This window comes from Streptopelia decaocto, assembly GCF_964273445.1.
Source record: "Streptopelia decaocto genome assembly, chromosome: 8".
In the NCBI taxonomy this organism is placed as follows: Eukaryota; Metazoa; Chordata; class Aves; order Columbiformes; family Columbidae; genus Streptopelia; species Streptopelia decaocto.
In genome coordinates, this window is record NC_138662.1 from 6,764,501 (window position 1) to 6,904,062 (window position 139,562).

At 45.1% G+C, this 139,562-nt stretch overlaps 4 protein-coding genes across 20 annotated transcripts; 2 read left to right on the forward strand and 2 right to left on the reverse strand.

Annotated features, from left to right (window-relative positions):
* The first annotated feature begins 6,263 nt into the window (after positions 1-6,263).
* Positions 6,264-23,876, forward strand: LOC309443324 (uncharacterized protein). Its single transcript, XM_082060137.1, has 6 exons — positions 6,264-6,613; positions 12,144-12,356; positions 12,917-13,003; positions 13,463-13,510; positions 18,002-18,092; positions 21,128-23,876. The coding sequence occupies exons 2-6, from the start codon at positions 12,267-12,269 to the stop codon at positions 21,211-21,213; spliced, it is 402 nt and encodes a 133-aa protein (XP_081916263.1). The 5' UTR covers positions 6,264-6,613; positions 12,144-12,266; the 3' UTR covers positions 21,214-23,876.
* On the reverse strand, positions 8,002-35,642 carry LOC309443322 (uncharacterized protein C3orf18). Of its 11 annotated transcripts, none has more exons than XM_082060134.1 (6): positions 35,481-35,636; positions 31,497-31,891; positions 30,127-30,152; positions 28,398-28,527; positions 18,337-18,408; positions 8,211-8,311 (listed from the first exon to the last, which is right to left on the reverse strand). In XM_082060134.1, the coding sequence occupies exons 2-6, from the start codon at positions 31,779-31,781 to the stop codon at positions 8,282-8,284; spliced, it is 543 nt and encodes a 180-aa protein (XP_081916260.1). In that variant the 5' UTR covers positions 31,782-31,891; positions 35,481-35,636; the 3' UTR covers positions 8,211-8,281. The 11 variants fall into 11 exon arrangements, with proteins under 11 accessions (XP_081916259.1, XP_081916260.1, XP_081916257.1 ...); XM_082060129.1 differs by lacking the exons at positions 8,211-8,311; positions 18,337-18,408 and adding exons at positions 24,755-26,438; positions 27,418-27,510 and having other exon boundaries at positions 31,497-31,887; positions 35,481-35,642; XM_082060130.1 differs by lacking the exons at positions 8,211-8,311; positions 18,337-18,408 and adding exons at positions 24,755-26,493; positions 27,418-27,510.
* Positions 30,259-64,362, forward strand: HEMK1 (HemK methyltransferase 1, mitochondrial release factors N(5)-glutamine). Of its 7 annotated transcripts, XM_082060122.1 has the most exons (13): positions 30,259-30,286; positions 32,097-32,200; positions 32,979-33,135; positions 38,156-38,602; positions 39,087-39,178; positions 41,558-41,651; positions 53,498-53,650; positions 55,662-55,726; positions 59,197-59,246; positions 60,593-60,698; positions 61,682-61,777; positions 63,511-63,624; positions 63,982-64,362. In XM_082060122.1, the coding sequence occupies exons 4-13, from the start codon at positions 38,342-38,344 to the stop codon at positions 64,016-64,018; spliced, it is 1,068 nt and encodes a 355-aa protein (XP_081916248.1). In that variant the 5' UTR covers positions 30,259-30,286; positions 32,097-32,200; positions 32,979-33,135; positions 38,156-38,341; the 3' UTR covers positions 64,019-64,362. The 7 variants fall into 7 exon arrangements, with proteins under 7 accessions (XP_081916248.1, XP_081916246.1, XP_081916247.1 ...); XM_082060120.1 differs by lacking the exon at positions 30,259-30,286 and having other exon boundaries at positions 31,959-32,200; XM_082060121.1 differs by lacking the exons at positions 30,259-30,286; positions 32,097-32,200; positions 32,979-33,135 and adding an exon at positions 35,650-35,775.
* A 60,426-nt stretch (positions 64,363-124,788) lies between these two features.
* CISH (cytokine inducible SH2 containing protein) lies at positions 124,789-134,060 on the reverse strand. The gene is made up of 3 exons (XM_082059904.1): positions 133,190-134,060; positions 128,407-128,633; positions 124,789-127,913 (listed from the first exon to the last, which is right to left on the reverse strand). The coding sequence occupies exons 1-3, from the start codon at positions 133,234-133,236 to the stop codon at positions 127,411-127,413; spliced, it is 777 nt and encodes a 258-aa protein (XP_081916030.1). The 5' UTR covers positions 133,237-134,060; the 3' UTR covers positions 124,789-127,410.
* Between the last annotated feature and the right edge of the window lie 5,502 nt (positions 134,061-139,562).

The window sequence follows — 139,562 nt, forward strand, 5'->3', positions numbered from 1 at the left end:
GAGCTTAGAGTGGTGCTACCAGAGTTGTGGGAAACAGAAGTGGCATGAAGTACCTGAGACCTCAAAATGGTGAAGCAGAATGTTGAAGTGCAAGGGAGTGAAGTGTAAGTGAAGTGTGCAGAGAAGAGAGTAGCAGGAAACAACAACAAAAATCCTAATAATAGATTTAGCAGCAATTTTAAAACAGAATTTTCCCCACTGTTTGATTTCTAACAACTTTCTAACAACCGCTAATACTTGTGCTTGTCAGAGCAGGTGTTTGACTATCTCTACTGGTTCCAAGTTGCATGTGTTTCAGTTACTGGCGGTTTCTGAAAACCCTGCCTGCTCAGTGGCATTTATGCTCATAGGTATCTCGGTAATGGGGAGAAAAACCTGCAGCTTTACCTCTGGGAAATGTGTGGGGAGAGTGCCACTCCGTGGTGACACAGAAAATGTCACCCTTTTCACGGAGGGTTTACAAGAGTGTCTCCTTGAAGTTAATGGTGGCATTCCTGATTTCTCCCCAGGATTTGGGTTGGACTTGGTAAAGGAGCAGGAGCAACACTTCAGGCATTTATATTTTACTAATATTATTCTTTTTCCTTCCCTTCTCTCTCCTGATAGCCTTTCGAGAAAGGTAAGGCAAAATGTGTTCTTGTCCGGTCATGTGTTAACATCGTGTCTTTCCTCAAGGGACAGTGAAATATAAGGGTAAGAACAGGACACGTACAGATAATATATTGTGCCCTGCAACTTTCTGCAAACAATCTGTTGCAAGTTGCCTCAGGCATCGACAACGCAAGTTGCTTTGTCTGTTCAGGGACTTGGGGCTGTGCTTTCTCATACCTGTGCCAGTGATGACAGGGCAGTACTGTGATCATTCTGTATTTAGAATGATTCTAAATCTAGTATTTAGAAGTATATGTGTGCTTCCCTCTTTTGCTTTTCCTTACAGTGTTTTAGGAATTAAAAGGATTCAAGTATCTTGAAGCTGCACACATTGCAAAATTGGGGAAGGGAGCATAGTGTGAGCTGCCATTTTTGCTGCTTTAGCGTGAATCTATTTGACATAGTATCTGGGGGACACCTCTGATTCTCTTGCTGGGACACACCAGCCTTTGGTCTACCTGATAACTTTCTACAGTAACATTGGAAGAAGGACACAGTCACTACAGGAGCCATCCTGAGATGTGTGTTGCAGTCTCCAGAATGGCCCTATTCAGATGGGAAGAGACAGATTTGTATTTTTTATGCTGCATCTCTCTTACAGAAACTCAGACCTTCTGACTGGGATGCTAGTAAAATCCTCTTGCCAGTAAAGTGTCTTTAGGAAGTTGCAAGTATCAGTTCCTGAGGAGCTGCTGCATTTCCTTTAAACACTCCATCTTAATGTGGTGCTACTGTGCTGCTCCTTTGGATGGATAGTTGAAGGCCTGAGCTGTCTCCCACAGCCACATACGTCTTTCTGCATATGTACACCTACCCCCTAGTATGTGGGATGCTGCTTGCTACACCTGCCAACCTGTGCTCCCCTCCCATGGGCTTCCTGCACTACCTCTTAGGGGGCAGCCCTGTGACAGCAACTGCTCCCCATGGGTCCCTCTGCTGATGCTCTTGGTTGCCTCTGGTCACAGATGAGAATTATCCAGCCTTTCTTTCTCATTGGGATCTAGTCCTCATTCATACACAGCTATCTGCTGGTGGAAGGTTCATTTTGTGTTACAAAGGTCCTTCAAGGCCATCTCCAGGGCATTGTTCGCAATGTCTCCGTGTGGCTTTCTTGAGCAAGGTGTGAGCTCTTTCTAATTCTATCTGCACCTTCCTTGCCTGCAGCAAAGCTGTTCCCTCTTCACTTCTCATTCTCAGTTGTCTTGCCTTCCTCGTCTGCACATTGTCAGGAACAGTAACAGTCTCCTGCTATAAAGGTAGAAAAGGGTCAGCCTTCTTATCCATTGACAGTGTTTATGGGCTTGCTTTACCAGGATTCATCCTTCTCATTGCAAGAGCCAAATTCTACCGCCCCTGGTAATGAATTGGTAGCAATTTGGGCCTGAAATAGTGAAATACCCCTTAGATTCCCCCATGTGAATCACAAGCTTTGTAGCTATAGGACCAGATGGATTCCAAAGACTCCAAGGTAACATCCAGCTGGTTCAGGAGACTTTGCAGCCATGGAGATCAAGTAGAAATTAGTTCTAGTCCCTATGAATCAGCTGTTCCAGCCTTTGATAGATTCAGTTCTGCCTGAACTTAACCACAACCTAGTTAGAAGCTTTATGTCATAGAAAAGAGCTGGGAGGCAGCCTAAGAAGTTGCCAAACATTCTTCATTTCCAGGCAGAGCCTTTTTGCCATCCTAGTAGTGTCTCTGACCCATTTTTAGCTTCCTTGTGAGCAGAGGCTCCACAAACTCATGGCTTATTTCAGTGCTTTGCTATCCTGACAATTAAGGAAGTAATTAGACTTTCCTTAACGTTCAGCCTAATTTTTCCCTTCCACATTTAAACCGACTCTTTATCCTATCCACACATTGTTACTTTCCTAGACACCACAATATTTATTTGAAAGCCATTGTCATGTCCTTTCTGTTCTCCTGTCTCTAGGTGTAACAAGCCAGTTCCTCAGTCTTTCCTCACAGGCCATGTTTTCTGTGCCTCTGATTTTTAGAGGCCTTCCAGCAAGTCCACAGCTTTCTCAAAGTGAAATTTTTGTAACCCTGCATTATCCAGAGAATTTGAATTGCTGCTGAGCATAATATGAAAGAATTGAGAAATATAATATTATGGGGCATACTTCCCTTACAATGACAAAGTAGAGCATGGCAAATCTTTTCTTTATCTTGTGGAAATCACACCTCAGCCTAATCTCCAGTTAAAATATTCATTAATACAGTCTGAATAATAAGCATGTATAGAACAATTGCCATGAAACTGGCTTTTATTCCACTTATGAGATACAGGTTTGTGCATGAGAGGTTCTGACAAGAAGGGGATAGCAGTGAATGGAGCTCTTTATATACACCTGTCTAACAGAAAGGGATTATACACAAATGAATACAGTTGGTGTTAGCCTACATATATCGCGCTATACCACAGTGACCAGTCTGGTTTCTGGAAGAGTGAAGATAAGGAATAGGAATGCAGGCAGAGATTTGCACTGCATTGTGGTAAAATCTGCATGTTTCCTAAAGGAAACTAGTAACTATCTTGTGTAGGGCAAGTCTCGCTGCAAACACACAAAACCCTCTCAGGACATAAATATCTTACTAAGTCACTCAAGAGTGGAAACCTAACTAATTTGATTTAAAAAAAGAAAAAAGTCTAAGGACAGGGAATTTGAAGGACTCCTGTCCTCTAGATTTGGCTGCTGCTGTTTTTCTGCTTGGTCCAGCTCACGGGACCTCCAAAAGAGGCTCATGGGACCTCCAAAAGAGAAATTCTATCAGAAGGTGCAGTTGTGAACAGGCTTCAGCTCTTGGCCAGAAACTTTTCTTCTCCACAGTGGCTTCTCCGCAGTGCTGTGGGGACAGAAGGAGGACAGGCACTGTCCTGTCCGCCCCTGGCTGCCAGCACGCCGGTCTCTGCTCAGCACAGCGCTCTGCTGCTTTCATGTAGACTGAAAACAGCTCAAATCTCTGGTTTGCAGAGCTCGCCTCTTGGCTTGGGGCTGCCCAGGGGAGAAGTCCTGGGAATTTGCATGCAGGGGTAGAGGGAACAGGGACCAGAGCTGGCAACTGCTTACCTAGATACTGATATCTAAGATACCGATCTTAATTCCTCTGCCTTGCAAAATACACAGCTACTATCACACCTTAGAATGGCAACGGTCACATTGGCTAATTCGTGTTTGTAAAGGAGTTAAATGGTGTGGTAAGGACCACACTTGTAAAGTCTGGGGAAACATAATTTTACCTTCTGAAAAAGGGTTGCTCAGGGCAGTGAAGAAGTAGCCAAAAGGGTAAAAAGAAGCAGCAATGTGTAACTGGACGGAAGGGACAGCTTGTGAAAGGACTGGGAAAGCTGTTAAAAAATCATTTTGTGTTCTTAAAGGGCTCCTATGGTCCTTGACTGTTAAACCACAGGAGTGGAAAAGAGGAATTAATTTTACCTCTGGTTTAATGGGGGTCAAGGGAGCCACTGAAGTGGGGCATGCTGCTTTGGTGCCCCTCTTCTTAAAGGTTTTAATATTTGTAGATGAGGAGAGAGGCACAAAATGTGTTGTGTGTTCGGGTTTTTTGTTTGTCTTGTTGGTTTTCCGTTGTTGTTGGTTTTTTTTACAAAAGAAATCTTTACAGTGTGAGACTTTAGGAGCTCAGTCTATTTAATATTTGAGAAGAATAGTGTAAGTGGACTTGATAACAGTGTAGAAGTGCTGAGCAGGGGATGTAGGGAATAGGTAGACTGGGTGCTTATCAGAGAAAAGTACAATAAGAACCAGCATCTGCAATCTGAAAGCACACAAATCAAATTGTAAATTAGGCACCCTTTTTAATGGGGGTTGACCACTGGAACATGTGTCCAAGAGTAGTGGTATATTCTCCATCACGTGATGTGTTTAAATCAAGAACATATGATTTTTCTGGGGCTGATGCTTCAGTCAAGTATAAAAGGGATCAGTCCAAGGATAATGGTGAAATGACAGTCGTTTATATACAGAATGATTGAATAATTTCTCTTGGCCTTAAATTCTAATGAAATTATGGAGTGTGGATATGAAATTAAAGACGCTATCCTCCAGTATACGCTGAATAAGGATTAAATAGGTCTCCATGTGCCAATTTTATATCTGACATTTCCTAACAAATTTGAATTTCTACAATATTAATATGTTCTTTAGCACTTGTGGACAGCCAACCATCTCTGGTTTAGTGCTGTAGAATCCAGTTTAATATTGCAAATATTCCTTACCAGGAAGTACTCACATTAAATGCAGATTTCTTCATTTCATACAAAGCATAACAATTCAGGTTCTCACCCAGTCATTGTGATTACAATATGTTTGTACAGCATGCATACAACTTTTCTCTAATGATATTTTTAAATATATATGTTTTTCATTAAAAAAATGAGAAACATTTGTGTAGCTCCACATGATACAGTAGCCTGTATGCAGGAGGATTTTTTGGTGGATTAGCTAGATATATTTAAGCATTTAGATTCACAGATAATAATTTTCAGATACTTGAATCCATATGCTATTTTGATTTTTGGATTAGACATCATTGCATGGGTAATCAAAGCTTTTCTTAACATTACGTGTTGGTTTTGTTTTATTAGTGGTTAGAGCTCCAAGTATAGTCTTTAACCACTTTGCCTAAGATCTGTGGATCTCTTCCCAAAGAAAATATTGTCTAAATAAGCAAGATGTTACCTGTTCAGTGTGTTATTCCCACTTCACATGTGGGAAAACGAATACAAAGAAAAGGTGACTTACCTGAGCTCACGGAGGAAGCACATGGCAGCCCCTAGAACTGGACACCTTTCCAGACCCCCACGTACATCTTTAACCTGGAGATCACCTTTTCTGTGTTAATAAGGTCAAGACCAATAGTTTCCAGGCTGCAGTAAGTGGTTTAGGTGTGTTACTGACACTTCAGAAACTACTAAGGAACTCAAGTGATTACAAGTCTTTAATATGGATGGCTCTGAGGAGAGACAAGAAGAAAACAAACAAACAAAGTAGTCTTCAATTTATTCAATTGTACTGTCACTGAAAGCAATTTCCTATTTGACATAAAGAAGAGTCTTAGACTTTGTCTCTAAAATACTCTAATTGGTTTTACACAGGTACAGGTTGGGATATTTTAATTCACTGGTTATGCTAATGGCAATGTGCCAAAAAATGGCAATATACACATGCTAAATACATCAACTCAGTCACATGAAAAGACTGCATTCTCCTTTACAAAATACTTCTGGGGACTTTTACTGGCTCTAATATTCACAAAATTAACATAGAATACCTAACTTAGAGCCATGCAACAACTCCTTTCTAAAAATGTTTATGATCAACTGAAGTCAGCTTCCCATTGTTATTTGTGGCTTATGGCAGATGCCCCAAGCACATTTTACACTCAGATTAACAACCACTGTGTCATCACAAACCTTCCTTGGGCTACCCATTTGGGGATTTTTGTTTTGTGTTGATTTTTCTTTTATAAAATAAGGTCAGCATGATTCTTTGTGGCATTAGTAAAGAGGGAAGTCCGTGAAATGATCTATTCCCTTTATTCAGGTCATTCATTTCACATTTGGAAGCTGGCCTCATTTTCAGTCAGCAGGGCAGCGGTACAAGCTGCCTGGCGTGAGTGGTCTGGTTGGGGATTTTTCTTGTTTTTGGTTGTTGCCAGTGTAGAGTGAGATTCCAGATGGCTTGAGGTGAACTGGGTTTCACTTGTTGTCACTGCTCAGGGCTGCCATCAGAAGGAGATCGCTGGCAGCGCTCATGCTGCTTTCCAAATCACTAACTGGGAGCGTAATAAATAGCGTTCAGCTCATTGTAAAGCTCCTGAAATGAATGTGTGCAGAGACCTGGGGTAGCTGCTTCCCTCCAGCTGCTGGAGACCTCTGCCTTTCCCTCCTGCCTTCATTGCCAGCTCTGCTGGGGCCAACTTCTGCCCAACTTCTCACCAGGTAACCTTATTCCTTTCCTATGCATTTGCACTCCTGTGTTTGAAATACATATGCAGAGCTGATCTCTAAGACGCTGGGGTTTATTAATGCACAGGGACTAATAAATTGCATCTCGGTAACTGAGAGAGACTGTTTGGAAGTAGGTTAAGGGACAAAACTTGCTGCTTTGTAAGTCTGTGTTTCAGGTGCCGGAATGCCTGTCCTCAGCAGGAACCGCAGAGGGACGTTCCCTGTTTTGCGCTGGTGGACAGTGTGTTGCAGATGTCAGTAGCTGGGCTGAACACGATAGTCATTGCACAGAGGAGCGAGGCTTGACGCTATCTGAAATAAGAGATGACTGTGATTTTTAATTTTTAGTAACCACAGATTTCTCTTTTTATTCCCCTGGAAATACTGTTGTTTTTTCTCCACTGATTTAACTCTGTGGTGCCTGGGGAGATTGCTTGTTGGTGAAAATGTCTGGACAAAAGTTTTAAGCAAACTTCTGTGTCTTCGAGCAAGTTCCCTGAGGGAGATTCTTAACAGGCTCTTAGTGTGTAATGCCAGGGGGGTCTACAATGCATGCAGAGGCATTGTCACTGATTTGGCTTGATACTTTTTGGGGAAGTGCAAGAAGGGTGTCTAAGACCTCAGGTAGTGGCCTTAAGACTTGGGTCTTGAGTTTGGTCCATGAGTTTCCTTGGACGGAAGACAGTGAGCTGGGCCCTGTGTCCCCTCCCTGCTCTGCTCTGGGAGCGAGTGAGAAGTGCTGTGCGGTTCAGCGTCCTGCTGCAGCTCTGGGGAGCCCCAGCTCACACAGAAACGCTGCTCTCGGCCAGGGTCCCCGTGCAGGGAGCTCCAGCTTACGGCTTTGGGGCCAAACTGGTCCCATGAGCCTTCAGCTTCCTGTGGGAGGAGGATGAGGGTGTGTTTTGCTGCTCAGCAGGATGTGGCTAATCCTGGGCTGTATTTCTTCAGTCATGTCGCTCCTTTCTGCTCCCCAACACAAGGCTGCCAGTGCAGTCTCTTAATGCCTTGCTATGTTCTCTTCTGCTGGGGGTTCTTGGTGTTACTGCACAAATAGGAACGATTTAATCCTCGGTCACTCCACCCCAGGTTGAGGGCAAGTGTTATTTCTTCCAGTGTTATTCCATAATCTTAGAGAAAATGTGAAGCGCAGAAAAATTAGATGACCTGCCCAAGCTCAGAGTCAGGAGCAGATTCCAGATCTCTCTTCCTCTCTGGTCTTGGTATCCAGCAGTGTTCTCACGTCTTCCCTGGGATGGTTACCTCCCTCCTTGCTTTGCCTGCTCTGACCATGGGAAGCCAGGGGCCTTGGCAGGGTGAGAAGCTGATGACACTAGGGCAGGACTGAGTTTGAGCCCTTCACTGTGGAACTGTGTGGCAACCTTAAGGGAAAGTCCTGCATGTGCAGCTAGGACTGTGTACATGGCCTGACTCATTCCACAGGCAGGTGCAAAACCTCACTTTTCTGAGGAAGGCATGGGTGTATTTTAGGCTAGATACAGCAGAGCCATGGTAGTAGTTCTGTAAGTAGTTGTGCTATGGAGTAGGATAAGCAAGGTGCCTCTCAGAGTAGTAACTGGCTCGGGTATCTGGAGGGAGAGAGAAGCCGTTAGGTGCTGCATCAAGTATAGGTTCATCCAAGAAAGCGCTCTTACATTGTCTTCATGTTGTGCTGAGCTGGGTGCTCAGGATCTGGGAAATAGGAAACAGACTGGTCATGTCCACATCATTGCTTGAAACTCAGTAATTAACAACCCTTTACCCATGTATATGTGCATGTGTCTAATGTAAAAAAGGCTTCTGGCGGTGTTTGTTTCTTAGTAGACAAGTCTTTGTTAGGGTTACACAGAGAAATCTGTAACAAAGTCAGAAATGTAATTCTGTACATAGAGCAATAGAAGTTCCTAATCAGGCCTTGACCTGGTTCCTAGCACTGATGTGAAGCATGGAAGTCCATATGGTTCCTGTATTTATTTTGTTCTCTGTAAGCTTAAATAGTTTCTATCTTTTGAACTGGATATTTTATCAGTCAGGATATGCTGGAGGTGGTGGAATAGCTTGCTGGTTGAATAAGTTTGGGAGCTCATCCTATTAATGTTACATAGGAACTGAATTTTTCCCTCTGAACTGTTGCTTAGCCCATGCTTCTCAGATAAGTTAGTCAAGCTGTCCTTGCTGAAAATAGTTTTGAGAGTAAGAATCCTTATCATATTCAGAAGTCTTGAGTTCAGATTGGAAAGTGTGTAAATACAACCAAAATGATCAGGAGATACGATCACATCCCAAGAAACTGGAACACACTGGCAAGATGGGGGAAATCTCAGATTAATGTGTATATCTGGTAGAGTGGGTTTAAAAATGGAGGAGAAAGAAATATTACTGCTAAAGTACTCTGCAATAAAAAATGACAATAAATTGCCCATTAAAAAAAACTACAGGCAAGGAAGTAGGCAGCTTTTAGGCAGGAGACCAAAGAAGGCTTAGACTTAGCCACTCAAAGTAGTTAGGGAATACCACTTGTTATTTATGGTTTTCAGATGGGATTTATGAGACTGTGGCAGTTACCTGCTGTTGCCACAAGCTTGATTTAGTAGCCCATAAGTTCCTCATTTCACAGAAATATTCTGGCAGAAAAGGCTCATGTGCCAGTGTGTTACTACTGCTGCTCTTTCCCAAGGAAGATACTCCAGTGCTTGGCTATCCTGCTTTTTTGGTAGAACAGTCCATGGGGAACTGCAACAAGCTGTGGTATTTCTTGATCTGCTGTGAGATCTGAAAAGACATGAGCGTTTGATTTCTTGGAAGGTGAAAGTAATTTCTCATAATGTGAGTGCAGACCATTATTGCTACAGTTATTGGAATTGAAAGGTTTTTCTCTGCATGGCCTTAGTCCTCTTCTTTACATGTTCTGACTATCAAAATCCTTTATCCTCCTCTGCTTGATGCAGTGCTTGGGCCAAATTCTTCCCTCCCTCTTTTACTAGAGGGACTGAAGTGACCACATTGATGTTGGTGAAGTTACCCTGGGTTTATTCTGTCATATGTAACAGCAGAACAATGGCCCTGTGCTGCTAAGTAGGAGTTGTGCTTTGTGGATATTTTCACAGCTTTGTGGATATTTTTTCCTATTATTATAGAGACAGTGGCAGAGTTAAGGCTATAATGAAGGGTCTCTCATAATCACACTCCTATTATGCTTTGAAAAAGGCTTTGTGAGCTTTGTATTTTGTATGTGGGCACTGCTGCTAGACAATCATTTTCTCGCAGCATTTGCTGTGAATCATGCACACAGTTTGGGGGTTTTAGTATGATGTCTCAAGCATCTCTGTGTCATATTGTATTTCTCCCAAGGACATAACCTAAAATTTAACCTCCCTGAGGAAACAAATGGGAAGGGGTTCTGCCATTTAATTTACCTGCCCAAATCAGCAGGGTGGGTAAATTAAATGGCCCCAGGCTTTCTCTGTAGTCTGTGGAAATGGAAATGGCCCTCAAGAACACTATTCAATACCGTGTGTTAGGCTACAACTACATTGCCTCCAGGAGGAGCTTTCCTCTCCTGAGAACTTGGTATGGTAAAGAACTGGCTTTGTACAACTTAACACCTAAATCAGGTACAAAGTGTTAGACTGAGAATCCCTTGTCCTCTCCCAGGTGCCTGGGAATACTTTTGTGACATGAGGTGCTTTGCTTTGGGTGATGTCTCTGCAACATAAAGGTCTGAATGCTGCCAGCAATGTGTATTCACATATCTGCATATTTTGCAAAGTTCTGTGTATGACTGACATAAAGGTTGTCTAAGGCCAACAAACATTTGGGTAGGTTCTTTAGGTCTTGTGCCCTTGTGGACAGCGTGCAGGAGTGGAATTCAGTCCTGCTGGCTCCACTCCCAGCAGCGAGTGCAGTGACCCTGGAAAGCATACTCATTTTTGGGTGTACAATGCCAGTCAATATTGGTTTGGGTTTTTATATACATAAAAGGAAAGCTATTGTTGAGAAGTTTGAAGTTGAATTTCAGTGGGTGGTTTTGCTTTGTATGCATCTTACATTGAGTCATGTAAAGCTTACAAAAGCCCTAAGGACTGATGCTTGTATAGCTTTGCTTGTGTATTTTTCTTTTCATACCAGGCTTCAAGAAGCGTGTGCCTTTGGTGGTTGATGGGAAGGTGAAAGAGAGATTTACAAAGACACTGCCCTCTCTTCTCTCCTGGTAGTGTCTGCAGGTTTGTCTGCAGTCCTGTCTGCAGAAAGCTGTGAAATGTCTGTGAAAGACCATTGTAGAGTGTATCAGTCTTGCAAGATTTAGAAAATAATCGTTGTGCAAGAACTGACTTTCTTTCCATCTGGGGAAAGATGAATTCTGTACACTGTGGTTGCTCCCACTTGAATAATGTGCCAAATTTGGATTTAATGCGGGTTTCAGTTACAGTGAACTCATGGGAGAGGTTGTGTCAATAAGAGCAATAGCTTCAGTGTCTGTTGTCACTGCATACATTTTGTTAGAATATGGAGTGAAGGCTGGAAGTTTTCTTGCTGTATCTGCCAGTGATATTTTCAGATTCTGCATGTCCAGCCTGAGGTGTTCAAGCAGATAGTACAACCTGAGATTGGAAAATGAAAATACTTAATTCTGTGTTCCTATAAGCACAGCCTTACCCAGATATAACTACATTGCTGACAATAGCTGCCATACCCCAAAATTCATCCTGTTCCTTAGGCTTCAGCACTACCATGGGAAAACGTGCACATATGATACTTTTCAAGGACATGTTTATATGTTTAGAGTTCCTCCTGAACCCTTTTCCACATATTGACATTAGGACCTGAGTTCCAAGAGGCATGGAATCAGTGCTTTCAAATTACTGTGACCCATAGGCAGAAGCTGTATTGTCAAAACAGCATGGTGACTTCTTTTGTCCTGTAGGAAATAGCGAGCCTCTTGCAGGACCAGGGGCTAAGTGCTCTGAAATGGGTCAGGCCATCTCTCTGGACAGTGTCTATCTGGTCAGTGGTGAGGAACAAACCCTTGAGGTGCAGCTCCAGAGCCAAATTCACTTCTTAAAGAGTTTGTACCCTGATACTTGCTCTCCCAAGCATCCTGATGTAAGGCTCTCCTGATGTGGATTTGAGTCACAGGGTTAGCTGTGGTATTTGATGATAGAGGAGCTCCAACTGAACCTTTACCCTTGAATGGGGCATTTATAACTCACCACCACTTTGTCTCTGACCTCCTTCCTCCTCAGACAAAGGAAGCCTACAAAGAGGGGAGTTCAGAGAGTTGAAGACATTGTCAGTTCAGATGAAACTGGCCCATAAGGGCAGAAAGGTAGATGCTGGTACCAATGTACTCTGGCACCTGGGGCCATCAGTTCCTTTGGCCAAAAGCCTCAAAGCTGAGGAATGGGCCATGTAAGAGAATGTTTATAAAACATGGTTGTGCTTCTAAAGTTCTGTTGTGTCCCAAGCTTTTCTAGCTGATTAAAAAAAACAGCAAGCTGTCACGCCTGATTCTATCTCATTTCAGCCTTGAAGGTAGAGAAGAATTGGTAACAAGACTGAGAAAAAAAAGAAGATATAAGTTTTCTTTCCCAGTCCATGGAAAAATAACCTGTCGGATTATCATCTGGAAACTGTGGAAAGTGCCAACATGAGCAACGAGAGGCCAGTGAACCCTGGGTCATCTACACTGACCAAGGACTTGAAGAGAAAGAGGGGAAGGCCAAAGAAGCAGCCACAGGTGAGGGCACGTCATCCTGATGGTGCATTAGCCTGGTAGGATTTGCAGGCAGCCCCAGGAAGTTGCTCGCTAACAAAGAGCAAGGGAAGCTGAAGTGTTCTGTGATAAATATTATTGCTATTCAGAAAAGCATTAGCATGTGCACCCTGGGGCATCTCAGCCACTGGCTTCAGAGGTGACTGTAATGTGGCAGGCCATACTGGTCAGGCCAGGACACGCCAGATCCCTGTTCCAGTCTGGAGACTTTCAGGTGGCACCACCCTGTTTCTGTACCAGTAGTCAGGAAAAGCACAGATGGCCAAGGCCATTCCCTCCCCATTCCAGACACTATGGGCAGAGTCCTGGGAGCTTATTTGTTTCCCCAACCTAAAAGATAAAGGGGTAGGGGCATTGCTGGCCATCTTTGAATGCACTTCATAGCTGGAAAAGCAGAGACAACCAGGTATTTAGTGGTCTGGGTGCTATTATTGGTGTAAGACAGTCTAAGACAGGTTTGAATGAGAAGCTGTAAGTTGTTCCAGGGATCATCCTGCTTAAATGATTTCCTCCTTTTATCTCAGGAGGAGGTTGTGGGACCATTGCCAGTGAAGAAACCACGAGGAAGGCCAAAAGGAAGCAAGAAAGTGACTACTGTATCTGGGCAAATGGTAAGAGTAAATGGCTTATATTCTCTTATAGGGGAGAGAAGCTGGCTATCCTTTCTTGAAGCATTGCTAAAGGGACAAGCAGGGAGGTTTCTCTTAGCTTGAAGATAGACAGCGAAAACTGCTTCTAATTCGGCTCAGCTTCAACTGCCACTGTTGAACAAACCAGTTATTGTGGTCCTAGTCCTCACCTGCAAGCCTTCTTGTGCTGCCACTGCCTGTTCAGCACCTTCTTTCTAGTGTTTCTCTTCCACCATTGCCAAAAAATAACAACTAGCATAGCTCGGCAGGCATTTCCTCCTTAACTGTCTTCTATCCTCAGCTTTCACCTTTTCTGCTACTTGTTTCTCAAGAACTTTATACAGAGGTCACCTTGGCCAAGTTCAATGTATTAGTCACAGTCCCCAGCAACTACAAGAGCTGAAAATATTATGGTTTTTTTTCCGTTTGTTTGCAATAAAGGTAGAAACTTCTGTTGGAAAAAGGCCAAGAGGGAGGCCCCGCAAGTGGGTGAGTACAGTGTTTAGTCCTTTTCCTCTTCTGCAGTCACAGATCCTGGGGAATTTTCAGTTGTGTTTGATCTTCTCAGGCTCTCTGTCTGCAATGGCATTCTTTCAGCGTAGGTGGCCTGGAAATCCAATACATTGGGGAAGCTCTGACTGCCTTTCCCGTCACCCCTAAGATTCAGCCCCTGAAGAACTCTAAGGGCCCAGGAGAACTGCTGTGCTTCATTCAAGAGATATCAGTCTTCCGCAGCACTTCCCAGGCTTGGAATGTCAGACCAGAGATTACATTCTTTCTCGGGCAGGGGGTTTGTTTTCCTAGGAGTCTTGAAATACTGAAATTATTGCTTAGTGTGTCAGTTCGTCACAAAAGAAGAAACTTAAGCAAAAAGAGAAATTTAGTGAATGATAAAACTTTGTATCCTGCCAGCAGGAGGCTCTTCTATGCAGTAGACAAAGGATTAGTAGAATCAGTTTTTAGAAGATAAAACATTTCAGGTGTGAAAAGCAAACAAACAAAACAAAAGCAACAACAAAAAACACCCAACCAAAACAAAACCAAACTATGAAAGCTTTTAATCAATAAAGATATTCAGTCCTGTGAGCAATTAATGGCATGTTATCTATCATTAGGAGTGATTAAAAAATAATGGCCACAAGCCATTATTTGATAAGTATTTGTTACCACAAAAAATTCTAGACCAAACTGAAGCTGTGCACTTGCTGCAGGAATCCATAGGTTTGTTCTACAGCTGTGGTGCTGCAGGAGCACTTAGGATGGAAAGAGACTTGTTTGGTGCAGCAGAAACAGAGGGATAGAGCAGTTTTTGAGGGCTTCACAGGAGGCTTGGAAGGAAATCTTCACCAGGGAGGAGGTACCAGGATGTGGGAGAGATAGGGAGACTTGTCTGACATGGCAGTGACCTTGGCATACAAGTATTTCTTGGATAGTGATGGATGGAATCTGTCTGCCAATCCAGTGCAGAACTGAATCTCCCAGACAAGAGATCTACCCCATAAACCAGTTGCTGTTTCTTTGAAATCCAGATGAGAAGGTCACAGTCTAGTTCAGCACATAGTTTTTGTTAAAAGCTCATTGCTTTTTTCTAAGCCCATTTATATTACATTTTTACATATGCTGTGTAAGGAAATCTGGTCTGTTACCAGAGCTTAAAGCAACCAGAGACCAAAAATCTTACCCAGTGAGTTCTGCTGGTGCCATCCATGGGCTGACAAATCTCAAAGTGAAGCAGGAGGACCCAGAAAGACATAATAAAGAACAGTGTTCTCCCTTTCAGTAGTGGTAGGGTGTCATGGCCAGGTTGCTCTGAAAAGCCTGAAGTACAATTCAGGGAAAAAGAAACATCTCAGGACTGTAAAGCAGAAAAAAGAAAAAAAAATGAGGTTGTGTTTGGTTTTTGAAAGAGGAAGAAATGGGATGAGGGAAACAAATACAAAGCAGCAGCAAATTAGGAAAGAAGGTGCTCTTTTGTGAATTAGATGCAATCAAGCAAGAGAAATTACTTGAACATGTATAGCTCAGAGATATATACCAGAGCTATGTGTGTTGGAGAGATATCAGAAAGGGTTAAGGAGGCACAGCCAGTCCTAGGTCTTGATTCCCTTTCAAGGACAGAGGGGGTCAGGAGGAGCTCAGATTCTGTGGGGAAGGTGTTTTCCTGCCCGAAGACCCTATAAATAGGGATACATGGGTTGCTCCCTGAACCAGGTGAGGAGCGCAGTCCTGTTCAAGCAGAGTGTCCAGGACAAAAGGGACTGTGAGAGGGGAGCATCGTTACCTGAGAACAGAGCTCAGTGTTGCTGAGCTGGACTGAAAATGCCAGGGTGATACCACTGAGTGTGAGATGCAGCATCAGCCTGAAACTAAGGCTGGGGACAGGGAGGGACCTGTACCTCGAGAAAACGTACATCTGACTCCCCTGATAACATGAATCGAAGATTACTTTATACAAACGAAGTGAGAGATAGTATAGGTGTTCCCTGAAGGCTCATGATTGGAGGTTTCTCCCTACTCTGAGGATTTATCCTGAATGAGAGGGTTTCTGTCTCCTCCATGGAAGGGCTGGGTGCTGACAGCGTGCTCTCTAGATGTGGCTGAGGCTGTTTGAGCTCTGGAAGTTACAAGTCGTATCGCAACAGATCAGACAGACCCCAGAGGCAAACAGATGGAAGTTTCAGGGAGCTCAGAAGATGGTTGTTTAAAGTTATTCTCAGGTTACAACCCAGTTTAGAAAGCAGTAGCTGGGAGAGGAGTACTTGTGCTAGAAAGCAGCACTGAGATCAGAGCAACATCACAGGGTGTGCTCTCAGCTGGCGAAGCAGGGTCAGGGACTGGCACCCAGATGGTTGCAGGAGGGCTGGCAGACCATCTGAGCTCTGTGACAGTCCTTCCTTGGGGGCAGAGAAAGGCAGGGCTTTGCAGGCAGCTTTGAAGCAGGCTGGATATTGCTGAATTTGAGGTGGGGTAAGAGGGATGTTCGACCTGGCTGTGTGTGTGAGGGGTGTCAGAGATTGAGAAGAGGGGGAAGGAGGCTAAGCCACCACGCTGGCCTCGACAGTGGTACAAACAGATATGTCCTGTCTGCGCAGCCATGAACTGCAGTGGGTAGGTGCAAATGCAGAGGCCGAAGGACTCCAGAGGAGCTGGCAGGCAGTTTGCGGCACTAGTTTATACATTCTTAATCTAATCTGAAATAGGCAGGTTTAACCCTTGGGAGTGCTACAGTGCCTTTCTGCTCCCTGCCAGGTAAGGGAAGGAGCAGGTAACGATATTCTGTGGGAGCAATAGACTTCCTCCCAGCTTCTGCTGTTGCTGTGATGCAGTCTGACCGCAACACAGAAGCCTTGGCTATGAAACACTGTTTTTGTAGGGTTCAGGAAAGCCAAGAAAAGGTGAAGTGTGTACTATATAAAGCTGAGAATCCTATGCAGGAAAAGTCTGAGAGGGGGGTTCAGAGCAAGGGGCAGTTTATAGAACACCTGCTGGTAGGGCTGTCTTGTGGTTAAACTGACAGTAACAGTGGCAGAGGAGGTGGCTTCAGCTTTGTAGCTGTTCTGTGTGCCTGGCACAGCTGCAGAGAGAGAACCTCTCCCTGCCCCTCAGGGACCGGCTCTGGTGGTGAAAAGGGAGATGGGGGCAGCCAAGCAGTCTTAAGAATGTGCTCCCCAGCGTTTTGCGGGGCACAGACACCCATATGTGCGCTGTCAAAAGCTAACATCTGAAATAAAGCTAGCTGGAATAGTTTTTCTATGCTAAGCTCTATTATTTGTTGGTAGAAGTGCAATTTCAAAAAAATTTTTCTATGGAAATACTTATTTTTCTGTAATGATAATCTGATTCAAACACTTCCTGATAAGTTCATTTGGCACTTTATTCTTCCTTGAGACCTTTATGCCACACAGGAGAAGGGAGACAACAGTTTGGAGCATCCTGATAACTCCCAGAATCTACTAATAGTGTTATTGAATGTCTGGTATCCCTCAGCTGTGCGTGTTCCTATGCTTCTTTTCATTTTTTTAGAGTTATAGAATAATTTAGGTTGGAAGGGCCCACTGGAGATTCTTTAGTTCGAACTACTGCTCAAAGCAGCTCTAATTGGATCAGGTTGCTCAGGGATTTGCCCAGTCTATAAACACCTATAGCATGCTAGAAATAATTCATAGCCATCTTTCATCTATAACAGGCTGCAAATGAGGTCGGAAAAGACTCTTCTCCTCTGTAACAGATTGTAGGAGCTGCAGTTCTAGGATTAGGCTTGGGCTTTTGTGGTTAAATTAATTGAGTTGTGTGCCAGAGCTGTACGGTAAGGTGTGCATTGCTATAAACAATGAGCTACAGAGTAATTGGGGGGCAGGGGGGAAGACAAACTTTGCTACATGATGATTTATTGAAGTTAAAACTTTTTGTACACTGTCTCTCCTTTTTTTTTTTTTTTTTGTTTTTCTCCTTTTTAATGTTTCAAAACTTGTCGTTTTAACTTCAGTTAGTGAAGCATTATGATGTTTCAGTTAAAAATCTGTTGTAACAGCTGAGGAGTTTTTGGGGTGCAAAACCAAAGCAGAAGACAAAGAACAGCCATTTGGTTTTTAATTTTCAATGGACAAAATGTTTAGTTATATATCCTGAAATATAGGAAGTATTCTCAAGGATGAAAAAAATTCCCCACCGCTGCATAATGGGGAGATTTTTTTCCAAGTGTGGGGCTGCGTGTCCCGTAGGACTGGTAATACAGTGGTTTATTATGGATTCTGACAACCATGCAGAGACGCTTGTGAATGTGTCTGGATGCCATGTGCACTTGCTCTTGCACGTGGTTAGATATAGGAAGTGCCGGCAAGTGGGCATGCTTTCAGGGCTTCACAGTCTTATTTAAATAACACTGATAAAGGCTTTTTGCTTTGTGTATTTGCAATGTTGTCTCTTGATAGCTAATTTTATGTGGGGGGGGTGGTTTGGTTTTGGTGTTTCTCTTCGTAGCCTCAACTAATGGTCCAAGAAGCATCATCTCAGGAAGAAAATCCTCAGGGAAGCAGCGCCTTGAATTTGAACTCGGCACCAGCCACACAAGGTTTGAAATTAGATAATTATAATTACACGAGACTAAACTGTGCAGTCATGCTCCTGGCAAAACATCCCCAAAGCTTCTAGCACTGGCTGCAATCGTTCTAGTAAATCCTACAAACAGAGGAGAGTCTGGAAGGCTTCCAGGCACTTTACAACAGGAGAGGTAGCACATTCCTTCCGTCTAATTCAGTTGTGACTAGTTCAGCAGAAGTAGAGGCAGAAAAGAGGGATACGAAGGGAACCTGTACCGTTGTCTTTCCAGAGGTCGCATGTCTGAGGTGCTGGTCGCTGTTATAGGTATGGCTGGTGAAATTGTCTACCTGTGTTACGTAGAAAGTGAAAATAATCTATTATGAATGTCTTACCTTACTTGGGAAAAAAAAAAGTCGAAGATCCCTTGACATTTGGGATCTCCTAGTATTCTGGGTTACCCCCAGCATGCCTCCATGACAGTCTTGCCCTCTCCGTCCTGGCTCATGCTCTAAGGCCGTGTTCTCTGTTGGTGCCTGGCACACGAGCGGAGACGTTAGTGCACGAGCAGTGCACAGAGTGACAGCACTGGCAAGTTTCTGTATGGGGCTGCAAAGTTATCTATGCTTCTCTGAGGTGAGGTGCCAGATAACTGTTATCACTGTTGGAACGTACAGATGCACCACCCAGAGCCCCAGCCTCACTACAACCCTAGGAAAGTGCAAATCCAAGTCCAGCCTATACCATTCAGGGCTGTTTCTCAGGTAGGTGCCAGGAAAACTTGCATGCAGCGGAGTCCTACCTTCACTGGTCATCTCAGGAAGCTATTCATTAAATGTTTTCCCTTGAGTGGGAGGGGAAGGGAGCCAGCAACCCAGGAGAAGGCAGATGTTGCCTTGTTTTGCCATGTGGGCAGCACAGCTTCTCCCTCATCCCGCTGCCGTTAGTGCTGTTGAGCGTGGTGTTTGAAGCAAGCTAACTGACACCGGGCAGCCAAACCCACCCTCACGTTCTTAGAAAGTCCCTGGAAACGCCGCATGATAAAGCACCAGAGTAGTTAACTTCAGTTGCTCGACTCAGTTTCCTCCCAGGCTCCTGCTCCCGTATCGCTTCCTGCCACCGAGCTGGGCGATGGCATCAGCAGAGCCGCAGGCTGGCGGGTGACGAGCTCACCTCCGGCCCTGTCACCGCCTTTTTGTAGCACTCTGAAGCATCACCCAAAACCACAGCCAATGTGGGTAGTTTCTTCTTCCTTTAAGTCTGAGTGGGCCCGAGGGCAGTGATATGAGGAATATGTTTCCCTCCTGTTGCATCAACCAGAAGCAGATGCGAGGGGACGAGCGGATGCTGCGGTCAGCGGGAGGCAGCAGCGCAGCGCCTGGGACTGCAGCGCAAACCGCTCCGTGTCTGCACGCTCTGCCGGGGTGGAGAGAGGACGTTTACCGCTGGGGAAGCTGTGTGCTTGTATATGAAAAACAAGCAACAACAACACGACACACACAAAACAGTCACTTGAAAATCAGTGGGGATAAGCATATACAGTATAAAACTTGGCAGTCCTCTGGAAAATTTCATGTCAGTTGTTGTTTGCTCAGGAGCTTGAAACTGGGTGGTATCCTGTCTTAGAAACTTCTGACTGAAAAGGCAAAGGGGAAACTTACTATTCTGACTTACTGGAAACTATAGATCCTGTGGCTTTTTTGCAAGCAACATGCAGCTGTAGCAGCTTTCAAACAGGTAGTTACTGGATGAGCCCATTCTATGGGTCTGCGTTTAACTTAGATATTATATGCCTGCAAGCTTTTGTGCTACTCTTGGAGGAGGCTGCTGCTCTGAGATTTGTTAGCAGGAGTCTCCAATCACATAATAATTTTCTGCTGTAGGTATAGCTACAGCTTTTGGTCATTGTGGGGTTCATAGGTTTGGATTTTCCTTCCAGGTGAGGATTTTTGAGTTGCTGTGCTAGAGAGCTCGCATGGGAGGATACATGCGCTTGCTCATCCCACCGTGCAGCTCTGAGTGGGAAAGAAATCTGCCCTGGGCTTCACGTCTGCAAAATTAAGAAAGAATTGCTGAAGTAAACAATGACTGACTCCCTGCGTTTCCATCAGTCTGTTATGGGGAAAATCAAGAAATTAGAACCGAACTAGAAATACGCAAGAGTTACAAGCCAGCCATGGGGCAGAGAGCTGCTTTGATGCTAGCTGGTGTTTTCCCACAGCCTTTGTAGCCAGGGATCCACATCTGATTTTCCCAAGGCCCTGGTTTTGGGTGACTCTGGGTTATCCAAGAGCAGGCAGGGGTTTGTTATTTATTCAGGCTTTATTGTGTTGCTACCTGCAGATGCTGCCAATCACAACTGAATTGTTAAAGTTTTCTGTTTTTTTGGGCCAAAAAGTATTTGTCTTCTCTTATGACAAAATTTCCAAGACGCAGTCCAAAGCCAGAACCAGTGTTGGGATCTCGTTCCTTCCTGTCCATCTTTCCTCCCCTGCATTCTTCTCAGTACAGTGAGATGGAGCAGCTGTGAGCTCCTTTGTCTCCCTTTGTCCCCTCTGCTGCCCCAGCAGTCACCTGAGCTTTCCTGAAACCAAGGAGTTTGCTGCAGATCAGAGCAAGTCTGTGTAGCCAGAAACATTCCCCACTCTGAGATAATTTGCAGACCTTCTGTGCATCTGCTTTCCTGAAGTTTATGACATTGAGTAAAGCACTTCAGGTACTTTGTGTCTCATGAGGATCAGGGGTTGCAGTTGGTAATAGGTAACTGCTCACAGCAGAGGTTGATCGTGTGTGTGTAGCAGATGCCAGAAAATGTCACACAGGCTGTTGCTTCTGGGCTCCCAACAGCCTCAGGCTGAGTCCTGCTGCCAGGGAAGCCGTTTGTGTCAGCCTTTAGCCTGGAGCTGGTACACGAGCAATGGGAATGTTGCTGTGAAGATCTTTGGTGGTTTGGAACTGGATCCTTGCTGCTTTTAACCTTGCACTGACCCTGCAATGGCGCATTTGGGCAGCTGTGCTCCTGGACTTCAAGCTCTAACCCTCTCTCTCTCTCATCATCTTTCCCTTTAGGCATCGCTGGAAAAGACGGTTCCAGGTCCAGCAAAACTACTGGTCTTAGTAGATGTCTGGGTAACATCCCTGCTGCAGCACAGTAGTATCCCACCTGTTCATGTCTTGCTGAAGCCAGAGGACTGGATAGCAAACAGGATTTTTAATGTCATATTTCAAATTATTTTTTGTTGATAATTTTGGCCATGCTTTCTCTCCTGTTGTCTGCTGGCTTACCCCGAACATCCAACAGGGACTCAGGGGAAGAAATGTCAAATACCTTGTTGGGGAGATGCCTTTCACAGTTAGTAGTTTTTCTTTTGTGAGCGTATTAATCTTTCTTAAATATTTAGATAACATGGTGCCTTGCACTGCCACAAACAGCAGTAGTTCAACAGAAAAGTGTTGGCTCAGTAATGCAGATACTGTAAAGGAAATCTACTTACACAGCTAATTGCTGAACTTGTATATCATACCCACTCTGGTAGATTGATGAAGCAGTCCCAAGTGTCAACTTTTGATCAGTTGCCCACAGGGACTGCATCTGAAATATGATCTTTGAGTCCTTTCTTTACTATATCAGAAAGGAAGAGCTTCGTGACATTTCCAGCTCTCCTAAAGCTGTTGCACCAGTGCTCAGTAAACTTGGATGCTCTGTAGGAAAGTCAGCAGCCTGATGTCTTGAGGATTGATTCTGAATTTTTTATCCCAACATTATTAGCTCAGGGACCATTTCTATAACTAGCTTTTGGCCTGGTGGCAGGCACTCCCCTTGAATTTGGTAGCAACTCTGAGCGCACGATGTTTACAAGCTTAGTCACAGCCATTGGATTTCAGCACTTCAAAGGAATGTCTGCAAAGAACCAGTTACACAAAGGTTGCTTCCCTGCAGAGCCTTGGGATTCAATTTTGTATCTTCAGTCCATAATGTGTGTATGTGGGGTCCTCTAGTGTTGCAGCTATGCAAATAAAAGCTTGCTGATACAGTTCAGTTTGGGGAGACAGCAGGGCTGAGATTGTTGCTGGCTGCTCTCAGTCTCACATTGTATGTAGATTTGTGCTTTCAGTGTCAGAGCTGATCTTGCTAAATTCCTCAGAATTTAGGGTATTTCAAATATCCAGTTGCAAACAGTGAAATCCTGACGTTATTTTCGATCTCATCAATGCGCTGCCTGCCTATAAAGGGACAAAGTGGGTATTTAAACTATCTTTGACAAGATGTAGAATTGGCTAGCTTTACGGTGTTAAATATTTAAACAGAACATAAGTGGCTTTAAATTTATGGCAGTGCATAGCAGAAACCCGTGAAATGGCAGTATATATTGAGCCTATTTATTATCCTTTCATCAGAGGTTTGTTCCCTTAGCAGGTATTTATTTAACACGAGAAAATGTATGCAGAATTAAGTTGGTGGGTTTTTTTCCTTCTAGATCATTTTGTCCAGCCCACACAGTTGAGCAGTGATTGGAGTCCTAGTCCTGTTAATTCTGTGTGTTGTCTAGTTTGACATAACAGTAGTTTCTTGTGTATGAATTTGAGCAGTCTCAGCACAAAACTGCATCACAGTAACCTTTGTGCCTCTGCTGCCACACAGCAAAGAAACCAAGGATTAAATGGATTAGATCACAGGAACCGACCTTAATCTTACGCTGTAGAATGAGTCGTGCTGCCGGATATGGGAAGAGTCTGACCCTGTTCTCCTGCTGTGTGGATAAATCCAGGTGTGACAGGCATGCACATCTGTAAATGTTGATGGTCACGTGAAGATCCAGTGGGATTTCCTCTGAATTCAGGTTAGGGAGCTGCTCTCCTTCAGTGGACACGCAAGTTCAGCTGCAGTTCATGTCTGCGTTCAAAGGCCACTCCAGGGGCAGACAAAGGTATTTTACTAACTTCCTTTACCTGATTTTCAGGTGAACTGGCAGGTTTTGTACCCTGCTTGCAAGGCTGTATTACCTATTTAGTTAACCCCTGTTACCTGAGAGCAACAGTTGTTACAATGTGAGACTGGAGCTTCAGCTTCTCCTGAATGGTTTAGGAATTGCATCTGTAAGAGGCTCAAGCTTTTCTTCTGACATCAACCAGACCCTTCTCAGCTGTGGACATGGAATAGGGATGGAAACTGCCTTAGCTAGATAGTAAATCCATTTGCTTTAGGTCAGCAATATTCCTCTGGGATGTGCATACAAAGTACTCAAAAAAAGAAATCTCATCTTTGCTACCTCTTAATACTCTGTTGGGAAGCCACAGTAGAAGACATGTCTCCATAAAAATGTGTTTGAGAAGAATAAGTGGAATTCCACACTATTAGGAGCTACACTATTAGGAATGCAGTTGAAACCCCTGTCCGTAACTTCAGCTCCATTTTTATGCAGACTTGGAATGGAAGTCAAAGCATATTAAAGACAGGCAGAATTCCAGCTGCCTTCAGAGAGCTAAGATCTCATGCTGGATTACTTGGGGTTTTATTTTTTAAATTATAAACACTTTTTATTTCCCATATAGTTAGTTACCTTTTCTGTGTAGCCAAATCCTACCTCGAAGCAAATGCATTTCAAGTGTTTTTAAGCTCAGCCAGTTTTGGTCTGACTCAGTTGAAAATGTCGTTACAGTTGGATCAAAATACAGGAGATGAAGGTGGTTTGTTATCTAGCAAAGTTTGGAAGATTCTTATAAATGGTTTTGGTGAAGGCATGAAGAGTGTGGGCAACTTGCAAATTATAGCCTTGGAGCTTGTTTTTAATAAAGGTATAAAAGGTGGCACCTCAGACTTCTGCTTTGTCTCCTCCATGTGCAACAACCTCAGCACACATGCAAGTCACCAAAGGTGAGTGTCTCTTCATCTGATTTAGAGGTTTAAGGATTATAAACCAAGATTTGGTTACTGAGGAGCACCCACAGATGTATGTGAAAACAAGAGCATGAGGAATCACATATGGAGGAAAATGGGCCCTTAAACCCAGAAGTTGGTACCTAATTCCATCCTCTTTATCTTGCAGTACCTCATAAATGGCTTGATTGGGACACAGACCAATTCTGCTTTGTGTGTACATCCAGAAGTCTTCACAGCTGAGTCTGTTTATGCCACACATTGTTCTGTGTGCCATACAACTATTTAGCTTTTCATACAATTAATTCTGTCCCTGTTTGGGGTCTGTGGGCCAGAAGATGAGGCAGAAAGCAAATCTGAAATAACACCAATATCACTATGGAGCTACTGATGCTGCTGCTTGCAATGTTCACCCCAGCGTGGGCAGGTTATCATGGATGGAGCTGCCTGTGGGCTGATGAACCCCTAGTTTGTCCATGAACTCAGCTGGTGCAAGGATAATATGGCAAACAGACAAGCTGGAATTTGTCTGTCTGCACTCTGGATGCCCAGGATCTGCTTGCCTGGAAGCTCCTGCTGTCCTGCCTTGTCCACCAAGCAGCTCCTGAAGAGGTCTGAGTCTCCGTGATGTGCAGCACTAAACCTTGACCCCTGCAGAGCTTGTCCTTCCAAGATTTACATGCTTACTTCAGTCTTTTAAAGAGAAGGGGAATTCACTGCACACCAAATACCAAGAGGTAGTGAGGATACACTCCAGCAGCTTTCAGTGGAAAATGTGAATGATTGGGGGGGAGAAAGAAAATCACACTAGATTTAATGTAAATAGTTTAATTATATTTCAATGCTTAAAACACAGAAACACTTGAATTAAATTACATCATAATGCTTCTGCTAAATTGTACATGTAGAACTGTGAGAGGAGGTGCTATAGAGCTAAAAGAATACTCCAGTACAAGCCCAGCAAATACCCGTAACATTCTTTTAGTCTTATTATCCACACTTCTTTAATCTAAGGGCAGTCATCACAGCACGAAGCCTACCAGTACAGGAAGAATGGTTAAAGAGAATTCCTCTGTAGGTGTGTTTGTTATACAAAATACATCTCAGCATTAACATGGAACAAGGTGCATGTTTTTGCACCTGAGCTGGCAGCTGCCCATGCAGCACGTAGAGTTGGGTAAAGAGCACAAAGTAGGCTGCTGGTTTGAGGAAACAGCTCAGCTTACACTTGCCTTTTATTGAGTTTAAAACAGCAAATGAAGTTCCAGTCCTAAGAGTTCTAAGGGAAACGTGATTTCAGACAGCCAGGCACCCCTGCTGCTGCTTGCATCCTTGCCCTGCTGCAGAGTGTGGGAGTGTGATAGGCAGGGACGTGCTAGTTGTGGAGGGTGGAATCCAACACTTCTGTGGCTGCCCTCAGCACCTGGAGGAGATGGTAGGTGTGCATGTGTGTGCAGGGGGGGTGATGTATTTGCTTCTCAGTTTCGTAGGCATAATCTCTGGGAAGACCCATGCATAGTGTCCAAATCCTGACAACCTCAGCCAGATTGCATTGAGCTTTTGTACCCACACACCTGCTTTCCAAAGTATCCCTGAAGTGCAAACACCAGCAGCCTGGGAGTGCCTCCCGCCCCATCTCCTGGGTATGGAGGTTGGGCAGTTTTCCACAGGTGATGACACTCCTAGCCCTAATACATTCCCAGAACTCCCTGATTTTAAAAAGAAAGAGGGATACTGAAAAATTAAAGTAAAACTTAGCCCTGCAAAACTGCCACAAGGGAAGCTGTATCAGTGAAGTAAATAGGGCTAGTGAGAAACTCTGCACCGCACATGCCCAGAAAAGAGTCTGCATTTAATAAATATGGGGCAGGGGGGAAATCACAGTGGGGAAGAAAAAAAAAAATAGGAGAAAAAAACCTAACTGGCAGGTCCAAACTTTCAACAAAACTCATGGTACCTGAATTGCTACTCAGTGAAACGTCTCCTTGTATAAAGCCAACCTTTAGATCTGCATTCAGATTTCAGCTTGCCCTGATCCCCTTTTAACTGGTGCTGTGGGTGGAATACAATCTGACTGACAAATGCACGTACTGCAAAAAAAATCAGGAGGTGATCAGCGCATGGCTCAGCACCAATGCTTGCGTGCAGGCTCTGCTGCTGGCCCCTGGCTGCTGTGCTGGCCTGCGGCACTCGGGGCGGGTGGCCACCAGAAGGGCCTGCAGAGGACAGCCCCGCCGCTGCACTGCAGCACGCCAAGGTGGCCCGGGACCCCTTCACCCGCTCTCCCTCCTGCAGCCCTGAAGGACACACAGGCAGACAGACGCTTCAGGGTTCAGTGCTTGTGCCCTTTTGTAACACAAACCAATGGGGTGACCAGCCAGGCTCAGTGGATCAGCCACGCTTGTGGGAAGTCACTGGTTTGTTGGCTTCATCCTCCCCAGTCTCAGCACGATCCCAGAGCAGGGGCAGGTATTGTTCATGCATTGATGGCATTGGCAACGTCTGTGAACACAAGACAGCTGGGTCTCTGGAGGGCTCCTTGACTTGTCAGCAGAATCTGCATTGAAGCAGTGAAAGATGAGACCCAGCAAGGTTGCCATTGCTCAGGTGTGTGTACATGGGCAGAGACTGCACAGTATTGTAACCAGATTCTGCCCCTTATTGAGGGGAGGCTGACTGAGTAATGTGGCATTAACAAGGTCGTGACAGAAAAATACAACAGGCCAGAGAGCAAGTCAGCAAATCCACACCAGTTTAAAATTCCCCCATCACTGGATTACTGCGCCTCACCATGAATGTGTACAAGGCAGCATGAAAAGACTTGAAACCTTAAGAAGGCCTGGAAACATACCATAGACTGAACTTTGATTGTTTTAGACTCCCCCTCTTATTTCTTTAAATTTATGTACTTTCCAGGCAGAGGTATCTATGAATTATTAATAGCAAGCTCTGCAGGGATCTGAGGTATCTTGCTGGCCAGTCCCTATGAAGGAAGGATGTGCTTTTACTGTGCTAAGTTTAACTCTGGCCTTGTCCTTTACTACCCAAAGGGCAATCCTCTGTGTGCGTTAATAGATCTGATGTGTTCCCAGTATGTGCTGCTCAGAGAACAAGATCCTTTGCTTTTATGCAACAGTATTTCTTGCTGTCCCAAAACAGTATATGGAATATGTTGACTATCTTTCATATTCCAACACGTGCATCTCCTGTGTGCTCTTCAGCAGGTAAGAAAGCACGTCTCCACATAAATATTTTACAATTACAGTTGTATTAATTATCTCTTCTTTCCCTTTCTGCCCACACCAAGTTTGCTAAAGATTACCCAAAAGTGTAACACGTGTGAAAACTGAGGATTGCTTGGAAGAACAGCTGTTCCTGGAACTGGAAAACCACGGGAAGACACAGAGCAGATGGAGAGGAATTCAAGAAAGGGAAGACGTCTACTCTAAGAAGAGGCTGCATCATTGGCAAAGAGACGTACCTGTTCCAACCATCGCTGCTGGCTCTGTCTTTCAGAAAGGCTTTTTGTGTGTGATGGTGGTGGCAAAGGAAACAGAGAACACTGTGAAACTGCCTGCAAATGATGGTGAAGAGCCCTTTTTTCCTATATCTCCCAGCTCTTGGTACACTGAGGAAGGAGCTGATAGCCTCTTGTCAGAGACCCATCTGGACCATTAAACAAAAACAACTGGCCAAGCTCTTTCCTAACTCACAGCTCTATCAATTCAGTGGTCTCCAAGGACCTGATCATTTCTCAGCATGCTGCGTGCCTTTGAACACTCAGAAGTGGTCAAAGCAAAGCTTCTCCCACTCTCCCAAAATTCAAATAGAATAGTCCCATCCCTGCTCTCTTTCTGACCCATGCCTGCTCTGTGCCCAGCAAGGTTGGCCTGGAGGCGCTGACAAGATCAGATGTGCCATGCCACAACCATGTGCAGGATTTCTGCCTACATTCTTAAGGGCTTGCAGCACAGTTAATTGGTATGATTAGAGGCTTTTTCCCTCAGCAAGGCCTTGTTCCCCACTTGTATCCTTTGGCAAAGCAGGAACACCTTAAAACTGGGTGGAAATTATTTGCCTTTCAGGGGCAGGGATCTTCAGTGCCTCGTGGCCATTGAAGGCCCCTCTCCCAGAAAATGGTATTCATTCTACTGCTCCCTCGTGGTGCTCTGGGTGGTAAACTCTAGTAAACTCACCCTTAATTACTGAAATTGCCTTTTTTTCTTGTTGGGTAGAACCAGGTGCCTCCCCAGGCTCTTCATCCCAGTTGCCTGATTCTTCAATCCATCCTAAGCACTCCTAAATGCTCAAGCCCCCTACCTCCAAGGCTAGCAGAGATAAGGAAAGTCCTCCTGAGGTCTTACATGGTTTCCTTCCCCTACAAAACCTCCTTGACTCTGTACAAGAGCAGTGCAAGTGCCAGTGGTTGTGGTAACAGGCTGGCTGGCCCCTGCTGCCTACCTTGCTCTGTGATGCCTGGGAAGATGCTGCATCTCGCCCGTGTTCCAGCAGCTCCTGCTCTAGTTCATCCTGTTCCTCGGTGGGATCAAAGTTGTACATGGGCATGAGCTGGTGCCGTAGCTTCTCCAACCTGCCCATGGGAGGGAAGGGAAAGGGTTGGTTGAAAAACTTAATAAATAGAAGGAAAGGCATTCAGGCTGCCTTCCCACCCCCCTGCTGAGGCCTTCTGCAGGCTGTTTCTCCTGCTGCACAGGGATTCAGCCTTCATTGGCACTTGCTGGATAAGGGTCGTGTCATGTCCTGAGAGCATGAGGATAAGAACCTACTATGCGCAGCTGGCAGGAGTGGAAGATACCCAGAGTGCATTTGCAGGGATTAATTGCCATCACTAATCCGTGTTGGCAGGCATTACACACAAAGGAATCAGGGATTTAAGTTCCTGCGGACCTTAAAAGATCAAGTTTTATGTGGTGAGACAAAAGAGAGGGTGGAGCATACTGGCTAGGCATTTTGCAAGTTCTCCCCTGTCCCTCTGCCCACAACAACCAGTCCTGCCATGTTGCACTATGCCTGCCAGCAGCCTAAGAGTAGCACCTTAACTCTGGAGTTGAAGTACATAAGAAAAAATAGAAAATAACAAACAATAAATAGCAAAGGGATTGATTCTCATAGGAGGCTGATGTCTATGGACAGACTGTTCTTATTCTTTTATCATTGTTCTAAGTGACAGAGCTATAAAGTATTACCCTAAGGAGCCTCCCTGAATGCTGGGCAGCTCAGTGATGGAGGATGCATAGGCATGCTCCTGTGAGGACACCGAGTCCTGCCTTAGGCTGTGGCTGAGTTTTGGGGGGTATGGAAGAGAAACGCAAGCAGTTACTGGCAGTGTCACCACAAATATCTATTTTGGGAAGTGTTAGGACGACACACTCTCTCCCTGCCTCTGTATGGCTTTGCCAACACAACTATTATCTTCAGCAGTGCCACATTCACAGGCCAATCATTAGCTGCTCCTGTGCCAGTATCACATCTGGGCTTCAGGATCTGGCTTGGAAATTTTTCAGTGGGCAGCAGCACTTCTTGTAGGTCTGTGGCCAGGCCTGCCACAAGGAATCAGGCAGGGAGGAGGTACCACCTCTAATGGATCTTCAGGAGTGTCTGTGCTGTCAGAGGTGGAAGAATCAAGAAGTCTGTCTCCTTGCATGCTGCTTTCCTCTCTATTTTCAGCCATGAGCTTATCAAGGAAATTAGGACACTAAATCTCTGGGTAGAAAGCTGCATCTCTGTACTATGCTGCTGCCAGTTGCTGTGACTGCAGCTTTAGCTTGCAAGGCCAGTGTTATTGGCCTGGGCTGTTGGAAAACACAGGGATCTTGGACTGGCTGAAATGTGAGATCCAGATCTTTCATAAGAGAGCTCCCAGCTTCTTTATACATTCATAACCCTTTCCTCTGTTTTAGTGTACCGGATAGCCTGAAGAGTTTGCAGGATACCAAACTTCCTCCTGCTCAACCATGTTCTCCTTTCCAAAGCTGCGGAAGAGCCTTTGAAGCTCTGGTGTTAGGTGGGCCAGTACCTGGAGTACAGTGTCCCCTGCCTCATGCACAGCTGATTCCCCATAGGCTTGTCCTCAGATAAGCCACCCCCTACACTCTCCCCATCTCCTTCCTAGCTCTGTTTAGATCTTGAAGCACTAAATTCCCTTCAACAAACAACAGACGTTACTTACCTCTTCTTCTTTCTGATATACAGAACCTGAAGGAGAAAGAAAACCATCATTACAACAGTCTCAGTAAGATGGGGAACAGCTGGGAAGAGAAATTTTGGGCCCAGGCTGCACAGAAAGGAGGGCTGTATCAAGTCTGGTGTCACCACACACTAAAGCAGGGGTAAGGGAGTGGTGACAACCAAAAATCAAATTTCATATGCATCAGTGTGAGCTTGGTAGCACTAAGTGCTTGAGTGGCCTGTTATTAGGTGTGCTAGTAGTAGTCAGAATATTGAGAGTATCATTATCAGATGTAGCTCAGCACACTTCTGGTGGCTGCAGGACATATGTTGCAATTTAAGAGTGGATGAAGAACTTTGTGGTTTTCATCTGTAGACTTCCTACAGCACAGAAGTGCTGTTACCCCCTCTCCGGTCTAAAGGGAAGAAACACAGGGGCATGCTCAGTGACCTGCTCGTGTCAGTAATAGCAGCTGCACTGGGAGGAAAGTGAGGCTTTTGGCCTCCAGAGCCTTGTTCTGAGAACTACGGACACTGGATGTTGCTCTTGGGAACTTAAGGCTGTTCCCAGGTTCTCTTAGGGGCTTTTGGAAATACTCTTCTTTGGGCCTGCAATAAAATTTTGCGGTAGTCCCTTTCTGAAGACTACTTTGATGGTTCTATTAGTGAAGCTCTTCCCCAAACAAGGAATGGGAGCTTGCTGTTACCTTGTGTTCTCTGTTGGCAGGTAAATGATCTGGTTATAGATCAAAAGAAGAACTGCAGCACTTGCAATGCCTATGTCAGCCCCAGAACTGTGGTTTCTGAAAGCTTCTGCCTACAGCGTTAACGGGAAGATTAGTTACACAGCAAATCCTCAAGGACCTTGCTCATACTCAGCAAGCAGAGCCTTGGAAATGCAGTCCAGAATGAGTCTAGCTAGAATGGATTCAGGCTGCTTTAATTCAAAAAGGCATGTCCACAGGGGAGATTAACATGTTTTCAACAGTCTGCTTTAAAAGTTAATTTGGACAAACTTTCTTGTAGGGTCCCTGTGTTGACAAGGTTTAAATCAATGCAGCTGTTTCAGTTACCAGGTCAGAATAGAATCTGCTTTGTGTTGTTTTAACTGAACTTCCTACAGCTATTAAATACTGATACTATGCATGGCTTTCTCTGGGCCTGCTGAGCATCCCACTCTGACCAGACCTCAGGGAAACTGCAGAAATATTGGAGCTCTAGATAAAAGAAGGGGATCTCAGCAGCTGTCAGTTCCCAGCAGTTCTGGGTGAGCCTTTAGTAGAATTTAAAGAATTTAAACCCAAATTAGTCCTAGAGCCCCTATGCCACCTGCCACCCTCAACAGAGAAACATTTAGCAGGGCTCTCTTACCATAGCCACAGCCAGTCCAATCACAGTGATGATCCCAAAGGACAGCAGCATCGTGCTCATGCTGGGTCCGGTGCTGGCCACATCTGGGATTTTGGTGCTGTTGAAACTGGTAGTCTCAGGACTTACGGTAGCTGTTTCTGGTACAGTCACATCCAGAGTTGTCCCTAGGTCTGACGTAGCCATGGGGGAGGTGGTGCTGTGATACAAGTCATGCACAGAGGGTGAGCTGTAACTCATCCTGCTGCTCTTGGTAGCTCCTTTTACTGAGCTGTTGTCCTCACCCATCAGCTACAGAAGCAGAGAGCTGCCCTTCATGTTGAGGACCCTCATGTGAGACCTAACCTGTAGCATCATCACTGGTGTTTTTTCTTCGTAAGAACCACACTGGTTTCTGCCTAGGAAAGAATGAGAACAAATGAACAGAGCTCTTAGAGACAGGCACAACCTTTTCCAAAGCTTCCCGATTCACTAGTACAATTTTTGAGAGCAGTTCACAGATGCCCACTCAAAATAAGGAAAACATTTTTCAGGGTACTGAACCCTTAAAGTCATGCCTGATCCACTTCAAGTCAGTGATACACTCTTCCCTTGCTGCCTCAGCTCTCCCTCCTTGCAGGCACTTGGCAGATCTATGTGGAGACAACCTCAGAAGCCCTGTCTTCGGTCTGCTCTAGGCTGAGCCAGGTGGCCTTAATCTGTCCCAGGTAAGACCGCATTTTCCTGTTTCTATCTCTTGCTTTTAATTTTTGGAAAGTCACAGGGATCCCCTTAAGTTTGTCTGTGGGAACCCATCCAGTAAAATGGCACTCAGCTGTGAGGCATCTATATCACAAAGCTTTTTGTTAAATCTAAAGTAGAACTTCCCTGTTGTGATAGTCACTGGTGACTAGTCACTGCAGTCTCCATCGCCCTGCTGTCCCCCATTCCACGTGCTCTGGAAAGGCACCTTCCTTAAAACAGTGGGTTGCATTGCTCCCCCATCTGCTACTAAAGACTGGGTATTTCTCAAGTTCTCCATGAAAGCACCCACTTGAGCTTAGTCATGCACTGCTAATTATCAATTTTAAAACTAGTCCAATTTTGGAGTTGTGAAATTTGATAGATCTATTCATGCTGAAAACATGAAAGGCTTTAATTGCTTCATGATTGCTTCATGCTTCTATTGTGCAAATGATCAGAAGTTGCAAAACACCATGGGATGATCCTAAGGAAAGTATTTGCACAACTTTGTTTAAAAAACCACCATATATAACATTAGTTCAACAACTGCTTCCTGAAAATGCATCTATCTCTGGACCAGAGCAGCGCCAACCCCAAGAACTACTGTAGCAGTCCTCTGATAATTTCTCTACAGTTTAGCAGACATTACATCTCTGGACTGGAATGTAGTCAGGACATAGGGGTTAATGAGCTCTGAATAGAAAAAGATGTGCCTGCAAAGAGAAATGAGCCATTGTTCTGCTCCACTCTGTTCTATTCTAGGCAAGATTATTGCACAGTCATTAAGCAGTGTGATTAACATCTGTCACTAACAACTGAAGCAGAGGAATCACACCAGGCAAACAGCACCAGGCAGCCCTGTGGTCGGTGAGCAGACACCTTGACTTCCACAGCACTTGTCCTGTGTCTCCCTGAGCAGGTAAATCTCTCACCACACACACAGGATCTGTTTCACAGCTCCCTGTGAACAGCAGGTGAGGCAGGAGTTGCTGGGGGATGTTGACGTGCCTGGGAAGCTGTGGGAGCTGTCAAACTCCTATGAGTTTCTAGAGAACTGTGAAGATATCAGTTGTGGTCTGGTCCCACCTAACACCACGCTGGGACACAAGTTCATTGCAGCTGAAAGGGGCCGTGTCCTTCAGCGGCCATCAAACCACACACGCCTAGTTTAAACCACGTGGCATGTGGATTTCCCCAGCCAGTACTGACCACAGTGGAGCTGAGGTGTAGTGGACAGTTGGCCACAAAGATGGCAAATTTGAAATCACAGTGCCACAGCAGCAGCTATGGCCCAGCAGGGAAAGGGAAGAAATTGGTGAGTGGGTATTGGGTAGACCGAGCAGCTTCTCAGAGAGAATCATTGATCTGTGCTATTCAGGCAAACTACCCACGACAGTAATTCACATTTTAAAAAAAGCCACCACCGAGGAAACAAAAAGTGGAAAAAGAACCTAAGTGAAAGGAGTGAAGCAGGCCCAAAGGCTTTGCAAAGTATGGCTCTAGATCCCAAACAGCTCTGTAATTTTGGAAACAAAATTAGTTAGGCCTTCATTTCAATGCAGTGTCAGTTTTGGAAAACAGCTGGAACTTGGATGTACAAGCTGATACCAAGCCTTTGGGTAAGACCCCTTTTGTATGGACCACATAGGGCTGCTGTGCATTGCTCCTCTGAATAAAGTTAGGCTAGGTCAAAATTAGCCAGCTGAAAATCTGGTCCAGTGCAAAATGGGGCTCTTGTTCATGCTGTCAGGGTCCTGTCCAGGCTGAAGGATTCTCAAGCCCAGAGATGTAGCTCTAACAGTGGGTCTATGGCTGAAAGGTTTCTGACGTGGCTTAGACAAACAGTTCTGGGTGCAGATAAGGGTGTTTCTGGTCCAAGTTGTAAAGGGCCACATGGGGAGGTAGGGGCAAGTATGGCCCAGGGCCTATGGATAATGGTTGAGTTGGGGGTGGATGATCTTTCCTATCATCTTCCTTTCCCAGTTGTCATTCTGGTGCTGGAAGTTTAATCTGCAGGCTGGGCACACTCCAGGTCTCTGATGGCTGCTCTAGGGCTAAGAACAGCTACTACCTATCGCTGGCAGGTTTCAGCATAGTCCATGCACAAATAGAACAGAAGAGGAACCAGATCCTCAACTGCTGCAAGCTGGCATTCTTCCATTGCCTGCACCAACAGAGCTTCTCACAGAGCCAGGACCACTCTGTGCTGGGCTCTGCTGGGTCTGCCAATAAGGAGAACATATTTTTTTCTCTCCTAAACCAGCATTTCCAAACTGGTCTCTGATAGGCACTGTGGTGGTCAACACCTCTGAGATGCAGAACATCATGTCAGGCACTAGCTTGAGGCTGCTGGGTTTTCCAGGTCTTGGTTTTAATCAATCTGTGCTGCAGTTTCCTCTTGGATAAGACAGCAATAGAGGTTTGTGTCACAGTGATGAAGATGGGTCACAGGGTCTCCGGATGAAGAAGGCAAATAATAACTAGTAATTTTTCTGCATTACTTCACCAAGATGAAGTCTCTGTAATAATTCAGCAAAGTGACATCGAGTTGCTGTTGGCTACAGGACGTTGCTTCCCAGTGTGTGAACTTGTGGCCTCCTCTCCTCCTGCTACAGGGCTGAGCAGGCTCCGGGGGGGAAGCCCCAGCCGCCTGTCCCCCTCCCGCCGTCAGAGAGGGGCCAGGGACCTGGCACAGGCGCAGGGACGCTCCCCAGCAATGTGTCCGCTCCTCCGACTACACACTGATACAAAACTAAAATCCCAGCAGTCGCCCTGGCCCCCAACCCATTCCGGGCTGTGCCACCCCAGAGGCCCTGTCCCTGCGGGAAGTCACTCGTTCCCCATGCCCCGGCGAAGTTTCCAAACGGTAACGGGTTATACGGCGCCTCCCGCTCCGAAGCGCTCGCCAGGCGGGGCGGGACGAGCCCCGGGACTCGCAGCCGGCTCCCGCCACAGCGCTGCCTGCGCTCCGCGCCCGCCGCGCCGGCACCCGCAGCGCTGCGCCCGGCCCGGCCGCGGCTGGGCGGGCCTGGCCGGGGCAGGGATGGGGCCGGGCGCCGTGCGGGGTCGCCGCGCCCGCCCTTCCCCAGCGCCGAAAGGCCGCGGCGGCCCCGCCTGCGGCCCGACGGGGCGGCGCGGACGCTCCCGCGGCCCAGCCCGCCGCCGCGCCCCTCCCCGGAGGCAGCCGCGTTTCAGCGCTGCGCTTCCCCCGCCGGGACGGCCACTGCCCGCCGGCGCCCCCGGCCCGCCGGGGCCGGCACTTACTGAGCGCTCCCCGCTGAGGCGTCCGGTCCCCGGTGGCGGTTGGGCCGCCCGGGGCCCGCGCTCTCGGCCGCGGGGCCGCGCTGCCCGCGGGGGGCGGGCTGGGCCGGGCCAGGCCGGGCCGATCCGATCCGCGCGCACCCCAGCACGGCCGGCGGCCCCGCCCCGCTGCTCCGCGCCCCAGGCGATTGGCCGGCGCCCGCAAGGCTCGGCTCACGGTTGGTCAGTGCTCCTGTCGCTCATGCGCACGGCGGAGGCCGTCAGGTGGTGCGGCGGCTGTGGAGGCGCTCGGTGAGCGGTGAGAGCGCTTCGTCTGTGTGGTCCTTCCCATACGGCCGTTCTCCAAACCCCTCACCGCAGGCTGTGGTGCGGGAGGCGGCTGCGCCTCCAGCCCCTCCAACGGCGGCCTCCCTGAGGTGAGGCGTCGCTGTGCGGGCGCGCTCGCTCGCCTCTGAGGGGCCGCCGGGGCCCGCGGCCGCCTGGGTGAAGGATCCCCCGTCAGCGCCGCGGTGCAGCCAGGCCGGTGCCTGGCGTCGGTCAGCGCGTTTTGTGTGCAGGGAAGGCCCGGTGACTGGAAGGAAAGCCGGGCTGCGGTCCTGGGGGTGATCCGTGGGGCCTGTTTACTGCCGGATAGCCGCCCGGTCACAGACATAGGGCGTGAGTGGGCAACTCCCTGGCTGGCGAGTGGAGACTTGCACCCCTTGCCTGGTCTGGCTAGCAGGGCTGTGTGAGGGCCTGGTTAGACTGACCGGTAACCCACAAGCAGAAAGGTATCGACTTGCACGGTGCAAGCCCCAGTGCCTGGTCTGGGCTGTGAGTGACACAAGGCCCTGTTGGGCAGGGGCTGAGAGTGGGACAGGCTGGGCCCTTCCATGGCCACCAGTGCAGGTGTTGGACTACAGTGAGTGGGTAACTGGGGGTTGAATGGACCAAACCACAGAACTATAGGTAAAAGAAATCAGCTGTTATTCTTTGGTTTGGGTTTTTTTGTGCAAACAGGTATTTGCACCAAGAAGTAACATACAGGGACTGTTCTTGGCAGGGACCTCACATCAGGAGCTGGTTTTATTTATTGATAATTACAGTAGTGGCAGCGTTGTGTCAACCATGGCCAACTAAAGTTTTATCTGCCTCCCTAACAACAGTAATGGTTAATGTTTTATTCCTTTAGTGTTATTCTTGTGACAGTATCCCTAAAACAGGGCCTTGGAGTGGGGATGTGCTCCAATAAAGTCTGGTTGTCAGACTGCTTTTGCATAACACAAAGGCAAGTTTTCATAGAGGCTGCTTGTCACTGCTGGGGGTAATAACAAAAGGCATCCTTGGGCTGTTAGAACACCGACCCCTTTGCCAGGAGGTAGCAGGTAAGTCAGTCTTGAGACCTTTGCTGCAGGGTATCCACTCTGCTGTTTCCCTGGGCTCTGTTTGATTTGATTTTGCAAAGAAAGGCAATGGAGGCCTGACTCATCCCACAGTTTCCCAGTGCAGCATCAAGAGCATGACAAGCCCCATGCTGCTGCCTGCGCAGGTGCCCCGTGCAGCAGGGTTCAGGGCTGTGGGCAGGGGTGCAGTGCCAGCATCTGCCAGCCCCCGCAGGTCCCCCTGCAGCAGCACTGCTACAGAGCAGAGAGCCATGCACCCTGGGTGCTGCCGGCTGCTCTGGAGAGGTATTTAGTTGTTTGTGTGGTGGTTTTCTGGAGGAGGAGAGGTTGTGGCCTCCCCGAGACAGTGATGAAAAGCAGCCATCAACAGAGGAATGGGAATGGGCACTCAGGGAAACCCACAGTGGCTCCAGGGACTGTGAGTCAGAAGGGAGTGAGGCACTTATTTCTGATGGATCACAGCAGGAAAGCAGGGTTGTTGTTCTGTTTGTCTCCATTAAAACACAGTTCCAAGTGTGATACGCAGCAGCTGTTTCGTAAAGTTTCATCTCCTTTGTCTCCTGCAGTCATCTTGTTTGTTTTTCTTCCCGTTCTGTTTGACTCTGCCTGTTCTGTTCTAAGAGACTGACTTCCCTTGGGCAGGGTTTGTCTTTTCTGGCCTTTGCACCTTTGGATTGTTCCTCTTCCCTCTGGTTGTACTTTGTGAACTTTTCTCCTTCCCCTGCTCAGCCCTGGCTCTGCAGCCCTTTGTCTGCCCTTTGGTGATGGTGACAAGTGTGGAAGACCCTTGACCCATAGAGTCAAGGTTCTTCTGTGAGCAAACCTGCTAACCTAGGACTAGTGGTTTATGAACAGAGAGGAATAAAAGAAAGGATCTAGGAGACACTGGAGGTCTTCCTGCAAGGAACCAGGGTGACCCACCCATGGGGTAGAGAGCTAAGGGCTAGAGCTGAAGGTTGGTGTGTCTGTGGCTTTCTGGGAGCAAGGACAGGCAGGAGTGTTGTGCCTGTGTGTAGGCACACTCACTCCTGCCCTGGGCATGGACTGGCCTCTTAGTAGCTCTGGCCTGTGGACATAGGCAGCTCTGCAAATAAATGGATTGCAGTGGCAGAGTTCGTTAGCTGTCATCTCACTGTTTTTGGTGGGGGGAGAATCCTTCGTTACTCTTAGGCTGTGAGTAATTGGTTTTGTACCTGTGGGCTGGGATTAGGGCAAGCAAGCTGAAGTCTCTCAGAGGGGAACCTGTGACTTGCTAGCCCAAGGGATTCAGGCTGTACTCTTGCCTCTTTTTTCTAGACCAGAAGAGCTGCAAACCAGTGCCATTTTCGTGCTGCCCTGAGGAGAATCCACTGACTGTGGTGATCTGGTGTTTAGCCACAGTGGTTTGTGGTAGCACCAAGCATCCTGTGAATCTCAGCACTGACAAGATCAGCTGATGGCAACGAGGAACACATGTAGAAGCCAGGAACTGGTTTTGCAACAATGAGATGCTTCACCCACCCACTGCTTAGGAGGTTGTTGGGTCTCTCACCTCAGCCTGTGCCAGAGGGACTGAGTCAAAGTAAAGGTCCTATCTGCAGTCCCAAGTGGTCATCTCTGAGGCAGAGCTGCAGTGCAAGACCTGGGCTGGTGACTGCCACTGATGCGGTCAACTACTGGCAGAAGGTGTTTGAGATAAATGGCATCCCTGAAGCACGAGAATCCAGTGAATATATTGTGTCATTTGTCTTGGGAGCAAAAACAGTTAAGTAATAAGAAAGGAATAAGGTTTGTGTATGCCTCTCACTTTGTCATTATGGTTGAATCCCTTTCTTTTCTTTTTATCTTGTTTATAGGAGGTAGAACAGTTTTCCCTACCTTAGATGGCAGAAAGAGTGAGACATAGTTTATTAATGCCAGTAAAGTACCTGGGGTCTCTTACATGCCTGCTTTTGCAGGGTCTGAACTGTAACCCATGGTATATACACCCACACTATTCCCTGACTTGCCTAGTGGAATGATGCTTAACTTTACCTATTCTTTGGAGCCCTAAAAAGTAGCAGAACAGTTGTACAGGTTTGTTTTGAAATAAATATGCAAATAGCTTCTCCTAGTCATGTGCACTTGCCAACAGTCTCAGGCATATGCTTATCAGCATGCTGGGGCTCCTTGGAGGATGCCCTCATGAGGGTGCAGAGGACACCCAGGTGGCACCAGAGAGCAGGTTTTAAAGTTACCTTGTCTTCAGTTTCAGAGCTTGAACTCCAAAAGCCTCCACACTCCGCTTACGGCACTGCAGCAGGAGCAAATCCAGCAGCTGAGCAACAAACGACTAGAAAGGTAGGAGCATCCTCTTACAGTTGTTCCTTGGGAGGGTTTTCCTTCAGGCTTAATTCAGCCAGAAGAATGATAGCAGAGAGAAGGCAAGAAGACCATTAGCAACTGACATGTCAAATAATGGTTCTGTGTTGGTCTCTAATGATGACTCAAGTAATGGGTATTTGCTGTTGATGTCAGTCAGCAAATCACCTGTCTGTCCTGTCTGGGAGCAGAGAGGGTGTAAGGGATGTTGCAGAGGAGCAGGAAGCTGGCAATACTGACTCTGAGTTGGGTACATTTTCATTAAGCCTTTCTGTGCTTACAAAATTCAGCCTTGGCCCCTTCTGTCTGGTCCAGCACTCTCTTCAGCTGCTGGTCCTATACTTGTCTGTGGTGCTGCTGTGCTTTGTTTTCTAGGCTTTGCCTGCAGAGGGATTTCCCTGCTGTAGCTGTGTTCTCTATTTGGCCTCCATTTGCTTGCTGTGTGTGAGAGGTTTTCTTAGTGCAAAAATTAAATGGGTTTAGTGTTAAATAGCTGCCTGGAATCAGACTGGGCCTGGGGAGCAGTGTGCGGGGAGAGGAAATATTTGGGAATGTGGATTGTTTAGAAGGGTGGGGGATGCCTGGGAACATGTTTGGACGTAGCATCCTCCTGCTTGTTTACACAAGTGTGGTTATGATGTGGATCCTCATTTTGCTGTGCAGATTAGTCCTGCCATGATTTACACAGACTAGGATGTGAGGGTTTTTCAGGGAGTCAGTGTGTTAGCCATGGTTACAGTTTGTAGGGTCTGACTGTCTTCCCTTCAGTTGTTCTGCTACTCTTGAGTCTTGTGTTTGAAGCAAAAATGCAAAATTCCCAGAGCTGTCTGACTTGCAAGTTGCTCTGCCTTAATTATTGTTAAGGTTGCAACAAATCTCTGCTGTTCTACATGAAGAAATGAGGTATGGTGCTTCACAGCAGCTGAAAACATGGCCCCAAAATTCATAGGATCATGGAATCATGGAGGTTTACAGGGACCTCTGGTAATCTAGTCTAACCCCGCTGCTCAAAGCAGGATCAACTAGAACAAGTTGCACAGAGCCATGCCCATTTACTTTTTAATATATCCAAAGATATTATACAACCTGTCTTTTAAGTTGATACCACTAAAAAGAATCATGCTCTGTCTCCTTTACTCCATCTCATCAGATGCATATGATTATTGATGAGATTTCCCTCCCCTGCTGCCCCCAGCCTGAGCCTTCCTTTCTCAGGGCTAAACTGTGCCAGCTCCATCTCTCCTATGTTAGATGCTTCAATCCTTAATGGCCATTTATTGGACTTACTCCAGTATGTCCATGTCTCTCCTGTACTGGAAGCCCAGCACTCCAGATGTTTCCTACCAGTGCTGAAGAGAGGGGAAGGATCCCCTCCCTCAACCCTCTGGCAGCCCAGGAAGCCGTTGGCCACCTTTGCTGCAGGGACACATTGATGATTCATGATCCATTTGTCCACACAGTCCCCAGTGCCTTTTCTGCAAGGCAGCTCTTCACCCGGGTGGCCCCCAGGCTGTACTGGTGCATAGGGTTAATCTTCCTCAGTTGATAGGAATTCCTGTTATCCTTGCTAAATTTCATTATGTTCCTGTCAGCCCATTTCTCCAGCCTCTTGAGGTCCCTCTGAAAGGCAGCAAACCCATCTGGTCTGTTAGTCACACTCCTTCCAATTTTCTGTCATCATCAGACATGCCAAGGGTGCTCTCTGTCCCTTCATCCAGATCACTCCTGAAGACATTGTGCTATATTGGCCCCAGGGGTGCTCCACTAGTGATCGGCCTTCAGGGACTCCCTGCTGTGGCCTTCAATGCGTGCCAGTTCAGTCAGTTTTCAGTCCATCTCAATTATCTAGTCCATACTTCCTCAGTTTGTATATGAGGATGTTATGGGAGACAGAATGAAAACCCTTAGGAAAGTCTAGGTAAACAGTATTGATTACTCCCTCCTCATGCATTGACCTAGTTATTGTGTCATGGGTGACTATCAGGTTGATCAGGAGTGATTTTCCCTTCGTAAATCCATGCTGACTACTCCCAGTCACCTTCCTGTACTTCATATGTTTGGAAGCCATCTCCAGGACTATCGATTCCATCACTTTCCCTGGTATTGAGGTGAGGATGACTGGTTTGTAGTTCCTTGGGTCCAGTGCTTGATAGCAAACTCTTTTGTGGAATGGAGCTCCTACAGCTCCCCTAGAGTGCACAGGCACATTGCACGTGCAGTTAAAAGCTGTAGGGGTGTCTGAATGCCCACCCCCAGAAGGGTTATGTGGTTAGCAATGAGGTAAGCATCCTGTTGAAAGCTCTTGTCTGTTATGAAGTGTAGACCTGAAGTGTTCACACTTACTTTTGCCTGCCACAGAATGCCAGTGCAATATGTGCTTGGTGAGTGGGACTTTCAGGACCTGACTCTGAAGATGAGACCTCCAGTATTTATTCCTCGGCCTGAAACAGAGGTATGAATGTGGGGAACGTGGCGGGGAGGGCTTGAATTCGTGCTTCTCAAGCTAGCGTATTGCTTGATTACGCAGAGATCCCTCTCCATTGATGGAAAGGCTTGGCTTTCTTATTTTTGCTGTAGTAATGACTTCTAGAAGTTCAAAACCTTTACTCTGATATCCCAGCCTGGTGACTTCATACTGTGATACAAGGACAAGAATCTCAAAGTTGTCCCAAGGTTGTTAAGAAAATCCTGCAGTAGTAGAAAGCTACTACTGGAAAATGGTAATGGACTGCAGAGAGCTTGATTGTCCATGTTCAGGCTAAAAGAGCACAGGCTGGTAGGAAATGGCACCTACCACCTGTCTGATGGCTCCACAGTAGTTTCTGGATAAACAGTGGAACCTGAATGGTTGTTTCCTGAACAGCAGCAAAACACACACTGCAAACTGAAAGGTAAGTTCTGAACTGGACTGGAATTAAATATGAATGTCAGTCATAAGAATGTAAAGGACAGCCGTACGTGTTCAAGTTAAAACTCCATTTTCATCTGTGTTCCTAATAAGGAAAAGTCTAAGAACTCCATGGGGACACTTTCCCTGATAGTAGCCTGGCTTTCAGCTCATGGACATCCTAGCAAGGAAGACTTTCTGTTTACTAGTCCTCAGGAGTTTTTAGGTTTTGTGAGGTTTGTTTGCTTGTTTTCTTTTGGAGATGGTCTCCACTTAGGAGTCCCAGAAGCTTAAAGCTGTTTTAGGCTAATAATAATTTCTTCAACTGTTTGCCTGCTGCTTGTTGACTGTTGTAACATGTTGGCGGCTGTCTGCTTAAATCCCTATAAGCAGGGGCCCATGCTGTAAAAAGTGAAAAGGATCATTCAGACAGAATGTCCCTTACTGACAGTGTTGGAAGAGATGCCAGGGACTGAGTAGGCCTTGGAAGATCACATCTACTTTTTCTGGGAAAGGGATAGCATTGGGAATGTATGAAGAAAGTAGCAGCTCACTAAAGAGAGGATGTAGTCTACGGAATCCTTTGTCAACAGTATTTCTGCTCTGCTTGATTCAAGAGAGTATTTCCAACCTCTGACTCCCCATTAACTTGTGGATGCAATGTGAGCATTAAAACCAGGGAGACATTACATGTTCTGCAAGTCAAAATATCTGCTGGTAAGGCCTCCTCTGGTGCTGTGCTCCAGTTCTCTCCATGCAGTGCCAGGCTTCAAACAAGGGCCTGCTTTGTGGAATGGAAGATAGGCTGGCTAATGCCTGAGAACGTTGTTTATTGTGCCTACAGGCATGATTTTGGTAAAAGGATCTTTGCTGGCCCAAACCAAAATGCAGTGCTGTGTAACATACTGTATTTGAAACCACTTAGCATGCCCTGGTGCAAAAAAGTAACATAAATAATGCAAACCTTGTCTCTGTGGGAAAACTTTATTTGACGTGTCACGATACTTACTATGAAGGCACATTTTTGGCACATTTATTATGGCAGGCCAGAAATGGATTATGAATGGAGCTGTGTTGGCAACTGAGGGTTTTCTTGTGATCTGATGCTGTGAAGGTTACTTGGACAGGAAGAACATGGGGACAAGATCCAGCTGTTCAGCAGCACCTGGCAGGACATTGCTTTAAGCTGCAAAATTTGCTTCCTCGTTATATTTATGTAGCTTCTGCAAATTCTCCTGCTTGTTGAGGAGCTGTCTCTGTTGTGCACTTTTTATTCTGTGATTACAACAGAAGGGTTCTGAATTTTACACCCAGATGCATTGGTAATGGCATGAAAGCAAAACACAGCAAGACATAAACCACCAGCATTGTTTCAGTCCTGGGGACAGAGTCGCATGCAAAGAGGGAAGCTCGGCTGTCTGCTTCAGTTTTACCCTGTGTGAGATTTGCCCCTTCGTAGTCTATTTTTCTCTCTCTGGTAGCTGAGACTCTCCCATTTGCTCCCTCTGGGAGTATTTGTTTCAGCACATGTGGGGGTTGGTCTCTTCTCCCAGGCAGTCAGCAATAGGACAAGGGGGCATGGGCTTAAACTCTGCCAGGGGAAATTTAGGCTGGATATTAGAAAGAAATTCTTTACAGAGAGAGTGGTCAGGCATTGGAATGGCTGCCCAGGGAGGTGGTAGACTCGCCGTCCCTGGAGGTTTTTAAACTGAGATTGGACATGGCACTTAGTGCCATGATCTAGTGAACGGACTAGAGTTGGACCAAGGGTTGGACTCGATGATCTCTGAGGTCTTTTCCAACCCAGTCGATTCTGTGATCCTGTGATTCTGTGATTTTGTTCTTCTTTTCTATGGGAATTTGGGTGGGGAGGGGACAGGCAGCCAAAATGAGGAAACTAGCAGGTCCTGTTTAAGCTCAGAGAGTGGGATAACAAAGCTGATTGCATTCAGTCTTAATTTCTTGGCACGCAGGGCTGACAGATACCTCTATGACCACAGACATATTGCATTGGAGGAGAGTTTTGTTAAGCAGGCCTTGGTCTCACCTTTTTCCAGTTACCTGGCCCTCTGTGAGTGAAGCTTTGGACTTGCTGCCACAAGCACTGAGTGGGTCTGCAAGGGCTTGCGGGATGCAGCGTCCTGTCCGCTTTCCTCGTGTGGCCATCAGAGCCAGGCTGCTGCACTGGGGAGGTGCTTGGGGCAAATTTTAGGTGTGTGCTCTGTCTCATGAATTATCTTTGTTATGCAATTGTTATTGTAATGTTACAGAATCCCTCTCTCAGCATTTCTCAGTCACTGTATTAATGGAGAAGAAAGTCCTTTTCCCAAAATATGGCCTTCTAAAACTCAGGCTGTGTTACCATCGCAGCAGCCTTGTGGATCAGACAAAAAAATAGGAAGAAGAGAACTCAACCAATTGTGGATACGTAAATCCTTTGTTCATACAAGCAAATATAAACTAAATGAAACTTCACCATGACTTCATTAAGGACAAGTTTAGTTTGGTCCAGGACTTACCGAACGAAGTGGCTTGAGTATGTGGCTCTCCTGTCTTTTACCCCTGGAGGGCACTCCAGGCCTAGGCTCTTGGAGTTCCTGATAGTTCTATTTCCTTTCAGTTATTATTGGATTTCTGGCGCTTTCTGATCCCCTGCTCTCTCAGATGCTGTGTTTTAAAGCAAATGATGGCTTATTTGTTCAGTGTAAACTAGAATAGTCTCCTTTTATCCCTTGCAACTACAGTGTGGGTAGAGTCAGGTTCTCAGACACCGAGTTTTTGCTGTTGCTGGAGGAAAGCTGCTGGAAGGAGAGCTCCAGTTCTGCTTGGGAGGATTTTCACAGTCCTGTCACCCCCTCTGACCCTCAGGCCACCTAGGAGTCCCCTGGTGACACCTGCTTGACCCATTTTGGTCTCAGATTCATCATAATTTTTTTTTTTTTCTGTCTTGGCTTTGTTTTGGTGGCTATGCCATGAAAACAATGCATTGTCCTGTAAAGGGCAAGGGGAGAAAAACACTGTAGGGTGAAGAATGTTTAGCCTGGGAGACATCTTAGAGAAAGGAATTCCAACTCTTTACCATGCTTAACATTTTTTCTTTATAGTCATGCAAGCAAGGTCATGGCTGCAGTCTCCTGTGAGAGCAGGAGATCATACAAAAATGAGGAAAAAAGCTTAGTGGGCCAGACTGGATTGGTCTGTCTAGCTCAATATACTGTGTCTGATCAGGGCTTGTAGTAGATAGTGGGGAAAAAATTACAGGCAAAAATATAGGTATGGAAGGGTCCCTCATTATTCTGACAGCAGTTAAGGGCTGTTCTTAGCCAAGCTGGATTTGGGGCCATCCTGCTTTGTAATCACTAATGGATCTGTCCTCTGTTAATTTGTTTAATCCTCTTTTGAGTTTGTCTGTGTCTAGCCTCCATGGCATCATCTGACAACGAATCTTTCTAATTTTGTATTGTAAGTGGTAAAAGTATTTTCTCTGCTTCCAGTGCTGCCTGCTTATTTAACAAGAAAGCCCTTATTTCTTACTGCGTAACACACAAGCCATGCATGTTCTCCCTAAGATTCATAATTATTAGTCCTGTTGCTGTCTAATACATCATTTTTCAACTTATGATTTTTAAGCTTTTAGCTTGTTTCTCATGATAGTTTTGTTTTTTGGTTTTTTTCCCATGATAACATGCTGAACACACCAAAGCCATTGCCGTTCACTTGCATCTGTCAACTGAATGGCAGTCATTGTGCTGGGCTATTTTCCAAAGGCACTTTAGGCAAAAATTTACTCAGAGAAACCTTTCATGAAATTTAACCTTACTTATAGCTAAACATAATCATTAATGTTTCAAGAAGGTCAAGCACACAGAGAAGGGAGGATTTTTGCTTCCCCACATGTACATGCAAATATACAGATTGCAGGGTGAGGCCTTTCTTCAGTGCTCAATGTCAAAGCAGTGTACACATTTTCTGTTTTAATCAGTGCTAAAAGGGAGCTTTTGATGCAGAATGGCCTTTCATTTCCCTAATTTCATTGCGATAGATGGTTACTTTTTGGAAAGTTCAAAATGTCACCCTGTCTACTGGTGTTACAGCCATGGATCAGGAGTCAGGAGGTTGGGGTGGCTTTTTTGGTGGTTTTGCCTCTGACCAGTTGTCACTTCAAAGGAAGGCTGCTTCTCCTTCCTGCATCACTGGCTTTCCTGTCTGGGAAATGAAAATTATGGTGGCCTGTGTTGTACATAGCTTAATGTCCTTTCTTGAAATATATAGAGATTCCTATAAGGTATATTGAACATAAAGGGGAGACCTTCTAGCTCTCTACAACTACCTGAAAGGAGGTTGTAGCATGGAGGGTGTTGGCCTCTTCTCCCAAGTACTAAGTGTGATAGGACAAGAGGAAATGGCCTCAAGCTGTGCCAGGGAAGGCTTAGATTGGATATTAGGAAAAAATTCTTCACAGAAAGGGTCGTCAGGCATTGGAACAGGCTGCCCAGGGCAGTGGTGGAGTCACCATCATGGGAGGGGTTTAAAAGGCATTTAGATGAGGTTCTTAAAGGACATGGTTTAGTGCTAGAGTTAGGTTACAGTTGGACTCGATGATCCTCACGATCTCTTCCAACCGAAATGATTCTGTGATGCAGTAGGGCATTATTTAATACATCAAAAATTAACTGCTCTCTGTCAAAATGTAGCTGTAAACAAATGTGCTAAAGTTGGAGCATTGCCATTGTGGCCCTACATCAGATTTTATATTTTTATATTTTATTTTTATATTTTTAGGTAATATCAGTATGTTGGAGGAAAACACTATTTTCTGAAAGTAGGCTGTGGCACACAGACTGGGGAATGGGAATTATCAAGGGAACCTGAATTGCCCTTTGAGCTAGGCACAGGTGTTTAATAGGATCATATATGCAGAAACAAATAGTGCAGCCTGTGCCTTGTGGGTGAGGGGTTTCCCCTGCCAGAAGTGCTTGGAGAAAAATTTGGGGCTCTTACAGACATTGGCTGGTTTGGCTGAGCACAAGCACCCATTTCCAGTGGGCTGCCCAGCAGGCTAATGTGATCCTTGTGCGTTTCAACAGGGGCTTGCCAAGTACAAGTAGCAGGGAATAGTTGCAAAAATATTATGTCCTGTTATGTTACTGACTGGTTGAGAAAGAAGTGGAAAATCAGGTTTGGAGAAGAGCCAGTAGGTAGATTAACAGCTGGAAAAAAATCTGCCTTGTTGTAAAAGACTGTTTAGCTCATCAAAGACAAGCTTAGGTGTTAATAACCTGGCACAGAGCACAGAAATTAGATAATGTAGGTCTCCTTGGTTTCATAGACAAGTGTATAACAAGCACTATAAATGCAGGCCAGAAGACAAAATGCACATCTTTAACAGAGAGTGTAATTGACTACTGAAAGAGCTTAACAAGAGTCTGTTGCTGGCTACTTTGAAATCAGAACAGGAGGTTTTACCCAGGACAGATTTCTTCTTGTTCATAAGGAAATGGAGGAAGAAACAGGATTGTTCCTGGCTAACTGGCCAAGATGAACTATGACAGTAGTTTCTCCTGGCTCCTATGCAAGAAGAAAAAGGCTGTGCAGAGCATTACTTCAAAGTTGGTGCTTTCCAGACAGACTCAAAAATGTAAATATAAAGCTAAAATCTGTGCTGAAGGCAGAAAGCAGCAGCTGTTATTTTAAGTCATGCACAAACCTGTTCCTCAGGTTAACTTATATAGACCTTCCTAATATGTTCTCACAGATCTCTGTGTTGTTAATGCCTTTATTATGTTTGGCCCTAAAAGAACTCTATGAAGTCTTTAGCTTTTTAATCTCCCTTTTCTGATTGAAAGAGGGTCTCTATTTCTGTGAGTTTGAGCTATGTAGCTTAGTTCATCAGCAGTTAGTGCAGGATTTGGGACTAGAACTGGAGAAAAACAAACTATAGAATGGCTGTAATAGGAGGGATGGAACCTGAGGGGATTCCCACATCAACAGGGGCAAAAGTCCATTTCCTACCCCTGGCTTCTTTCAGACATCCAAGTAACTGGAATTTCAGAGCTAGGGATTAGTGAGCCGCACCAGTGCGTCTCTCCAGATGTTGTATCTCACAGTGATCAATACCAGTATCTTCAGAGAAAGAAAATGCCTTTCTTTTGGAGAGATGTTCCCTAGATAGAGGTTTGTGCTGGAGACCTGAGGTACGTATGGCCATTTTACAGTGACGTTGATCCACTCTTCTCATCCCCCTTGGGGCTGGATATGTTTAGATACGACAACTGTGGTGGTTTCTCTTAGACAGCTCTACGTACAGGTTGCAAAGGTTGCTGCCCTTTGGTGAAGTCATTTCTAGGTGCTGTCACAGCCTCTCCTCCAACAGATGCAACTGCTTGGCATATACCAACACGTCATGAGCTTCCGTTGTGTCACAGAGAAGCCAAACCCCTTCCTTATTAGATGTGCCTTTACCTGTTTGTCTGTCATTGCTTCTGCCTAAAGCCCCCTTTTCTTTCAGGATCAGTGGCTCCTTCTGAAGTTATTCTGGTGTTTTGCTTTTCTATATGTATATGGGGGAGTTTCATGGGCTTTGTGCAACATTTTCCTACTGTGGTGCCAGGCAGAAGAGCCAGGACACACGTGTCATGGCCTGCCCGCCCTCTGAGCACTGGGCTGGCTTGGTGGCCTTGCTTTGGGAAGCGGGCACGTGGCAGTGATCTTCTAGGGCCATTGCCATGGAGTCAGCTTTCCAGCTTGGCTTCCTGGTGTTCTGTCACATGCTGTTTGGCAGCCAAGTGGACAAACAGGAGCAGGGGGTGATTTGGTTAATATCAGATCAGGCTCTATGGAAAGTCCTGGATTCTGAGAACTGAAGTTTCTGGAAAGCACACAAGTAAGTAAATCATTCCCAGGAAGTGTGCGTGAGCAGCAAGGTTACCCAGGTTTTCATGTGTCTTTTGTTTTCCTTGTCCCGATTGCTAGCCTGAGAGGTTAGAGCCTCTTGCCACCCTGGCTTAAACCCCTGGAATCTTGTCTTCCCTGCCTTCCCCAGAGCATGTGGACCATGAAAAAAGGGTGCTTTTAGGGAACACGGTGTGAATTTGTGACCTCCACCCTTGCCTCTCTCATTCCTCCCCTCCTCTTGTTTTCTTTAGCCTTGTACTATTAAGCGCAGAAACATCGCTATTGTTGGACTGTAGCACGCAATTGCCTCGCCTTTGGACTTGCACACAGCTCTGTAGCCACCGTTGTGCAGCGAGAATCTCTGCTGTTTCCTCCCGAGTGTTTAGGTGCTGAAAGCTGCCTGACCCTGCTGGTTGGAGCTGTGCAGCTGTGGAGCTTGTGGTTTGGGTGCTGGCAAACACTGTTCTCGTACTTTCTTTGTGCAGCTGCAGTTCCAAGAAATACAGTGAACTAGGGACCTGGCCGCAGGGAGGGGGAGGTAATACCCAGAACCTGTCAGAACATGAGTGTGTGCGGGGGGGGGGGGGCAGTTGGAGAACCGGAGTTGTGGGTGGAAGGGTGAGGTGAAGGCTCATGGGAAGCTAGAGATGTCTACAAAATTTTGCATTTATTTTGCTCAACATAGAAAATGAGGGGAAAAATAAATCAAATAAATGACAGCATGAATTTAGGGCAAATTTGGCAGTGAAGCAAGACTTCCTGGAATCGCAAGGTGAGAGCAGGCTGTGGGTGGCTTGGCTGAGAGACAAAAGCTTGAGAACCTCAGAGTGCTGGAAATCAAGTAGCACGGGAAGCAAATATTTGTGTCCCCTGTATGTGGAACTGCCAGTAACATACGTCTTCCAGTTCTTGCAAGCTCTTCCTTTGCTAGTCAGGACCAGGGGATCTCCCTGTAGAGTTTTTAATTCACTTCTGGTAAAGACATAGATCGTCTTGATGTTCCCACTTTCTCCCCACTCTGTTTTGCGCTAAACAACAGAATTTAGGTCCCTGAAAACCCCTCACTTGATGCCTGCATCACCTCTAGCCCAGGGCACTGTAAAAACCCTTCCACATACTTTGCTTTGCACCTGGCTTGCCACCCTCACGAATCCCCAGGTTTCAGAGATGGCTGGTATCACATCCAGTTATTGCAGAATTACAAAATGTCTTATTCCAGTGCATTGTTTTGTGTTTACTTCTTGCTTTTAAAGCATGCATAATAGCAAGTTTAATTCAACATCCAATAATCTGTACTAGTATTTTTTCCTAATTTGTCAGTTAGAATATAGCTTCTGTTTTGCTTGCCAGTCAAATTTATTTAATAAAATAATTTATTTTCATAATTACTGAACTTTTTGATTGTAGTGAGATACTAATGTCTGGAAAAGGATGTAGTTTCTTTAGGTTGTCACATTATTTTTAGTATCTTTAAATTTTGAACTTTCATGATAAACATATATTATAAGAGAACTAGACTTTGCCTCAGAAGTATATGAAATAACCAAGACAATAAGACAAAGGAGGCAGAAAGTAGGATACAAAATCTAAGTAATACCAACATACCTTTTTTTAATTTACATGTGGTAAAAACTGAAGTCAGTCATATTTAAACAGGAGCTTTGGCAAGCACTCTAAAATACTTCCACTGTAGAATGTGTAAGGGAGAAGGTCTGTTAAAAACTCCAAGCTTGAAGTTACTGATGATCAACCTTAAGGAAGTTAATAAATGCTGTCAATCGTTCTACTGTGTGGAAGTTACACTGGATGTTGGTAATCAGTAACTTATGCTATTCTGTGATCAGCCCTGGAGACAGATGGTACTTCTGAGTTAATGTAGAGATTTCCTGGAAATATTTGTAAGTGACCAGAAATGGCTGGTATTTCAAAGAGTGATTTAATGGCCAAGCAGAATTTTTTGTGTGGCTCTTCTTCTGTGGTCTTGGAATCTTCAGCACCTGCTTCCCCAAACCAGCTGCGGTTACAATCTCTGGCTGTCTCCATTGCAAAAGTGTTTTCAAGCTGATTCATCTGGTGCTGTTAGCTGAAAGGCAAAAGCCATTTTCCCCACAAAAGTGGGTAACTAAGGTGGTTATTTTCCCTTTTGCTATCGAGCGCACAGTCTCCCACAGTCCTGTGGAAGCCTGTAGGAATGTTTTTCCCCATAATAGTCTAGGAGAGGAATCTTGGAGCAACAACAAGGAATATGTGATTTTGGAGGCTGTTAGCAAAATCCCCATATAAGTGTAGTGTTAATACTGATGTCGTAGCCAGGGCAGGGCATTGCAGTGTGGCTCCTCACTCCTGCTGAGCCTGGCTTAGGTATGAGTCACCAAAGTGAGCTTTGCAGTGAGACGCACCTCTGCGAGAGCCCGCTCAGAATAGTCCTTGCCAGCCTGCGGGCTGCTGCTCCATCCCTCCTGCGTTTTTGGGTACGAGCACAGTAGAGCTCGTTGCTGAGGAGCAAAACAACTGCAGAAGATGAGAGAGAAAACAGTGAAAACATTTGAAGGTGCTTGTTGCCTAAAAGTCCCTGAAGGCCTCAAAAGTCTGTGGCTGTGCAAAGGAGCCTAAAAAACGTTGAGCCAGTGGCTCCCAAAAGGCTATTGTTGGCAGAACCAGGCTACTGGGAAAGCAGCAAAGCCTAACACAGCTGAGCTGAAAATGGCAAAGGCCTGGAAAAACTGATCTGAAGAAGTAGTAATGTTACTAGGAGAAACAGGGAGCATTTGTGTGTTCAAATAAACCAAATCTTTCCTTTCGCTTGTGCGTTTGGGCTCTTTCAGCACGAGGAATCAACAGGTGAAGGGTTCTATTAAAATGGAGCAGTTTGAAGCTGCCTGGCTGTGCAAGACCAGGACAGTGTTCAAATATGCCTGTTTCTCCATCCCAGACTGTGAAGCAGTGCAAGCTTTACTTCTGTTCTTGAAGCACTGTGGGTGAGTGTTTACATGCAGGGCCACAGCACATTAACATGTTTAAAAGCAGTTTGTGTCTTGTGGGAAACCTCAGAAAATACTTTCTGACAAAACAGCCTGTATCTCAGGTGCTTTGCTGCCAGGGATGTTCCGTTGAAGCCCATCTACACTAACACTTAATTTTTTATACCTGTTTATATCCTCCCTCCCTACTTACTGTGGATGCAAATTGCCCTAGCATGAAGGATGACCACCACCAACAAATATCTTAATTAGAAACTACAGCTTTGCACAAGGCATCTATTACACTGCACCCCAGTTAGTGATATATCCAAGGAAGGGTTTATGCCTTTATGTACAAGCATACCTAGCTTGTATGAAAAAGGCCACTGCTTTACTAAAGAGAAGCTGACCTGCCTGCCAGGACATGTTGCTTTTAAATATTCCTGCATATGCCAAGAACATGCAAGATTCCTTGTAAAAGTGGAAGGTGGGTAATTTTCCTGGTAACGTCTTCCATTTTGACCTGTTGGCAAAATCAAGCCAATTATTCTTTGTAAATTGTGCTAAGCTTTCTGGATTTACAGGAGGGATGGGAGCAGACCTCTCAAGTGAAATAACCTGGCCGTTGTGGGAGCGGCTCAGGCATTAAGACCTCGTTCTGTACTGTTGTACCATGAAAGCACAAGGATTGCGGGGGGTTGTGAGCACTTGCTGAAGCTGCTGATGCACTCAAGGTGTTTATAAAGTTTCTGTCTTATAGTTTTCTCCAGTGAACAGCAAGGGAAGTTTGTGCTGCAGTCTGAGGGAGGCACTTGTGTTCTTTCTTTTGTAGTTAGTTACTCATTTTCACAAACCTTGTAACAGCCTATTTTTGAGACCTTTCCTGCTGTGGTAGATTTTATATGACATTGCAAAGGGATTTTAAAGAGAGGAGGTAGATGCATGAGAGGAGGCAGTGACAGAAGAGATGCATACAGGTCCCGGAGCATGGATGAAAATCTTTTCCATGTGACTTTATACCAACAAAATGTGGTTGAAGTCTGCACAGGGAGCTGCTCGTTTGGGTCATTTAGTAATTCATTGCCGTTGATTTTCATCTGCAGGTTGAATTGTTGGTCTAAACACCGTTAGGAGCTGTACCTCTGCCTCTAGATTACATACCGCACTGAGAAAGTGTAGCAATCTTACATTTTGAAGCTTACAAATTCGGAAAGCTGGATTTTTTGAGTAAATAGAGTGATGTTGGAGAAGATAATGTGCTCCAGCTGTTTGGTTATTGTTTTTCCCCACAATGCTAGATTATTTCAGACGAGCCACGGGAAATTGTATCCTGAGGATTTGGTTACTAATTAAAGAACCCTGTGGGGAAGATGTAGCTGAAGTGACTTCTGGCATGTCAGTTCCATTGCTGCCATCTGTGTGTTAAAAATTAGCAATGAAAATACATTTTAATTGGGCTACAGGGTCAAGAAATTAAAACTCCTGTTCTCAGACCACAAAGGTGTGAGTCAAAACAGCACCCTTAGAATTTTCTTTTTTTTTTTTTTCTTTTGTTAGGATCTTGTCTCTTTAGTTGTGGAAGAGGAATCTTGGAAATGTGAGAAGAATTCAGACCTCCGCTTCCCAGTTTCTGTCCCTCATCCTGTGATCCTGGAGATTGGCTGTGGCTCTGGAGCAATTGCTCTGAGTCTGTTGTGCAAACTGCCACAGGTGAGCTTTTTCACGTGCTTATGGTACAAGAGATATCTGTGCTACAGGACAATTGCATTTGACTAGTCTTCACTGAGACTTCGCAGACAAACTTCTTTGCTTTGGTGGGACTTCAGCAGCTAAGGTCTCCAGCAGCCAGGTTCTGTAAGTTCATGCTAGCTAGAAGAGGAATATTTAGGAAAAGCTCTCCCCAGCTGTCTGCAGGAGTACTGGAGACACAGAATGGAAGAAGCAAATGTGCCTGTTCTTTGGCTATCGCAGCTCACTATCAATCACCTGAGCTTGGTGGGTCTTGGTTTAAGCCAATATCCTGGACTGAGGACAAGAGGGACTGAGGCATGGGCACATACTCTGTTAGCTGAATTTATGGGGCAGTCATCTCTAAAAATCACCTCGCTGTGAATTGAAAGATCTTGTCATTACTTGAGATCAGTATGGCATGCATATGTCACACTGCCATACCACTTTTTGGAAGTCTTTTGTTCCCTAATAACAACCCACACCTTTTGAACAGAGTGAGAAGTGCAGGAAGTGGACTGAGATATGTGCGACCCAAGCCCTTCTTGCCCTGATTATTGTGGCATGTAACATATGCCACAATACTGAGATACTGTTGGTAAGCAGAGATACTGTTGGTAAACAGAAAGAAAAATGCATCCAAATTCTGATTGCATGTGGTTAAGGGGAAAAAAAATCCCCTTTCCTCAGAATTGCAGACCAGCTGGTTCCTTCTTGTGAATGAGAATTACTATGGCCAACCCTTCCTCTTGTAGAAGATTTGGTGTGTAAGAATTAGAGGTGGATGCCTGAGTTCCTCCTCGCAGTGACCTAATAAGGTTAATACTTGAGTTTCATGACTTCAGAGTATAATTACTCTTAACTTCCTGAGCTGTACTTCATGCTCTTTTCCTTGCTTATTAAGTTGAAGAGCTGCGTCAGCCTGTCCTTGTAACTGATAAGTCCTTTCCCAGCTGAGTCACACAAACTGCTGTGCCCAGAGAAATGAGGAGCCTTGACTGATTAGAGTTAGCCATAGCCACACTGACAGCTAAGTGGAGTTTACACTCTGTGCAATCCTTTTAGGGTTTGAGGCAGAATTTGGCACTAGGGTATTGAGGAAATAACAGCAACTTTTCACTCCTGGATTCAGCTGTGTCCTTCACCTTAAGGGTCAGCATTATGTGTGTGGGTGCTGGTGTCAGGCTGTGAAATTAATCCCCTTAGGAACAATGGCTGACACACCATCATCTCTAAATGCAAAGTAGTTTCTTCGGCATGCTTTCTCTATGTAAATACTTACTAACATCTGTGTTTAAAAAACATTAAGCAAAGCAAAAACAAGTCAAGTCTTTGCCTGTGCTTTTCCCAAGGTGGAATGGAAGGTCAAACAAATTTTTAACTGTTTAGTACTACCTATTAATGTTATGCTGGAAGATTCTCAAATACCTGACACACAGTCAAGTGTGTACAGTCAATACATGCAGTGAATGGGGTGTAAGGCCTGCAGTGGAGTAACTGGGCAAAAGATGTCTGCATAACAGATGGAAAATGCCAGAACCTCTGTCCAAGTAGTTCTGTGGATGCTGGGAGTGATTCTATCTCCATTAGAGAGGAGAAGCTTAGGACATTATCTTCCTTTAACCTTTGTCTATCCCAGACTAGCCAGAGCATGAAGTCTCACACTACCAGGAGCTATGAACATATCAGGTGATGTGAGTCAGTGTGATTCCATTGTTGTCAGCTGAGTCGGTTCGGTCAGAAGCCTGTCTATTTTGGTAGGCTGCTGGCAGTGTTGCAGAATGCCTTCTGTCACGTTATTGGCTTTGCTAGAAGTGACTCATGATCCCATCAGTGCCCTGAGATGCATTCTTCATGAACTATTTCTTTCAGGAGCCGAGAGTGAATAGTGAATTGCCAGTTCTCATCTTGCATGTCACTTTTGGCAGCGCATGTCTGCTCAGGAGCCTTGATGTTGTAATACTTGTTTGTTGATGTTTTTTTTCTGTCTCAGAGCCAGGTGATAGCTATGGATAAAGAGAAGACTGCTGTGGATCTCACCAGGGAGAATGCACATAGGTACAAGCCCACGTATTACCCATTCTTTGTAAATTGTTGTCTGAGAAAGACTGAGAGTCCTCAATATTTGGACATGTGGTTCATGTTTATTGCCACTGGAAACCAAGGATTGTTTTCCTAGGTTCAGCTCCTGAAATGTGTAAGAATTCAGAAAAAAATGCTTATATTTACCAGATTATTTTTTTCCTTTGACTTGTGAGTGCAGAGGACAGCTTTGCAAACACAGCAGCCTAAATAAAACAATAGTACCTAAATGCTCTCTGTCTTTCAAGAGTTTTCAAAGTGTTTCTTGGTAACTACTCCTACCTGTCTCTGCAAACTTTGGAAACTCAAGGTAGCAGGTAACAAGAATGTTTATGTCACTTAGAAGGTTAAGAACAAGTACAGCCTGAATCTTTTCTCTCTGGCTCCCTATGTCCTTATAGCTGTGCTTGTTTCTGTCATTGCTCCTCTAGATATAACCTTGCACACTTGAATAGCACCTTCACTCTGTGCTAGTGTGGAGTCCCTCAGCATCCTCCTTGCAGCCTTGACTTTGGTGAGAATGGTGCTGCTGCGTTCCGTGCTGTTTGCACAACACCTGCACTGTGGCTGGATGTTCAGAGCTGCTGAATCATAGAATAGTTTGCGCTGGAAAGGACCTTTAAAGATCATCTAGTCCAACTCCCTTGCAATTACTCAAGCTTGTAGTGCCTGCAGTCAGAACATGGCTGTACTGGGTTGACTTGGTCCTTCCTAGTGGCTCTGCTTCCTCAGTTAGTTATTCTCAATCCAGGTTATTCTGGTTTGTCACTAACATAGTGAGCACCAGAGCTAGAATCTCTGTATGCTTTTGAGTTCAGGATATTGGTCTCTGTAGACATTATAAGACGTGTAGAGCTCTAGAATGTATTCATATCCTCAGAAATCGCTGGGCCCTAGGCATTTATCAGAGCAGTTACAGAAAGGATTCCTATTGCTACCTCTTATTGAGTCTAGTACAGCAGTGAGCTGTAAGTGGTGCTCATTAATTGACTTTTCTGTCCACAGGGCCCACATACCCTTTTTTTCCCAAGGTGCGGCCAGCGTTGGGTTTAGAGACAGGCTACTTCTGTTGCTGGATGCGCTGAGCTGCATCTCTTCACTTGCATCCCAGTCCCAGCTCTTGTGTGAGTCTGAAGTGATGTGTAGGAACAAGCCATTTCCAAACCTGTCACCTCACTAATACCCTTTGCCTCCTAGTCCAGTTATAGGGAGTGAAGAGCAGAGATTTCTGTCTGATGTTTGAGTGTCAAACCAAGCTCTGTTGTGATTTTTCATAGATCTAATAAAGGATGGCTGGATCTTTGCCTCCTTGGTAGATTATTGCTCTAGCATCTGGGAGAAATCGTCTTGCTTATTAACATTACTTGCTGGCTTGAAGTGGCTGAGCAAGTATAAATGCTGTGCCAGAGAACCTCATATTTCTCCATGGATATTTTCATTGTGTCCTTGTGATCTTGTCCATGGCATGGTGCCCTGCAGTTCTTGCGAGAGAAGCCAGTAGGATAAGCTGTGTTACTGCCTGCCTGAAGCCAGCTTGGTTCCTGCCTTCTTTTCAGAGCTCCTTTATCACGGCTGTGTTCTCCAGGTGCTTAGGTGAGTCTTGCTCTCACTAAATCCATCCCCGTGCCAGATGGGCACATTGCAGAGTGCTGCAGGAATCCTTACCTTTCTCGATGCCTGTGTGTGCTGACAGGGCAGTACCGTAGGCCCTCAGCAAAGGCAAGCAGGACTTGGGTATAAGAACTTTGGCACAGTGTGCTCTGTGGACCCTCTCAGGTAGTCCTGAGGTGTTTGTTACGCTGAGGAGCTGGAGGAAAACTCTGCTGCTGTGGTGGGTCTCTCATGGGAGGAGAGAACATGCTGGGAAGAGCTGGCAATTTTGTTTTCCCCAGACATTGACTGCACTGAGGACAGGAGTTTGGGGACAGCACAGACGCTGCCACAACGTGCTGTTGGTGGTCTGGGAATGGCATCTCCTGTGGGAGCCTTGGAGTCTGTCTTCACCAGCAGATCTTGACCAGCCTTGTCTTTCTGACTTCGCAAAGTGCTTCTTATGACATTGATTAGATGTCTTCACAAGCACATTGCAAGCCTGGTGAGAAGGGAGGTATTTTGATGGGTGACTGTGTATCTGAGGAATTAGAGGCTCTGTTCCTTCCTTCCTTTCTCATGCTGTCTGTTTCTGTGACCTCTCCTTGTAATATCAGGCTGCCACCAAGCACAAAGGCTACTTTCAGACTGGCTTCTCTTCCTGTTCCAGGAGCATCAAGGGAGCTTGGCTCAGGATTCCTAAGATTTAAGGGGATCACTGTCTCAACTATTTGCCCTTGGCATGGAGCATGTGCTATAGCAAGCTGGGAACAAGGGATAGATCATGCTGGGCTGTGACAGCCTGGAGCGCCATATGCACCATGCAGGGGCAGTCTGGCAGTCTCAGGGCTGTTCTACCTTGGATTAGTGCAGTGAGTCAGATGAGAATCTGGGCCAAGATTTCTCTCTGAGAAATACCGACATGTTTATAGACCTGTTTCTTATAATTGGAAATGAGCACGCTTCCTTGCTCTCTTGCCGCAGTTAACGGAGAGGTGTTTGTGTCTTCTGGTACCTTCAGGGTTTCTGCTGGTGTGAGCACCCCAGGGATGTCTGGCTGATGATAAATGGCGCTGACCATAGCATGTGTTTCCCAATTAATGTGCGCAGAGATGTCAGGGGCAAGAAACAGTTAGAAACTGGCATCTGAGAGACCCTACTGTGTATTTTAAAAATGTTATAGTATGCAGTCTGTGCATGGCTGTCCCTGGAAGAGTCCTTTTCCCTAGCTCCGTGTGTGGCACAGGGGATCTGCTGCACTGCGTGTGCCTGCCTCCCAGTAGCATGCGGTAACATCCCGTTACCTTAACACTGGCGTGTGAGGTGAGATCCAAAGATGCCCAGAAAATACACTTGGATGCCAGAACGCTGTTAAGATCTAGATTACTAAAGAGGCTGGAGAAGGAATGTAGCAAATGAGCATGTTGTCTCCACTTAAAATAGCAGGTTTATGTTTGAAGCGGGTGATTTTGTTGTGTGTGTTTGGTTTGTTTTTTTTTTCCCCGGGAACGTGAGCTCACCTGGAGGAGGCTTTGGAGACATAGTTAATATGCAGCGAGGTGGAGGAATACTGCGGTATGTATGGCAAGGGTTATAGGTTTGTGTGGACAGGAGCTGCGCCCTGGAATCACTGTGGGTGCCTGGTGCGCTCTTTGCTTTGTATGTTGTTCATGGGGCAAAGAGCAGGTCCTCAACGTCCCTTGTGGCTTGACAGGAATCTGGTTGCTGTTGTTGGGGTACAATATATGTGTATCAGATAAGAGGTGTGATATTTAATCATCTGTTTATAGAATCTGTTGCTCATTAATCTACACAAACGTGCCTCCTAATTTTTCTTCTCTCTGTTTTCTCTACAGGCTGCAACTCCAAGACAGGATCCACATCCTCCACCATGATGTTTCACACAGTAACTCTTTTCACTGTTATAATCCCCTTTGTCTTTCTCCCTTTTCACTTTGCTGGGGGACGTGAGCAGGAGAGACAACCAAGGGATCCCTTTGGGATGCAGGGGTCAGAGGGTGTTGAAGTCAATAGAGAAAATGGTCAGTAAGAAGTGAGCCAGTGAAGCTTTACCCGTCAGAGATTTCCAGGCCAGATGATCAGCTGAGAGAAGTCCCTGACTGCATCAGATGTTGAATTGTTGTTGATTTTTAGGTGTCTAAAAGTTGTATGTGAGCCGGTAGTCCAGGTGCTTTCTGATGTTGCTGGGGAGAGGCAAATACATAGACAGGGTAATTCATTACATGCTGACTTGGATGCTTTAGATAAACATGTATGTGCCTGTCTCTCCATTGATGTTAAAAGGAGGCCAGATATTTAGCTTAGATTAAATGCCCAGCCTTATTCACCTGAAATTAGGTGAGCTGAACCAGGGAAGGATACCTGTTATCATCCCTAGACCCAGCTGAAACCAGTTTCGTATGGCTCAACTGTTTTTTAGCCAGGAACTCCAGCATGGTAGATTCATTATTGCATCTTTCTGATCCTGTGTTGTTTTTGACACTGTACTTTCGGGGTATGCCTGCACAGTCTTCCCTCTGCAAATCCAAGTTTGTGCTGTCCATAGTCCAAAGAGCAGTAAGCCAGCCAGCTCCAGTCCAAGAGCAATGTAACTGTGTTGCATTGCACCTGCATGGGCAAGCCCTATGCCAAGAGGGTGGCCCAAGGGTGGTGCCACACTCACATAGTGACATGATGGCTGATGCAGGACCTGGTACATGTCAGTCCAGACAGTAGCATAAACGTAGCAAGCTGAACCTTGTCTGCAGAAGATCAAACCATTAGATGGTTGATACTGCTGAGAGGGCCTGGCCCATTTGCTCATTAGAGATCCTTCTGCAGCTCTGATAAGAGGGAGGACGTGCATCCTGCCAGCTAGTCTAAGCTTCTGCTTAGGTCTTTGTGTGCTCTTTCAAGTTCTGGTTCTTGCTTTAGATCCAGATGGGCGCAGAGTTCCAGAACATCAAGGTCCTGTGCTTTGGAATATGTTCTGCAAAGTGGGGCTGTTGATACGAAAAAATGATACTTTGCCTATGCTTAGCTTTGTATCACTCTTGCATTCCAAAGGTGGGAGACTGAGCAGGCCAGGCTATCCCAAAAAGAAATGGGATAAAATTTTGTTAGAAAAAGGCAGAGCCAAACACACATGGGCATGTGTCTGGAGAGACGGTTTCCTGTATAGGATTTTAGTACTGAGCTTATATGGAAGATTGCTATGGTTGAGAGCTGGTTGTGTTTTGTTTTCTTTTCTAGGTTCTGCCAAGCAGCTGCTACTCTGGGGCCCCTTAGACTTCATAGTCAGTAACCCTCCGTATGTCTTCCATGAAGACATGGCTTCCTTGGATGCAGAAATCCTCTGGTAATCAGACAATCAGATTTTTCATCTCCTGTTTCCTGAAGCAAAGTTTTCTGTCTGCTTCCTTATGTGACACACCATTGCACACAAACGATGCAAATACAGCATACATGTACATAGCGTAGGCATGTTTATGTGGTCTATAATAACATAGTGTTACTTTGATACTGCTTACAGGTCTCAAATATCAAAGTATTTAAATATTTATAAAAATGGAAAAAAACACACACTTTGAAATTAACAAGTTTCTAATCCAAAACTCTTTCAGAACATTTTTCCTGTTAGACTTCTTTTATATACATATATAAGTGGTGTGAGTTTATGGAAGAAAGTACAAGTAATCTGAGCAGCTTTTTGTGATGGAAAATAAACTTGGGTGGAAATTTTACAATCATTCTCATCCCAGCACTTGTATTAAGCAAACAAACCCACACAAACATGAATAATCTCTTTTGGTATGTGGAACTACTTTGTACTGGTTCCTCCTCAGAATTGATTGTCATGTGTGTCAGGACAAAGTCCTGCACCTACCTCTGTGCAAGGCATGCGCCAGAGCAGATTCTGGAAGCTGAGCCTTCTCCATCCTAATTCTCTCTGCTGGATTTAGAAGGCAGTGCGGCCTGGTTGAAGTAAAGCAAGTGGTCCCTTGCTGTACATCCAACTCCCTCTCTGTCTAGTTCGCACAAAGGGAGCAGATCCCCGTGTTGGAACTCTGTGACCCTGGCTGTGGTTGGCTTATAAATTTCAGGAAGAATTCAGGGGATGTTTTCTGTTTGTGCTCAACATGGAGTTTCTCAGCCTAGTGGTAGCTGCCTTGTTACTGTCCATATTTGACATTAAAGCTCTGAGTCCTGCCACCTGCTACAAGAGTGCTGGAGTTTGGGTGGGTTGGGTGCATCTGTCTCCATGAGTATGGGGCATTGCATCCTCAAAGGCATGGGTCAGGTCATATGAATTGCAGTTAATGTCTTATTCCCGCACTCCAGGTATGAGAACCTCGATGCACTGGATGGGGGAGATGATGGGATGAGAGTCATCAAAACAATTCTGGCTTTGGCTCCTTCTCTTCTGAAGGATTCTGGGTAGGCACTGTTATCTGTTTGAATCTCATGTCTTTTCTCCATTCACTTCTATAACATGTTTTATTTTTATGCAGGAACGTACTATGGGAAAATGGTTGCAAAAATGTCCCCCCAACACATCTAAAAATAGCAGTTTAAAAAATGTCATGTGTATAAGCAAAATTAGCTTGAAATTGGTTAATAAAGGGATATGAGCCTTCCTTGACCAGTGGTGGTGTTTCATAGTCATTAGTGGAGAATCTTTAAAGGTTGAAGTAACAAAAGAACATGAAAGAGAACAGCAGAGAAAGAGAAAAAGAAAAAAAAAAAAAAGGAAGCTTTTAAAGCAGAATAACTGAAGGAGAAGCAATATATTGTTCTGTGAGAGTGGATATAGATCTCTACTTCTCTCCCACCCTTTAATTAGGGGAAACTTGTTTATTGTGCCAGGATACAATGCAGAATATCCCAAGAGGAAGATGATCAGCCAGGGGTAGTTTCTAAATGTTAAATTTCTCCATGGTTAATACTCAAGATTGATTGTTCCTGTCCTCTGTCATGTGGGATCCATTTTGTGCTTAAAGATCGACATGATTATACCCAAGAGTCTCTTGTGCCAGGGCATTCACATATCCTGTTGAAAATTCCTGGCATTTTACCAGCATAAGAAAGGTCATTGAAAATCTGCTTTTTTGAAATGAGGAACAGGAATGTTCCTCATGCTTCACGTGACCACAAGAGCAGAAGATGCTCTTCAGAACTTCCCAACAACAGAGATTGGTCCCATGGGTTGGTTGTTAGGGTTATTTTTTTTCCTTCCCTTTTTGTTTCTTTTATAAGGTGGAGCCCCCCTTGAGGAGTGGAAGTTTTTTAAGGTCAGGAATGAGATCCACACCCTTGTAGTTAGTTTGGTGAATTTATTCAGTGTGGGATGTTTTAGGAATTCTCAGGAGAGCATATGGTTGGGGCTTGGCCTCTGTTCTTTGCTTGTTAAACTTGTATCGTGCTGCGTTGTCACAGGCTGTAACCAGTCGCATCATCTCCATGTGCCTGTAAGCTGGGCTGGTTCTGCCTTGTTGCAGCAGTGGAGGCTCAGAAATGGGCCGGTGTCACACAGCCTGGCTGCAGCAGATGGAAATAGCCCTGCAGTGTCCAGGCCTAGTCCTGCTCCCCTGAGGTTGTCTGATTAGTTTCCTTACCTCTGCACTCTGCTTTCTGCACTCCTCTGTGTAGGTCTGAATGCTGGTGGTGTTTTCATAACTGATTTATGGAGGTATTTACTATGGGAAAATGTGTGTACTAACTTGTACTTTATGACTGTCACTACTGGGACTTAATGTCACCCTGCTTATGCAAAGAGGAATTTCACGCTGTCAGTCCATTTCATGCATTTGTATCATAAAACTGCATTCTGGCATTACATCTTTGGTGGCCTCAGAAAGACAGAGCTGGTGATATCTCTGCGTGGGGTTCAAAAGTGATCCTTAGATCTTGATACAGGGTTTAACTGCTCACACAGAGGAGTACCAATATCCCCCAATATCAACTCTTTCTTCCTCTGAAGGAGACAGTTGGGATCTGCATGAACAGCAATGATCTGGTTTAGGATTGTTGGATTGCAGCGTGTTTGCTCATCTTCTCATTTCCTGCACTAATAGGAGTCACCCAGAAAGAAAGACCTTAATTATTATAAGCTTAGCAACCTAAACGTGTGTACATCTCCCCACTTCTTACTCCTAAACATGTCCTTTCAGGAGTGTGTTTCTGGAAGTTGATCACAGACACCCAGATATGGTGGAAAACTGGCTACAGGCACACCCCGACTTACTACTTGTGCTTCGTGCCATTCACAAGGACTTCTGTGGCAAGTAAGTCTTTTTTTACCTTCAGAGTTTTGCTTCAGATGTATGTCTGTGTCCTTAGTAGATTATGTCCCTGCACTCTAGTGTGTTGAATGAACTCAGCCAGAAAAAGTCCACAACTGAAGCCAATCTTTAACAAAATAGGGGCTTCCTTCAAGTATCTCAACCTTCATATATCCTGAAATAGCCTGACAAGTGTTTCCAAGTTGGAAATTCTTATGCAGATGAGCATTTCTGGTGGGGTGACTAGCTCTGGTGAGATTATCGCCACTGGAAAATTGCTGCTTTTATACAATAGGATGGAGGTAGAGGCATGTTCTCCCTAGCAAGACTTTAAAGCTCTGGTCATTCTTTTTCCCACAGGCCTAGGTTTCTGCACATCCAAAAACAAAGCAGATGACAACAGTACCAGAAATATCTCTTCTTGCAGTATGCTTTTTGCTGGTGAGCCCTGCCGAACAGCTTGTTGAACACTCAGCGTGGCAGAAGAAATCTTTACTTCAATCCCTAGTGCATTGGACTCTCCATGCAGTGGTAGAGCCTCCAGTTCCTGATACAGACTTAATCCAGAGAGACAGAAGTTTGGCAGAGCATGTTGAAGTGTTTCAGCTTCTTCAGAGAACTACATACAAGTTTTTAGCTTGTTCTGCTAAAGTGACTTATTGGATCTCAGGACCCAATATGGAAGAGTTCACAGCTCCAGATACCTCATTGCCGTGATGGCAAATTTCAAAGAAGTACATTTTTTACCTTGAGACGAATTTATAGAGAATGTGACCAGATTGGGTGATAAATACAAACTCTGTCTTATATTGACACATGGATTTGCAGGTACAATGGGACGTAACTAACCTGCACATTTCAAATTCAGTTCTGCTCCAGGATCCTGATGCTCCAGAATAGATCTCCAACAGCAACACCGCCTTTGTTTCCCAGTCCTGCTGAGTGAGATGTCATTGAAGGATCAGTGCATGTGTTGCATCATATGAATCTACAGTACCCGATACTTCGTGGGTGCTGCCAGAAGCAATCAAAACACTGTAATAAAGATAGTGCTTCAGATCAGTGTCCTTACAAGAATTGTTGTGCAGTTAACTTCTCAAACATGCTAGCAGGCCTGAATAAACATCTGGCATCCTCACATTGCTTCTGATAGTACTAGAAATGCCTGACTTCCATGTAAGGCATTTAAATGCAAGACTTTACAAAGAGGGCAGAATTGCTACTCCAGTTTTGCAGATGGAGAAGTTGAAAAGCAGGAGCTGAAATGACTTGAACAAGATTTGACAGCAGACTAAGTTTGGAATAGGACCCAGACTCTTAACAGCTGTGGGAGTAGGGGAGGTCTTTCTTTGGGAGAGATGACTCAGAGTAGGGCTGCTTCTGCGAGAAGTCCCCGATATGGACAGTCACCATCATGATATTATAAATAATGGAAGGATTAAATTCATGCTGCTTCTTGTTGTTGCTGTTGTTTCCAGTGTTGCAAGTTCCCTTCCTGACCATAGCGAAGGAAGGAAGGAAGGAAGGAAGGAAGGAAGGAAGGAAGGAAGGAAGGAAGGAAGGAAGGAAGGAAGGAAGGAAGGATCGATCTGGTGTACAAGTCTGAATGGAAGCACTTGCTGGGTTGGAGGAGGTGAGCACTCAGGAAGGGGTGGAGGTGTCCGGGCAGTGACTCTCTGTTCAGGCTGAACTGGGAGCACACAGCCAGAACATGAGGTAGAAGCTGCATCAGCAAACTGCATCTGTTTGGAAGGCTGCAGCAGATTCTGAGGGCTTTACATGAGCACTGATACATCTAGTCCCTTTCTCCTCTACCTCTCCTGCACTCACACTCCTCACTCTTTAACTCCTGAACATTTGCCCTGCTTTTCCACAGATACCTGAGCTGCTTTGGTGTACCAGTGCTCAGATCTCTAGATGGATCCTCTCTTCACCTTCTGGGCAGTTACAGCTCTGCTCACAGACTGGCTTTTTACCCTGTTGTACCACGCAGCCCTCCGTAGTTTGCCATGTCCTATACACCCTTTACTTGAAGTTGTGAGCCTCCCCTGGGCTTCAGTACCTGCCCTGGGTAAACACAGTAGAGGAAACCTAGGGAAGAAGAGAATTTTAAAAGTTTGGTTGAAGTGCACTTGATCCCAGGTCTGGAAATAAAGTTCCAGCAGAGCTGATCTCTGGCAGTTTTGCCTGTTAGGGCCCTGAGTACAAATTGTAGTCAAATAGGTGATGTTTTGTTTGTGTGTTGTTTTTTCTTTTTAAATAATAGTTTAGAGTCTCTTTTAAAGTTCAGTTTGTCAGACTTATTTGTTTAAATTTAATTTTTAAACAGATTTCATAGATTTTCTCTGGGTGTTGGCAGTGTTTATGAAACAGAGCAACACGCACAGCTTGGTTCTGCAAGATACTTTAAAAGCTGTGTAGTTTGCTGTCTTATGAGGGTGTTAAATAACATCACATGGCATTCTTCAATGGGTAGGCTGGTTCCCTGCAGCAGGCTGGGGTGAGCTGTCCCTCGGAGAGCACTGGTGGCTGGGCTGCAGAAAGCAGTGTGCCTTTTCTCAGAAGCATCAACCAATCAATCACTGTCAGATAGATTTCTCTGTTAGACAAGCTTTTGGTCTAATCCAGTAGGACAAGTGTTGAAGTCCTCTATTTATAGCCAAAGTGATAATAAAAATGCTTGCATTTTTCTGGGTTTGTGCTGTGGAATGGTTATATATGTCTTGGAAAAATCACAAGATGCATTGACCTTCTCATAAAGACAAGAATGGAGAAAAATTGTTCTTCCTCCCAAGAGGCTGGATTTATTTGTCAGACTCACATCTGAGGAAATGTGCTGGTGCAGTACAACGTGTTCTTCAGTGCTTTACGCACATTGGCCCAGGCTCATTTTGGTACAGATGCACTGCAGAGCTTTTTGGAGACGATGGTTTTAAGGAATGAGGCGCTCCCAGCGCCCTTGCTGCAGCACTGGGCCGTGTCTGTGTTGTGTTCACTGCCTGTGGGCGGGAGGCTCAGCTGATCCAGCCATACTCTGTGCACGTGAGCTCTCTGCAGCGGCATCACTGCTCCCTGAAGCCACAGAAGGCTGATGCTTCAGTCGGCATTTTACATAATCCAGTAGCTGGCATACATTTGATTTTCTGGTAACTTACTGGGTCTTTGGAACTGTATCAAAGTGGTGATTGGTTTCCTGAAGTGATGCTTTCAGAGAGGGGCTTTGTTTTCATCCAGGACTCTGAAGAGTGTGCTTGTGTGTGCTGTGTTTTTGGAGAGTTACAAGTTGTGAGGTCTCTACTAGGATAACACTGGCCATCCCTGAGGAGGAGCTGCTGAAAGCTCAGGCTTTGGCAGAGCCCTGCAGATGGTGCTGTGGGCTCAGCTTAGCTGTGTCTGTGCTGGAGACCAGTCCTGGCTGAGGCTTCCTGCTCTGTGGGGACGTTGGCAAGGTGCAGTGCCCCACGGAGAGAGCTGGGGTCAACAGAGGGCTTCAGTGTCAACGCGGCTGTGAAGGGGCTTTGACCTCCGTCCCTGCGCCAGTAAAAGAGCTTCTGTGTGGGGATCGTGCAGGGGAGCTGGAAGGAGACCTCACAGCTGTGATACAGGACTAGGTTGGCACCTCATACTGTTAATGGAACCCTGAAGCCTGTATTAATCCATTATTTTGGACAGTCTCTAGTATCCCAGAGGACAGAGAGTATGATTCTTGTTCTGGTGTAATTTCCACATAAGTACCCTGAAATGCAAGTACCACCTGTGTTTTCAGTCTCCCACCCAAGATGTGGGGTGAAAGGGACTTTATCCAGGACCTTAGAGAATCCAAGAAATGTGTTTGTCTTCACAGTGTTCTCAGCCAAGCCTGTGCTTTTGTAGAGATGAGACTCTTTTCCAGGTGAGGAACAGAGAGTGACTCCACCTGGGTGACACAGAGATCTCTGGGGACCCAGGTGACTGAATGGGTGTAGATTCCTGGCCAGCACTCAGTTCCTTGATGCAGGGCTATAGATCAAAATGGCCTGGAAGAGAGTTTGACAGTCATCTAGCCCCATTGCCCTGTCCAAGTAGGAATCAACTTGGCTTACATCATTCCTGGCAGATGTTTGCCCAACCTGATTTAAAAGGCCTCCCAGGGCTTTCACATGCAATCTGTTCTGGTGCTTTGTTGTTCTTCCTGCTAGAAAGTTGTGCTTTGTACCTAGTCTTCTTTGCTGCCTTTAAAGCTGAGTACTTCTCCTGTCCTGAGGTGGAGAACAGCTAACGCTCTCCCTAGAGCCGCTTTCATGTGGAAGTCTGTTCCTGTGTTTCCTCACAGTCTTAATTTCTGAGGAGAACACTAACATGATGTTGTTCCTGTAGGCTGCTTGCACATCCTTCCCTCCCTGCCTGCAAGATGTAAAGGGGGCTGGGGTGCTGCAGGGTAGTGTGCTGCACATGTGTGCCAGGTGATACTCATGCCTATGGTGGCTGGAAAAACAGCTGCTATAGCTCTTCTTATTACAGGAGAGGAGTCACTTCCCAAGCAGTGAAGACCAAACTAAAACTTGCAATAACATTTTGTTTGTCTGGGCAAGTTTTCAAAAGCTGTATTTAAGCTTTAATAAACTATATTTCTACTCTGGGTTGCATACAGAGGGCCAAACATGCAGTGAGAGAAGGCTTCTCTCTCTCAGTCAAGATGATTATGAGATACCAAGAGACAATTTATCCAGTTTCCAGCCTATTTCCCCTTCCATAGATGTGTTGATATGCTTTAAGTGTCATAAGTTTTAGATGTTCCTTCCCGTGGAGGGTCATGTCACAGTACTCTGTTTTGTCTGGCTGGCAGCTGCTTGCAAATCTCAGCATGGTCCCTCCAGTCCCCAGTGAATGCAGGAGACTATTTACATTCTCCCATCATGGCCAGAGCCTGCTCTGCTTTCAGCTCTTGCAATTGGGACAGGTAGCAGAAGTTACTGTAGCCTTCTGAAATGTGCCCCAGTTGCAGAATCAGACCTGTACCCAGGTTTCTCCTGCCTTGCAGTCAGCCACCTCCTTGTTGTGCCACATGGGCTTAGGCTGACATGCCCCAGTTTCAAAGTGTGCATCTGACACGATCCCAAGACTTACCCTCCGGCCTGGGGTAGTCCAGAAAGACCAAAGAATTAGCCAACTTTTATGAAATCGTCTGCTTCTTGGTGACAGGCCAGAACACCCTTCTGCAGCATTTGCTTTGCTGATTTCCAGTGCTGCCAGTGCAAAACCAAAGGACCTGGGGGTAAGCCAAAGTACCAGTGCTAGTTTTTCTACAGCAAGTGCATCTCTTGGCCGTGATGAGAACATGACTCGCAGACAAAGCAGCCTGCTGCACAGTGCTGACAAAGTGCATCCTGTTCACAAAAGCAAGTGGCACTTTTACAGTACATGAGCATCAAATATGTTGCTGTTGCACACAGGCGGAGAGAAGTGCTGCCAGATGTGTGATCTTCATGGTTAGTCTCCTTTATGTGGTTGATGTCAGAACTGTAGCTTTGTTTAAGTGGCAGCTTCTAGCTGCTTCATCTTTTCCCATCACCAGCAAAGCTGAGTGATGACTCTGCTGTGTCTTGTGTGCTCATCCTAGCGTTTTAGGCAGAGTGGGCATCAGTGTGCCATTTCAGTTGCAACTCCCCTGTCAGTGTTACGATGATAACCATGGCTACGTGAGCAAGGTTACCGCAGGATCAAAGGCCTTGGAAGAACCACATGAGAACAAACTGCTGCCTGGGGAGGAAGAGACCTTGTCTCCATTAAATATTTGCTCTGGGTTCAGCTTGCTTCGAAGGGCTACATAAGTAGTCTCAGGCTTCATCTTTTATCTTGTGACAGCCAGGATGTTCTGAGATCATCCTGTCCATGGCAAAGAGCATCGGGAGACATTACAGGGATTCTCAGATCCCAGACTGGAATTTGCAGCATGGCAAAGAAGAGTTTGGCATCTAAATATCTGGGGACAAGAGGCATGGCAAGAAACAGAGGCACAGCAAAGGAAGAACCACAGTAGAGTCACAGGAAGAGCTCAAATGGTCTTCATGGCCATTCTGGCAACCTAGCTCTAGCTGTACTTGTTTCTTCCTCTACTGGTTCTTTGAATCATGTCACCATCCCAGCTGTCACTTGGCAGGCTGATAGTGCCTCCAGAGTAGGAAGCAGTTATTTTTATTCCTTCTTGTTTGCATGAATAAAGAATGGGAGAGTGTGACCAGAGAAATGTTCAGTTTTGAGAGCCTCAATCTCAGGATGTGACATGAGGGTAGTTTTCGCAGTTTGTGTTGTTGATACAGCCATTACTAATCACTGCAGGACCTGGATGTACACAAATGACATATGTAGTGGAGGAGGAAGGGAGTGGTGAAGAAACCATTACATGAAATTCATCTACGGAAAAAGAGTTCTTGAGAAAGGGTGTGTTAAAACAAAGCTGGGATTTTAGGACAGATGGCCTGTGCTGCCACATTCCTGCTTTGCTACTCTGAAATGATAAGTACAAGTGTGGGGCTGAGTCTCCATAAGGTACAAGTTGTATATAGGGGGCAAACAGTTCTTCAGAGAGTGAACTGAGACCCTTCTCCAGGTGGATGGCTTTCTGGTGGACCACAGGTGATGGGCAGGCACCTGTGGACAGAGCACAGGACTCCGAGGAGACTGGTTGATGGAGAGCAGAGTGCTGCTCAGAGGGTGTCACAAAGATGCCACTTGCCTGAGTTTCTGTACACGCCACTTGCACAGTTGGGTACAAGTGTATGGGAGGCAGAACTCTGCTTCTCGTGAGATGTTTTCAGCAGTTCTTACATGGGAGATTTTGATTTCTAGTTCATGCTAGCTGCTGCCTGTAGTTTTAGCTCCTCACCTGCTGCTGCTTTCTTTCTTGATGTTTAGCTTGTCTCCTGTGTTTTGTATATGTGCTATAGCATGCACACAGTGGGGTGTGCCCATCGCTTTGATAGCACAGTCCCTGGTGCAGTACCCAGCAATGCTGGTAGAACAGTGGCTTCTGCTGTCAAAGTGCTCATGTTTATCTGAAATATTCATCCAAGACTGTCTAGAATGTGAACACAGTTGCTTGCCTTGTTGCAAAAGGCTTGAATTATTACAAAATTCCTGGTCTGGCATTTGGGTTATGATTAATTACTTAGGTTTGCATAGTGCTTTGATGTTCCAGCTGTAAATCCAGACTAAGCTGTTACAACTCATTTGACCTCAGAGGAGTCATCCCACTTACTCCACTTGGGTTGAAGTTGACTCACCTGGTGATATGTGGTATTTGTGTTCTGTGAAACAAGCATCCAGTCATTGATTTAAGCCTTTCCAGGGACTGGAGGCTGTTAAACTGATACACCTTTTCTCATTTTCCATGTTGCTCTGCCACTTATCTGGGTGTGACTTTCTCACCATCCCTTTTGACTTTGAGCTTGCTGCTTCTCTGGAGTCCTTCTCTGAACCTTTACAGTTTGTGGTGTGCTTGTATTGCTGAAGTGCTTAAAAGCTTTTCTCACAGGTTGCTCCATCTCTCTCTAAGCTTTCAGTACTCTCTTCCCCTGCCAGTATCTTGTGTAACTCTCCCCCTGCCAATATTGTTGGCTTACATGGATAAATTTCTTTATGCTAGATAAATTGGATTAAGCTTGTGACAGAAAATTCCTAATCTAAAAGGCAGTTTGGTCTTGCATTGTCCTTCGTGTGATTTTCCTGCTGATGGAGTTCACTGGAGTGGGAGTCATGGTGCTGGCATGTGCTCTTTTTGCTTGAGAAGAGCAGATTAAGATCATACTTTGCTCAGACAAGGCTTCTTCATTTAATGTGTATGGGCAGTGGGCACTCGGGCTGAAAGTAGATTTTGTACTTTTAGCTTCAAGGTCAGTGAGTTTTTTGTCTCATTTGTGTCAGCAGACAGCAGCTCTTTGTTCAGCATCACGACTTTTTCCACCCCAGCGACATGCACACACACAAGATGCAGATCCAAACTGTGCAATAAACTCCATGGTAGGTTCCGTAAGCCCAGCAAATGCATCATCTGTTCTGCTTCACGGCTTGATTGTGTGCCCTACTGACAGCAGTAAAGCCAAGAGTATGGAGTTAGTTAGCTATTAATTTATTTGGCATTTCCATCCGTCATTGCCTACGTGGGAAAGAAAAGGGGCATAAATACTTTGAGACTGAATATTTTGTGTTTGGAGAAGTGGCCTTTGTAGGTTGTAAAAGCAGGATAATTTAATGAAATTAGTCAAGTATTAAATTAAGTATTTAATGTGATAATTAAGTAACTTTGTTACTTAGTAGGGCCAGGATTAAGGCCAAGGTAAGTCATGAGCATGAAAATTAAAAGATGGGTGCACCTGGAGGAGTGTCCTGTAGCCTATTGTCAGTGTCCTGATCACAAAATAACTGTGTGAAGTCCCATCTTTGCAGCGGTTGGTGCTCGCTGCCCCCCTCCCCTGCTAAGGGAGAGTCTGGAAAAGCAAGAGGTGGCTGGGAGGCACCATCCACTGGTGACGGTGCCTTTCCCGGAGCACCCCCTAGAAGGCAAGGGTGTGCCTGCCGGGAGAGCCTGAAGCATGGGCTAGCAGGTAGCAGCGTAGTTCCTGCACAGGAGCAGACATGTCTTCCTCTCGAGGCCTGACCTACTGCTTTTCTGCAGACCATGGGCAGGTGAGGGAAGACAACCCCCTTTTTCCTTGCTCTTCCAGTCTGGCAGGGACTTACTCCTCCAAAGCACTGCTCAGCGCTGGAGCGCTCTCACAGCCAGCTGTGCCTGACCTCCCCTAACCTCACTGTTGTGCTGTGGATCCCTGCAGAATTCCCTCCGTCCTGATCCTCTTGGACTTCGGCCCTAGCAAAAAATCCTGCTCGGGCTTCTCAGAATTAATGTGCATTAGCCTAACTCAGAATTGCCGTTTCCTGGGAAGTTCTGATACTGTAAGGCTTGTTTGGGTTTTTTTCCCCCTCTTTAATCAGAATTAAGTAATTTATTTTTCAAATTTCCTGTGAGGACACTGTGTCCCAGATTTTGGGGTTTAGAAATGTTTTCCTCTGGAACTGCTGATTTTTTTTTTTTAGTTATATCCATTTGAAGTTGTACTGCTTATGCTGACTGCTGATTTGCTAAATAAAGACCAGTAGTAGGCCACAATATGTATATTGTATAACAAAACACAGTAGTTAGTTATCTCTTTTTTTTTAAATCGATAAGAACAGCTGCTGCTTAATATGACTGAAACATCTCATTCTCTAGAACAAGAAGTCCCTTGTTTGCAATGTAATGACAGTCTGGCACTGCCATTATAACACCCAGGAACGTCTTCATCTAGAAAAGCAGGTAACATTTCATTCTGTAGTAAGTAGCAATTCATCGTAATGATCTAAAAAATAATAGAATACTTCACTGCATCTGTCATGTTAGGGCAAGGTAATAACAACGCATGTAGGATAAAAACCTGTGAGATAAAGTATGTACAATTTGAAAGTTCTGAAATAGAGCTTCTGAACTGCCAGAAACAAAGCTGTTCCAAGCAGCTTTGGCAGGAACTTTTCTCAAAATAAATGCTCTCTCAAAGCAAATTAAAAAAAAAAAAATCTGTTCTTAGAAGAAGTTCTTCCCAAGAGGATGTTTGGGTGGTGCTTCTCTACCAGCTGTCTTTCTGTCCCAGCAAAGGCTCTCTTTGTTATGCTCCTTAGCATCATAAATAGAGAAGACCTAGACTAGGACTTGAACCTGAATCTCCATACTGAAAGTCCTAAAAATTCCTTCATTGCACAAGCTGCCCTTTTCTGGCTCCTGTGCTGCTTTTGCACTACTTGTACTATATCACGTCAGGTGTGAAATAATTCTCCTTATCCAGAGGCAGGAACATGGTGTTCAAATGGTGAAGGGACAGCATGCTCTCGCTGCCGGGCCTCTGCCATGGAGACCTCCCCCCATGCGGAGGAGATGGCAAAGGCTTCTCTTTTCCAAGGTGCTGCCCAAACACGCAACATAAATGTGTTCCAAAAAACCCATGGATGGCCTGAGTACGGAAGACGTCATGCATGGCGGGGATGCCACAGGATTAATAGAACCGAAGTTTCCTCTCCTGTCAGGCTTTGCATTGCAAGTTGATGACTGGGGTTGGGACTTTGCTGCTTTCCTGGGGAAGGTATTTCTCTGGTTACCTTTCAGCAGTCATCACTGCAGATACTGGTGGGAAGTGACAGTTTGGGGAACCAAATTCCAGTGTGGCTCACAGCACAGGTGAAGAGTTTATCTGTTTTAAATTAAATCCATGCAGCTATTACACCATATAGTTAAAAGAAAACAAACTGCTACAGTAGAAACAGTTTGCTGTGTTTTAAGCAAACATTCGATTTGGGAATAGCATCCTCAGTGGAGGAGCAGGACTGTAGTGTGGTTTGTAAGTAGGATATATTCATTGAAATTGGGACACAACTGGCATCAATGAGATGTTTTAAGATGTGAAGTATCCCAGCAGAGAAGTGTGTTTCAGCAGTGTGCTGCGAAACTGGCCTGGCCTCAGCGAAACATAGCTGCCATATTTGCCCCACTAGAGTGAGTAAAGACTTTCTTTTTCTTAATAGTATCAGTGAGAGAAACTCTTACCTAACAGGCAGAGCTCAGCATTCCAGAAGTCAGAAATAAAAATGCTGACAGCTTTGTTACAAATCCAGCGATAAGAAGATGAGTGACAGTTTTTGGGTTTCTATAAAACAAGCAGATGTCATGAACTGATTTACCCTGTGCATCCTTAAGGCTGTTATTACCACAAGGATCTGGGAGCCATGCATGAGTAAAGAAAGGGTCTGCGGGCAGTCTCTGGAACTGTGCCACTAAAATAGCACTGGACAAGTTCCCATGGGTGTGCTCCTCTGAATTTTATTTCCACAAGACAACAGATGTCCCCACTTGCCCCAGTTCACAGAATTAGATTGAGGGTTGGAAGACAGAAGAATTCTTTATTCCCTAGGCTAAGATCTGGGTTTAGCTGCGGCCAAATTGATTCATTATGCAAGTCTGAAAATGCCTTTACTTGTTCCTAAACGATCTTTTGTATGCCATTTTTGCCCTGTGTGGGTTTACACTGAAAGTGGATCTTTGAAAGGCCAAGCAAAAGGCTGTAATCTTGGAGACATCAAAGCTGCATGTGTGACACTAGGAGGTACAGGGAAACCCCATTGTAATGAAGTCAGCAGGAATTTTGCCCGTGAGCAGGGAACTGGTGATTCATTAGCAGGGAAGCCTGAGGAGAACTGGCCTGTGTTAAGAAACAGATGTTCCTGTTGTTCATGGCATCAGGGAAAGTTCAGGGGATGTATCTGGCCATTCTGAAGGGGTTGTTCGGCTGCATTTTAGAACTCACAGAGTCCAGGTAAGGACTATGTACTTCTGAGTAGGACAGAGGTCTTAGATTTGAGGGCCTAAGAGAGGCTTTGTCCTGTCACCACTGACTGAGCCATAGAAGATCCAGAGTTGAAAGCCAGTGCTGATCGGAAGAGTCTTCCAACAAGGGAAGGAGGCTCAGGAGGCATGGGACTGGGGGCATCTTCTGTGAGAGTTTGTTTAAGAACAGAGACTTCACCAAATAGACTAAGTTTAGACCCTTTTCACAGCATCTTTTAGAACCAAAACTTGTTTTAAAGTTGAGGAGCAGGGCAGCACGACTGGTACCTGCAGCGAGTAGGGGAGAGCCCCATGGAAGCGCGGGCAGCATGGGACTGAGTGCAGACCCCAGCCATGCATATCCTCGTCCAGTGTGGGGTGATGTGCACGAGGTGCTGGGGGAGCGCAGGGAACGAGCTGAGTGCTGAGGAGGCTGCTGGAGGCAGCAGAGGAACTTAGACAGTGACAGGAACATATGGTGGAGAAGTGAGGGCTGATATGGTTGTAGAATAGTTTCAGGGAGACAGTCCTGCTACAAATAGGGAGGTTTAAAACCAAGATGCAAGAGTGTGCCAAGAACACTGTGTACGGTTCTGTCAGAACAATGTACTCGCACAGGAGCAGGTGCAGAACGGGGCTGGGAGGATGAGTAAGGGACAGAAAGCTTATCGGATGAGAGAAAACAAAAAGAGATGAGTTTGTTTTGCCTAGCAAAACAAAGACTGGGAGAGGAATGTGATCTCTCTCTGTAAACACTTCATTGCAAAGTAAATACTAGAGGGGAAGAAAAGGTCTTTATAATAAAGATCAATGCTGGCAAAAGGACAAATTGGGACAAATTTGCTATTAATAAACTTAGCCTGGAAATTAGATTTTCGACCTGTAGAGGAGTGAGATTCTGGAGCAGTCTCTCAAAGGGAGAAATGGAAACCAAAGAAGCTTTGTAAAGAAGCCTGAGGAGCCTGCAGTAGCAAAGGGAGAGTAAATGAAATCTCTGACGCCGTCTCATTTTACTTTATGCATGTTGATGCTATGGACAGCCTGACCCAACAGTATAGACAGGAGGACAAGCGGCAGTAGAAGGTGGAAGCAGCAGTCAGCATCCATAATTAGGAATCGATGGCCAAGTTACCAGTCAGCTGTGGGAGATAGGGAGTTTCAGGGTAGCTGAGCTGTGCGGATATCCAGCTTTGACTGTATCTAGTGTTTGAGAACAGTGACTTCACCAAATTGGATAAGTTTGGAGCCTTTCACAGCATCTTTTAGCACCAAAACTTGCACAGTAGAACTCTGCTAAATCTTCCCTCTCTGTTTCCCCGTTACTGTCATTTTCTGCTCCCTTCTGGCACAGATCTACACTGTGGCAGTAGTAGAGTAGCTTCATCTCTGTGTGCTCAATTCCTCACTCATAAAAGATTAGGGTTTGTTTTAGGACTTATTTTGAGAATGGCTCCAGTTTTGCTGGAGACTTCCCAAGAGAGCCTTTTGGCACAAGATTGTAAAAGGAAGGTTAGCAAAGTTTAGCAGAGCTGCCTTTGTCAGAGGAGGTGCTAGTACCCTTCTGCAAACTAGCTCATTGGTTTGCAACAAGCTTGAAATTGCATCAGTACATTTTTAGATTAAGAGAAAATGAAGTCATTTATTGAAAGTCTTTTGAAAATTGAAGTGTTATTTGCAGGTCAGAACTGAGGAGCGCTCACCTATAGGACAAGCTGAACTTTTCAGGCTAGAAAATGAGAGGAAAATTCAAATAGATGGGCAAAAAACCAAACATTAAAACAAGAACCTCAGCCCTTAATGGCAGTACACAGAAAGGTATTCCTGGAAATGGCAGTTCTTTGGAACTGGGAGGAAGAATGCAAGAAGCAAGCAATAAATAGGAATGCATCTAGACAGAAACATGAGGAATGAAAGAAGGGATAGCAGGACAGGCAGAGCAAGTATCTTTTTTCAGCTCCTAATCAGGTATGAGCTGATTCAGGGCAAAGAGAGAGTTTACTTCCCATTCCTTCTGGCTACAGACCTGGAGAGCACCAGAGATACATGAGAGAAAGCTGGAGAAGCATAATTGCCCACCTGAAGAGAAAGAAAAAAATCTGTGGCTGCTTTGAATTTTGCCACAATACCCATGGCGTGGCTCTGCTGAGTTTTGTTTTGTGTGCAGCATTTTTCTCTTGCTAACAGGCTTGACTTATTTGTCCCCTAGCATGATCCTGACTTGGCAGTACAACTAAGCAGACTGTAGGAAAGCTGCCATTAATCGATGGAGTCAATACATTGGAGGAATAAAGTGAATATAAAAATTGCATTTCTCAGAGGAGGCTCTTACCCGATGATGTGAGAAGGCACAGGTCTTTCAGAAGTGGCCAGCTGGTCTTGCCTCCAACTCCTTAAAGCATTCTGTCCTCATGTTTTCAAGTGACCATGGGAGCAGAAGAGAATGTTGAAGAGGAGAAAGGAAACAATGAGGGACTGACACTAGTGTAATCTAATATTTAGCAAGGACAACAAGCCTGGTCCTCTGCAGCCCAGCTTGATGCCTGTAGTCCTTACGCAGAGGCTTGATATCTTAACTTACTCCTTTCCACTGTCTTTGGACCATTTGGCCTACTCATGGTGAAGTTACTATTCTGTGCACATGCTGATTTGGTACCTTGGTTTATTGTCTGCTTTTGGTGCATAGAAATGGTGTGATTAAAGCCAGGTCTCAGGGATGCAGGACCTACAGTTGCGATTGACTTTGGGAGATGTTTCTCCCCATTTGACCTGACAGGTCAATGGAGGCAGGATTGGATCCTGGTGTTACCTACGATAAATGAAGACAAAAAATTGCTCAAAACTGTATTCTAACATATCCTGCCTGGAAATGACCACAATTTTACCCTTATTCTTTCCAGCAGTGTCTTTCAGCTTTACAACAAAAATAATAATTTGGTGGTCAGAAAAAGTTACTAGTAGTCTGGCATAATTTGCTAAGACTGTTTCACCAGATAAAGGTTATAAAATTTAAATAATCTGAATTTGTTAATGGAATAATTCCTACAGCATTACCTCACTCTCCTGAATATTTGGGGTGTTAAGTATTGCAGATGCTGTTGTGGTAAGTCTGAATTTCTGTCTGGTTTCTAGAAGTTAAAAGCTGTGGTTGGATTCTGTGAGACCTAGATTGTAGTCTGCAGGAAAAAAAAAGGATTTTCTTTCACTTTTATTTTTCTGCAGTATCTGAAAAGTGAAGCTGGAGACTTAGTATTCTGTAGAGAGAAAAAACTTTGTCCTCAGTTATCCAAACAATGCCTGTTTAGATATGACAAGAATATCTCCGTTCCAAGCTGTCTCAGTATGTTTGCCTGAGCAACACAGGGCATTTGGAAGCACGCTGCCTACGTGCTGAGTAGCTCACAGTCTTCTCTCTTGGCAAACAGAAGAGGCGAATACAACAAAAGCTGCTCACAAAGAAGTTGAAAGCATCAAGAAACTCTTAACTAAGAAGATTCTATCTCCTTCTGAGATATTTCACAAAATCCTTTGTATTTTCTGTCAATTTAACATGGAGGCTAGTCTATATAGGGGATAATCAAAACAGATTTCTGTGTTTCTTTCCATTTGTTTTCCTTTTTTCCTCTGCCACTCCATTCTTTCTCTTCTTTCCCTCACAGCTTAAGTGAAACCCAATAAGGCGCTTGGCAAGTGTTGTACTGTTTTCATTCCTTTTCTTTGTAACTTAATTAATGTAAGAAACTTTTGAACATTGAGGAGCTATTTTTTATTACATTAGCTCCAGCAAAACAGCAATAACAGAAACAAAGGGCTCAAATCTCATTTGCCTTCCCTTTTTGTTATTGCCTACTCCAAACCAGAATAGTGGACTTAATTGCAATGGATGTAAAAGAGGACTGCAAGAATCCTGAAAAATGAGTAGTTGTAAACTTGAAGTTTTGCTCTGAATGCATGCTCAGTTTTCAAACTTTCATTTTTGCAAGGTGAGTTTGTGTGTTCCTGACTTGGCTGTGGACATTCCAGAATGGCAGCGCCCTCAGAATAATGGAAATGTTTGAGAAATGTTTAGAAAATATTTGCTGTATCTTTTTCCTTTGTGTCGCTGCCACCTCTCCTGTTTGCTGCCTGTACAAGCCAGCTGCAAAATCATATCAAACCTAGTTTATGCAACCACAAGGGCTTCCCGACAGACTTGAGAGGTTGTGAAGGCAAACAGTGGGTGTCAAACCCCACCCTCAACTGGATGGAAAAGCCACATCCATGGAGCAACCCAAGCAGACTTCTTGAAGAAGAAAAAGATGTTGAATGGTATTTGCTAGTTAGCAGAGAGAGCTTGGTTGAAAGACATCTCGAGGCATTTTTTCGGATTGGGTCTTTTTTTAGCGCACATGCAGTCCTGCTTATCCTGTCAGAATGACACACTCAGCACTTCCCTGAAGCTGAGTTTCATTCTTTCTGCTTGTGCCAGTGGTGAGGTTCATTGTAGAGAGGTTCTTCTTGAACCTGTTCACCTCTTGTCGCATTAGCTTCAGTTTGACAATAAGTAATGAAGGGTGGAGTACGTGGATCACAAGGAGTGTGTTTGTAAATTTAGATTAAAGAAACTGTTTGAGTTTGGAGTGTGTTGCACAAGACGTATTGAAAAACCCAGCCACAGTTTCCATGTGATCTGAATGCTCCTGTTCATGCTTGTCAAGATTTTTCCGTTAAAAGGATAAAATCCCTGCACTGAATAATGAAAGATTTTTATCCTAGAAGTGACATTCCGCACTTGTGGCTCACTTAGGATGTCAGTGCAACTCTGATGGAAAAGACGCTCCGGCTCCTGTCCTGTCCTCCTACCAGCCATTCCTGCCTCCGCGCTTTGCCTGGCAGCTTGGGTCAGTCTTTGCACCGGGGCAGCTGAGATGGTTTCTCGCTGCCATGAAGGAAAAGGTTAAGAACTAAACTGAGCTCTGCCATCATCTGTAAGGCATTAGGAGCCTGGTGCTGCTTCTGCTTCGCAGAATTCCAACACCTGATGGACTGGACCCTGCCTGCTTCTCTGGAAGACAAGCCAGCTATGGGAGATTTATACCCTTTTGTAGGTCGGATGGGGAGCGTGATGCAACGGGACACATCACATCCCTGTGGCTTGGTTCAGATTCAAGTGGTGTGAGCCTGTTCTTGAAATATGTAAATTATAACCAGTGCCACAGCATTGTATTTTGTACTGCTTTATCTAAAATACCTGAGGAGGCAAATCTTGGTCATTTTGGATGTGGAAAGCCTCCCGTGCTCAGTTCAATCACTGCTTGTGATCTCATTGTGAGGATGCAGGAGTTGAAAGAAGGAGCAGATGGCGTTAGAAGATGGATTAATAAAATGAGGAAGAAGGCTGCAGGCAGTGGGGATTACCCTTGTCTTTCCCTTTTCCTGGCCAGGCGTCCGCTTCTACAGTCTTTGTAATACAGAGCTCAGTGCCTCGTTGAGAAGTGATGTCTGACTGCTGAGGTGGATGTGGTTTTTAATGTCCATTTCTCTGTCTAGGATTATGGATGATGAAACTTCTTTTTAACATCTGAATGCAAGGGAGTCTGGGTTCTGTCCTGTCTGCTGCCCAAGGTTAGATTTCAATGTAGCTGAACAGTCTGGGGTGAGGAGGAGGAAAGGATGTTAGTGTGATGCTGAGGTCAGTGTTCCAGGCAGAAGTGCCAGACTCTGGAGGGGAAATGGACTTGAGGAAGTGATCTAACATTGTGTAATGCTCTGAGAAAAACCTAGACAAGTGAGGAACTACACTGGCCCCGGTGTTGTGCCTTTGGATCCAGCTGTTCTGTGCTGCTATTGACCAGGAGGAGCAATGCTAAACAGTCCCTGCAGGTGACGAGACATTTGCCTTACATTTCCCAGGGCAGGGTAAGGGATATCATATAGATACAGGGTATCGTCTAGTGAAAGTTAAGTTTAGCTGCAAATATCGTGGTATGTCACAGTGATACTTGTTTGAGGTGCTCCTCTTCTAACCTGTCACTATGAAGGTGTAGTGCTTCTCTTTTTAGCCACTTTTCTGGAGTGCTTAAACCCTCACCATGCTTGAGCTATTCACAATGTTACCTGTTGGAAATATCTGAAGTGCAACTGTGCAGACTGACCTGTTACACAACCTCAGTCTACAACACCTGCAATTTTCCACCTTAAATCCTAATACTGCTGGGAGGGTTAATGGTGGTGTGACTCATGACCTGCCTGTTCCCTGCCCAGCTCTGATAAAATCTCTGCCAAGAGGGTTTGAAGGATCACTTGCTCTGATCATACCAGCTCATGTGGGTGCTTGTCTCCAAACTCCTGCCTCTGCTGGCAGACATTTGAAGATCTGAAGTTGACAGCACATGGACTCTTCAGTGGCTTTAACAGAAGGATATCTAAGAGCTCTATTTATGTTGTAACATACTGTGTCATAGATTGAGGAGCATAAATTTTTTTTTTCTCTTGTTCTTTCTGAAATGACAGCAGAAACAATTACCAGATTATTTGAAATATTATTTGAAAATAATCTGGTTATTGGTATGTTGGGTTCTGCCGCTGAGCTTGGTCCATGTGTGGGATGGATGACCTCTGTGAAGTACTGAAGTGATTGGATTGGTAACTGGGGACACCTGTGTTGAATGGCCTTGCCCTTCATGCAGGTGTTACTGAGAACCAGGCAGGTGCAAGGTGTAAATCAGAAAGGAGTGTGTCTTCTACAGAGAGCACATGGAGCAGCTTGGGGATGGGTCTGGTTTGCAGTAGTGCTTCTTTATATCTCTCTGGCAGAGTAAAGGTGTTTCAGAGTAGTTATGAATTAACTTTTATCCATTTGACTTCCTTTCCTCACTGACAGAGTAGTGGACAGGCACTGTGACATGAGGACAGAGCAAATCGATCAGTTCTGGTCAGCATGATGGTGGTGATGAGGCTGCAACAGCGTGCTGGCAAAATGGTGCTGTATTAACTTAGTGTTTGTTTATTCCAAATGCCAGCACTACTTGTTCCTATGCAAGCAAGGAAGGATTAAGTGGAGAAATGTGCTTAATATTAATTTTCAGTGTTGCAGTTAATTGCAGAGTTCTCTGAAAAGTGAACATATTTCCTTTTATAGTATTCTCCCTCTCTGTTAAATTAAGCGTATGTGAAAGCACTGAGTCCCCAGGATGACTGTCTCACTGTTCCATGTGTACTAAAAAGAAACAAAATCCAGCCTTACTTGTGTGCCTGAAAGATGAGGCTTAAATATAGTTCTTACTTCTTTCTTCAGGTAGGACAGTCAGATCACCCTGATAGCCTTTGAAAACTGAATTTGTTGGGTTTTGATGTATGTAAAAACATAAAAGGTTTTATGTGGATCTGCACAAGAAATGGAAAAATAACTCTGGTCCGTAAAAATGCCAGGAGAGAAAATTATTTTTCACAGAATTTGAAACATTTGGTTTTATTTATCATTAAGGCAAAGTTGGGATTATTTTTTTTTTACTTGAATTGATTCCATATTATTGCTAATTTGTGGTTTGAACAACACATTGTGCATTATATTTAACCGTAAGATGGTTATTGCAGCTTAGATCACTCAGAGCTCTGCTTATCTGTGTTATTTGTGCCTCAGCCTGGTTCAGACTTGCAGCAGGCATTTATGTTTATTTGATAGCTGAGATCAACTCTTTATTCTTTGTGATCTAATAAGAGATATAGAAAAGAAAGGCTAGTGTGTGAAATAATAATGTGCTCAGTACAGCTTTTATATAACAAAACTGTACACAGTACACGGCAGTCCAGGTTACAGTGGAGCATGACAATGGGCTATTCTGAAAGCTTTGGGAAAGGAAAAGTACCTGCTTGCCAGGGTTGTATGCCAAAGTTACCAGTTACCAGTTTCACTTCTGTAGCAGTGGAATAACGATATAAACAGCTTGTTCTTTGAACAGTGTTGCTGGGTTTTAACAGACAAGCATGTTTTGTTTAGAAGGGTTCAATATTAATTTAATGATATCTCATATATCTGTGATGAAATGAGGACCTCTGAGCTGCTTGTTTCCTTAGTTCAGATTAAATGCTGTGGGCGGGCTCAGCCTTCTGCTCTGTAAGTGGACAGTGCTGGGATTAGTATCTCTCGCAAAAACGTAGAGAGTCCTCATATGTTTTGGTGATGTTTGAATTTTGTTACTCGAGAGATACACTGAGATGTAAAACCAGGCGGACTTCACATCAGGTTTATTTCCCAAGAAAGTGGTTCATTGTTCTACATTCCGTGGTGTTCATGCCCAAAGCATACTAGTAGAACTCTTGCCAGCAAATGATCCACCGTGGCCTGAGCTGCTTCTGTATGTACCAGCACCTGCTCTCCATGTTATTTTCTCACCAGAGGCACCTGTAGATAAGCTGTGGCTCTGAGCACTGCAGTCATGTTTGCAGGGTAGGATTGAACAGGGAAACAAAGAAAGGCAAAGCACCTGAGCCGTCCTGCACAGAGAGGCTTAGAGGACTCTCCTAAAAACAGAGGAAACTTCTGCCTTTTTGGAGGTCACTCAGCCTCCACAGCAGCAGACAGCAGAGCCCTCTGCTGCCTTGGGAAGCTGTGTCATGCACAGAGGCCTTTGTGGTGCCATAAATGTGCAGGATTTAGCCACAGCACTAACCATGCCTGCCAGTGCCCCGCACGGCTTGTCTTGGGGCACCCATGAGCGGGAACCGCAGCCCTGGGCGGGAGGAGCCCGTTCTTCATGCTGCTTGGGAAGCTGCCAAGTACAGTTTATCCTCATAGGATTTTGTCAGGCCCAGCAGGGACAGAACAAAGGGGAAGAGAAAGTTGGGGGGATGGTTCCAGAAGCGCTGCAACTCCTTTTTCACAGCACATCAGCAGGTTCTTGCCTTTGGGGTGGCAACAGTTATTGCAAGGTCAGGAGCTGCTGCCTCACCCAGGAACAAGCTCATTCTTTCCAGTTTGAGGAAGAAGGAAGGAGAGAGTGTGCTGGATTTCAAAATGGGGCAGTAGCTATTGTCCATCTCGTAGAGCGAATTGCAATGTAAGTCCCCCTACCTCCCAGTCCAGGGGGATTTATAAGCCCTAGAAAATGCTGAAGCAGGAAGTGAACAAGGAGATGCTGAAAATGGGGTCAGCTGCCATGGAGAAAGGAGCAGAAAGAGGGTTAAAAATTCCCCCTTGAAGGGACAGCAGAATAAACTTGATAGAGTCACATAATGTGAACCTAAATACCTAAGAAATGCTGGATCCTCCAGCAGACCAATGTGGGCACAGACAAATGAGTGTCAAATTCGGGTGACATGTATCTTTCTGTCACCAATGACCCTTGAAGAAACTCCTGTTCTAAGAATTTCAGTTAGGTGTCTGTATTTAGCTGGGTCAATACAGGCAGCAAGGGCTTATTCTAGTCTTGTGCTAAATTAGTTTAAAAAAAAAAAGTCCAATGTGTTGTTTAGCAAATCAGTTTTTCCTGGAAGAAGATATTCCCCACGAGTGAAATTATCTATTTTTTGCTTTCTCTAAACCAGTTTCCATGGCATGAATGGAGCCAAAGTGGTGCACAAGTCTGGGCAGAATCCTCCCTCAGCAGTGAATTTCGCTCAGGGTAAGTCACTCCCCTGCTTTAAGATTGTTCTGCAATCAGTGTCGTGCTTTGTGCCTCGTGCTAATAGTGTAAAACCTGCAAGAGAAAGAACGGCACTCTTCTATGCCTTTTCTGTTCTGATGTGGCCAGCAGGCCTGCGATACCTTGGGGTACTAACCAAGTGAAACACAGCGCTTGGGGTGAGCTCTGGCAGGTGGAAATTGCTGAGACTTTCTGGTGTGTTGTGTGGTGGGTACACAGCTCCTGCCTGCGCGCTGCCCTCTGGGTTTGGGGTTTGCTGGAAGGAGACTCCTGGGAGTACTTTAAAACTAAGTGACTGGCATGCAAGGAAAGGGGGGGATGCCCAAGGCTCTCCTGTCCCCTCATGCTGTGTGCCAGAGGAGTTATCTTTGGCTCTTGGTTTGTTCTGTGTCTGTGTTTGTTATAATGGGTTTGGTGAACGTGCTTCCCTCTGAGGTTTTTTCCTGTTGATATGACAATAAAGAGCTGTGGATAAAACACAGACCTTCCTTCCAAAGCACTGTTTCTGTGCACAGGAGAATTCAAGGCAGCAGCAAAGCATCACAAATCTCACAAGCTACCAGTGTTATATTATTATATAGGATTAGGTGAACAGCAATTGTTGGTTGTGTTTGACTGGCTGAGGAGCCAAGAGTTGGCAACAAGCGGTAAAAGCCAATCTGACAAAAGGCTGATTGTTTAAAAAAACTAAAAATTAAGAGCACTTATATGTGATTGGTTGGGATCTTTTTTGGCTAAAAAAAAAAATAAATCAATTTACATCTAATAAATCTGTTTCCTAGCTTCTCAATAAGCTCTTAATTTTTAACGAATTCTATGTGTACATGTATAGGTAGCAAATGAAAGTGTAATGTTCATTTGAGCATGGAGTTGATATTTTTAAGCTGCAATATCTGTGGGTGTCTGGTAAACAGTGGTGTAAATATCTCATTAATAAAAGTTCAGAAGAAGAACTTTTAGAAGTAGCTGCAGCTTTCAAGACTGCAGAGCTCCATGTGAACAGGCTGGATCGATGTGTGACAAGCTGAAGAAATACGCATTTTGGCTTTAGCCTGACTTCTCAGTATTGGTTGGTGAATGCTGCTTAAAGAATCTTCCTCCTCTTGGAAGTTAGCTTTTCAAGTTAAAACTTATTTAAGTTAACGTTGAGTAATTTTAAATTGAAAAAGGACTGTAGCTGTCATTGCTGAAAGCTAAAAATACAGCTAGAGCAGAGGCAAATAGTCACATACCCTGAAGTCTACATGTTTTGGCTCGATAAGCTCCCACAAAGCCCACCTTTTCTCATAAATGGCCGGATCTTTCCTTTGTTTAGCTGCTGGCAGCTGTCTTTACCTTTAAGTCTGAATTTTCTCCGTGGCAATTCCCAGCTAATGAGATTTGTCATATTCTTCAGGATCTGCCTTTGGAAATTCTTGTGCAAAAAAATGACAAGAAGACAGAAGAGAGAGTGCTGGGTAAACCAGAAGAGTTGAAGTCCCAGCACAAGACAAGCCTTCAAAAGAACCTCTTTCTTAATTCTGCATAATGGATTTTTGTTTGTTTGGGTTTTTTTACTTCCCTTTAAAGTCTTGGGCAGCGTCAGATGTGAGTAAGGATTTGGCTAGATCATAGCATTGATCCTGTTTGGCAGCTTAGGGGGGCAATTTTTGACCTAGCCTGATTTTTGTGGTTAGTTCTGAACATACCAAGTACCTGGACTTGTTTAAGATCACACCACTAATTTGTTCAGTGAGATTCCAAACCCAGTTATTTTTCTACTGCGTTCTGCCCTTCTCCAAGACCAGAAACTGCAGTTCTTCGAAGAAGAACTTTGAAGAATTATTTCATGCTCTGACCTAGGAGTATTAGCAAGAGGTGCAGGCAAGTATCTCTTTGGGTTGGGGCCCGATGTGTTCCTGCAGTGAGATTTAGTGAAAACCCCAGTTTCCTGGGCAGAAGGGTTGATAGGCTGGACTTCAGCCTGCTGGAGGTATCTGGTGCAGTTGGGACTGGCCACTCAGAGGGGGCTTGTCTTTGCATGGGGTGGTTTGGTGAAGGTGTGAGGAGGGAGCAGTTTGGCCGGACATTTAATCAAATGCTGAAAGTGACAATTTCTTGTTGGATGACATGAAGTATCTGTGGTCCTAGAAGTTAAAAGCTTTTCAGTAAATGCGATTTTTCATCTGACCCTTTTCCATTCTTATTTTTCTCCTCTGGATTCCACCTAGGAGGGTTCTGCCTCAAAAGACAGACTCAGTAAGATATTTCTACCCCTTTCACTGATGATCTTTTGCCTTTCCTTTCGTCCTTGCTGGAGTCCCCTGGGGCAGTGGGGTGCCAGCCTGCATCATGGTCAGCACTGTGCAGAATTCAGGCTTTGTCCCTCTCTGCTGTTTTCCAGCCATGATATTTTTCTTCCCTTGCCCTCAGACCCATTTTGGGAATGCTTTATGAAGGTCTGACTCTAAGCCTAGCACCTGCATGCCAAGGAGAGCAGAAATGTTCCCACCGGGGGGTGGGAGTGCATGTTAGTCCCTGCATTGCCGCATTGACTTAGTGGCTGTTGTGCAACTGGAATCCAGGAATCTGCATCCAGAGAAGGTAAGTTCATGGTGGTTACACAAATGGGCAGGTGCAGCTGCTCAGAGTGGAAGGATTTGTGTGCTGCGTGGCCTTTAAGAAATCATCAGATAGTGTTTTAACAGACCCAGCACATCTGGGAGCAAAGGATTTCAGAGCTGGATTGGAAGCTGGGAGTATCTGCATAACTGTGACCTCATTAAAGATAAATCTAAACAAAAAGACAACTTTCCCAACTAATAATGTAATATATAATTTACCAAAAGTTAAAAGACATTTTGAGTTAAACTTGGGGACTGTTTTATAGGAAGACGTATTAGAATCAGGTGTTCTTGAAGAACATTGCATTGTATGGCAAAGAACTGTGATCTGCCCTCGTGAAAGAGGCATCTTCATAAAAGCTGATATTGTTCAGTGAAGACAGCATTAGTAACAAAAAAGTAAGAGCAGTGTGGAAGAGGAGGGAGAGTGGGGTGCAGTTAATATAAATTAGAAATGAAGTGCAGAAAACTGGAACTGAAAAAGAAAATGTAAAATTATCCTTGGCTGCTATCCTCAAGGAAGATAAAGAATTTAAACATTCTGCTTGAAACAGAAAAAGAATGTGTAAGACCCCTTTGAAATGGAAATGCTGCAATTGTTAATGATGATGAAAATAAGTAGAAGCATTTAGTAAGTAGTTCTGATCTGGTTTTGGATGACAGCAGAATAATATGCTAGTATCACAGGAGAATAATGAATTAATTTCTAAATTATTAGGCCCCAAGAAAAAAGTATTATAAAACACTGATTAGTAATAAGCATTTTAGAAAGTACATGTTTAGATAACTTGGAGGCAAGTGCTCCAGCAGAGGTGTTAAGAAGATAGGTGGTTTGCAGATGGCAATTTTTAATACTGGGGAAATCGAGGACACTGGATTTTTGGCTGGGGTTTCATTATGCCAAAAAGGAAACTGGAAAGTGAAGTGAAATGAAACCATCATGTGGTCATTTTAGAGTGAAGGACTTCTGCCCTGGATCCTCCTTCGCCTGTGGGCTTAGGGACAAGCTCTGGGGAAGATGATCCTCTGTGTACCCTTTACAGCCTCTGGTGACTCTTACAGGACAGAATGACACTTCAGCTTCATTGTTTGGAGGCATTGAATTAAAAAAAAAAAAGAAAAAAAAAAGGCTCTGGGTCAAAAAAGGCCACAAAGTGCTGCTGGTTAAGAGGGAAGTGAGCTGGCTGAGATTCTAAACCATCAGCTCACAAAACAGTATCAGTTTTGGATTAGCCATCAGTGGGAGGTGGTAGCATGCTGCTTATTCTTGGATATTCTGTCCACTGGTGAGTTAAGCTCCTACTTGTTTACAAATTAATTTCCTTTGGAAATGTTCTGAATGATGATGGAGATGCTGAAAGGGTAATTCCTCTTTTGATGGGCCAGGGAGGCAGCGTGCAGTCCATACAGCTTCCAGGCTGCCTGTTAAAGGAAAGGTACACTCGCTGTTGAGCTTTAGTGCTTGCAGTGACACTGTCCAGCTGCTGGGCTCTGTGCAGAGCATGGCTGTGAGCAGGGGGGCTTTCCCATCTTTGCACCCTCTCTAATAAAGGATTTATAAGATTAACTATAGGAAGATCTTTCTACATGCTGGCTGTGTCTCCGCTGGGATGCTAACAGGGGTTTGCCCACTATGGGCTCAAGGCCTGGATGAGACGGGAAGCCCAGACTGCTCCTGCATAACAAATCGCAGTATAAAAGTGTTGCCCAGGGAAGCTCTTCAAAGATACAGGAAAGCCGTGCCCAAGTGCTGCTTACCAGCCCGTGCCTTGGAGCTCCTCGCTGCAGAAGCGTGCAGCGGTGCGAGGGGCCTGTTGGAAGGAACAGCGTGCCTGCGGGGAGAAAAAGAAGGCAAGGCAAAGGGTGAAGCATTACGTTCACACGCTGATTCTTTGAATTGTGTGATAAAAGATATTTATCGTCTATGTGTCTGCACAGTCCTTCACCTCCCCATCAGCTTTGCCTCACGGCTTCTCTTTTACCCTCCGTTACAGCTCTGCTGTCCTCAGCTTGAGTGGGCTCCCCGCAGTGGCAGAGGGGGTGATTCCACTTCTACTTCCTTCATGTTGCCTTGATAGGAAAGTAACATGGCTTTTCTTAAAACACCAAGTGTGTTTCCCCGAATTGCATTTGACACGTATTTTTCACATGTACTTATGTCTCCAGGGAGTGTTTTGTAATTTAAGAGTACATTATTTCTTCTTGGTTTCCTTCTAGGAAATGCTGGTATCTGTGAATATCAGAGAGGCTGCTGTGTTTATAGAAGAAATCGGAGGTTAGGGCCATCAGTTTCTGCACTCCCGCACTTTATAATCTGTACCTGATATTTTTTATCGCCATTCGTTACAAATAAGATTCTTGACCTAATCTTTGTTACTATCGAGCTGGTATCTTTAATGATTATGTGAAAGCAATATTAATTATTAGGTGAATGGAAGGAACGGAACTAGAAATGGATTTACAAACTGAATTATTAATATTTATGGAAGCTTAATTATGCTATAATGTTTTGTAGACCTGCATTGAAAAAGATCTGCACCATACAGGAAACACTTTCCTGATGCGGCTTTACATAACCAATTCTTAGTACCCGGAGCTTTGAGTGTTTTTTAGATTCAGCTTTAGAGCCCAATGCTGCTTCTGCGCTGCAGGGAGAGGAGCTGGCTGGGCCCTTCCTTCTCAGCTGTCTTGCCTCGGGGTGAATCAAAGGCACAATGACTGATTTACATTTATGCTACTGTCTGGTTCCCATATCCTGTTTCTCTCCTTATGTTCTCACTTTCCCTGCTTTGTCCTCGCCTTCTGCCTCCCGCAGCAGCAGGGCGTGGAAATGCAGTATGTGAAACCAGTGCTGGGCAACTCTCAATCTTTCTACCTCATCTCTCTTGATCCAGTACAGATCCCACGTTATGCAGGAAAAACTGGAAAATAGAGCTCCAAAGTGTACATTAAAATACCTCAGGCTTAGTTCTGTATCAATATTTTTGCATCTCCGAACTGGCACTGTGAGGATTGTGGTGCTTATATTGTAGAAACACGTAAAAATTAAGCTCCCTTTCATTCACTGTCAGCTGAAAGCTTTGACAGTTTCTCAAGCATTTCAACACTTCTTAAATGTCTGACTATGTTTCTGCTTATAGAATATTTTCTTTGTCTTTTCTTCTATCAGTTGTTAAGTTAGAATGCAAAGAGGAGATTTTGCTAATAGTAATATGAAAACTGGTTACAGAAAAGAGATTTTTAAAATGTAATTCTCCTATTCAGCAGCCTAATAAAAACTAGAAGATTGAGAAGAAAAGGACAGAAAATGGAGTGTTCTAGTTTATGTTGTAAGACCTATTAATAGTGAATTTGAACAAGCACAGCACCGTGGGCTCCTGCCTCTTTCCTGGCGTTGTTGTTAAGTGCTGCTGCAGCGTGATTGCTGCCTGTCTGATGCATGTTGCAGTTTGTACACTGCATTTGTCTTTCAGTCACTCCTTTCTATACCTTTTGCTGTTCTCGAAAGTCTCTGCCAGAAACAGGTTAGCATTATTGCAGAGGTATCTCTGATCTGCCATTTCCTTCATCCATTAAGGATAGGGGGCTGAGCACGTTCTTGTCCAGAGAATTGCAGACCGTAAGAGTTCTACCTGCTCAGTAATTACTTGTACTTGGGCTGTGCACTCTGAAGTGTTTCGAGCAATCCCTGGTCTGGGTCACTGTGAAGCCACATTTAGTTTAAACATGGGTACATTCAGCTGGCCAGAATGTGTGTTTGGAGTTTAAACTCATGGTGGTTTCCTCCTGCCTCCATGGTACTGATTACCACACATTTCTTTCTTTTAATTTCAGCCCTCTGCAGTTCTAGGAAAAGGTCCTCGATTAAGTACTGAGAAACCAGTCTATTTGTGGGTCTAATTTTGTTGCTTCAGTTACACTACTGTATGCTAAATATAGGAAGGCACCAAGCAAATCCCAGTTGCTGAACAGGGTGTTCAGGGGCACTGTTCAAATTTAAATGATGTGGCTCGGGCCCCTGTTTAATTCTAGCTAATGAGCCACTTTCTCACAGAGTGTAAATCAGCACATCTACATTGATTTATAGACAAGTAGCTGGGTCGTCACAGTTTCGTGCAGCTAAAAATGAGCCGAGTGCCCAACTCTTTGCTTCCTGTTTCTAATTGAATGTAGCAGAAATAAATGGTGCATCGTGCTGGTGGAGTTTCGCAGCCCCGGAGGGACAGCAGAGTGCTGCAGTCTCTCAGCTGGAGGCTGAGAACAGAGAAGCCAGCAAGTGGAAAATGTTCAACAACCTGTAAACTGGTCTTGTAGTTTGCTGCTGACTCTACATTGCTTTCCATGTGTGTTGGGCTTTTTCATAGCCCTGAAATCCGTGAAATACAACTATGAAGTCTACTTGTCTTCTAAACATATGCGTATGGCCTTGGCATTGCAGGGAACTTGAGGGTCCTGTGTGACCATGCAGATTTGCATTTTGATTCTGTCCAATAGATTAAAAAAACACTCCACGAACAGAAAATGATGGCATTTTAAGTGCATGGAACACTTGTAATAGGTGAGAGACTGATTGCGCTGGGGAGAGACGTCTTATCTGCTGAACAGCTACTGTCTATCTCAGGGAACAGCTTCTGCTGCAGCGCCTCGATGGCAGCGTGCCATGGCCCTGTCCTGGGGTGACCAGTTGCCAGTCTGAGCTGCTGCGTGGCCCATTCATTCCCTGGCCTGTTGGCCAAGACATCTGACAAGGGAGCCTGTTTGCTGGGTCCTCAGGGCCTCCCAGCGCAGATGTCACCGGCTTTCTTTCCTTTTTCTACAGGGCCAGACTTGAGTCTGTGTAAAAGATGGTTCAAATTCTCATCCAGCTATGCCGCTGGCTGCAAACTTTGCAGGAGGATTTCTCCCTCTATTCACAGCTTGGTGCTTGTATTTCAAGGCTAGCTTGTGAGGAACCGTGACACAAACCCAGTCTGATTCCTCTTTTCCTTTTTTGTGTGCCTCAAGGCTATCCTCACATTCCTCACAGCTGGTGACTCCTCTTTTTCCCTGAATCTAATTCAGAGTACTGCACCTACAAGCCAGATACTTGTCATCTCTAAAAGATGTTTGTTTCCACAGAAGAATAGCAATGAGGTTACTGTCTGATCACAGTCAGCCACGCTGGGAGAAGTCCAAATATCCAATCATCCCTTGGAATTTGTATTGCATGAAGATGAAGCAGCCAAAAATAGTTTCCATGAACTGGATGGTTCTATAGCTTTCTGTGTTTATCTAACAGGAAAATGTTAATAAATACAGTGGGTCATGCACTGAACTGAGCAAAATCATGCGGCATGTGGGAGCTCATAGAGATGAGCTTATGATTTATTTATTTGATTAACTTAACCTCTGTCTGCTTGAGAATTGCCTGCAGTTTTCTTGCGTTGCTTTTATGTTTATTTGATAAAAGCAAAAACCAACCCAGCTGTACTGTGGGGAGCTAGAGATGCTTTTAGGGAGGGGAGGAGGGAGAGAGGAGAGTTTGCACAGCTCTGACAGAGCCTTATTTTTTCCTGCCTTCCAAGAACAGGGCTGTGTTCCATCCCCTGCCGCCCCCTCAGCTGGTGCTGGGAAGAGCAGCTGAGTTTAGCTCACTGTTCCTGGAAGTCACCGAGACACCGAGCATCGAGAAACCAGCATTTTCTGTAGCAGGCTCTGCCTGAATGGAAAAGATGAACTGATCTTCATCCCCCTAGTTTGCTAGCCTGGATTAACCCTTGCCACACCAAGAGAAGCTACAGAGGCTATAAAATGTGCTCTTTTAGAAAGGGACAAAGGCTTTCTTCGATCACTGAGACCATGCATATGGAAGCTACTCTGAAATACATTTGGCCGATGATGCGACATTGTATCCCTGATGTAACTCAGATTCACTAGATTTATGCTAGGACTGGCTTTTATGTTTTGGGTTTGTTTTGTTTTGTTTTTTATTTTGCCTATCAGAATTGAAGCACCAGCAGTTGTTTGCCAGGCAGGCTGCTCCCGTGGCCGTGTGCTCCCTGGGCTCTGTGCTTTGGGAAGGAAAATACATTTTGGAGGTCAAAGAACTTCTCAGCCACAGATTCCCCTGAAATTATCCTGGTTAAGGTATACCTTGAGAGGGCAATTACAGCATGGTGCTGCATACTGATGCACAAAATATTTGATAATGTGCTTTTAGGGCCATATAACGACTGCATGCTGTAGGGTGAATTCCAGTCAGTTAAATGAAATTGCTTATATGAGGGTCTGCATTTGTGTTAAAGGTAGAGAGGAGGAGTTTGTAGTTTATAATCTTGTAATTTGGATTCTGTTTCTTGCTGCGTGACTGGGGCCAAGCACTGTGTAGTATAGGATGTACTGATACTGTGGTTCAGCTGGGGATCATGAGGGTTTGTTAATGCCTGTGGGGTCCCCAGGGAGAGAGATCTCTGGAAACACAGACTGTTACTGGATCTCTGGAAAGGCACTGCCTCATTTGCCTCTTTCTTCAGGCTGACTCAAAGCTTGTTACTCCACAGCTGTGACTGTCACAGCCATAGCCCCAGAGCCAAATTCATCTGAGTCCAATGGCTGTGATGAATGTGATGAGATCCAGAAAACAGCTTAAGGTGACTAGAACACAGCAGACATAGACATTTCTGTTCCTATTTCCATGGATGCAATTAGCTGAAGATTGTCTAGAGGTTTTTCTCTTTCAGTGTTTTTGGCTTTCTTTATTCAGGGGAGAAAGAAAATCCTTTCCCTCTGTGCCTAAAATTGGCTTAGACTTCTCACTTGGTTATCAGGTTGCTTTTGGTCAGCCTGGGGGCTTTGCTTTCTCAGTTGAGCTCTGATGTGGACTGGCCCCGGGTCTCAGCTCCTCAGTGCATTAATCCAGGAGAAAAAACAAACTCAAACTCACCACGAATGCCAGCCTAGGCCAGCTGTCAAAGTACACCCAAGGAAGGAGAGAATGAGAAGGGGCCGGGGTAACCTGGGATGTCAAATTCACTTGTTCTAAGCTGGCACTGGTAGCTACATGTAATGAGATGACTTTTTGATATTATTTTTGTGCCTGTGCAGAGTTCATGGGGGGAGTGAAGGAAGAAGGGCTGAAGCACTGGGATCATACAAGTCTCTGCTTTACCCCATCCTGTCCCCTAAAGGAATTTACTGCTGTTGAAGTTTCAGGCCTCATAGTCAGCAACCTGCAGTATGCGGCTTCGGTGTGTGAACGCTGTCCGAGAGCACAGCCTCTCTGGAGGGAACTGAGTGAACAAGCCTATCTGCTGCCTTGCCCCTGCCACTGCCGTGGTTTGGTTACTTGCCTGGATAAACAACGGTGGGGAGGTTTTTCTCCTCGAGCACGTATGCTGGGCCGTGCCACAGCACGGTGCTGGAGGTGTCTGCAGAGGTGCTGAAGCTGCTGTCGCTGGCAGGTCCCTGCATGTGTTGCTCAGCCCTTCTGTTGCGTGTGGTCTCGTTTTGGTTTGTGCAAATTCTTGCTACAGCATGGGAAGTTGCCAGAGCAGTGACGGTCATGCTTCTGATGAGCCTGTAAAAGTTTCTTTGTTCAACTGCTTCAGTTCTTGGAATTGGCCTAGGCCAGGCAGCATCTTGAAAAAAAACAGCGACTAGAAAAATAAACTCTTCCACCTGGTGCTTTCCTATTAGCACAGATTCAAAGGGAAAAACAGAGCTGCTGCAAAAGAATACAGGCATCCTGTGTGGTGAGGAGGTGTCAGCAGCTGAGTCAGGCTCACGAAACGTAATTTGAACAAAAATCCGTGAGTACCTGCTCGGCTGGACACAGCTTCATCCCTGTATTGTGTTCACAAGGTGGGTGAGTGTTTGCAGGGGGCTGAATGACTAATATACATGATACCAATAGTTTCGGTCCTTGCACTGTGGCCTTACAGATACCACCTACAGGAACAAAATACAGTTGGTCCTGTTTCTGAGGAACAGACTGATCACAGTGAAAGAAAGAATTACAGTACAGGATCTCAATGAACTCATGATAAACACAAATTCCCAACAAATCAGTTTTCCAGCAGCCTTGAATTTTTGGGGCTGAGGAATAAAAATTTCCTTCAATTTGGGCTTTATGATAAAAAGTTGTTGTAGAGTTGGTTGCCTGCTCCCCTGCGCGTGGTTCCTATACACAGCTCTTCTTCCCAGGCTCACTAGCCCTGGGACGTTAGGTTGTAGGAGCTGTGACATTTGTCCCAGAAATACCAGCCTTGAAACTCGAAGTACTCATTATTATTTCCATTACAGAATCATTCAGCATTTTGCAGTCTGGGAAGCATTTAACCTTACAGGCATACACTGTTCAGCAGCCAACACCCAGGAAGCTTGTATTTGATACCAGTGAGGCAAAAAAAGGGGACAAAAGGGACTCGGAGCCCAAGGATGCACAGTGGTTTGTCTCAGGAGAGCTGACAGGTCAGGGCAGAAATGGAAATAGGCTTTAGGTCTTCTGAATCTCAGCCAGTATCTTTGCTGCCCCTCAGCTGGGGGTAAAAGTCTCTGAAACTGATGGTCTGATCACTTCTGGCTCCTGGCTGAAAAAAAGCACATAACAAATTTTCAGTTGAAAGACTGTATGATATTTTTAGTGCCATATTGTGCATGGTCAGGACTCTGAAACAGTGCTTGAAATACAGTTTAGATCTACTTCAGATGGGAAGAGCCTCTGTGCAGCTGCAGCCCCAGAGGGTAACTGTCTGCTGGAGCACAAAGCACTGAATGGCCCCTTCTGAAAATGATACTTCTTGAGAGTGAATTTTCCCTATAACCAGGCCTGGATGTCCCTAACTCGTGCTGTGTTCATGGTTGTTCAGTGGATTTTGATGCTGGTGAGTGGGGACAAGACGGGGCCTTTTCTGACTCTGTGACAGGTTTTGGTGAAAGCCGGTGCATAGCAGCAGCGTGTGCTCCGGTGTGCACATGTACCGTGGATGGATGGTGGCCTCTTTCCTTCGATGTAATATTTCTTTGCTCTCTCAGTCCCAGAGGCATTTTGTTGTCTTTGTACCTTCCTCATCACTACTAAGTGACTCTCATGTTTTTTTCTCCATTGCCTCTGCCCTCCTCACTTCCCTTGCTTGGCCTACACTCCTGGGTTCTTTCCTCCTGGTATCTCATGTACATCTGTCCCCTCACTCTGACCGCACAGTCTGTCTCTTCCCTCCAATTGGCACCACATTTGTCCTCTTCTTCATTCTCAAACTCTCTCTTAAATCTTCCCCTCTGCTTTATAGCTGGTTCCTCCGTGGCTTTCAAGTACTTATGTCCCTACATTCTCTGTCTGTGAAAGAAGAACAAATAGACTAAACAAGAGGTTTGCCAGATCTTTGCTGTGCTTTTGATAAATTCAGTGCTTCTGTAGCTCTTCGTTCTTCCGACAGGGCAGGCAGGGAGCCCAGCATCCCCCCTCCCACGCAATGAGCTCACAGGGAGCTGTCGCAGTTTCTTCTAAGAAATCAGCTAATGTACAGTACTCAGCAGAGGCACCCCTCCCCTGGGAGGATCAGCAGAATTAGGATGTGCAGCAAGTTATCTTGGGGATTACACAATCTTATCACCTCCTCCAGGGCGCTGGGGAGCGGCGCCCCGTGCGCTCTGAGTCACACTTCCCCCTGCGTCGCGGTACAGGTTTCCTGACTCATTTCCTCCCAGGACTTCTGTTTCCTTAGGTCTCTGCACCAACATCACAAGCAAAAAGAAAAGTGTGACAGGGACAGGGAAGTCAAGACACCTGTGGCCTCCAAGCCATGGGAGTGCCTGCCCTGTGCTCCTCATCTGTTCTGACTGTGGCTGGGAAGCTGGTGCTGGGCAGGCAGCGCACAAAGAGCCACTGCTCCGTGCTGGGGAGTTGTTTGCCTTGCTGAGACAGCTAGGACCCAGCTGAACATTCTCAGTTCTGTGGCTGGTTTGTACTTTTTCACTCAGAAACACCCTATCATATATTTACAAATTAAATGCCCACAAGTGATAACCCTCCTGTGACAGGCAGCTTGTTCCTGTTTTACCTGAGTCTGGAATGGAGAGAAGGGACAGGAGCTGGGAGTGGGCAGAACTGCTGTGGCACAAACCCTGCCCTGGGAGCCAGCTGGTTGCTAAAAGCAGATGTTCCAGGTGATGATGGTGGGCTTGCCTTGCTGCTGGCTCTTTCAGAGCTGGCACCAGCCTAAACTATCTCTGGTAGTTGTTGGGTCTCTGCATACTTAGTGCTTTTCTTTAGGCCCCTGGCCCTGGATACATAATTCTTTCTTGTGATGAGATGGTCTATGATTCTCAGCCCTTGTGATGACAGGGAGATGTTGGAAAATATGACTCTAAAGGATCAACAGTCCGAAGGCCAATAACCAGCCACGTGCAACCGTTTTACCCCAACACCCCTACTATTAACATTTCAGCCTATTGATTTCTTGGGACCTGACTCCTGGGTTCAGAGCACTTGGAATAAGCCTCGTGTCACTCGTTCACCTGCTTTGGTGGAGTGGGAGGGGAGTGCTGAGTTACTGGAATAGTTGTCCCTTCAGTATCTGGAAATATTCTTTCTCTCTATGTCACAGGCTAGTTTTAGAGCACGCTGTGTGACATAAATTAGGTTCAAGTTGCTAGTCATCCCCATGGCTCGATTTTGTCAAGCCTTTGTATTAGAGGAAGGATCTGTGTGATGCCTAAAAGGTCCTGTTTATCTCCAGAGTGACCTGGCTGGCAATGTGCGTTTCTAGGACACGTTGATAGGAAGTCAGAGCCTGGTTTGGTGTAGCACTCCTGTGCAGAGCTCTAGATCAGACTGGGGCAGCTGCTGGACTTCCTGCCGTCTGCCCCCGATACCAGCCGTGTGTCGGTGACGTCGTCCTGCTGACCTGCTAGCTCGTGTCTCCCTGCTCTTAGAGAACAAGAGAAATGAACTGGCCTTTCCATTTTGTTTATTATAACTTATCTGGAAAGTCGAGATGGAGCTTAAAAGAAACTAAATATGACACCCAGTTCCTGTGTTTGTGTGCTTGTAGTTTGGCTGAAAGGCAGGAGGGGGAAGTGTGGCTGCAGGAGACTTCATGTGGGAGTCCTTCCTGCCTAGGATGTGTGTTATTCACTAACTAATGTGAGTGAATCTGCATTCAATAAGTTGTTTCATGGAACTGGATGTGGGTTCTTTGGGAAGTTTGGCTTTCTATATGGGTCAGTTGGACGGCATGGGACAGCCAAGCTCTGTTGAGATGCAGGCAACTTGTGTTCTGCCTCACAAATTAACTCTTTCCAACAGATGAAACACTATGGCCTGTGTTGAGCATATAGTTTTTGTTTTTTCCCCACTAGCAGGAGCATACACTGCTCATCTTGTTGCCTACTAATAGCCTGGCAATGCTGCATCCCAGCAGCAATGGCCCTGTGCCTTAGCCAGGAGGTAATAGTCATGTTTTTCCACTCAGTTACAGGTATACAAAGCTAACAACAGTACTCATGCAAGAATTGCCAAGTCAAGTACTACTTTGAGAGTCTTGAAAGAAGGAAAGATACCAAAGTTTCCCCCAGCTTTAAGCTTTCAGAAGAGGAAAAAAGGAGAGCCTGCAGCAGACCTGTGTTTGGAGGACACGATAAGAGCATTGGCCTCTGCTCTGGGCAGAGGGTTCGGGAGTCTCAGTGGCAGGGGAATAAGGAGGGCCCTGTTGTGGAATAACCCTGTGAGTGTCAGCTTTACTGCTGTCAAAAGGAGGGATTACAAATGTGATCAGATCTTAACTCTGAGCATGTGAGAGGACTGGCATCTCCTCTCAGAAATACGTAGCAGCTGATTACCGTGCCAGTTTTTTGTGAATTAAGTGACTGGGTTTTTCCATTTCTTTTTGACCCCTGTTTATTGACCTACAATCTTTGGCCTTAAAACAAAAAAGCTACAGGTTAGAGTGTTGAATTTGTATTAGGAGTGTCATAATCTTTCTGTGACTGCTATAGGTGTATCTCAAAGGCCTCTTCAGCAGGAGAAGCCTGACCCAGTAGAGCTAGTTCTACAGCAGGCTTCTCTTCCCCTAGACTCCCGCAGTGTGGCTTGTGTTTCAGGGCAGGCAGGTGGATGAGAAGGGCAGGAAATGGTTTGTATGTGCCCAAGTGATTGTGATGAGTGGAGGAGAAGCTCCTCTGCTGACTTTGGAAACAGCCTGTTTAGCTCTAGCTGTCCCAGGTTCAGACAGGGGGAAGGATTTGTTAATAGCACCCGGTCTCATTCTTCCTTCTACCTCTGATACCCCTGAGTACTATCCTGGAACACCAGGAGTTTATCCCCCTGTTCCTGTGAGGATTTTCTCCAAATATATCTGATAGTTAAAGAAGATTTTACAGTCTTGTCTTATGCTTGTGGAAAGAGTCCTAGCTTGACAGCTCTTGCAGTCTGAAATAATGCAAGATAAAACCACAAAAGATAAAAAATAGGGCACAAATCAAAGGAATGGTTAGCTAGAGGACAATTTAAACATAAACCAATTCAGACATACTGATTTTTATTTTTTTTCCCCTGGAAAAGTTGGAATTAGTAATGTGGGGAGAGGACTTTCCTTGGAGGCTTGCGTTGGGTTTGCAGATCTGGCCAGAATAGAGCCCTTTTTTTTGCCCAGCTGCTTCCACGCCTCAGTCCACTAAACCTGCAAAAGGGGAAAGTCTGTGCAGCGAACAAAAGGCAGCTTTGACGTCAAGCCCTGGGCCCGTTGCCCTGACGCTGGAGGTGGAGCGCAAAAAGGAATCCGCAGCTAATAGGCGCTGCACTGGAGTGCACTTTGGCAGAGGGACAGCTACTACCCCTTCTTTCCAGGAATAATATTGTTTATTTCTATCTCACTCTCTCTGGCTAAAGTTACTCTAGTCAGGTTTCACTTCACCTGTCTCTACCATAAAGTCATCAGAGCCCAGGAAAAATCTGATCTGCAGCCTCCTGGTTCTCCATACCCTCTTCCCCGAAGAGCTACACTGCATATTTATTTTGTTTCTTTGCTTTCATGAGTTCATTATTACAACTTTCTCTTACTGAAGCTTTTGCTGGTACAGTTTAATAAACACATACACATGCACTTTGCTGCGTTTGTGTGTGGCTGCCTGCGTATGTATGGATGTTCAAGCATCCTTCTGCCTGCGAAGGAGGAATGGCCTGGGTGTATGTACATAGAATTCACTGCGTTCACAGAAGCGGATATTTCTGGTTTGCACAAATGGCTCTGTCCTGTGGACCAGAGCCTTGTTCTTGGAAGTTTCAGAATATTGCAACGCAGTGCAGTAACAACCTGAAGTTCACTGCCTTTGTTACATGGTTTTGGTTTGCTCTGGATTTGTTAAAAGAGGCACTATTTTTACATCAGTTTCAGGTTGCCAGCCTTTCCTGGGCAGACTTTACAAACTGTTGAGTCATGGAGCAAACCTTTAGTAAACTACCCCATATTTTCTGTTGTATTCATCTTTCCTCCCTCTGCAGTTCAGGTCAGTGCGCATTTGTTCCCTGTGCACTCACAGACACTTTACAGCCTTTGAAAGTTTAGGAGCTAAATCCTGGTCTCTGGGCAGGATGGCAAAGGCACTTTCAGGTGTAGCTGGATTTGGCTGCCTATGAGCCAGGAGGAGATGAAGGGAAACTTTATGACCAGCTTTGGAGAGCTTTACTCAGTAAATCAAGTGCAAGTTTGTCTCAGAGTCCTATGAGCTGTAATCCCTGATCGCTTGTTCTTTAGGTTGGCTGCAGGGAGCAACCTGTAAATAAGTGTTCCCAACGCTGCACCAGGCACCACTGCTACTCAGACTGTTAGAGACTTGTTCACCAGCTCTTATTTAACCTTTCTGAGATTTAGATCATGAAAGTGCATTGCTGCTCTTTGTATGTACGCATGTAATATGCATGGGGAGTATCAAAAACAGGTCTACAAGATATTAATGGTTTAAGAGTTTACAGCTGGTTTTGGTTTTGATATTTTTGAGTTAAATTCACCCCTTTAAAATACATGAGTTCATTTTTTCCATTTGCAGTCAGTTACTCCAGATTGTCCCTGTTGCTTTGCTTTGTTGGCAGTCATTTGCTTCCCCCTCCCACCTCAAATTTGAGTCTTAAAATCATGAAGATTATCTATGTCAATTAAAAAAAAAAAGTTCAAACTGAGTGTTCTGCAACTTCTCAAATATTTAAAAGGGGTTGTTTTTTCTCCTAGTTCCTAGTACAAGCCTGTTGCTCTCATCTTACAACATGCCCTTGAGGATCTGCAAGTTTTCAGGCTTGATTCAGAGCTGTCTCCGCTTCTCTCTGTACTTCCCTAATCTGAATCCTTCACTGTGTATGTGTTGTAAGAGTTTCTCTGTGTGTCATTGTACACAGAAGCCAGATGCCAAGAAGCAGTAAAAAGCTTCTTTTGAAAAAAATGAGCTTCCTCTTACAATCTCTTGTCCCTGCTGTATGATCGGTGGTTGGCAGATGACTGGTTCTGCTCTTGTCTTGTCTGATTTCCTGGAAGAGCCAGGCTGCTGGCAGAAGTGACTGCAGGAAAGGGGATGGGAGGGACCGCCTAGCAAAAAAGTGGTGGCAGATGAGTGTTAATGGCGAAGAAAGAGTTCTTGGATCTAGTTTAATTTCCTCATCCTTCCTAAGAAAGGCAGGAGAATGATTCTGTGATTCTGTGAACACAGGTCTCCAGTGCTGCACTGTTCCAGCTGCCTTCTGCTCTTCCAGACAGGCACTAGCTCGATGTTTTCATGTTCAGCAACAGAGATGATGTTCTGGTCTGGATCTAAGGCATCTTAACACTTTAGATTATACTGTGGTTTCTCGCTCTGTTTTCCACGGCATTTTAATGAGAGCTTATATTGTTACTTAGAGCCTTTGTCATCTCTTTAAATTGCACTGTGAGAAGAGAAGGGGCCACACAGATATTTCAGCAGCAGAGAAGGGCAAGGTGGGGCACTTGGAGACACAGGAGAGGACTTGAAAGATGAGCGCACTGGCTGGGTGCTTCTGATAAACTGATTGGCAGTGAAGTAATTAGCACTGGCACAACACCAGCACTGAGTATTGATGCTATTTGCTTGGATCAGACTTTCAAGGTTTTTGACCCAAGTCCTTGTCCTAGCAACTCCACTGGAGAACTGCAGTTTGTCACAGTAGAGGGGAAACTGATGTGATAAATCATATGGCTGCCCAGCTATGATATTTTAGCTGGGGGATGAAAACAGGCAAGTGGAGAATTTCTGAGTATTGATAAAGCAAATTGTGGCAATCAAAACCCTGTTTGGAAACCAGCTCTATGGGAAATGGCTTTTTGTTTTATGCTAGCTGGGCAGAGGTACTTGCTGGTAATGTGTATAGAATTAAGCCCTGAGAGTTGAGCCTGTGACGAGTGGTTTCCTAGAAAAATGCAGCAGTGACCTTAGCAATGGTTGAAGAAGTTCGCTGAGAAATGGGCTGTGTCTGTTTGGACAGACTTTCAGCTGGTTTCGTGCTTAAACTGTGAGAACTCAGAAAAATGTGAAGGGGCATGGAGAACAACAAGAAAAGACAAGACACCTTTTAAAAAAAAATAAAATATATATATATATAAATTTTAAACTATTCAGTGATGTGAGATCAGGCAAATGACTGGCTGCATTTGCAGTGGCTGTGCCTTTTAATTTAGGACATGTTTGTGCATTTATGTTGGGACCACAAGAAAACAGACAAATAATTGGGGGAAATAAAGGATATTGGAAGCCCACTGTGGAAAATGGGTAAGATGGGGATGGATGTGTGATAAAATATTTGAGAAACTGAGGGAATATGTGAAGTTTATATATCAACTGAGGAGCTACTTTCTTTTAAAAAGAAAGAGTAGAAACAATTCAGGGAGTGGAAAGGGGTGAAAACAGCAACTATGAAAGAAGAGAGTGAGTGGAATATGGCCTGAATAAAACGGGGAGAAAGAAAAAAGCACGAGTGTGTGAATTGGTATGGTTTTTACATTTGGTTCTGTGTTTTATTGAATTTCCATGGCACCGACTAATGTCAGACTGCTTATTCCTCTCTATGCTTTAGATTGTGTGTAAATGTGCAGAAACTTTTTTGAAAGCTGCCAGCATACAGTAGAACCAGGGTCGCTTTGACCTCAGTGAATATTCACAGCATCTTGCTGTCCTTGGCAGGGCTGTGGAGGGCTGGGTGGGACACGAGCAGCTCCATCCTCTGTGCTGGGGGCAAATTCTTGACTGACTCATCAGAAATTTGGGGAGTAGTTCCTAAAGCCAATTGCAGACCTGCTCTTCCCTCTGATGTGCTGCTTTTCTTACACCTCCATCACGTGGGGCATAGCGTAAGAGGCAGGTATCTGATGCTGTAGCAGTAATGAGCAAGTTTAATCACCATCTTGAGGGTTAGGTATTATTTACAGTTTGTGCAGGCAGGCTGTGATGGCTGCAGAAACCATACATCCAGAATGAAAAAGGAAAGAACGTCTTGTTCAGCTGATCAGCCGTTCTCTGAGAAAAGGTGCAAGCACTGCGGTCCTGTCACAGGCAAGACAAAGCAGCAGCACAAATAAAGCTGTGGAGAAGGAATTAAGGACAACCCTTTCCCGGGCTTGAGTACAACTGCGTGTGCAAATTGGCAGCAGTGATGGTACACTCTGTATTAAGAGGTCGGTACACGAAGAAAGGGTTATGTTCTCGGTTTGTGCAGTTTTGCATCACCTGGAGCGTCGAATTGCACCTGTTTTTTTTTCTTATGTTTTGCTGCTGGGATTCAAAACTCCGCTCTTTTGGCTAGAGGAATTGGACTGAAGAGTGAGGATAAAAACCAGCTGTTTTTCTGAGTGGAAAGAAAAAATTGTTTTCCTGGAGTGCTTCCTGCATCTTTCTTCTCTTGTATCAGTAAAATCACCTAACCTGCTTTGCCTTAGTGAGACTTAATTTGCTATATTGTCTATAACTTAGTAGCAGTTTGAGTTACAGCAACTGTTTCTCAAATAGCAGATTTAAGACATTTTCTATGTAGCTATATGTTTATTACAAATATCATATATTTATACCTCATATACTATACATTAATACCTAATAGGTAGGTTTCTCCTAGGCTCATTGTAGTAGAGCTGAGGAGGCCTATCTACCACCTTCCGCAAAGAATTGTCCTTAAACTGTTGCCGAGCTCACTTGACGCTGTTCTGTCACTCTGAAAGGGATATCTGCATACATGATGTTGGTGCAGTCAGAGGGGTTAAGAACATGGTTAACCTTTTCACCGGAGAGTTTAGGATCTGTTGTATTGTAGTCTCAGTTTTAGAGATGATTACTCAAGGAAGCTGCTTGGATTTTAACAGGAGGAGCTAAATAAGGAAGGAGTGAATATAACTCAGTAGGCAGGTGAGAGGAGGAAGAGCATCACCTGTCAGCCCCCACCCAAGGCTTCAAAGACTGAGAAACAGTTTGCAACCAATCACCTAGGGTACTAGTCGTCAACACCTTCCACATGAGTAACTCAAAACTTTCCATCAGAAAGTCCTCCTGACAGTAGGCTTCCTCTAATTAGTCATCTTTCATGGATGTCAGCAGTAATCCACGGAAAGCCCCAAATTCTGAGGACTGCAGCTTGAAAACCACTGGTGTGAGACAGCTTGATGCTGCCTCTGGTGATATCGGTGCGTATTTTATCACATCTTCTTCCCTTTCTGTATCAGAAAGGGCTTGAATCTGAGGGAAGTCAGACTCTGCATTTCTGTGTGGTCACTGTAGTCACTGTGCTGCTGGGTCAAAGCCAGTGCAGGTGGCACTGTGGAGACCGTGTTGGTGGGACTTCAGCATCAGCTCATGTCCTTCACCACCTGACATGTTCTGACCTCCGACATCTCTTGGGACTGCCCATTTTTGCCTGTTGTTCTCTGACTGTGTAGGAGAGGATGCTTTCCTTTGCAGTTGTTCTTTCTAGAAAAGGGAGACCAAGTTGTGGATCTAGTGTCAGACTCCTGATTCTCTTGAATTTGCCAGTTTCCATGGCCACTACAAACAGTAAAAGGACTGTCACCAAGTAGAACATGGAGTTTGGGGATGTGGAGAACAGGACAGACCGCCTTTTGGATAGTGTGTATGCTTGATGGCCAGCTGGTTTTTACAAACCACAGCGCAGGGTGTGCAAGTACATGAAGTTCCAGCATGCTGAGATTTCCAGATAAAGTAAGCTGATAAGCCATGCCAGGGATTTTTTGGCTCCCACGGAAAAGGCAGTGAGGCACGACTTGCTTACTGCAGCTTCTGCCCACCTATTTAAAGTAGTTCATGAGCACAGTAGCCCCAGGTATGTGATCTGTAATAAAACTGTACTTATTGCTAGAATTCTTTTGCATGGATCAGTGTGAATAACTCCCCGGATGTGCCTGGCTTGTCTGTGGTTGATGGCTCTAAAGGATCAGCAATGTGTTCTGGAAACAGTCTAAAGTCTGGATCTTGACATTTTCTTCTTTTTCCTCTTACGTGTAATAGATAATTTTTTAAAAAGCTGTTGAAAAGGATGTGGAATGAGGCTGAAAGCCTTCTCTCTTCCAAAAGCCTCCCACTAATATATGTAAACAGCAGTAAATATTTTTCATTGCAACTGTCACACTTGGTCTAAGATGTTGAAGGTGAAAGTCCATAGTAAACTGTCTGTGTTACCCAAACATGCTTCTTTGACCTTATGAAAACCAAATAAACACCCTGTATTGTGGCCTTGGGGACAAGCCAGGAAAAACTCCGTAAACGAAGCACTATCATCACCTTTCATTGCGGTGCAGATAATTGAAGGAAAAATGTGCTGTCAGAGCAGGGAAACCCACTTTGTTTATTTACTTTCTTTCAGCTCTTAATTTTCATCCACCATGTTCTGGGTTTTTCTGGCTGTTATTTTTCAGCCAGGTGTTCAGAGAGATTCCTTCTGAAAACCCTGAGTGTGTCTACAGCTAAATGCTCTGCTGAGAAGCCAGTTTGTGGGCCAGATTCTTTCTCCATCACCTTGGCACAGTTTTCTTGAAGCAAGAGAAATTGCATGTGATTAGCTAAGAAAACAATTTGGTCCCAGACTTATCTGGCTCATGCTATGGACATCTATTCCCTAGAAATATATTTTATAGCTAGGCGTGTGATGGGCTGTACCCACAGCTGCTGAGAGTGGAGTTAGGAGCTGAGGTGGCTCCAGGTGAGTGCTTGAGAAAGCCATGACGTAGAAAAGCTGTCACATGAAGTGAGTGCACTGTCACAAATGTGATGACACAACTGCACCAGCACGCACCCTTTTACACAGCTGCCGTATGGGCAGCTGGAGATCATTCCCAGCACGAGTTGCCTGTGTTAGGCTTAGCCTAGTTTAAACCTCACTGTTGTGTGGCAGATTTCCTTCTTAGCGGTACTTGTTACTGCTGATGTTTCCTGATACAAAGTGTGCTGAGGCTTGGAGAGGAGTTTTGGTGAAGGAATTTCAGTGTGGTGTAGGCATGGCTGCTGCCTCTTGTGGGGTCATTTTCAAATCCAGGAGCTGGAATTACTGAAAGTAAACCCAAGGTATGGCAGGGGCAGGGAAGCAGTGCTGCTGCCAGCTGACATCCCAGCACTTAAAAATAACGTAAAAAAATATCCTTCCGCAATTCACATGAAAAAGGAGAGGGGAATGTCTGGAGTGCTGAAGGGTCTGCACAACGTGGGCTCTTTCGTGTCATCCTTCCCCCCCGTCCCCGCCAGCCCCAGGGCTGAGCGTAGGCCCAGCGGTTCTAGGAAGAGCTCAAGCCGAGTCAGCAGCCGCCAGTTCTGGGAACTGCAGCCCTGGGCCCCGCGGGACACTTCAGGGAATTCTCGCTGCCATTCCAAGGATGGCAAAGAGCTCGTCCAGTGACCTGGGGCTCCCCAGTGGCAGGGGGCAAAAGCTTGGAGTGGCGCCGTGGGACTGGGAAAACTACCAGAGACACAAGGGCCTGGAGATTTATGCCCTGCTCAGATCTGTACTACACTGAGTTGTTTGGGTTCTTGGGGGAGAGAGAAAGAATTTGCTACCCAGGAGATACCATTAGTGACCGCAGGAATTTAGAAAAGGGATATGGAGTTAAAAGGTCAAAATTTCCCGCCATCAGTCATCATCCCCTTGGTAGGAGTCCAGGAGGGTGCCAGAAGCTCAGACAGAGATTTCAAGACCCTGAAACCTCCCGCAACCACATGACCTTGAATAAATGAAACAAGAAGCAGCAAATTGAGGTTGACCCTGGTTTGTGCTACTGTCCTGCGCTTTCTGCTTCCCCGTGCCATGGCTCCCACCTGTTGTTTGCCTGTTCTGGGTTTAGGCTCCAAAGCAGGAGATGATGGGAACTTTTCTCCCAAGCCCTGCAGAGCTTCTAAGGAAAACACTCAGCACGACACTGACAAATTAATGTTATTCTTCCTGCCTATTTACAAAATCAAATTATTTCGCGTTCTGCTGGCAGCCTGGGAGGAGTCAATTTCTCACAGCCCTGGACTTCAAATACATCTTCTACATGTGGTTATTGCGTTACTGCAGGTTGGCTTCAAATTAGCAGAAATTTGAGGAGAGGAAATGTTGGATATTGGCTTCCAATATGCTTTTATAAGTCATTGTAGCAATGCTGCAGGCCGCAGATAGTGCCAGCTTTTTCTGGTTTTGTGAAGCGCACATGTGGAGGGGTTACTTTCTTGGAAGAGGTGGCCTAAGCTGCTGCGAGTTGTTCAAAGAGAGGAGACAAGGAGTCACATTTTCCAGCCTTTTCCTAGGCCAGACCAGACAGGTCCTTTAGGCCTTGACACCATCAGTGCCACGAATTTTGTTGTGATATTATCATTCTACACTATTCCTAGTCCCGCTCTCTGTCCAGTCCTACAAAGTCTGTTGAAACTCTGATCCTGAGTTTTGCTGCTCTTTTTTTGACTTGAGCTGATAGCAACAGTTCTGGCACATTGTGCTCCAGTGAGGGAGTGAGTTGTCTTCTGGGTTGTTCATTTAACGCAAGCAGCTTTCCCCTGGACATTGTAGCAGATTCTTTTGTTGGTTTTACATTTAATGCCTTTCTAAGGTATCAGTCAGCCCTCAAACTTCTTTCTTCCCATGTATTTATTGAGATTCTGCTGATGGTGTTTGATCAGACTTCCTGATAGTGCTTTTTAGCTTTTTCTCTTCTCTCTTTTTTTCTCCTGTGGGTTTTCCCACTGTGGAGAAACTTTTGGAATGAGACCTAGCAAAATCTTTTCAGCTCACATATGCCCTTGGTTTGGGAAGAAGCTTATAGTTGTGTTTGGGGGGAGGCAGTTGTTCTTGCTCTTCTTGTAAAACACCTTAATGGATTCACAGGTTTATTCTGCTGGAGTAGCTGTTGCATCAAAGCCATAGCAACTTCCTTTCATTTTCTTAGTCTATTAGATGTATTTGATTTCTATGAACAACTAATTTAAATGCAGAAGAGCAGCTCTTTATTAAGGTTTTATTAACATTTAATTTGCTTTTTAGTTTTTGGTAGAAGATCAAAAGGCTTAGCTGTTTCCTAGAAAGATAACAAAGGGTTGCAGTGCTGTGCTAGGGTAATCTCCTCCTAATAACTTCATGTGCTCTGTGAAGCTGCGGGCAGAGGCCGCTGCCGCGGGGGCAGGGGAAGGAAGGCGCAGTGGGGCCGTGCCAGCGGCCAAGCCAGAGCTGGGGATGTCCCGCTGCCGCAGGCAGGAGCAGCTCTGCAGCTGCACCCAGAGCATCCTCCTGCCCCTGGCGCGCAGGGCTCCTGAGCGCTGCTTGCTCACCTGGAACCCTCTGAAATCCTGAATTCAGGCCATCCAGAGTCTGCCCTCCCTCAACACGTCTCCCTGTATGTGCCGCTTCCTCCCCGTTGTGCTTTTATATCACAAGGGTGAATGCTTAGTTAAGAGTGTTTCCTTGTCACAGCTTCTTCATGGTCTCCTGAGTTTTTGTTGGTGTTGTTGATGCAGGCTTTGATGAATGCGAGTGTACACAATTGGCAGCCATCTTTCAAAGGTTGTCTGTAGACTCTTCATCTGGAATCTTCCTTTTTCTCCTAATGGGTTCAGTTTCTTTTTAGTTGCCTTTCTGTGCTAAGTCTTGAGGGACTGCAAGAGCAATATATTTTGATATTTTATAGATGCTCTACTTTGATTAAATTATTCCCAGGCCTTTTAGGGTGTCTGTACTGTGCCTGAATGTAGCTATAGCAGCATAAGTAGCTTTATCTTTCATGTTTCATTTTTTCTTCCCTTCACCAAATATTCTTCTCTTAGATGCAGGCATATGTTTAAAATACACAGGACTCCTTGGTTTTGTGACTTGTTGCTTTACCTACAGCAAAGAGACAGGATGGAGCTGAGGGAAGCTAAGAAATTCTATACAGCATTTAAAAAAAAAATAACATCTTCACTGCTTCTCTCTCTTTCCATGGCTGAAACTGGCATAAATAGGTGCAGGTGCCACATGTCATTATTCACTCAGTCATATGCAATGTCAGCAGCTGCTGCTTATGTGGATAGAACCTGCATTTCAGGTGTTACTTACTGCCAAGACAGAGGGGATTTTTGGTGACAGAAACTTCTTGCTGCCATCGCAGATCAGCGGTAGAGTAGTAGAAGAACTCACATTTTTTGTTTGTGAAGTCTTGTCAGGCAGTGGAACAGGCTGCTCGGGGAAGTGGCTGAGTCACCATCCCTGGAGGCGTTTAAAAAAAGCAGAGATGAGGTTCTTAGGGACACGGTTTAGTGCCAATGTTGGGTTAATGGTTGGGCTTTATGATCCTGAGGGTCTCTTTCAAGCAAAATGATTCTGTGATTCTATTCTATGATTTTTGACCCATCCATTGTTGCATTTTCTATTAATGTTCTCTCTAGGAAAGGTATAGTTTGAAGTTTGCACATAATTTGTTTATTATGTGTCTCCAAAAGGACAAGTCTCAACTTTTCCATCTGTTAGGTTTCAAACAAGGTGCACAATGATTCCTCAAAGTAGCTGTTGTTGAGTTAACTTTTTATGATTTTGTTACCTACTCTGAAGGATAAGTAAGATGATCACCTTGCTTTTCCTATGGGAAACTGCTATCCTAAAGCAAATATATCCTACCCCTCCCTCAACATACAGTTATGTTACTATAATACTTCCTTTGTCCTGTCAGAGAAACCTCCTCTCTTCCAAACATTAAATGTGTCATTATTTCCTGCCTGAGCAAGTTTCCTTGCAAGTGATGAGCAACGCCTGGAATTGAGAAACCAGGCATGGCTGTGTCCTCTGCAGCTTGGACTGCCTATACATGGCACCTTGGGTGAATGAATTACGCTACAGGCTATCTTGGCTCCTAAAGTAAAGCAGCTTTTGCCCTTCATCTTCTTGAGTGTTCTCTGTGCCACTTTATCATACCAAGAGTTGCCGTGGAAAATTCTTTTTGCTGGACTCCACAGAAGAGAGGCTGCCACAGCAGGAACTTCGGTGCAATATGGAAGTTGGAATTGTTGCAGTGTAACGTTTAAAAGCCATCCCTGAATCTTCATGGTGACCTAAGAAGGGTGCAGAAGGCACAAGACTCCTGGTTTCATTGGCCAAAGGAGACACCTGTCCAGTTTGAAATTAGCACTATCATTGGGAAAGGCTTTTCCCTGCAAACTGGCTCTCGAGCAGGGTTTGCGGAAAGCTTATGGAGATTTCTTGCTCAACAGTGGATGGAGAGCTTCTAAAGGTATTCACAGCACCATATGGTTGCAACGTGATCTAGTACCGATGTATTAATTCCCTCCTGATACTGCATATCTCTCCCTATTTGTTTGCCTTCTCATTTGTTAGTTTATTCTTCTGTTGCATGAGACTGTCTGGGAGAAGGTTGGAGGGAGCAGAGGCAGGTGAAAGGTTTAGAAACAATGTAATATCCTGGAGTAATATATTAGTAGTTGTCTTTATTATTGCTTTTCAGTCCAAAGGGGATGTTTAAGCAGCTTGAAGGCAGTGCAAACCATCTGCGATAAGTAAATCATAATGGAGAGGCCAAACCCGAGCTGGTACAGCCCTTGTTGACCCGCAGCTGGAAACTCTGAGCGTTTAAAACTGCCTGGATGCAAATGGGATGTGTTTGCGTGATTTACACCCTACCAGCAATAGCTCCCTTTGGCAGGAGGACCTGCTGGTGCTCCAGTGCTGCAGTTATGCAGCCTGTCGAGCGGAGCAGGAGAGGCTGTGCAGCGCCGTGCCGTCTGGTGCCTTTGCAGCTGAGTAATCTGCGGCACTGAGAACATCTGCACTGAGCTCTGCTTCCCTGCTCCTGGGTCTTCGGAGGAGAACAGCCACACCTGCAGCGGGCCATTCGTGGTGTTTCCTGCTCAGAAACATTAGGAATTTGATAACACTGTTTTCTAGCTGCAACTCCTCGAGGAATTTAAATAGAATTCACTAATCTGACAGCTACACAAGCATTTGTGAGAATTTACTCCCATAAATAGAAGGTATCAGGGAGACATTGAAGATGTCAACCCTGTCCATTCTTCAGCTTGATGATTCTTTGCCTGTCAGTTGTGCCTGAGCCCTTCACCTTGCACAGGGCTGGAGATCCTCTCTTCAAATGGGAAAGATGTGCACTTACAATCAAAGAACCCAAGGCAATATAATGTAAAAATGTGAACACCACTGTTTGCATCCTGTCCAGCCTACATTTAATGATGTGCTTCATGTCCCCAAATTCCTTGTGAACAGGTTTTGACTTTTGCTGCCTAGTAGTGTATTGCTGTCTGTCTTTTGTGGGGTAGAGGTGTATGGAGTAATTCCTATATATCCTTTAGTGACTTGTGCATCAATATGTGGATTAAGGGTAAGTTCTAGCTATGATAATATTACTCCAATGCTGAATTTGGCACATTTTCATCAAGCCTGGAGAAAACCTCAGGAAGCAAGTTGCTATAAATATCTGTGGCATATCACTATATTTCTATTTATCTTGCCATTGCAATGAGAGCTATGGTGTGCATGAGGTTTCAAAGCTTGTTCCCCCTCTGCTCTATCTTTATATCCATACCTGTGACCTACAGTGGTGAGTGACCTGCTATCTCTTTAAAGTTGCACATGCAGCAAGTTGTGTTGAAAAGGTGCTCAAACTGGAGCTACTCTGAGCTTCTCTGTCCATTTGGTACACGGCCATGGCGGCACCAGCTTGGGTCGCAAGAGCAGCCGAGCTCTCTTCCCGTTCAGCCTCCTGTGTGCTCTGGTCCCTCCTGAGACAGCCTCCCACTCCTGAGCGGGGTTGTCGAGTGTAGGTGGGATTGAATGGGGTCATCACGTGTATCCGAGTGGTATATCTCCTCACACTTTTTAGGTGGTCAAAGTATGACTCTCCCAACTTTGCAGTGTCTTGTGTCCTTGTAATGTTGAGATTAATTTCAGAACCTCGGTGCAGCAGGAAGATAGTTTGCTTTCCAAGTTATTACAGTACAGAAAGGGCAACTGGAGCTCTACAAATAAAGAGTGTGCTCTCAGTGTCCTTGGCCTTACTTCCACCACTTTGGTGTGCTAATCACTGCTAATGGGTTTGCATAGTGAATGACAAGTCCTGTCACATGGTGAATTCTGAGTCATTTTTTGGCCCACAGCTCACACAGAGAAGTGTGCATAAAACTGCCACCTTACCCCTTTTCCAGGCATTGATCTCCCACCCCAGACACCCCTTTGACAAGAGGTAAGGCACAGGCTAAGAGCAGGTCTTGATGTCCTTTCCACACAGCAGGGAAAGTTTGTCATCAGCTTTTTCTGGTTCCCTAAATAATATTTCCAGCTGATCCTGTCCCTAGCATCTTGCCCTCTGGGTTTTCTGTGTTTTATAGAATTTGCCTGTAGAGCAAAGTGGTGGGTGTTGTGTTGGTTTTTTTGTTCTTTTTTATTTTTAATAAAACATGTTCAATTAGCTTCCTTAGAAAAACCTCTCTGGGCGCTTTGATTGGGCGTTTGGCAGAGGAGGGACTGCTGTCAGCATGTCTGAGTTCCTGGAAGAGCTGAAGCGCAATGAAAATGACCCCAGGGAGCAATGGGCTTTCCACAGAAACCTGACAGTCTGGGGGAGGGCTGACTGGGCCTGGATAGTTTTTCAGAGCTTATTTAGTTTGCTTTCTGCAGCCTGACTGCACACAGCTTCAATCACATTCTTCGTCAGTAGGGTCTTAATCTGTTTTGCAGCATTGTGCATGGTAAAGGTACTGGGCTGTCCTTCTGTGTTTTTTCTGGGTGCTGCACGACATTCTGCGGGTACCATCAGCATCCTTCTCATTTCTGGAGACACAAAATCTCAGCAGCTCCTTATTTACACCATAGATTTGTAATTCTAGACCATATTCCTGTTTGTATGTTGTTTTCCTTCACCTTTCACTGTTTTACTTGCACTGGACTTGCCTCTCTGCTTTTAGAGAAACAAACATGAATTGCAAATTTCATAGCTGTGATTTGGTCTTTTCCTTGGCTTGTATTTCTGGGCTGATCTGGTGATAGAGCTTGTTCTCATCTTTCTGGATCATTGTCGTCCCACAGATGTTCTGGTATTTACAGAGTCTCTTCAAGCTTGTGTCGTCTTTGATCCTGACCAAATGCTTTTGCCGAGTGTTTGAGGGCATTCAGGGAAGAAGGGAAAAATACCACCTCAGTCCAAATAACAGAGGCCTAGGGGAATTAACATTAAATGAAAAATCTGCCCGTGCTACAGTATGGAACTAAGATAGCAACGGAAAAGAAAGATCTGGAAGTTGCTTTTCACCCCAGCTTGCTTGCCTGTGAGTGCAGAGCCGTGTCCGCCGGGTGCCGCCTGAGACGTGAGCGAGCAGGGGAAGGTGCTCCCGCGTTGGTTCTGCCAGACGGGAGCTGCTGTGCGGGGCAGTGCAGGCACCTGCTCTGCGTGGAGCAGCCGTGCTTGCTGTGTGTCTCACAGTGGGAAGCAGCAAGCCTTTGGGGCCTACAGCTTCAGCTGCTCAGGAGCTTGTCTTGATCAACAAGTCCGAGCACACTAGGAGAGTGCATTGATTTTTAGTGTGCTTGCTGCTCTCTGTGTACTCGCAGTGCCTTCCAAGAGGTTGATTTTATGTAACTACTAACTCACTGACAGGACTGAATTACCTTGTGCCTGAAACTGAGACCAGAACTGTGGGGGACTTGGGGTGCTCTGAGGGTGCAGGGTTCTGCCAGGCTCTGTGCATGACAAACTATTGCCCTGAAAGGAACCAGTGCAGGATTTATCCCCCCTCCTGTAGTGCAGGGTGAGCATCATCTCAGACTGCAGGTTCCATTGGCACTAAGATGTAAACCGTTCTCTTGCCTGCACAAGTGGTTCTTCGACGTTTAAGTAGAAAAAAGAGCCACGCTGCTATTGATGTTATGTTTGATCTGTGGAAGGATCCTGCTCAACCAGCAGCAAATACAACTCTGCTTTTTGGCTAGTGAAAAGTCAGAAATGGCTCTGCTTTCGTTTCCCACCCTAGGATGCATGAGCAGCCCAGTGACATGAGTTTCCCCACCAGCTCCTCCATTTCCACATCAAAGCTGTTTCTGAGGCTGTGACGCCCCTTCCACACACACTTCCATGGCTTGGGTGACGGGAGCCGCACCACATTTACCACAATAATGGGAGGAAAATCAAGTCCAAAGTATTATACATGCGTTACACAATATTAGTGCACTGTATTGAAGGGGCAAAAAGTACTCTTCCATACAGGGGAGGCTGAGTACAATTAAAAAATTATGTTTCCAAGCTCCTTTGGTCTGCTTTGGAGATTCAAAAAAATAAGTGTACACATAACAGAAGTACTTGACATTTAACAGCACAGGGAAGTAAAACTAATCAGATGTGGTGCTTGAATACAGCAGGAGGGAAATGCTCTTTTGTAGTTGGTTTCTTTCCAAGCAAATCATCTTAGTCATCCTCTGTCGAGCAAACACAGGGTGGAATAGGTGCTTGTCAGAAGAGAGGTGTAGCTAGGTGTAATTAGTAGCAGAATCCAGCTTCCCATGGAAAGTTTATTAGCTGACGTGAGGAGACAGACCTGTTCAGGTACTCTAATGTTACACTGCTTAATCAGAGTGAGTTTCCAAAGAGCGACTGTGATTCATGCCAGTCGGCAGTGAGCTGCCCACCGCCGCCATGGGGACGGGTGGGCTGTCTGAGCACACCGGCGAGCTGGGTGCTTTTGTTTGTGCACGAGCACTAAAAATACAGGGTGCGAGCTGTCAGATGAGAGGCCGAGTTGAAGTATTTTCCATTTGAGAGGGAAAGGACCAAGGGAAGACCTTACATGGTTAGGATCCCAAGGCACGGCTTTAGTTCCTGAGCTTATAAAGCCAGGCTTAGAAATGTATGTGGGTTTTTTCTCTGCATGGGAATATGTAGTTGATTGCCTTAGGGACAAAAGAAAAGGTTTAGTTAAGTTACTTGTGCTCTCCTTTATCGTCTTACCAAGCTGATGGTCTTGTCTCTTCTCTGGCAGCGCTGGGAAGAAGGGAGGTTGAGCCCCTTACAAGTAGTTCTTGCTCAGATTTGAGACAGCATTGCAGAGGGCAAGACAAAGTCACCTTTGTACAGAATAGCTTTGGGACTGACTTTCTTTTTGTAAAGGTTATTTGTATCAGTTTGACCTCAGTGGAGGCGGTAGCGTAGAGAACCAACCCCTTTGTGCACTGGCCTTAATCATTTCTCTGGAATTGTTTTTGAGTTTATTTTTAAATTGCACTGCAGGAGACTCCTCAGGCCTGGGTAGCGCCGCATTCATTTTGGTGACGGGCGCTTTGCCCGTTGTTGGTAAAGGGCATTCCCGCCGCAGCGGTTCCCAGCCGGGCGTCTGGCCCGGGGCTCTGCGCAACGATTCGAGACGAGGGTTTAGGTCGGCGAAGGAGTCTGGGGGACTTGAGCTCAGCTCAGTCCCATACGCCCCCTCACCCAGGGGACCTCCCCAAGCAGCCCTGGATGTTGTCCCTGAAGATAAATGATAACACATCCTCTTTTCTGGGGTTGTTCAAAGGATTTTCCAGTGAGGTTAACAGGATTGCTTTCAGTTTAAGATAGCAATAGGAACTGCCTGATAACTAGAATAATTGGTTTAAGTGAACACGGCTACCGTCTGTTTTCGATTTGACATTGAAGAAATGACCTCCTTTTTTCAGGGAGAGCTGTCATTCTAAAACAGATACTACATTGTTACTTGGTAACTGTGTAGGGCTTGAAATAGCTTTAATAGTCCCACTTTGTTCTCAGCTGCTGAATTTTGTAGCTGTCATGGTGCATCTCAAGGTCAGGCTGGTCACCACTGATAATTTTGTGCTGCTGGGAGAATTCCTGATGATATGGAAGCAGATCAGCAGTGCAGGGAACAGAAAGGAGGAATGACATGAAAACTCTGCTCCTCCAGGCACTTCCGTCAAGTACCAGGTAGGAGATCTACATTCCTTGTGTCCTCAGACTTACAGTTCCTCCCCTCTGGAGGCCATGAAGAGGGCAGACAAAGCCCCAACATCTCTCTTCTTCAGAGGAACAAAAGAGGAAGCTTCCTTTATTTGCCAGTTTTTGTTATGTTCCCTGAACGTGCACATTGTTCAACTGGGAAAGGAGGAGAAAAAGAAGAAGAAAAAAAACCCACAATTTCTGGGGTTCATAGATTTAAAAAATCAAATTTAAAAAAACAGTCCAGAAACTTCTCTATGCAGATTGTTGACATCTTTGCCATATCACTATGCTGACTTCACTGCTTTAACTGTTTGTAGGTTTGCTAGTACCTGTGTACCACCATCCTTTTCCTTGTTGCTGGCAGAAAGTATCACAGCCAACAATGCTTTCAGGGTAGGGGGCAAATTAAGAGGTTTGTGCCCATGGAGTAAGACTTCAGAACATGTTTTGTGTTGTTTTCTTAGCAGAATCGTCTCGGCATACTTACTGATCCCAAGGTTTAGAAACTGGGGCTGGAAGAGGAAGCTGAAGAGCGCCTATGTGAGCAATATTTGATCACTAGCATTCTTCACACAAACACACATGCATGATTTTTGGGAGTGTCTTACACAATAATGAACTAGGCTCTTTCTTTGGCAATGGTTCCAACTGGCATGAATGCCTAATGACAGAAATGGTAAAGAGCCTTTTTTTCCCCCTTTTCCTTTGGTTGATATCATGACACATAAATCTAATTTGACTTCATCTCCCTTTGCATCAAAAAGCCATTTCTACAAGGCAAAAGATACATGAAACATTAGTGTTCCTTGACATAATTCTAAGTGCTTCCTTTTGTAGGCTTTGATCAATTGCCTCCAAACCAGCACTGCTGTGTACTAGTTACACCAGCCATAGGTAGGCTTGACGGCAAGGGTAAAAAACAATAATTCCTTTATACTTTGGTTTCCTGTAATGTCATCTTTGGAAGTGCTCATCTTCAAAAGCAAACATACTGGAACAGCAAGACATAGGGAATATTTGTATCTCTGTAGCTGGTCAAGGTAAACTGTATGAGGAGTGTTGACCTCAGCTAGCTACGTCATCCGGTATTTGTTGGGTCGTTACATGAGATAGCTGGCTACCTAGAATCCACCAGTATCCGTAACATGTTCCCTTTTCACTAAGCTATTTGTTTTGTCAATAACTGCAGAGAGAACTTGGAGAGCATTCCCTTTCTGCTCCAGTAAGAATTAACAATGCTTGTTATAGGGATCACTATAGGATATACAGCATTTGCTTTAAGCCTTTGGGGTTTTAATCCCAGCCAGGTAGTAGGCTGAGGAGGGATGTGGGCTGCTGCTGCTGGGGAGGTGGGAAGAGACAATTAAGAAACAGCTTCTTTGATAGTTACTTATTTCCCTCAACCCAAGCATAAGAAGAGAATGTTTCCTTTGGCTCACAGGGAAAAGATTCTTCTTGATTTAAGGAGCTCTTTGACTGGAGTATTGCTCTTCCATCAGCTAATTCTTCTAAGAGCTGAGACAGAGGAAGTGATAATAGGCCAACAGGAAAATACAAAATAAACTGCAACATACAGAATCCTTCTTGTTGGCTCCAGCAAATGGGTTAAGAAGCATACGCAAGATAATAGATATATTTTTATTGTTAATTAGTGAAGTAGGACTGGATTGATAACATGCAGCAGGGCTTATCTGCATTATAGAGTGGACTGTCTATTTCTGAACTCACCTCTCCTCCCATCCAAGATTGAGCAGAGTATTTCCCCTTCCAGTAGGTGTGATGGATCCTCCCTTAGAAACCATGATTTATATGAAGAAATAATACCAACATGATGTTCAATGCATATTTTATGTCAAAATCTGCTAGTACACTTCTGTGTTAGGAGACAAAAGAAGCCAGCATGTGACATTATCACTTACTACGCAAGTCGCTGTCACACTCTGACTTGATACTAATGTGAATTATTTTGGTTTTGGCTGCATGCCTGATTTGTACCGTTTTATGTAATAAAGACCTATCTTTTCAGATAACACAGGCTGTGTTATACAGCCAGGCAGTAAAGAGCTAAGGGACCTAAAAAACAATAGCCTTCAGATACCTTCTTCACATGGTAAATCCGAACAAGAGGGACCCACATACTAGGGAGTGTGCGGATCTGTTCTCCTCCCACAGATTGACAAGGCACGATGAAATTCTACCCAGAGCCAAGCTAGAAGGTTAAGTGCAGCCTGGAGGTGCATGAATATGTCAGGCAGAACATGACGTGGGTGAAGAGAGATGGACTGAATGAGTAAGAGGCAGCTGTAGGAGCTGCACATGGGTCCGGTTTGTGTCATCTGAGTGGTCCACACCGGAAGTGGAAAGTGCAGCTATTTACTTGGTAACACAACCTGTGACTTCTGCAGCAAAGCGTTTCTCCACTACCTAAATTACTGAACTCTTCCTCCCAGCTCGTTTTCCGTACCCTGCGGCACTGAGGTCATTACAACATTTGCATGCTCTTGCTTGGAACCGCTGTTGGTGAATACCCCTGAGTCAGCAGCCTGGCAGGTCACGCTAACCCTGCTCCTCACTTAGAGATCTGATCAGCAAGAAAAGGCTTTGCATGCACAGAGAAGCCTTCAGTCTCCTGTGTTCTTGGACAGAAAAGAGTAATATGGAGTCCTCATGTTGGCCCCATGTGGGAACAGCTGATCCGCCTCATCGCAGCGGTCTTGCAGTGCTCTTCTGTGCATGTTCTTTCCAAAATGTTGCTCAGTGCCTCACAGCCAAGATGACTTCCATAGCACAGGACTGGAGGGAAGGGAATTAAAGAGCGGTGAATTGCACACAGTCTTGGAAGAATGTAAGAAGTGTTCCAAAACCAAAGGCTTAGAGGGAGGTATTTTCAAAAAGTTACAGGGATTTTTTCTGAAGAGTTCCCTGGAAATAATATTAGGTCATGTTTTAGGCTTTTTCAGATTTACATTTTAATCATAACAACATCTTTTATTACTATTTAAACTTCAAGACATGTGTAAGCACATAGCATGCATACTGTGCAATATGTTTCTTCACCATATTTACAGGCTGGGAGGTAGTTTTGAACTCTGCCTCTGCAGTGTTTGGCAATGACTGTGGCAGCACTTGCATGATGGGAAGAATCATTGCCAAGTTGGGTAATTTCTGACAAGTATAAACACAGCTCTGCCTTCTGTAAACTAGATTTCAAACCATATTGCTGTTCTAGGGAAGAGACAGTCCTGACATTAAGGGCTACGCAGGCTCTCTGATCAGCCATTAAATCTTCTCTCTGCCAGTTTGCATTGAGGGAGCCTGTAAAGAACAAGCAGCAAGGGGACAGTTGGATGGAATGGGCACCCCCGGACTTTAGTGCTGGGTCTTGCTGTCTCTTTGTTACAAATATAACCTGGATCTGTTGTTCTTAGGAGTTGTCATCACTTTAGCCAATGTGGAGTATGCTGAGATCAGTCCAGGTTTGTCTGCTCAGTTTTCCATGGACTGATGTTTACATCCCAAAGCGGCATTGCAGATGTTCTGACTGGCATATTTGCAGGTGAATACAAGTGAAGCGAGAACTTTACAATGCACGATGAGCTTTCCTTTGTTTTTAAAAAAGACATGTCCAGGCTAGGGTTTGTGCGTGCTGGTGGGGCAGTGTGTGAAGGAAGGTTTTTCTTGTGATAAGTAAGCTGCACTTCAGTGTTACAGTTCCCTTTAATGGCGAATTCATGTCAGAATTACACCAGGAATAAAATCCTCATCGGTAAAGCAGGGCATATTAAGTGGACCAAATTCAGCCCTGAAGTAAATGAATTCCCATCACACTTAATGGAAACAAACCTGGATTTGGCCCATTATTTTTTTTTTACAGGCTTCATAGGCAGGGCTGTTTCCATAGAGCAGCACTGCTCCGCCAGCTGCAGTTGTTGAAAAGTTGCAGTGTATCTTCTAGATCAAGGCAATTGCATGATGGAGTTAAACAGGCTGACAGGCTGGACTCCCAGAAACTCGAGTCCTGGCTGAGCTCTGCCACTGATTTTTGGTTGGCCAGCTCTTCCTGTGCCATAGGTTTTGAGAAATACCAAGTCTCTAATTATATGTTTGGACAATCTAATGATGCAGTAGCAAGCATTGTATCAATTTTTATTGTCGCTGTAGTTGCGTGGGGGTACATTAGAGCAAAAGCCTTTCCTGCCTAGATAGAGTGCTCTCTTCAAGTAGCTATTTTTGCAAAAACTGACATTGTATTCATTTTTGCAAGGCACATCTGAGCTGCTGCAAAGTGCAGGCACTCTGCATTCAGGAAGTAATGGCATTCAGGAGAAAACCCTTGCCAGGAAGGTCTGAGAAAGAGGAGCAAAGGGGTGAGAGTAGTTCCCATTCACAAGAGGAAAGCCTTTTCTGCGAATCTAGGTTGGTATGTCAGACTGGGAGCAGTTCTGACTGATTACTTTCCTCGTCTGAGTCAGGCTGCTTTCTCTGGGGTCTGGTCTTTTCTCTATTTAAATTATTCAAATGATTTTGCAAGAGTCAGGACCAGGTCTGTGTGGAGCTGACTGTGGGCCATCTAGCCCAACAAGCTTCCTCCGGCTGGGAGTGCTACCACAGCTCATTAAAAGGAAATTGCAAGGACTAAGCCACCAATGATTTGCAGTAAAATTTCCTTTTTCGTTGAGTCTCATCTGTAATGAACATTAGCTAAAGTTCGGAAGCTTTTTTGTATTCCCTCCCCTTTACCAATCCAAAAAGCCCTCTAAATTTTTATACTAAGATTGTTATATTATTATGTAAAACTCAAATTGTATTTTACTTACTTTTCATAGTTTCCTTTTGAAGTTTAATGCCCAGGCTAACAGTGAAGCTGGTAAAATGATTCTTCTGTCTGGTCTCCATTTTGCCTACCAGTAGCCTTTTCTCTGAATAGTATAAACATTTTTCAAGTTAAAAAAAAATACTAGTTCTTTATACAATTTGCAAGAATACATTTGTGTACACTCATCCATCTGCATGATGTGAATACTGAAAGACTCTGATCTAATTTTATTTCCCGGCTCACTTTGTCATTTTCTTTTAAACCTTGTTTTTTGATGTAGGGTGGAAGTAATGATGGATGTCTGATTGATGTTGCAGCATTATGCCTGTTCCCAAGGGCCCCTTGCCTTACTTGTTTGTGCAGTGTATAAGCCACACAATTGTTTTGTTTCTTGAGGAAGCGTAAGTGGAAGATCAGAATGGGGTCCACACGAGACAGTATTACCCTCCAGATAAAGCATTACCCTCCAGATAAAGCCGTGTCTCCATGTGTTTGTGCTCCCTGACACTCTGGCACCCGTGATTATAAAAAAAACAAATAGGCAGAACTGGGTGTGGGCAGAAAATAGACACGTCTCAAAAGAAATTAGTCTCAGTCTGAACGTGTTATCAACGCACTTAGCAACTGCATAGCCCTCTTTTTGCTATCATGCCGTTAGGCAATACTGGCAGGACTGGGTTCCCTTGTACTTCCTCTTAAAAACTTAATGCCAGGTTGCTGTGAACAGAAAAAGGCAAAAGGGTGAATGATTCTGCCCAAGGACAGGGCAGATCTCTTCAAATAATAGCTCATTTTCACCTTTGGCTGGTTTGTTTCATAAGGAGCTGCCTACTCTGATTTTTCTTTCATTTTCTCCTGTGAATGACAGGTGGGATCCACTGAAAATGAGACATAGATGTTGTGACAATGCTGCTAGGAGCTGAGTTGGAAGATGTCACTTGGCTTCCGAAGTTGCTCTGTCACATCTTTGCTGGCTGTGGCTTTACCCCGTGCTCCAGACCTTTGGGCTGCTGACGGGCTCAGCGCTGGGGAAGCACATTTCCATGAGGACTGCAAGTGCTTCAGCAGTCATTAGGGGGAGGCAGGAAAGGACCGTGGTAATTGGCTTGTGACAGATCTGAACATGAGAATGTGATTTGACAGAGCAGAAGAGCTCTTGAGCTTTTAATTTCATAGCTAGTAGCTAAGACTGACAGTGGAATTTGGACAAGAAATGCCATGTAATAAGTCAATTGCTTGAAACACCTGACCATATCTGTTGTAAGATAATTAAATACTCTGCTAATTCACTTCATTTCTCACTGGTTCATCTGGCTTGAGCTAAGGGAAGTTGTGCACTTGAGAGTATCTGGATAAAGGAATAATATTTCAGTAAGATTGAGAGGATAAGAACATGTGCACATAAAATGGGTTATTTTTCTCTCGCATGTGTCGCTGCTTCAAAAGGCTGATTATTTAAGGCGGAAAATGATACCATATGTGCCTGACAAACTGCAGGGTATTTCTGCTGTGGCAGTGAGCCCTGGTAGCATGGTTTCCATCATGGACTGGGATTTATATTCCCTGTCCTCTCAGTCTGCTTTTCAGACTCCCAGTGAGGGCTCCATGTCCAGGTGTCTATCTACAGTCAGAAATTGCAAGGCAAGAGAGAATCCAACCCAATTGTCCTGTGTTGGCTCAGCAAACCAAGCAGGTGTCTCTGGGAGAGGTGTTGCAGCTGTACTTCAGTGATTATGAAGGTCAGCCTCCACTTCCACGAATGCCTCTGTTTCCAGCAATGTGGAACTCAATTGTAAAAATCAGTTCATTCTGCACAGAGCTTTGGCACAGGAGTTCTCAGAATGTGAACCTGTTTGCTTTAACAAAATGTGCTGAAGGTGCAGGAGTGGGAGTTGTTAAGATAACAGTTGATGCAGTAAAACCACATATGACTGCAGTTATGTATTGGCCTGACTCATGCTAATTTTTTGTGCTCTCAATCTGCAGAAAGTGAGCAGCAGGGTTTCATATATGTAGCTGGGGGAAGAGTTTAGCCTAGCTAAGAAAGTAAGAAATTACTTAATAATGTGTCAGAAATGCTGCATCCTTCTGTTCAGTATTTTTCTGGGATTTCAAAGTTCCTCTTTAAAGATAGATGCTGCTTTTCCTTCCTTCTGTTTTCACTTTTCTACTTCCTTTGATTGTGTTTTGTTTCTACCCTGCTCTAGCTTGCTTTCCATGTTTCCTGTAAAACCAAGAGGGATGTGATTGTTTTTAACAACTTACACCTGAGCAGATTATTCCACTGCCAACGTTTCGTGGTTGCTGTGCAGTGGAAGTCTACCCACGGACTCACGTTGATGAGGTGGTGGAAACAACGTTTGCTAGTGAATTCCAGCCCCATGGCTGACGCAGAAGGGACAGCACGTGCTTTAGGAATACTTCAAAGCAGTAGTTTGAACGTTGAAGCCAGTGGCTTCAGAAAGGGAGAATGACAGAGAAGAGCTGTTTGAGCTTCTGTTTTTCTCTGAGCGCATTTGATGGTTTGCAGTGGTTGGGAGTGCCCTGTGCTTTGCTTCGGGTGGGACGGGGGGCCATGGCACAGGCATTTCTCCTGGGCAGCGAGTGCAAAGGGGCTGCAGCAGCGTGATGCTAACGATGGGGTTGCCTCAGTGTGTTCTGCATGTCACACGGGCAGGATGGATGAGGTGGCCCCTGTCTCCCTCTGACACCGTGGGGCAGATCCAGCTCCCCGGGGGTTTCCCTGCCTGCTGTGTCTGGTGCGAGGTGACAAGAAGGGGAAAGGTGCCAGGCCAGACTGCAAATACGGGGGTCGGAGGCCCAGCGGCATCAGAACATAGGGAAAAAGCTGATGCCTCCTATCCGAAGCATGGTCTGCCTTTTGTGAGCTCGTCTTTCAACACTACCGTGAGCAGAATTTTTCTTTGAGGCCAACTTGAATCCTGCTGTAAACAAGTTGCCAAACTTCAGTTACGTTCCATCTCCTTTCCCCTAGATTGTGATGGTTTTCTATGGCATGCAGAAGCAATACAAAAATAACGCCTGTGTTTTCCTACATCATTAAGGAACGTTCCTTAAGCCTTTGGTACCTGGGACTTGAGGTCTGTCACTGTTTGTCTCTGTGTGGTAGAAACCAGGCCCACACTTAGGATGATTTTGGTGTTAACTCTTGCAGTATCTGAAGGGTTTTTCTCCTGATTAAGGGGTTGTGCGTCCTGTTTGGAAGAAAAAAAAAGGTCAAGAGGTTGTCCGGTCTTCTTGGGCAGAATTTCTGTGAACAGAAAATGAATTAATCCATTTGGATTTTACCAAAGACTTCTACATCGTGTGGTTTTAAAATATATTTCAAATGTTTATTTAAAATCCAAGTCAAATGATTTTTAACAAACGGTCTCAAGACAGAAGAAACTGACTTTTTGGAGTAACTGTATTGTTTATTCTTTGTATTGCAGTAGCACCTAGAGAACCCTATTGTGCTAGATGCGGAACAAACAACAGACATGGTCCCTGCCCATATAAGCTTACAGCCTTCAGCTTAGCCTCTCATTGTCCTGCTGGGGATTAACCAGGCTTTCCTTCTCGGAACATGCTTCTCCCATTTTAGCTGGGCTCTCCTGGGGCAACGAGGTCAAACCTGCAAGCTTGATTTTCTCATTACCCCCAACAGAGAAAAGATCAAGTAGGAGGCAAGTTTCAGAGAGCTGAACAGCTCGTCCTTTCCACTGTACATTTCTCTGAGATTTTACATGCTGTAGATACCAAGCCTGTGGCCAAGCCATGTGGGCTTCCTGAGATCACTGCTGCTCCTTGAAGAGCTGTGGTTTCCTTGTTCCCAGTGTCCTCAGGCAGATAGAGGTGTTTGGATAAAAGGAAGCCTTTTCAGTGGTATGTGGTTTATGTTATTTAAAAAAAAAACAAGGTTTTTTTTGTTTTGTCTTCTAAGTTTTCATTCTCATTCAGTACCTTCCCTCAGTTGCTGCCATGTGAGGCAGGGGGGAAGGATATAATAAAGAGCAAACCTGACATCACATGTGCATGCTGTCAATCATCAAAGTATCAAAAACAAAGCTTGCAAGAGCACTAACGTGTATAAATGTGGAGAGAAAAATAAAAAAGAAGAAAGGACACTGACTAAGCACATCAGGCCATCTTGTCCCTTTGGGCAGCTTTAAGAGGGCGGAAGAAACTCCACCAATGTTTTGAGCTTGTCTCCTGCATCACCATCCCATCCTTTTCCATCTCCTCTCTCAACCCTCAGGTAGAGCTGGGATTTGTCTCTTCCAATTTACAGAGCCTTAGAGAGACAGTCCCAGGGAGGGATGAACAAGGAATCCTTAACATTGGTTCATGCTTGATCAAGTTATAGGGTCTTAGGAGCAAAAGAAGGCAAAAGATAATTTCTCTAGACCTCTCTGTTCCCTTGTCTACTCTCTCTCGGTGGCATGGACTGGCTGCCACAGACTGAGAAGGTGATGGGATCATGCGAACTAAGAGGAAAGGGCAGCTTCTATGTGCTTGGTTTGGGAAGGATCCCGGCTGCTGTTTGTCCCTTCTACCTGCAGAAGAGCAAGGGAGAGCCATTGTGCTTCATTTGCAGGGAAAGGGATGGGGTGCAAGAGGTAAACCCAGAGCAAAAAGTCTAATTAAAGATAACAAACATGCAAGTCAGAGAAAGGGACAGCAGAGGTCTGGGCTTTGGCAAACAGAGAAGTTGAATTGTGGTTTCCAGTGTGCTAGAGCCTGGCTCTGATTGAAGCCACGTGGCTTGTGAGTAATTCTGGCAGAAGCAGAGCAACTGGCCATTTGGCGTTGTGTCAGCAGAGGGGAGGGACAGCTCTTGGACTGAGGTGCTTCCAACTGGTTACCCCCCAGACATAAATAAATAAATAAATATCCTGAAGCTGTGTCTGTCTTTGCAGCTCAGCAGAGCTGTCTCCGAACCTCTGCTCAAGGAGACCCCTGACATTGCCCCACATCTCACAAGACAAGGGCAATGTCAGGGAAAAGCACTTTCAAAATGCAAGCCATATGTAGAGTGCTCTGAAACTGAATGCCTCTGCCTGCAAATAAGAAAGCTGGGTTTCTGATTACTTATTTCTAAATGTTTTGTCACAAACTTGCTTTGGAGAAGGTGAAAAAAAAATGGGATGAGTGCTCCCTGGCCCAAGCTCAATATCCAGAATCTCTGCTTAGAGCTCTCAAGAAAGAAGGGCTTCCTCGCAGAAGTCCCCTGTCTGCAGCCTGTGGCACAGCATGCATCTTTGGGAGATGTGCAAGCTGCTTTTGAGGTTATGATTCCCAGCCCCCTGTAGCTAAGGAAGAAAAAAAAAAATACTCTTTACCTCTGTAGAGGTGGGTCTAGATACAGTCATCTGAGTCCCACATACTCCAGAAGTCTGGGGGAGCTTGGATGTGGATTCCTGTGACCTGCTACAGGGACAGGCTCAAACAGGTACTATTTGGATGTGAATCCACATCCAAATTCCCACAGACTTTTGGCTGCTGCTTGGCTGGGAGACTTTTTTCTATTTCTAATTCCACAAAAGAAAAAGAAACAAACAAATAAAAAACTAAAAGGTGCTTTAAAATACCATGAGGAGAGAAACTGCCATGGAAATAAATAGCGAAAATAACAATGTTAACATTTCCGGTGTCACAGCAACTCTGAAATTCAAGTAGTGTGCACATGCCTACAGCACTTTCTCACAGCCACTGTCGGCGCGGCCTGAGGTTCAGAGCTCAGATCGTGTCCCGTTGTTCACTGAAACAACCAACTCCTCCCTGGTGCTGGAATGGATTTGGAGAGATGGGGAGAGGAAAGGTGGATGCAGTCTCTGCTGATAATCAGGTCTTTACTGTGCCCAGCTGAGCCACGCTGTAGCGGGACAAAGACATGAAGTTCCCTCATTTCTGTCCCTGTCTGTCGTGCCTGAGATACAACGGCCGTGCCTCAGAGTTGGAAAGGGTATTGCTTCAAATAGTCCCCCATCCGCCTGGGCAGAGGGAGCTGGTCCACGTCGGCTGTGGACTTGTTAATCCGCAGCCGGCACAGGTGCTGTAGGCTGGGGATGTTGTCTTTGCGGCTGAGTGGCCGGATGAGTTTCAAGTGTACTGCAGCTGCTGCCATCTCTTTTTGCATGGGAGGTAGAGGAGACGGAGGCGGGTAAGGAGCCTCATTCTTGCTTTCCATTGTGCAGGACATGACATAATGCTGGATGAGACTGACCACGTCTGGGAAGGCCAGGATGCGAGGTTTGGACAAGTAGTTTGAGTCCAGCCGGAACTTGCTGTCAGTGTATTCAATGCGCACGTTGGTGGGACCTCGATTGGTCTTGACAGAAAGTGTGAACAGGTAGCTGGGGTGGGTGCTGTCCCGTACCAGGAAGGTGCCCTCAGGCATCTTTTGGAGATGCTGCTTGGCCTCACTGGCAGTGATGGATCCCCAGTACCAACCTGGAAAAGCATCCCAGAAAGAACTCATTAGGGAAAGAAGGTATTAAATTACTGGCCATGTATTTAGAGAAACTTCAAAGACTACTGAGTTCAGGGCTTGGGAAGTAACCAGGCCCAGACTTGGTAAGGCCTTAAGAAATTAAGAATATGTCAAGTTCCAAGGGTTTCCTACCTGTGCTTGCCATTGCTGTGCTGGGGCTTGGGATGGGGTGACTACTTGTGCAGCAGCTGCTGCAGTTTACAGGGAAAATGGGGCCTTTTTCCATTTCGTTCTCCAAAGCGTTGGCTTACACTAGTGATAAATTACTTCATGATACAAGTTTGTAGAGACTGAACATATACTTGCTACATCCACAAGAGTCAGCCATGGCTGTGACAGAACCAGGTTCCTCTCTGAAGTGGGATCAGGAGATTTTTCCTGAGCTCAGACTGCGAGTTGGCTCCCTACTCCCTGTAGCCTTCTGACCCTGTGACTTTGTGAGCTGAGTCTTACCAGATTCCCGCAGATAGGAGAAGGTTTTTGCAATGCAGACAAGGTCTTCTTCAGGGTCTCGTGTCTGAGGTGGGTTGCTGTCTGGAACTGGTGCTGCAAAGGCAGGTGTGGACTCCTCCTGGAAGGCTGTGACGGGGAGAGGCTGCATGATCGGCTCTGACAAATCCACCGCAATGTCCCTGAGCGACAGTCTCCTGATCTTCTCCTCTGCCAGCAAAGGATGAGGTCTGAAATGAAGGGCATACTCTGCTATTTTTCCTTGCCTTGAAATAGGTTGCAGCATCTGTTCAGTGCCTGCTACATTGTACTACAACATGTTATGTTTTATAAACAGATCCTCAGTATGATTATGTTTCAAACAGAGAGAGGCAAGAGGGGAAAAATTACGCAGTTGAAGATGAACTCTTAGAAACAGGGACAGTCAGCCTCTTTTGCCTTGGGAAAGGTAATCTATCTCGCAATTTAGGTTGATTTGAAATCTGATTTTTTTTAGATGTTGCTTTTTAATATGTAGTTTCAGAGCCAATAAGGTTCATAGCAGCATGACTGCTTCGTTTACATCATTAAAACATTGGAACGTTTATTTTTCCGCCACCGGATTTGTTAGTCATTCACTGTAATATAATTAGAAGCAGAATGTGGAATAGCTTGGGTTTTGCCCTACCTGCTTTCTGCTCAAGGTTGACCTGATTCTAAATGTGTCTGTTAGAACTCAGAGTGAGCTGATCTTATAGTAGAATAATGGGAATTCTCGGTTTTGCCAAGCCTGTGCACTACACAAACCCTAGCGTTCAATGGCACGACCGAGATTTCAGTGCGACTGTAATCCCTGCGGGATTATAGCAGCAGGAGGTTCTGTCATGACTGAGCTGCTATGAACATTAATCCCTCTGTGCCCTAAGGACAGCATTAGTGTAGCCATTCAGCATCTATGTGCAGTTCCATGAAGCCGGGAGCTCTCACATGCTCCTTCTCTGCAGCATGGAGATTCCTAAAGGAAGGCAGAGCTCCAGGGGAGCATGGATGTTGTGGGCCACAGAAATCTTAATTCCCAGGCAAGCTCCTGAGCAAAAACATTCATTTCTGTCCTTTCTTCTAGGCTCTTTGCCTTTGTGTGGCCCGTGTTATACCCCTCACATGTGTTCACTTGCTTGAGACATTCCTTCAGACACGCAACATAAAAGATGGCTGAGTGTTCAGAGAAATACAACACAGTCCTCAAGGTGAGGTCGTCCCAGCACCACTGGAGCTGACGGTGATTGCAAAGGAGGCGGCCACCTTCTCCCACATCACTGCAGAGAGAAGTGGATGGAGACTCCAAAGTCATACACTTTTCCCTTCCGATCTTCCTCCTCCTCTGTGCTCTTTGTGAGTAGTGGCATTTTAGGTACATACAACATGTTATAAAATGATTTTCACCTGATCATAGCTGCGTTCCACCTTCTCGAACTGCTGAGTCCCAGGTATGGGATGGGGAGCAGGATGAAGGGGTTGGGGGGAAAAGTAGATTAAAGAGCAGCTGAAAACAACTTCACCATGATTTGAGAGTGAGAGCCATGATGGAGTTTCATGACTCCATATTTCTAATAAAACCATGTAGGTTTGGAATAAGGTTTTTGTAAAACCACTGGTAAAATTGAATCTATGGAGACACTTCTTGGTCATGGCAGAACCCCACCATCCTGTTGGTATTTAGAAAGGAACATTCTTCCTTTTTCCATATGTCAAATCACATTTCAGAAGCAAGACACCTACTTGGCATGCATGGCAATTGATCCTCACTTCTTAATTTCTATTAAGGGGTAGGAAGCCAAACCTACTAAAAGTGATTTCTGGCCCTTATCTTTCAGCAGACACCCGTGATCACAGGCACTGTTTTCGCAGTGGCTTTCACAGAATAGTGGGGCTGAATAAGCTCTTAGAGCTGGAAATTGCTGTTGGGAAACCTCAGAGTTCTCTTTTAAGTCCCACCTGAGCTACATTTGTAGGTGTTGAGGGCTGCATTTTTAAAGAGATTTAGATGTCTCCCTCTAAATATGACAGTCTTCATGCATGTCTAGCTACCTGCCTTCTTGGGGAAAGGAGATTCCTGATCCTTCATTTCCCCCTTTTTTGAACAAGGAGGACCATAAATGAGATCCTTCACTGTACTGAACCTAAAATAATTGTTTGCGCTGTGCAAAGAGGGTGTAACACAGGACTCTGGCAGAGCAGTCTGTCCCAGGTGTGTTCTTATACCAGCTGTTCACTGGGCTGAAAATGACTGTGACCAATATTAAGTAAAATCAGTCCTGCACCACGCACTGTCCACTCACTCCCCAGAACTTGAGTACTGCAGTCTAAATTCCAAATCTCTCTGAATTTATTTTTTCCTGGAAAATTTTTCTGGCCTACCCTTTGAGAAAGGTTTTTGAACACAAGAAAAATTTTTCTTGTTCCTTGCATGGAGCTACTTTTTTTTTTTCTTTTCTTTTTATATACCTGCTTTGGAGAGGAAATTTGGAATTGGCTAAGAGACTGGGAAGCAAGGGAAAGATAGCAAAGCTAGCTGGGGAAATGTACTCCTGTTTCATTGCAAAAAGTTCTTAATTTCAAGGGCTGTACCATCTTACAGTTCAGTCCTCCCAAAGACACAATAACTATGTGAATTGGTCAGTAGGTTTCTTTTACAGAGCCGCTGTGGGTCTCTCTGAAGCAGAGCCCGTGTTCTTGAGGTGAGGTTTCCCGCTGGGCACGCTCTCTGCCACCTTGGACTTTCTGATACCTGAAGCTGAAGGAGCCCAAACCCCCACACAGTCACTGCGGAGGTTCTTCCACCACAGCCAGAGAAGGACCATGCTTATATACGTCTTGTTTTCCTTCTATATACCCGCCTGATGCCCCTCTCTCCACCTACAAAAAGGCCTTGTGCACCTGTTGCCTCAAAGGACCCCAGTGGAACAGAGGAGGGGGATTAGAAATTCTCACAGACTGCGAGGAGCTGGTGTCCCAATCAACTTTCTACACATGTTGAAGAAAAAAGAGCTGCTGCTGTGACCAGAGCAGCTCCAAGCACAGGGACGGGAGAGCAGAGGAATCAGTGGGTAATGGCGAACTGCAACTTTTAATGCAAGTACGTTGGCAAGAGGGACAAGAAGAGTTTGCTGGGATAAGGTCTTGTTGAAAAAGGTACGCTGACGTGAAAAAGTCACCCCTTTAATGGGGCAAAGCAAGTACTTGAAAATAATTAGTGCTTGTAAGAAAGGAGGTAGAGGAGAGACAGGTGGAGGGTCAGGACTGAAAGGAGTGAAGTGTTAGTACAACAGCTGCAATGAGGAAGAAAACAAATATTTAAAATTTGGCATGTCTAGTCTGCATGGAATCTTGAGAGAAGCAGCAAATGAGCTTCCCGGTGCTTTGGCAATTAGTGTTTCAAAAAGCCTTGGAAAGCCAAGGAAGTTCAAGAGAATCGGATATGTCCGATATCATTTAGTGCTACCTTTGTAGTTACTTTGCTGGTAAGCTAAAATTTTGTAACGCAGTACAAATAGTACAAGAAAAAGTGTGTCAAGCCACTCTCCATCTGCTATGTCCCAAGACTCCCTTGGGAGCTTGGTCTAAATAGGAGGGAAAGTATGGAGTCCAGGGTATATGAAATCCCAGAGAATAGTGAAAACTGAGCAATAAATGGTCATTAAAAAGATACTAAGAGACAAGCATCTACACATCTGACTACATAACAAGTTGTTAGTGGGTGAAGGGAAGCAGTAGCTCTGGTGTGTTAGCCCTGGAGAAAAACTTCAGATACGGGTTTCACAAAGTCTAAATTGGAAAATTAATTCCCTTTGCCTTGGCTATAGGAACTGCAGCAGCAGACTGAAAATGGGAGCGAGAACAAGCCCACTTGAATAGTAGGGAAGTATTGGTAAGCATGAGCTCTGCTTGTCTGTTAAAGAGATTGTGGGGGGAAATGGCAGAAAAATCCCCATGCTTTAGTCTTTTAAAGCAGCCAAGGCAAATGAGGAAAATCCGTGCAGCGCAGGAGGGATGAGAAACACTGACATTACAGCTCGGGCTGAAACAAGTGCTGACACTTGCCAAATACGCAGCATGTGTAAAAATGCTGGATGATTCCTGCAGACCAGGTATTTGCACATGCTGATGATCTGAGCTGATCATACAGACCCTGACAGGCCAACACACCAGTACCAGAGGAGAGATCTGGACATTACCTGTTGTACTGAACAAAGGCGTTCAGTGGCTTTCATTCTATAGAATGTTGTGTATTGGCAAGTCTGTACATATGGACATACATTTAATCTTACCCATAAAAGCAACAGGAAGAGGAAGTTATGTGTTTAGCATAAATATTTACTTACAAATAGACACAAGCACCTGAAGTCTGTGGAAGTGCTTCCCTGTAAGCAGTTTGTTTCCACCAGGATCTTAGGGAACACCTGCGGTCGCAGGCTGTGTCCTGTTGGTGCTGCACAACCCCACTCAACAATGCACTCCAAGTTGTTACTATTTTTTACTCCCTCAAAGGATTTAAATACCATGTAATTTTTCAGCAATAGGAAGCAAAGAAATCGGGAGTACTTTATGGTCCCATGATTTTTGGCCATGGAATCCAAAAAGCAGACAGGACACACGCGCACAACTCGGTGCTCGGCCAGCGTAAGTCATTCCGTTCCATTACAATCACACATGGCAGCTCACACAAGCTCAAAAACTGTCCCACAGAATCTTACTAATTACAATTATTAAGCCACAGCTTTTGAAAGAAGGCTTTAGAGTATCTTACCCCTGAACACAGAGGATCATGTCACTCCTGGACCAAGGGAAAAGCATTAAGTCTTCAAGAAAGTGGGAAATGCTTTCTCCTCTTCTCTTTTTCTCTTCTCGTCTCCTTTTTCTCTGCTTCCCAGAATCGAGCAAGTTCCAGCCTCTAGTTCGGGATTCACGGTACCAGAAGCTGGAGAGTCCCAGCAAACCCCTTGCGCAGTGGGTTGTGGTTCAGACACAAAGGCAAATCGGACTGTCCAAGAGACTTTGCAGATTGTTTAGCAACTTCAGCCCGGAAAATGCGTGCGCTCCCAGTGCCTTAGAAAATAAAGTATTCTTGTTCTGCTTTTCAGAAAACAGCAGCAACAACAAAAAAAACTTTTTAAAAATAACCAGAGAAAAGGGAAATTACATATATTTTAAGAGGAAGTAATCTTCTGTCAGAGCAATCTTTTCGAAAAAAATATTCAGAGCACTGTGAAATAATAATAAATAGATACCAATAAATAATATTTCCCCGAATGTCTGGGGGAAGAGAGCCGGCAGAGCAGCAACCTGCCTGTTCACTGACTCCAGAACTAATGAAGCTCCGAGAAAAAAAAACCCAACCTACTAAGTAATCTTTTGTTTGCCCCTTTTAATCTGTTCCAGGAAGTGAGGGATTCCTGGAATCGTATTGTGTTCACATCACTCTTCCGATAGCAGCCACGCGGAAAATAATAAAAAAAAAAAGGTATAAATAGAAGTGTCCATAACGGCCGCGTTGATGTCAGCACCGCTCGCCGGGGGAGGGGAGCGCAGCCCTCCCGGGGGCCGGGCGGGGGGCCCGGGCCGGGCCGGCTGTGCGGAGCTGCCGCCCGTGCGGAGCGGCCGCCGTGCGTGTTCGCGGAAACGCCTTTGATCCATTTCCAAGAACTTTCCAGGAACGCGGGGCCGCCGCGGCGGGCGCTGCCAATGGGCGCCGCCGCCACCGCCCACCCGCCAATGGGCGCCGCCACCCGCCCGCCAATGGGCGCCGGTGCGCCCTCCCCCGCCTGCCAATGGGCGCCGGCGCCCCCGCCCGCCGCATGCGCGGGGCAGCGGCGGCCCCGCACGGCCGGGGCAGGGGGGTCCTGCGCCGCCGCCTCTGCGCTCAGCTGGGCTGTCCGCCTCGCCCTGCAGCTCCGCTGTAGCTTTTCGGTTATTTATTCGTACTTCTTTTACCGCATTTCTTTATGTATGTGTAGTTATTATTTGTAATTTGCTAAGTTTAGTTCTAACGCCCTTCTCGAGTGTCAGCCTTCTGTCCGGGCCGCAGGAGTGGCTGGGCGCTGGCAGGCGTGGGGTTGAGGCGCCCGGAGACCGGGGGTTACCCCGACATGCTGCAAGGCAAAGGTGTGACAGCCTGGGGGGGTGCGACCATCCCCGCAGCTGCCCCTGCCCTCCGGTGACACGCAGTCCGCGGGAGAACACTGTGTTGTAGCATCTTGTAGTCTGGACAGCGAAAATACGGTTGTTGCACTGCATATGGTGGCCCCGAGTCTAGGTCACCTGGGAATGAATCCCTTATGAAATTGGATTTCAGCTTGACTAAGTCTCCTGGGAAAGGCTGCACCACCACCATTTTGTCCTGCATTTATACATCATTGTCAAAATTGGGTGACCCAGGAGGAAATATTTCAGTTACGTTGAGGGTTATTGAACCTTTTATTTTTAAACACTTTATAACAAAAGCTTGGTTATTCTTTTCCTGCCACAAGTTGCCACCTCTTCACATCAGAAATCAGAGAAAGTGAGAGTGGGTTGTCACCTCTACTGAAGTAGACTGAACATTTAAAAATATTAGTAATTGTGATGCTGTTCAGAACCAAAGTGAATGGGGCTGCGTGGGAAGGGAAGGGGAAGGTGATGATTAGGGTAAAGTTAGAAGGATGTTCTCATTGCCAGGACGTGAGCCTGAGAGCAGGAATCCTATGTTCAGCTCCTGACTCAGCCTGTAACTCCCCACTGTTTCATTTAGCAGCCTCTTAGCCTGCTGCATGCTTCCCTTCCTTGTCTTTGCTGTGTGAGGGACAGTGCAGTCATGAGCGCCACTAATAATACAGAACTATTCAAAGAGAGAGGTGCTGAGTATCCAGAGGGATGGGAATGGCATTGTGCATGTGCCTCTTAACCTCTTTCCTTCCAATCCTAAGTCAGACTTCAGCCAACACTTCATCTGAATACACGTAAATTCACGAGAGAGGCAAGGGGCTAGCAGGGGAGAGAGGAATTTTGATCCTCACCCATTCTGTGTGCAGCAAGCACAACAGCCGAAAGTCATTTGAAGGTTTATCTTTGCAGCTCTGGCACTGGGTTGCAGGGGGAAGCCTGCACGCATGTGCTACTTCAGATCTCCATTGGGCATTATTTAAAACCTCATGTTCGTGGTGCAGCAGCACAATGGATTTGAGCAGACCTAGACTAGAGAGTCTCCTGCAGGTCGTAGTTGACCTGCACGTTCAGAAGGTATTCATCTTCAGCCTTGGAAAGGACACTGACATCACAGCTGTGGCGTGCTGTGAGGCAGGAGCTCTGCAGCCAAGCGCAGACACGGAGAAGGTAGCTTTACGGGGCTTTTTTACTTAGAATTGGGCTCCACCTAGTGATCTTCTGGAAAAGTCTTTGTGTGCAGGCTCTGCTGTTTGAGTAGTCATTTGTGCCTCTGGAGCAGGAAAGCAGTGCTAAGAGCTGTACAGTGGAAACATCATGTGCAGAAGCAGGTCTCAGTTGGCAGCTCTTTGTTTCTGCTCTGCGGACGCAGCACAGGTGTTCACACTGGTGCAGATGTTGTGTTATTCAGTATGTGCCACATTGTGATGCAGTGGTTTTCCACCTGCAGTCGCTAGATCTGTGCTGCTGTTTTCATGAGTCCTATAGGACCCTGAAAAATGACCATTAAATTAAAGTAGCTAATGTATATGAGAATTACTGAAAGCACCTTTCGTCTTCATTGGAAACTTTAGTAGGGGCCCACCTCAGAAAATGTTCAGGCTAGTGGTTGGGCTATTTTATGTACAAAGTTAGTGATCAGTTTTAAGTCAGTAGTGTTCAGTAGTACTTCATTACTCTACCTGAATGTTTTGCCCCTCATTGTCATTTCTTAGGATCATGGTAATGCCCTAAATAGGAAAGAGAACAGTGTGCCAAATTTGTCAATGCCCCAGACCTCCTGCAGTTGGTTACCTACACACACTCAATATAAATTGGTAGGATTACAACAAATTAGTTGTTTAAACCCAGATTATACTGATTTAAATGGCTATCTGGGGTTCAATGTTGAAGAATTAGGACATTGCAGAGGCAGTAACAAGCAATATTGTTGAGCGGTATCATTGAGTGATAGAGTTTAGTTGTCAAAGGTATCAAAGAAAGCTCACAATGAAGTCAGGGAGGTAAGAAAATCCAGAAACCGTGAGCCAGTTCCTTTAGGAAAGTTCATCAACACAACAGCACCATCTACTGATCCATGTGTGCTTGAGAAGACCGGCGGCCAGGGTCCCCTTTCCTCTAAGGGCAGGTTACATTGCTTCAGTTGCACAGTTGGACATTTCTGTAATCTTGTAGAGCTCGTGTAAACGTTAAATGCCGTCCAAAATCATCACTTTTGTGAGAGGTCTGTGCGTCTGGGGACTAGACTTACCTTCACTATAACCTTGTAAATGAAAGACAAAGAAAGTTGCCCCTCTGGCTGCTGTTTGGCCATAAGGCCACCTCTGACCCTTAGTCTGTCTTTTAACATGAGGATTAGCATATGGCTAAACAAACATTAACAGTAATAAGTATCTATTCCTTTGTTAGATGCCCTACTCGTTATTTGAGTAGGGCACGCCAGTTTCTGTAATCAACAACCTACAAGAGGTCGACGTACTGAACTGTTGTGGTTCTGATTTCCCAGCCTGGTGTGGGGCAGTGGAGGAGGCTCCAGAGTGTGAGTGAGCAGGGCTGTGGATGCAGGGACATCCGAGCTGCTCCATGCAGCAGCAGGATGTGCAGGACAGCAACAGGCTTCATTTTGGGCTACAAAAAAAGCTACCTTGGTGTTACTGTAAGGAACTCACAGTATTCGTTGTCTGTAGGCTCTCTGGCATGCGGTGACCTGGAAGACGATTGCAGATGATGGCATCTGTTAGAAACTTTTCTGCTTGTATCAAACGCTGTGTTTCTGCAAAAACTGTATTCCCGAGTGGCCTGGAAGGCCACCCCAGGGCTGTCAGATAATGTCGCCATACCCATTAGTTGCAGGATCTCTCTCAATGAAAGAGAGAGATTAATTTCTTGTGCTTCACTGCAGCATAAAATGAAGCACTATCTTCTGTAGACAGATTGGGAGATTTATGATGCTTTTGGTTTATTATACTTCTGTGAAAAACGCTTTTCTTGGTTGTTGTTGGTTTTGTTTTTTTTTTTTACTTTCTGGTGAAATGGAAATGTCCAGTTGGTACCTCTCTGTCTCTGTCTGTAAATAAGCTGTGTCCCAGGGCTCCTTCTGCTCTAAGATCCCCAGAGAGCAGCCCTTAGTGGAGGAACAGGGATGGAGCCTCCCCAAACCTTCTCAATGACCAAGACAAGGTATCTGTAATAAGGTGCCTGAGTCCAGGATTATAAAAGCAACTGTCCTACCCTCTTCTATATTTCTACTGAAAAATAGCTGCTGAGTATATGCTAAAGGGAGGAAGGAATCTTGAGGAACTACGTCAGATGTTAAGACTCACTCTCCAGATCGTGAGATTGGTGCTCTCGAGAATTCCCTTTTATTCACTAGCAGCTGGTTCATAGCTAGAATTTGTAATTCCTCCTAGAAACCACATTATAGTCCAAGGTCAGGGCAGAGGGTGTTGAGAGTTCTGGTTTGGTGATCACAAAGCATCAGATAAACATCACTTCCCATGAAAGAGCTCTATAAACCTATTTTCAGCTCATCAAGAGAAAGAAAAGAGCTAGGTTGTTTGCTGATCAGCTTTCCTAGTTGTATGGGTAAAACTACTCCTCCAGAGCAGAACAGGATAGGTGAAAAAACCTGTATGTAGTCTCTGCTTCAGACCACTGTGTACATGACAGACTAAACTAAAGATCCTACAAGAAGCTTCTTTTCTTCTCCTTCATGTCACAATATTGTTCTGTAGAGCTGCCCTTTCTTTCTTTTAATATCACAGACGCAGTTTCTGAAGAACTTCCTGAGAGATTTAATAAGGTTGTTGCAACCACCCAGTCAGAAAGAGCTGTGTCCTCACTTCAACCTGACAATACAGAGGATTTTATCCTTGGTGACATCTATATAATGAATCCCAGAGAGTGGATTTTTCATAATACCAGGAAAAATATCAAGCTGTTAGTCAGAGGAAGCAGTGTTTCAGAAAAACAAGTCACTATCTTTCCAGTTGATTATGCTATTTTCTTTATTGTAGCTGATACTGATTTCCACAAGACATTGTTATGAAAACAAACCTCTGTGCAAATCACTTTTGTATGTAAATAAACTCAGGTAACTGTAGCATTCAGGTAAGTATCACTTCTCCAAAATATGCCATCCCTCAAAGAACCTTTGGTGACATCAGCTTTCTTAGCTCTCCAGATTAGAGCAAACTCAGATATTTCATTTCATTTTTGTTAAGAAATGAGATATTTGAAAGTCTGAAATGTTTTTGATCCCAGATATTACTGTTACTGAATTGCGAAAAGGCAATGAAAATACCCAGTGGGACAGCCAAAATTAACCTTCTGGATTTAAACAGTACTGCTCTCTGTTCATGGGTACCTCTGATATCCAAGACATGATAAAATCAGGAACAGCATACCCAAACCGTGTGCTGGCTAAAATACGAAGCTTCACAGGGTTAACACACTAGCTTAGAGAAGTGGGACTGCTGACCCAAAACTTATTGCAAGATTAGGGCCTTATTGTTGGGTTATTTTCTCCTATAAGCTACTTTTCTAGTTTGGGGCAAGGCAGGCATAGCTGAGCTACTAAATTCTCTCTTGAAATGAGTTGTTTTGTGTTGCTGCTGTTGGGGATTTTTGGTAAAAACAGGATTAATATTTAATTTACAGTTTTAGGGATTTTTGTGAGGATGAAAGAATTTTTGCCGTAGTTGGCTCTTATCCTCTAATAGTACTGTTTTTTTTTAAACTTCAAAAAGCAAACATCAATAAATAAACAAAAACATCTATTTTCAATGAAAAACGTCCCCCAACACAATAAGCTGCAATGGGCCTGTCAGCGTGTCTTCCATCAGTATCTCCAAAGGATGCTAACGCGGCTCAAGCTGCCACGAGCACAAAGAAAAGCTGTAGGATCCGCGGTGTAAGTTTTTGATTGTATGAGATGTAATTCCCAGGGAGATCTAAAACTGGCATTTGAAAGCAGACATGTG

What these genes read in the sequence shown, in the direction of transcription:
- HEMK1 (XM_082060122.1), top strand. Translation starts at nt 38,342, where the DNA reads ATGAGATGCTTCACCCACCCACTGCTTAGGAGGTTGTTGGGTCTCTCA. An exon ending in TTGTCTTGGGAGCAAAAACA is followed by an intron (nt 38,603 to 39,086) that starts GTTAAGTAATAA and finishes CCTTGTCTTCAG; the next exon opens with TTTCAGAGCTTGAACTCCAA. An exon ending in TTGGATGCAGAAATCCTCTG is followed by an intron (nt 60,699 to 61,681) that starts GTAATCAGACAA and finishes CCCGCACTCCAG; the next exon opens with GTATGAGAACCTCGATGCAC.
- LOC309443322 (XM_082060129.1), bottom strand. Translation starts at nt 31,781, where the DNA reads ATGGGTGAGGACAACAGCTCAGTAAAAGGAGCTACCAAGAGCAGCAGG. An exon ending in TTGGACTGGCTGTGGCTATG is followed by an intron (nt 30,153 to 31,496) that starts GTAAGAGAGCCC and finishes TTTCTCCTTCAG; the next exon opens with GTTCTGTATATCAGAAAGAA. An exon ending in AGCAGCGATGGTTGGAACAG is followed by an intron (nt 26,439 to 27,417) that starts GTACGTCTCTTT and finishes TTGTGTTCACAG; the next exon opens with ACGTTGCCAATGCCATCAAT.
- LOC309443324 (XM_082060137.1), top strand. Translation starts at nt 12,267, where the DNA reads ATGAGCAACGAGAGGCCAGTGAACCCTGGGTCATCTACACTGACCAAG. An exon ending in GGCCAAAGAAGCAGCCACAG is followed by an intron (nt 12,357 to 12,916) that starts GTGAGGGCACGT and finishes CTTTTATCTCAG; the next exon opens with GAGGAGGTTGTGGGACCATT. An exon ending in CTACTGTATCTGGGCAAATG is followed by an intron (nt 13,004 to 13,462) that starts GTAAGAGTAAAT and finishes TTTGCAATAAAG; the next exon opens with GTAGAAACTTCTGTTGGAAA.
- CISH (XM_082059904.1), bottom strand. Translation starts at nt 133,236, where the DNA reads ATGCTTTTCCCTTGGTCCAGGAGTGACATGATCCTCTGTGTTCAGGG. An exon ending in ATGATCCTCTGTGTTCAGGG is followed by an intron (nt 128,634 to 133,189) that starts GTAAGATACTCT and finishes CCTTCATTTCAG; the next exon opens with ACCTCATCCTTTGCTGGCAG. An exon ending in CTCCTATCTGCGGGAATCTG is followed by an intron (nt 127,914 to 128,406) that starts GTAAGACTCAGC and finishes ATGCTTTTCCAG; the next exon opens with GTTGGTACTGGGGATCCATC.